Source organism: Lacerta agilis, chromosome 6, assembly GCF_009819535.1.
Source record: "Lacerta agilis isolate rLacAgi1 chromosome 6, rLacAgi1.pri, whole genome shotgun sequence".
Taxonomy (NCBI): domain Eukaryota; kingdom Metazoa; phylum Chordata; class Lepidosauria; order Squamata; family Lacertidae; genus Lacerta; species Lacerta agilis.
Genome location: NC_046317.1, coordinates 93,871,235 through 94,013,553, shown reverse-complemented (window position 1 = coordinate 94,013,553; position 142,319 = coordinate 93,871,235). Strand labels below are relative to the sequence as shown.

At 49.3% G+C, this 142,319-nt stretch overlaps 1 protein-coding gene across 2 annotated transcripts; it reads left to right on the top strand.

The window, feature by feature from the left end:
• The first annotated feature begins 43,549 nt into the window (after window positions 1-43,549).
• Window positions 43,550-126,496, top strand: CTNNBL1 (catenin beta like 1). 2 transcript variants are annotated; one of them, XM_033153898.1, is made up of 16 exons: window positions 43,550-43,652; window positions 61,807-61,992; window positions 62,650-62,753; window positions 66,820-66,959; window positions 72,359-72,456; window positions 75,613-75,706; window positions 77,184-77,275; window positions 78,977-79,049; window positions 79,355-79,413; window positions 80,365-80,513; window positions 90,707-90,888; window positions 112,743-112,840; window positions 114,426-114,506; window positions 120,633-120,770; window positions 121,400-121,472; window positions 126,268-126,356. In XM_033153898.1, exons 1-16 carry the CDS (start codon window positions 43,623-43,625, stop codon window positions 126,354-126,356), a joined length of 1,686 nt encoding a protein of 561 aa, XP_033009789.1. In that variant the 5' UTR covers window positions 43,550-43,622. The 2 variants fall into 2 exon arrangements, with proteins under 2 accessions (XP_033009789.1, XP_033009788.1); XM_033153897.1 differs by having other exon boundaries at window positions 43,551-43,652; window positions 62,647-62,753; window positions 126,268-126,496.
• The last annotated feature ends 15,823 nt before the right edge of the window (window positions 126,497-142,319 follow it).

The window sequence follows — 142,319 nt, the reverse complement described above, 5'->3', positions numbered from 1 at the left end:
AGGTAGGCCAGGCTGAGAGGCAGCGACTGGCCCAAGGTTACCCAGTGAGCCTCATGGCCGAGTGAGGATTTGAACCCAGGTCTCTCCCAGGGACTAGTTCGACATTCTGACCACCAGGCAATGTGGTAGAGCCCCTCTGGAAAGTCCAACCCCACCGGCTAAGTGGAAGAAGCTGGCCAGAATGGGTCCATAGTTCTGTCAGGATTAGGCCCTCTGCTCTTTTCCTGGGCAATCTGTGTGTTTTCATTAAGAAAGAGAAACTGCTATTCTTGCTATGTGCCATATTCTGCGCACAGTTCCTCAGGCATGCGAAGCAAAGTCCCCCCTTCATCCTTTGCCCAATGAGATGCTGACGTTGGTGGTGTGGATGCTCTGAGAAGGCCAAGCCGGGGACACCATCCCCACACGTGCCGTGGGCTTGGCTCAAGCAGCCCCTTCTCCCCCTGCCAGCCAGCCGGGCGGTCGATGTGGTGGAGGCGGCCAGCGGGGTGAAGAGAGGTCAGGGCGACTCATTATGGGCACAATCACCATCGATGCAAATCTCCAGGTGTATCTGGGAAGGAGGAGGCATTAATAGCAGTCTCCCTGATTGGGGTCACGGAGCTCTGCCTTCTCCTGTTCCTCCTCTGCTTATCCACCGTGCAGCTGGCCTCTCTCTCTGCGGAGACAATCATGGGTTCCTTTTCTCTCTCTGGAACATTTTGGCAGGTGCCTCGTCGAGGACTCCTTCAATCACTGGAAGAAGGGCTGCCAGCAGGTATGATCTGCCTCAGTTCCAGGGAGATAGAGAGATGGGGGAGGGGGCAGAGAGAGAGATTGCTGACCCCAGGTGGGTGCTCTCTACATGCAGACAGATTTCAGTCTGATTCACACATGGTTTTCTTTATTTGTTTATTTATGAAACACACCAGTATTATAAACATATATATATATATTATACCAGGGTGGTTTGCAACAGCAGCAAAAGCCGTATAATAATAGAAAGCACATAGTCAGACTCGGAAACCAGCTAACTATTTTTGGAAGGAACAAAATAAAAAATTTAAAAAATTCCTTCCAGTAGCACCTTAGAGACCAACTAAGTTTGTTCTTGGTATGAGCTTTCGTGTGCATGCACACTTCTTCAGATACCAATTTTTGGAAGGGTGTCTTCTGGGTTGCCTGTCTGGGCCTGGAGGAATAGAAGAGTTTTCAGCAGGCGTTTGAAAGTGGGCACAGAAGGCTCCGGCTGAATCTCTAGTGGCAGAGGGTTCCACAGGACTGGGCTGATGCACTGGGAATGCAGGGAATGACCGGAGGTGCTCATGCAGATGATCCCAATGACTGATCTGGGACAGAAGGGATCGGGGGGGGGGGTCCCTGAGGTACCCTGGCCCTGGTCTGCTCAGACCTTGGCAAATCAATGCAAGAACCTTGACCCTGGCTCAGCAGTAAGCAGGCAGCCAGAGCAGCTGTTTCAACGAGGGAACCACACGCTCTCAGCCAGATGCCCCCATCAGCAATGGGGCAGCCTCCTTCTGTGTCAGCTGGCACTTCTGAACCAGGCCCAAGGGCAACCCTGAAAGATGCAGATCTTGCCACTCAGAAACAGGCATGCAAACTCCTCCGACTATCAAACCCCATTTCTCGTTTTGGGTGGCCAGAGCTGGGCCCGGGGCAAGTGAGTGGCCCTATCCCTTGAAGGGCTGCCCAGATGGGGGAGAGGTGGTGGTGGGGTTTTGCCCAGTGCTGCTTGTGGGTGAGGAGTACAGAAGTTTCCCCAGGGGAGTGCCCAGCACCAGCATCTCAGGACTACAGGCAGGAACCAGGCGAGGAGCAGGATGAGTGCCAGGCAGTGAGGAGATGTCAGCTTGACTGGATGAGCAGGAGGTGCAGACTGCAATCAGCGCTGACCTCAATTAGCCCATGGCAGGCAAAGACCAATTACAGTGTCAATCATGGGGAAGGGGAGAAGAAGGAGAAGAGCAAAGAAGGAAGTAGAACCTTCTTGTTTTTGCTCCTCAGCTTCTGTGTGCACTGAAAGGCAGCCTGGCATTAGGTTCTGTGGCTTTCATATATTCTTAGGATTGTTGCACTGGAAAGGGAACCAAGGGTCATCTAGTCCAACCCCCTGCAATGCAGGAATCTCAGCTAAAGCATCCATGGCAGGTGGCCATCCAACCTCTGCTTAAAAGTCTCCAAGGAAGGAGAGTCCACCACCTCCCGAGGGAGACCGTTCCACGATTAGTCAAAAAGTTCTTCCAGATGTTTAGCTGGAATCTCCTTTCTTGTAACTTGAAGCCATTGGTTCAGCTTCTCGCCTCCAGAGCAGGAGAGAACAGGCTTGCTCCATCTTCCATGGGACAGCCCTTGAGATATTTGAAGGTGGCCATCTCATCACCTCTTTGCCACTGCTGCTCCCCAAGCTGGGCAGATGGAGCAGACAGCCCTGGCAGAAGCTTGTGGCTCTGCCTGGTGGTGGAGGGAGAGGTACCAGTATCTGCATCATGACGCCCTAGTAAATTTCAGCTCTCCAGATAAAGTTCAAGAGCTCACCTGGGCTGGTTGCCTGGCAACAGGAGACGGTGAAGGATATTGCTCCTCAGAAACATTAGCTGCTAACCCACTCAAAGTTGAGAGATGATGGAGGCGAAGACGAGCCATGGGGAGGCTGCCCCATTGGCACTCACAGCCACTGCCCTGCCCTCAGCAAGGAAGGAACAGCTCCAGCCCAAGAACTGCAGGGAGGTGGGGCCTCACTTTGAGGAACAGCACCCCAACACTCTTCACTTGCATTTGTCACACCAACTCCACCACCTAAGGGTGGGGGGTGGGATATCTGAGTCTCCCATTCCTGTAGAGGAGCACCTGTTATTGCTGCTGCTGCTCCTCCTCCTCCTCCTCCTCCTTTGGGGACATAGAATCAAAGAACTGCAGTTTGAAGGGACCATGAGGGTCATCTAGTCCAAACTTCTGTGATGCAGCGATGACAGCTAAAGAATCCCTGAGAGGTGGCCATCCAACTTCCAATGAATGAGATTCCACCACCTTCCACTTTTGAACGGCTCTTACCTACAGAAAGTTCTTTCTGAGGTTAGTTGGAATCTCCTTTCTTGTCATTTGATTCCGTTGCTTCAGGTGCTACCCTCCGGACCAGCAGAAAACAATCTGGGTCCATCTTCCAAGTGTCAGCCCTTTAAATATTTGAAGATGCCTATCGTGTCTCCTCTCAGTCTCCTCTTTGTGGGAATGTTCAGGGATGCAGGAGAGGATATATCGTTTAATTATATCCCATTCCAACTTGTGTTAACAAGTTTCACAATTTAGCAGAGTTACATTCCCCTTTTAAACTTACACAGCGGATGCATTTGCTCAGGCTCGCTAAAGCCTCTATAATAATATTGTCCTGGTAGTTTCCCCTTTATTCCCTCCAAAAAGATAAGACACGACACAGTCTTCTATAAAACTATAAAAAGAGTTTACTTACACATCTGTTCACAACAGGATCCCAGAAGGCAGACTTAGCTTAGAAAAAGTTACATACACTTGGAGACTATTCCATAGGGAATAAATTCCTTTGTCCTCTCTTGGCTGGAAGCCAAGAGGGCATCTCTGGCTAAGCAGATGTTGCTTGCTTGAAGAACAAAGTCAAAAGGAGAAAGAGATGGCGGCCAGCCTATGCTTTGGTTACCTGCACAGGTGAGGTCACATCCACCTCTAGTCACATGTAGAGGAAGTCTGTCCCAGCCCAGGAGAAACAGGAAGTTTTGACTGGCTGTTTCAGACGTCCCCTTCTATGTCCACTCTAGGGACGTAGTACTTGACTGCTCCCGTGTTTCACATCCCACACTCTTTTCCAGGCTAAACATTCCCAGCTCCTCCAACTGTTCCTTATAAGGCTTAGTTTCCAGACCCTTTGATCACCTTGGTCGCCCTCCTCTGCACACCTTCCAGCTTGCCATTTGCCTTCTTTGTGAGCCTCCAGCTCTTCCCATTCAACATCCAGGTCTGACCAGCCCCTCCAAGACATTTCAGTGGGACTCATGACAGAAGGATCTGAGATCTCAAGGAATGACAGCTCCCGGACTGCTGACCCAAGAGATCCTTTTAGCTGGAAAAGCCAGGGATTGAACCTGGACTAGGGCTTCTATGTACAAGCAACATGCTCAGCTGTGCCTTGTTGAAAACCATATGAGCACACCATCACTTTGAAAGGCACATGCTCCAGTCCCCCCCCCCTTGGTCAGGGGAATGCCCACCCAGAGACAATGATTCCCTGGTCCTGAATGGGGTCACTGGGCCCCTGAAGGACCAGGTGCGCAGCCTGGGAGTCATTTTGGACTCACAGCTGTCCATGGAAGCGCAGGTTAATTCTGTATCCAGGGCAGCTGTCTACCAGCTCCACCTGGTATGCAGGCTGAGACCCTACCTGCCCGCGGACTGTCTCACCAAAGTGGTGCATGCTCTGGTTATCTCCCGCTTGGACTACTGCAATGCGCTCTATGTGGGGCTACCTTTGAAGGTGACCCGGAAACTGCAATTAATCCAAAATGCGGCAGCTAGACTGGTGACCGGGAGTGGCCGCCGGGACCACATAACACCGGTCCTGAGAGATCTGCATTGGCTCCCAGTACGTTTCCGAGCACAATTCAAAGTGTTGGTGCTGACCTTTAAAGCCCTAAACGGCCTCGGTCCTGTATACCTGAAGGAGCGTCTCCACCCCCATCATTCAGCCCGGACACTGAGGTCCAGCGCCGAGGGCCTTCTGTCGGTTCCCTCACTGCGAGAAGCAAAACTACAGGGAACCAGGCAGAGGGCCTTCTCGGTAGTGGCGCCCGCCCTGTGGAACGCCCTCCCATCACAGGTCAGGGAAATAAACAACTACCTGACATTCAGAAAAAACCTGAAGGCAGCCCTTTTTAGGGAAGTTTTTAATGTTTGATATTTTTGTATTTGATTTCTGTTGGAAGCTGCCCAGAGTGGCTGGGGAAATCCAGCCAGATGGGCGGGGTACAAATAATAAATATTATTATTATTATTATGACTGTAGCTAGCATGCCAGAGTTTCACCCTCTTCAGTTCCCTGAGCATAACTTTCATCTGTGCCTCTCCAGTGAAGCCCTAAACGACCTCGGTCCAATATACCTGGAGGAGCGTCTACACCCCCATCGTTCTCCCCGGACACTGAGGTCCAGCGCCGAGGGCCTTCTGGCAGTTCCCTCACTGCGAGAAGCCAAGTTACAGGGAACCAGGCAGAGGGCCTTCTCGGTAGTGTCACCCGCTCTGTGGAACACCTTCCCACCAGATATCAAAGAGAAAACCAACTACCAGACTTTTAGGAGACATCTGAAAGCAGCCCTGTTTAGGGAAGCTTTTAATGTTTAATAGATTATTGTATTTTAACATTCTGTTGGAAGCTGCCCAGAGTGGCCGGGGAAACCCAGCCAGAAGGGCGGGGTATAAAGTATTATTATTATTATTATTATTATTATTATTATTATTATTATTATTATCTCAAAGTAGTAAAGCAGGGAAATGGCCACAGGCTGGGCAGAGTGGACCATCCTCCGAAATAACTCCTCGGACACAAGCCTTGCGTAGACAACCCTTTCCCCAAAATAGTGCTGAGCTATCCTCAGCCCCCACGCTGGAAGATGGGGAGGTGAAAATAGACCCTGTCCCTTCCCTGTCTCTAGGAGTATGGAAATAAGTCCCTTTTGCTTGAAGAGAAATTAATACGGTGTAAAATCGGGAGCGGATGATTTAAGAAAACTTAATTTTAAATCCCAGTGCAAATAAGCTTTTGATAAGGTCAAATGGAAGATTAAACATCTCAAACCAGCGAACCATTTGCTGATTGAAGCATCGTTTTCAACCATCGATTTCTCTTAAAGGTATGTGACCACTGTCCAGATGTCTCCGCTTGTCTCCACCCCTCACCTAGAGGTGCCTGGGTGCTCTGTAGGGTGAGGGGCTTGAAGCAGGACACTTCTGAAAGGGAGCCCCATTCCACCACATCCCTGAGTTGTGAGGATCTTGCAAATTCTCCACAGGGCAGCTCCATTCAGCGAGTGGGGCAGCTGTGGGAGAAAATTCCCTTGGGGAGTTCAATACGGAGACTCAAACCAAATTCCCAATTAGTCAGACTTCATTTAATAATGCATTACTGCTCCCAAAGGGTCTGCTAGAGCATTGCTATTAGCTTGCCTGCCATATAGGCAGAAGATGTCATCTTGGCTGTTTCATTCTCTAGCCACCCCTCTTCTGACACCCCCAGCACCTCACCATCTCATCGTCCAGCCACAGTCCTTGAAAAGACCTCAAGGCCTTTCTTCTGAGCATTAGAATTGGCGCCTGGTTTGCCAGGCCCTCCTGACCCACCTGCGGCCACACTTGACAGCAAGCAGAACATTCCCTAACCCCTGGGAAAGTGTTGGTGCAAGGAGAGAGAGAGAAAAAATCGAAGCATAATTCTTAGATGCCAAGATCCAGGTTTGGGGAAATAGCTGGATAGGAGTGCTGAAAATAATGTCCACATATTTCACATCTGGCAACCCTTTGGTCTCAGTACATGGGGAGACGAGTCAAAAAAGCCTGGGACACAAATTTCCATGGCCCTCTAGTGGCTCTGGTGGCTCATGTCCTGGAAGTAATGTATTTAGCATTAACTCTAGAAATGTAGACTCCATTCCGTCCTATGTATATGTTGCTCTAGGTGGCTTAGTTTGGTCAGCAGTGCGTTGGTTGCCAGATGCAAAATTTGTTGTTGTTTAGTCGTTGAGTCGCGTCCGACTCTTTGTGACCCCATGGACCAGAGCACACCAGGCACTCCTGTCTTCCACTGCCTCCCGCAGTTCAGTCAGACTCATGTTGGTCGCTTCGAGAACGCTGTCCAACCATCTCGTCCTCTGTCGTGGTGAAGGGGCTTGAATAATTCAGAGAAGTTATGAGCTGTGCCATGCAGGGCCACCCAAGACGGAAAGGTCATAGTGGAGAGTTTGGACTAAACGTGATCCACCTGGAGCAGGAACTGGCAAGCCACTCCAGTATCCCTGCCATGAAAACTCCATGGACAAAGACAATAGGTGCAAACCCCACCAACCAAAGCCTCACAAGTAAAACCGCAAAGAAACACATGTGTGGGGTGTGTGTGTGTGTGTGTGTTGCTGATCTTTCCTAAACGTTTGGGTTTTATGTGTTGGGAGGGATTAAAAACAGGGAGAAGAGACGCAGGAGAATTGCAAAAGGTTGATATCTTGTGGGTGCCCTGTTCTTAATATTGTGATTTTTAAAAGACATCTGTAGGCAGCCCTGTTCAGGGAAGTTGATTAGTGTGTGATGTTGTGTTGTGGTTTTACTATTTTTTGTTGGGAGCTGCCCAGAGTGGCTGGGGATGGGTAGCATATAAATGCATTATTATTGTAGTTGTTATTTTAAGCATAAGGATATGTGGGGGCATGGGCGTACCCAGGGGGGCAGGGGGCAGCTGGTCACCCCCCGGAAGAAAAAAAAATGGTTATTGGCAGCCTAAAAGGAAAAAAAAGCTCAAGACTGGTCTTTCTCCCCCTCCCAAAATCTCAATAACAATTGCGCTCTTCCGCTCTTGCCAAGGCAGTTGGCCACTCTGTGTGTGTGTGTGTGTGTGTGTGTGTGTTGCGTTGGCTGTTTCCCCCTCCCTCATGCTGACAAAGAGCTGGCGTGCCTATCAGAGACCGGATCCTAGCCTGCACCCTGCTTGGTCAAATGGGGGTGCAGGCTGAGACTTGGGCAGTGTCAGGGGGCGGATTCATCGTTGCCGGGATTCATCATCGTTGCAAGGGAGCTTGGCAAACTGAGTTCCCTTGCATGGTGAGTAGTTCCTTTGTGAGGACTGAGGATCCTGGGAAACTGAGTTTTTCAGCCATTTGGGGCTTTCTGTTGGGGGGGGGTAGTTTCTCTGTTTTTTGAAGCTGTTTTTGTTTTTGAACCTGAACGACCATGGCTTGCCACCCCGCCCCCTAGTTTTGATCCTGGGTACGTCCCTGTGGGGGGGGGAATGGTCTAAACAGTTTGTCTGGAAGCTAGCTCCCTGCACCTCCAGTTCTGGGGCTTTAAATGTTGCAGCAGTGGGTGCTGAGACTTCCTGTCCAGGGAGACGCAGTCTTTGCATTTCATTATCGTTCTCCTGTACAGATGTCGGTGTGCAACTTCACCCATAAGGCATTGGTGGTGAGGCCACTGGGAGGCCACATTGATTCCTCCGCAGGAAGCCAGACTCCCCAGACCCTTATTTGTGGCGCAGCCAGTTCACCCACTCGGAGCCCATGGTGTGTCTTTGTCCAGAGTGTTGAGAAGGGAAACCTGCTTCGCTCACCACCTAAGGAGCCCCTCTGGGCTGCATCGATGGCCAGTCCCTTGCCCTCTGGGTGACAGCTGCCCACCTGAGGGTCCCAGGAGCTGGCAGTGATGGATAAGGGGCGGAGGCGGGCAGCAGAGCATTCTGGTGACAGATGGGGGCTGCCAGCGGCCGACACAAACCCATTTGGTGCAGGGAAATGATAGATGCTAACACTAATTTTAAACACGGGCAAGTGAATTCCTCCAGACAAGTGCCATGCTCAGAATTTAGGGCACAGCTGCTGAGTTCAGATAAGGTGCGAAATCTGTCCCTGTGTACAGAATGTTTCTTAATAATGAAAATTTGGTGATGGATGCGGCTGTCGCCGGGATATAACCTCCACAGTTGGAGCCTTTCAGCTCCACAGCGATCTATTCTGGTCTCTGGATGGCTGAGGAGGAGGAGGAAGAAAGAGATGAAGGAGGTAAGGGGTATGTTTTATTATTTCTGGCTGTAGGTGGGACAGGCAGCAGAATATTACAGAAATAGCCTTTCCCCCCCCCCCATATCTTCCTTATGGAAGAAGATGAGAAGGGGATGGTGCTGAAACTCTGGCCATCCAGGGCTCAGCACTGGCAAATCATTGAATGGTAGGGTTGGAAGGGACCCCCAAGGATCATCCAGTCTGACCCCCTGCAATGCAGGAATCGAGGCTAGAGAATCCCTGACAGAGAGCCATCCAACCTCCAGCAAAGGAGAGCCACCACCCTCCGAGGGAGTCTGTTCCGCTGTCAACTGGCTCTTACCACCAGAAAGTTCTTCTCAATGTTCACTCGGAATCTCCTTTCTTGGAATTTGAATCTATCCGTTTGGATCTTCCCCTCCGGAGTGGCAGTAAACAAGCTTGCTCCTTCTACTATGGGGTGGTCCTTCTGATAGCTGGAGATCCCTCAGAAGGAGAGAGACATCCAAGCCCAGAGAAAATAAGGGGAGGGCCCTGTAAGGGGTGTTAATTGTAATAGATAGGTGTAGGTGTCAATTTGGCTCCTTAGAGGTCCAAGGAGACTCTCTATAGGTCCAATGTAGAGGAGAGGGAGACTGTCTGGCAAGAGTCTCTCTTGGTTCCTTCACTGACATCCTACTTATATATTTGGGGGGAAAGGTATCTAATACAGAAACACCCGATTCTCTTCACACCCTGTCCTCCACAGGAACCCAAAGATGGCCAACACTATGTCCGTAACTGTTCACCACTGGTAGGGAAGTGGGGCAAGCAAAATGCCATGAATGAACGACCTTCAGAGCCCCTCAGGCTTAGGATTGCCCTGGTTCTTCACTGCGCACCTATGTGGTGATGGCCGGGGCCATCCAGCTCAGGAGATGAGGTCTGCAGGGTGGTTGCCTGGGAGAAGATGGGCTCAAGTGAAGACAAGGAAGAGTGAGCTGGCCTGAATTCTGTGCCCGACAAGAGGCAGGCCATTCCTGGTGCATAGGCAGTCACAGAATGGCAGAGATGGAAGGGACCTCTAAGGGCCATCTATCCAAACCCCTGCAATGCGGGAATCGCAGTTAAAGAATCCCAGGCAGATGGCCACCCAACTTCCACTGAAAGACCTCCAAGGAAGGAGAGTCCACCATGATTTGAGGGAGCCTGTTCCACTGTCAAACAGTGGTCTTGGTGTCATGCTTGGTAGAGAACCGCATCCCCACCTGACAACCCCCCCCCCGACCGCCTGCTGAGCCCTCTCTCATTCCCAGGACGGGAAGGTGTTCGTGTGTCTGCATGTGCAGCTGAGCCTCCTTCACGGTGACATTGGCACACGGGTGTCTTGCTCCGCAGCCGCTCCAGCATGGCACCCAGAAGGGATGGCTGTAAATAACCTCCCATTACAGGGCTGGAGACGCTTCGCTGAGCGACTTGTTTGGCCGGCCACATTATGGGCTCCATAAACAGACTCATTTGTTTCCCGTCCCTTCCTGCAGCTGCCTGCGGGCAGGCAAACCAAGAACTTCCCATCAAGGCTGCGCAAGACATGGATGCTTCGCTATGCGGTGGCAGGGAGGGTCAGGCAGCATCAGGAAGGATGTACCAGAAAATGGAGAAGGGCCTCTGCTGTCCGGCAGATGAGGAACGATGTCCTAGTTTTGGCCTCTGTGTCTGGACACCTTGCAGCGGAGGTGGGAAGATGTGGCTCAGTAGTAGAAGCAGAGAACTGTAGAGTTGGAAAGGAACCCAGGGGCCATCTAGTCCAACCCCCTTGCAAGGCAGGGGTCTCAACCAAAGCACCCATGACAAATGACCACCAAATCTCTGCTTAAAAACCTCCAAGGAAGGAGGGTCCACCACCTCTTGCGGAAGCGCGGTCCCTTCCGACTCTACAATTCTATGATTCTGTGAGTCTGTTCCGCTGTTGAATAGCTTTTACTGCCAGAAAGGTCTTCCTAATGGTCAGTCAGAATCTCCTTTCTTATAAATTGAATCCGTTGGTTCAAGACTATTCTCCCATCACCACCACCCAAAGTTCCAGCATATTGAATTTTGAGATTCAGCAAAATTATATTTTTTTAAAATCCCACCTGTTTGGCATCATAGAACTGTAGAGTTGGAAGGGACCCCAAGGGTCTTCTAGTCCCACCCCCTGCAATGCAGGAATCACAGCTAAATAACACCTGGCAAATGGCCATCTATCCTCTGGGTAAAAACTTCAAGGTCACCCCACCACCTTCTGAGGTTGTCCGTCCCATTGTCAAACAACCCTTACTATTAGATAGTTCTCCCTACTGGATCAGGCCAGTGGCCCATCTGGCCCCCCAGATACCTATGGGAAGCCCCCAAGCAAGGCCTGCGTGCAAAAGCCCCCTCCCCTCCTGCAGTTTCCAGCAACCCATATCCTGAAGCTTGGAGGCTGAGCACCACAATCACCCTTGCTAGAGTAGCCAGATTGCAGCCTGCAGGTTCAAGCCTTGGCATATTCAGGTCAGACTGAAGATGCCCCCAACTGAAATCTCCCCAGTCAGTCGAGACAATCCTGAACCAGGTGGACCAATGGTCTGACTTAGGATAAAGATGAGAGCTTCTTAAGAAATAAGCAGATGCAGTTGAGTGCCTCTTCTGCACTGGAAACCCTTCTCCCCTCTTCCAAATAGGAGGCATGTGCTGTTGTGAAGGGGAGCCTTCAAAGCATGCACTGAAACCATCTCCTGCCTGCAGAAGTTCTTCTTCTAGATAAAGAATATAGGAAAGTGCCTATATTTTCCACACACCCACCTGGCATCCCCAGATCTCATGGAGTGAGAGGCAAACACATCACTGAACTTGATCCTGAAGCAACAGATGGCAGTTGGCACCCAGACCAAAACTCTGGGACCCAGCAGGGTCCGCTTGCTTGCATGCTTGTTCTTAAGTTTAGAGGAACGCACCTGAAAGGGGCTGCATCTGTTGCTATTCGCTGATTCGTTTCTTCTTTTGGAGATCGGAAGCAAAAATTTTTTAGTATGGCGCTCCCTACACCTGCCCCCCTCCCCTTCCGCCAAGCCCTTGAGAACCATTTCCATGGTGACTGCAATGTGAGGAAGTTGAGTGTCTGCCTGGTTGGGGGTGGGGGCTCCAGTTTCTGAGGGAGCTGTTGCTGCACCAGAAATAACAGTTTGATCGATTCAAGTTATGCACTGTGCAGAGGCTGGAGACAGAGACTCATTTTTAAAGAGGGCGTCAAGAGTGGTTTGGCAGGCAGTGGATTTGTTTCCCAGGGAGATGTGCACACAGATTCTTTTAAATGCCTCCTTGGGCTTGTCCACATTGGAATGTTATTTCACTGTGAATCCACATCTGAGCACTGCTTAGCTCTTAATCCATTTCTGCCTCCCTGTTCGAATCAGACTAGAATAGTCCAGACCTGTGCGTGTTAGAATTTGCATGTGAGGAATTTGCAACTTTAGTCTTCCCCATCAATACCAATAGGATTTGCCTTTTGTGTTCCTCCCTGCCTTCTAATTCGTTGATTCTGTTATGCCAAATAAGCACTGGCAGTTTCTTTTTAAAAGGGGGAAAAACCCCACCTACAAAAGCACAGTCGGGTGACGAGAAATTTGCTCGTGCAGATTTCTGGTTTCGTGCAAATTTGAGGGATCAAATCAAATACTGTATGTATGTATGTATGTATGTATGTATTCACTGCCTGAAAAGGAGCAAAAGCGCTTAGGAAGAACGTGTGAGCATTGAAAGCGAAGTTGCAAAAAGTGGCCATTGATCCACCCATTCAAAAATAGCCAAACAAATTGCATGTGACCCTGAGTGGAGTGGTTGAGAGTTTATCAGATTATTCCCACATCGTTGTTGTTGTTCAGTCAGTTTGGTGTAGTGGTTAAGAGCAGCAGACTCGTAATCTGGGGAACCGGGTTCGTGTCTGCACTCCTCCACATGCAGCTGCTGGGTGACCTTGGGCTAGTTACACTTCTCTGAAGTCTCTCAGCCCCACTCACCTCACAGAGTGTTTGTTGTGGGGGAGGAAGGGAAAGGAGAATGTTAGCCGCTTTGAGACTCCTTCGGGTAGTAAAAAGCGGGATATCAAATCCAAACTCTTCTTCTTCTTCATTCAGTCGTGTCCGACTCTTCGTGACCCCATGGACCAGAGCACGCCAGGCACGCCTATCCTTCACTGCCTCTCGCAGTTTGGCCAAACTCATGTTAGTAGCTTCGAGAACACTGTCCAACCATCTCATCCTCTGTCGTCCCCTTCTCCTTGTGCCCTCCATCTTTCCCAACATCAGGGTCTTTTCCAGGGAGTCTTCTCTTCTCATGAGGTGGCCAAAGTACTGGAGCCTCAACTTCAGGATCTGTCCTTCTAGTGAGCACTCAGGGCCGATTTCCTTGAGAATGGATAGGTTTGATCTTCTTGCAGTCCATGGGACTCTCAAGAGTCTCCTCCAGCACCATAATTCAAAAGCATCAATTCTTCGGTGATCAGCCTTCTTGATGGTCCAGCTCTCACTTCCGTACATTACTACTGGGAAACCCATAGCTTTAACTATACGGACCTTTGTCGGCAAGGTGATGTCTTTGCTTTTTAAGATGCTGTCTAGGTTTGTCATTGCTTTTCTCCCAAGTAGCAGGCGTCTTCTAATTTCGTGACTGCTGTCACCATCTGCAGTGATCATGGAACCCAAGAAAGTGAAATCTCTCACTGCCTCCATTTCTTCCCCTTCTATTTGCCAGGAGGTGATGGGACCAGTGGCCATGATCTTAGTTTTTTTGATGTCGAGATTTGTGTCATTTCCCTCATTGCAAGAAGTGAAGTTACAAGGAACCAGGCAGAGGGCCTTCTCAGTAGTGGTGCCTGCCCTGTGGAGCACCTTCTTGTCAGATGTCTAAGAGATAAATAATTATAGGACTTTCCATAGACGTCTGAAGGTATTGGCATTCTTTTAATGTGTTCTGTTCCGTTGTTGTTGTGTTTTTCTATACCTTGTTGGAAGCTGCCCAGAGTAGCAGCCCTGTCAGATGGGTTAAATATATATTAATTGTAATAATATCATATGGAAATTAAATGAAAACTGTAATTAAATGGGAACCCAAACAGATGCAAGCACACAACAGGCTCCAGTGTGGACAAGCCCTTTGGTCCCCTCTAGGAATATGGGATCGGGAGACTTTCAATACAGCGAAGGCCAGTTTGATGACCAAAGGCAAGGGTGGGATTGCATGCAAATTGCAAGGCATGGTCCTTCTTGCAAACTTCCCTCTGCCTTTTCGGTGGCAAAAATGACTACCCATTTCCAGCCAAAGCAGATGCAGGAATCTCTGAAGAGAGAAAAGGAATCCTTCCTGGTTGCCACTTTGCTCTCTTGACCGCACCCACCTGAGGGGGTACCTGCCATCTAAGGTGTGTTTGAAGGAGAATCCACCGCCTTATGAGCTCATCCATCCCACAGTCAAACAGCTCTTACCCTCGGGAAGTTATTCCTAATGTTTAGTCGGAATCTCCCTTCTTGTCATTTGAATCCATTATTTTGGGTTCTGCCCTCTGGAGCAGCAGAAAACAAGCCTGCTCCATCTTCTGTGTGACAGCCTTTTAGATACAGGTGAAACTTGAAAAATTAGAATATCGTGAAAAGGTTCATTTCTTTCAGTAATTCAATTCAACTTAAAAGGTGAAACTAATATATGAGATAGACTCATGACATGCAAAGCGAGATATGTCAAGCCTTTATTTGTTATAATTGTGATTATTATGGTGTACAGCTGATGAGAACCCCAAATTAACAATTTCAACTTTGGGGTTTTCATCAGCTGTGTGCCATAATCATCACAATTATAACAAGCAAAGGCTTGACATATCTCGCTTTGCATGTCATGAGTCTATCTCATATATTAAACTCCAGTAGCTAATGAAAACAATTGCTTACATAAATGGACTTTTCCACAATATTCTAATTTTTCGAGTTTCACCTGTATTTCATAGTGGCTCTCATATCAGCTCACCATCTTCTCTTCTCCAGGCTAAACATACTCAGCTCCCTCAACCATTCCTCACAAGGCATTGTTTCCAGATACTTGATCGTCTTGGTCACCCTCCTCTGCACACCTTCCAGCTTCTCAAGATCCTTACTGAACTGTGGTGCCCAGAACTGGACACGGGACTCCAGGTGAGGTCTGACCAACAGGAGAACGGACTCCCTTGGAAGGTGGTGGCCTCTCCTTCCTTGGAGGTTTTTGAGCAGAGCTTGGGTGGCCACTCGTAAGGGATTCTTTAGCTGTGATTCTTGCATTGGACCAGATGAGCCTACAATTCTATGCTTCTGTGAAATTAGAACAGTTTAAAGGCTTCAACCAATCTTAATCTGGCCTGGTTATTGCATGCTTTACACCCTTGAATTCCAGTAAAAAGAAGACAGCGAACACCCTCCTACTTTCCAATGTTTTGCACTGGAAATAAGAACGCCTAACCAAAGAAAATGTAAAGCTCACACTTAGTAATGAGTTTCATTGAGCATTTTGTGGACCTTCTAAGACCATGGTACAACTCTTTCCTGACCTCAACACTCTGTACTTTAACATAGGATTGGACAAATTCACAGCAGATTTGGCTATCAGTGGGCACCAGCCACAATGGCTGTTCTCTGCCCTCCACTTTTGGAGACAGCAGTGCTTATAAATGTGAGTTGCTGGAGACCACAGGAAGGAGAGAGGCCTCTTGTGCTCAGATCCTGCTTGAGGCAGGGGTGTAGCAAGGGGGGGTGGGGGCCCGCCCCGGGTTCCATAATGGAGGGGGTGACAAATTATCAAGGAACAATTGAATATATATTTTTTGAATTATTAATTTTTTTTTAATGCCTGCTCCGAAGGTCTTATCTTACTATACTAGGGATTCTATAGCTATATATGAAATTTCATGCATTTTGGTTAATATCTTGACCCTCCTCCACCAAAATAGCTGTTCACTTGGCTGTTTTCCTATGTCGTGAAGGCTGGAATTTCAGTTCAGAGAACACTTACTGTTGTTCCCAACCCTAACCCTGTGGAAAGCCATCTAATTAGACTTTAATTTGATTTTGAGATGTTTTTAGGAGGTAATTTAATTATTGTTTGATTTTACACCAATGTTATGTATCTGATGTTAGCCACCCTGAGCCCGACTTCGGCCGGGGAGGGCGGGATATAAATAAAAGTTTTTTCATTATTACTTGTTATTATTCCTTTGTAAGAAAATAAGAAATAACGTAAAACCATTTTTGCGGGGGGGGGATCAATGGGGGGGTTGGCAAGAAATTTTCCGCACCGGGTACCACCTGACCTTCCCATGCCCCCGGGTACCAATTTACCTTGCTACGCCCCTGGCTTGAGGGATCTTGTCGGCCACTGTGAGAACAGAATGCTGGACTAGATGGGCCATTGGCCTGATCCCTTCGGCCTCTCTGATGTTCTTAGGAATGAAAAGAAGGAAAAAATGAACCTAGCTGGGAAGTGAAATGGTCCACGCTGTGAGAGGATTGCATTGGCTGTGTGAACCGCAGCTCAGAGAGAGCTTGCTTTCTGGAAGAGCCAGGCTTTCTGTTCTCCTGGAGTGAGAACTGAACTTCTCGGGCGCCTTGAGCCGGTTGGAAGTGGCAAGTTTATTTTGCCAGCCTGAGAGGTTGCTCTCCAGTGGAGCCATGAGCCCAGGGTGGCTGCCTCCTTCCCCTTTGCCCGCTTCTGGTTCAGCGCTGCCACCCAGGAAACAGCAAATGTGATAAAAACTCATGCATTTTAACAGGCTCTCTCGCTCGCGCTCCCCGCTCTGTGGAATAAAAGCTGACAGGTGCAGTTGAGTTAATCAGGGCGGATAATAGAGGGAAAGAAAGAAATCTCGGGCCAAATTGATGGAGGCAAAGAAAGAGAGAGAAAATCACGCGACCGAAGTTCAGAAAAGATCCAGCTAAATTGTGATGGAACTTAAAGGGACAGCCCTCTCCCAGGAATCTGCCGGGGCTGCGTGCTTTGCGAAGGAAAAGGAAGCCTGTCCCTGAAGTTTGGATCCTCTGAGGATATTGTCAGCGGGTGGTTGCAGCTGTGTATGCGTGACCTTAGCCACAGCTCTGTAGCTTCTTGAGAAATACTCCTGTTTGATGCATTCTCCCTCAAACCACCCTCCGTCAGATGTGGAGAGGGAAGCCGTGGACAAGATGAAGTGTGCACAGTTCAGAAAGCCATTGCACATGGACGGGGGGGGGGGTGTTAGCAGGCGCTGGGAAACAGATAAAAAATGTGCCTGGGGTGAAGACACCCCCTCCCCATCTCTGGGGTGCACAACGCTGCGCAGATGCAACTGGAAATGTTTGTGCAGGGCTGGACAGGTGACCTTGCAGCGTTTTAAGCTGCTAATGTGTAGAAGGCCTCTCTCACACTCCTCCTATCAGCTGCTCCTATCAACTAGACCCTTTCACTAAAAAAAAATGCCTCACAGAAGACCAGGCCATCAGATATGCTTAAAAAAAAAAAATAATAAAAAAATGTGCATTTAATGCAGTCAAGGTCCATTACAGCGGCCGATGGAAAAATCTGCCGGCATTATTGCGGTTTTATCCCGGATAAATCAAGGAGTCAGTTAGCATTCAGGTCTCTCCACGCCGACAGATTCATAACTCCAGCCTTCTATCTAATTGCACCCTGAAGTGTGGAAATTACTGAAGAGTAAAATGCAAATCGGTGGTAACCTTTCCGGAGTTCACTACTGGAACTGCCGTCTGGGAGGGGGGAGAAGGGGGCTCTCCCACAGGCCGGCACTGGGAGTTTTCGTCTCCCCCCCACCCCCACCCTCATTATTTTAATTGCTAATAGAGCTGAGAAGTGATCCCTTTCCAAGGTCCTCATTACAGGAGAGTTAAAAAGCGCCTCTGTTATTGCAGATTAACACTATTATATAGAAAAAGGGAGGGAGGGGGGGGAAGAGGAAGAAACACAGCAGCGTTTTTATTGGGCAAACTGATGGTGAAAATAGTGGAAAAGAGCTGTAGAACTGTTTCAATGCAGCAAAAAAAGAAAAGAAAACTTTGGGTTTAGCGGGTCAGTCTGAAGGACACCCTGAGTTGCTTCCGATTATTGGGGTCCTGTGCCTGGGGAGGGTTAGAATCAAAGGAAAGAGGTCACTGAACCAGTCAGGCAAATTTCTTTGCAAGACCATGGCCTTAAGCTGGCCGTGTACATGCCCTCACCAGCACCCCAAAAGGATAAAGTCCCCTGCAAGAGCTACAACGTGAGGGGTGTGACCATGTAGGCTCATCCGTGAGCCTTTGTTCCACCCCATGGCCCAACCCCCCAGCTACTAGGTAGGAGAACAATGACCTGGGTAGATGTGTGAGCTGAGCTGGAATCTGGAGATACAGGGAGCTGCTTGCTCTGTGCCGGATCCAAAGCTTGGACTAATGGAGAAGCAAGATCGGTTGGGGTGTTAGAGATGTGTACCGTATATACTCGAGTATAAGCTGGGTTTTACAGCACATTTTTTGTGCTGAAAAAGCCGCCCTTGGCTTATACTCGAGTGAGGTGGGCAGCGGCAGGGGGAGGAGTCTGAAGTTGTGGAGGGGTCGTAGCAGAAAAACCCCTGCGTCCACAAGCCATAAATCTCGGTAGTATGGCGTCCAGCAGGCTTCTGTTGCGCAGCTAACTTACTTTTGATTTCAGCAGTCTGGTGCAGTCTTCTTTGGAAGCAAACCTCCTGCAAAAGCGTCTGTAAAAAACATCTGGCACAAACTCAGAGCGACTCCTGCTTCTTTTCAGCAAAGCAGCATTCTTTATTACAGCAGATCATAAATCACAAACCGGGAGAGAGAGCAGACACTCTTGCCTCTACCAGCTTCGTGAACAGCACACAACAAACTGAATAACTGGGAAAAACAACAGTTACCTTACATATACAGAAAACACAACGTCATTTCCCCTGTGGGCTGGACGCAACTGTTGAGCTGAGTGTAACCCTTTCAGCTCACTCCTAACAAGGAGCGGCGAGAAAGGAGCACTTTGGGGCTGAAGCCGCCCGCCTCTCGAAAGGGCAGGGATCGGAGCCACAGTTGGGAGAGGTGCTGCTCTGTGCCTCTCCCAAACGCGGCTATGATCCCTGCTCTTGTGAGCGGCGGCCGGGGGGGGAGCAGCCCGAAAAAGCCCTTTCTGGCTATTCCCTCCTTCCCCTCTGCCACCGACAGCGGCAAAGATGGAGGGGGAGGAGGAAGGAGCAGCCCAAAAGAGCACTTTCCGACTGCTCTCTCCTCCTCCGCTGCCGCCGACACACACGCACACCCGGCTTATACTCAAGTCAATAAGCTTTCCCGGTTTTTGTGGTAAAATTAGGTACCTCGGCTTATATTTGTGTCAGCTTATACTCGAGTATATACGGTAAATAAAACCGTATATCCTAAGGACACCACAGTCTCCGTTGGCCTTCATTCCAAGGAAACCAAACTTGGGGGGACATGTAACAGTTGGAAGAAGAAAGGTTGTCTTCCAGGCAGACTGAAATTGGGGGACCTGGTTATGGACAGCAGGTTAAAGTTAATACAGTAGAACTGAGGGTTCTTAAAACAACTGGCTGGGAGAGTTTCAGGAGAGGGCTCTGCTGATGGGGTTGCAGTAAAATAGCCTGGCTTTTTGTGGAGTGTGGCATGCTGGTCCCCAGAGAAAAAGAAAGGGCAACAGTCTGGTGACATTTTCATTATACTGGGGAGATGTTTTCTTTCTAGTTTAGTTGCTCTCAAGAGTCCATATATGTCTGGTAAAAGCTCCATCAAATAATGGGGTCTGTTATTTACCCCCCGCCTTTTTCCCCTGATGGGACTCGAGGCAGCATGCAGACAAAAAGAAGAATCACGAAAAACAGAGGTGGGAAACAATCATTTTTAACAAATTGATTGTTAACAACGTTTTTTAAACATTGATAAAATTTAAACTAAATACAGATATACGATCTGCTTAAAATATACAAATAGTTACGATAAAAAGAAGCATTGCACCAGCCCTTTCATTAAAAGCAACCCATTCCCAAAAGCCAGTTGGAGAAAAAAGGTCTCTGTTTCCCAGTGGAAGGACAGGGAAGGAGCCATTGGAATCCTAGAATCCTAGAGTTGGAAGAGACCACCAGGGCCATCCAGTCCAACCCCCTGCCAAGCAGGAAACACCATCAAAGCATTCCTGACAGATGGCTGTCAAGCCTCCGCTTAAAGACCTCCAAAGAAGGAGACTCCACCACACTCCTTGGCAGCAAATTCCACTGTCCAACAGCTCTCACTGTTAGGAAGTTCTTCCTAATGTTTAGGTGGAATCTTCTTTCTTGTAGTTTGAATCCATTGCCACGTGTCCGCTTCTCTGGAGCAACAGAAAACAACATTTCTCCCTCCTCTATATGACATCCTTTTATACATTTGAACATGGCTATCATGTCACCCCTTAACCTTCTCTTCTTCAGGCTAAACATACCCAGCTCCCTAAGCCGTACCTCATAAGGCATCGTTTTCAGGCCTTTGACCATTTTGGTTGCCCTCCTCTGGACACGTTCCGGCTTGTCAGTATCCTTCTTGAACTGTGGTGCCCATTAAAAACAACCAAGTCAAAATTTCAGATTCCTCAGAATTAGTGGTGGCTTTTTGTACTGAATATAATCCGTGTGTGGTTATTGCGCTTATGGTTATGCGCTAGTTTGCACATATGTTTATGATAAATGAACAACATAAACAATAATAACAGAAATATCACTGGTTCCCACCTCCCCTAATATCCCCCTTCCTTCCTGACTGCGGAACGCTCTGCCAAAAGAGATCCAGCCGTCGCCTTCTGTTTTAAATCTTTAAATGCCTGCTGGAAACTTTTCTCTTCTGCCAAGCCTGCGCAGGGAATGAAGGACACATTTCTCCACAATAGTTATCTCCTGCTTTCTGATTTTAACTCTTTGAAAGTTCTGTGGTTTCCTGGCTGCACCGCTCCGATATTTCCCCTCGCCCTCATGAATTAGTGGCCTAGAAATACTTCTATAAATGAAGTAAGTGCTTCTCTATGAACTCAGCAGTGCCAGGTCCCGGCAAAGGTCTCTGCTCCCGTCCGTGGAGTGGGGCCCGTGGCTTTCTGCTGCCGCAGCAGCTGCCCACCTCCGCGGCTGCCGTTCTGTTTTTCTGCTTCCTGAGCTGGCGGTTTTTATTTATGGCTCTGCTCCCTTTGATTTAAAACTCCGCAAAGTGTGACAATCAAAATTAAAGATTTCTCCAGAAAGCCAGCCTGGGGGGAAATCATCGCCGAAGCCACGGGAGATTTCCCAGCGGTGGCTTTCAAATTAAACGGGAAAAAGAATTTCTTTAATTTGGTGGCGACGCCGTTGCGATGCAGCTCAGTGGGCACGTCATTACCGGCTCAGCAAAGGCGCCCGCGATCCGCTGCCTTTCAGAAATTACCATTTTAACTGCTGGCCGTCGCCCCTCTGGGCCCTGGCAGTGCGGGGTTGGCGCCTCCTCTCTGTGGGACGAGGGGTACCATCTCTGAGCAGCCCTGATCTCGTAGGCTGGCCTCTCCATGCCTAAACTACTCTGTCCCTTTAGCCTTTGCCAACCTGACGCTCTCGGAAACCTTTGGACTACAACGCCCGTGAGCTCCAGACAACTGATTCTGCAAAGCGGAAAATGATTTTGTATTTCTGCTATTTTCTGGGTTATGTTTTATTGTGTTGGTGTTTTTAACGTGTATTTATTGGTCATCGTAGTTTAGAATAATACAATTGTAGAGTTGGAAGGGACCCCAAGGATCATGTAGTCCAGCCCCCTCCAGTGTAGAATCATAGCTGAAGAATCCCCGACAGATGGCCACCAAAGCTCTGCTTTAAAAACTTCTACAAAGGAGAGTCCACCACCTTCTGGGGGAGTCGTTTCCACTGTCAAAGAGCTCTTACTGCCAGAAAGTTCTTCCTAATCTTCATTCCCTTCTTGTAACTTGAATCCATTGGTTCAGGCCCCCCTCTCTGGAGCAGTAGAAACCAAACTTGCTTCATCTTCCATGTGGCAGCCCTCCAGATACAGTATTTGAAGAAAACTATAATATCGCCTGTCATTCACTCTTCTCCAGGATAAACATAACCAGATCCTTCAACCGTTCCTCACAAGGCTTGGTCTCCAGGCCATTGATCATCTTGGTTGCCCCCCCTCTGTGCACCTTCCAGCTTGCCAATATCCTCCTTAAACTGTGGTGCCCTGAACTGGACACAGGACTCCAGGTGTGGTCTGAACAAGGCAGAATAGAATGATACTATTACTCTCCTTGATCTGGACTTCTGCTGATGCAGCCACATCCTCTTACCCCAGAAGAGCCTCTTACCCATAGCTAGGGGTGGGACAGAGCAGGATGAAAGACTTCCTGAAACAGGGCAACTGCAACACACACTTGTTGTTTAGTCATGTCCGACTCTTCGTGACCCCATGGACCAGAGCATGCCAGGCACTCCTGTCTTCCACTGCCTCCCGCAGTTTGGTCAGACTCATGTTGGTAGCTTCGAGAACACTGTCCAACCACCTCATCCTCTGTCGTCCCCTTCTCCTTGTGCCCTCCATCTTTCCCAACACTAGGGTATTTTCCCGGGAGTCTTCTCTTCTCATGAGGTGGCCAAAGTCTTGGAGCCTCAGCTTCAGGATCTGTCCTTCCAGTGAGCACTCACACACATTCTCCAAATCTTAGGTCTATGATCAAGGGAGAGGGAACCCTGATCCTATTCTGCCCCCAAATCAGGGACCTTCCCTTCCTCTTCTTCTTCCTCCTCCTGCCAAATTCTGGGCCTCGTGCTGCTGCATGGATATTCCCAAGATCTCTCTGGCCGCCCTCCAGCTACCACCTGCCCCAAAGCACCACCTGTTCCCACAGGCCTTTTGCCCTCTCCTCCTCCTCCTCCTCCTCCTGGGCATGGCAGGATGAGGCCGCCCCGGTGCTGGGCTGTGGGACGCTGCTGCTTAGCTGTGGTCTCTGCTTCTTCTCTGAGTGAGCCCAGAGTTGACACATACCTCCCCCTTCACCTGCCCCCATCTCCCACCCCCACCCTGCTTTTAAGATGAAGCAATGAAATTATTTTTCTACTTGAGCAGTTTTCAATTTAGATTAAGAAAAATCTGTGCTCCGTTAGCGGCGCTGCAGTAAATCACGGGCAAGCGACACTCGGCGCCTGACAGGCCGATCGCTTATCGGATGCAAACCTTTTTTCAAGTTGACAGACTCCGAGTGTGACATTGAGCGAGGGCAAAGGCAGGCGGCAGGCGGGGGCGGGGAGGGGAGGGGGAGGGAGGGCAGGGGCATTTGGGGGAGATCTAGCGGGGGCCATGCAGGCTTCCAGTATGAAACCTGGGGAAATGTGCGGATGAAGAACAGAAGACTCACTGGCTGAGGCCAAAGGAGGCTCATCGTGGCCTCTGGCCGTTAACTAATCTATGGCGATCTGTTGTTATTATTTCATCGTTATGCTATCTATTAATATTTTATTATGTTTATATTATTATGCTCAGTAAAATATGTATATAAATACCATCATCATCATAACTTCAGAAGAGTCCTGCTGGTTGAGGCCAATGTGTTAGGATTCTTGCTCCGTGTTTGCAGTCATGGGATAGTTGTCTATCCCATGACGGTGAACGTTTTCATTCCACAGTGTGGGAAGTGACGGAGACAGGATGTTTTGGTATTACTGTGTTCCGGAAAGTGGGACTATTGTCCTTTGTATCTCTCTCTCTTTGCTGTCTGATGAGAAAGAGGAAGGAGCAAAGTCAGAATGCTCCGAGTGTATTATATGTAAATAAAGTAGATTAGCCAAGACGCTGAGCTGTTGAGTCTGTTACGCGAACTGCCAATACTCTGCAGGATTGTAAGTGTGCTGGTGCCTCTTGGTATCAGTCGCTGTGAGGTTCGGGCTGGAGAAAGCTTTTGAAGCTCCCGAATGACCAACCAGGAGGGAGAGAACATGCCAGTCGGGAATGTGTCTCCACCAGGGTCCTACACGGGAGTAGGACGATCCTAACACTATGGCCCACCTAGTCCAGTATCCTGTTCTCACAGTGGCAGACCATTTGCCCCCATGGGAATCTCATAAGCAGACTGGGTTACTGCAATGCACTCTGGGTTGGGCTTCCCTTGCACTCGATTTGGAAACTGCAGTCAGTGCAGAATGCTGCAGCACAATTGCTGACAGCAGTGATACCTTGTCATTCTTCAACACCTGTGCTCAGAATTCTGCCCTGGTTGCTGATTTGCCACTGAGCCAAGTTCAAGGTGTTGCTATTAGTATTAGTATAGAAAGCCCATAATAACTTGGGACCAGTTGGCCCGCGAGGTTGCCTTGACGCCACCTGTGCCCACTCAACCACTTCGATTGGTAGAATTTTACAAGCCTAAACTTTGGAGTTCCCTGCCTATTGAGATGAAGCATGTGCCTTTACTGTACTCTATTCAGTGCCTGCTGAAAACAAGATAAGCCTGCCCAGATGCTTAGGAAGTTGAGGCAATTTTAATCTTGTTTTTAGTATTTCAACTTTTTGTATGAATTTAAGTACGGCCATGAATTTCCCCCCAGTTTTATTGTTTGGTCTTCTTCTTTTTTTCTTTTCTTTTTTAGTTAGTTAGTTTGTTTGTTTATTATGAATTTTAAAATAGTTTTATTTAATTTCAAACTTATAAAATGCAACCATATCAAATCAACCAATAGAAACAAATAAACAAAAAACAAAAAACCCAAAAAGCATATAATCTAGACATAGTAATCCAGAAAAAATAATATATGAAAAAACAAAACACACGGAAAAAAGCAAAGAATTATAAATAACAATTAAAAATTGGCTTCCGATTGTCTGTATATCGCTTCCCTTAATAATAAAACAAGACTTGCTATACAGTACCTTATACAATAACTGAAAAATATATAACTAAATCAATAGCTCACATTTTAATATAAGTCTCCCCACATATATCTCAATCTAAGCAAATCACCAAATCCGTTCTTATGCCTTCTTTTTTCAGATAGTCTTCCACATATTTCCACATATTGTTCGATCTTCTTGTAAACCGCTTTGAGGCTGTTTACAATCAAGCGGCATATAATTATTGCAAAATAAGTAAATAAACTAAATAGTGGCAGCCAAACACAAGAGCACCCTCCCCTCCTGTGCTTTCCAGAACACACACACACACACGCACACACACGCACACAGACCGCTTAAATCGTTGGTGCAATTAACCTCCTGCATTTGGATGGGTTCGGCCAAGGGGGATGGTGCCAAGGAAATGAATGGATTTGCCTGCTATCAAAAGCCACCATATGCTGGGAGCAATGAACCTCATCTCCCCCCCCTCCCCTCCCCTCCCCTCCCCCTCTCCTCTCTCCCTGTCTCTCGCACACGGATCTCCTCTCTTCTTGACCCCCGTGCAATCTCATCCACACCATTTAAGCGCTGAACCCTAACAAGCTGTACCTTTTGGCAAGTTGAAGGCCGAAGTGTTTCAGCAAGAGAGACACCTCCCTCCACCTTGCATTGGGGTGGGGGCATAGCAGGGATCACAGCAGAACAGCCAGAACCTAAGTAAAACTTTGCAAGCCTAATATGTGTAAAAGGATTTCACAGCGTTAAATCTGGAATGCTTGTTCCCTTACAGGTCCGCAAGCAAAATGGCTAGGGGCTGGTTTTTAATTTTATTTGTCTTAAGAACAAAAGGTGCCAATCCAGGGAACTGATGCAGCCCTGGGGGAATCTGGCATGCCAAAAGAGAGACAGCCCACTTCAGACTCAGAGGTTGCCAGCACTACTGAGCAGGCAAGTGTAGGAACAGCCTTCCAGTGGGTCCTAAGCCAGGGGTCCCCAAACTAAGGCCCAGGGGCCGGATGCGGCCCAGTCGCCTTCTAAATCCGACCCACGGATGGTCTGGGAATCAGCGTGTTTTTGCATGAGTAGAATGTGTCCTTTTATTTAAAATGCATCTCTGGGTTATTTGTGGGGCATAGGAATTCGTTCATATTTTTCGTTCATAGTCTGCCCCCCCCCCACAAGGTATGAGGGACAGTGGACCGGCCCCCGGCTGAAAAAGTTTGCTGACCCCTGTCCTAAGCTGTTAGAGATAACGTTGCAGGTAGCAGAGCAGAAGAGGGATTGCTGCTTGCGATGCAAAACGCTCTTTCCTTCATTTCCCCATCCAAATACAATTCCAAGTGCTGGTTATTATGGCTTTGTTTTCAGCTATTTTAGCTGTAAACCGCTTTGAGTCCCCATCAGAGAAAAGAATAGATTCTGTGTGTTTGCCCAAAGGTCTGAAATGTGTCCCTTCTGGAGCTTGGTCCAAACAGACAGATATTGGGAGAGTGCCCGCTGGAATACAGAATCATAGGAATGTATAGTTGCAAGGGACGGGGGGGTCATCTAGTCCAACCCCCTGCAATGCAGGATTTTTTTTTTGCCCAGCGTGGGGCTCGAACCCACAACCCTGTGATTAAGAGTCTCATGCTCTGCTTAAGCAGGCCAGCACTGACGGATTGGGAGGCAAGAGCATGTGAAACCCATGAATACCAGTTGCTTTGGAATACCAGTTGCTGGGAAGCTCAGGAAGGGAGATTGCTGCTTTCTTGTTCTGCTTGCCGGATTCTGAATGAGTCATCTGGTCGGCCACGGTGAGAACAGGATGCTGGACTAGATGGGTCGTTGGCCTCATCCAGCAGGCTCTCCTTATGTGCTTATGTTCTCCCCGGCCGCCTGAGAACAGCTGTACAAAAGACTTGCATCCTTGCAGGACGAAGAGGCTACCCAGGAGAAGCCAAATTTGTTTTCTTTTGCTTTTGAAAGGCAAATGCCTGTGTCCAATGCCGTGCACTGCTGATTCCTGGCCAGCGCTGAGCGCCTCTCTAAAAAGACCAAGCACTCGGCTCTCTACACATATGCACACGGACTCTTCGCCCCAAAGGCGATTTGCTGAGATCCTCCTTTGTGCAGCCCTTATCTGCTGCAAACCAGACTGGGTCATCAGCGCCATGCGCTCAGATGCAGAGCAAACTCGGCGGCTCGCCTGCCTTGCTGCGTGGCGCTTGCCCTCATTAATCCTACTGGGGCTTAGAGAGATCCCATTACTTCCACTGCTGAGGCTCGCAGGCTCTGGAGAGATGCCCCCAAGGAGGCTTCACTTGCCCAAGGCTTGCCAGGGATGAGGGCACTCGGGGACAAAAGGAGGCTTACGGGGGGGGGGGGCTTCTTAGCTTAGAAGAACGAGGGGCTGCCTGATAGCAAGGCTTGTGAAACCTAGAGGTGTGGAGAGAGTAAATTGGACCAAGCGATGCTCTTGCTTTCTTTCTTTCCACCCGCCTCCCCCTTCCCGGATTTATGGGAAGCTCTTGGACTTTTGGCATTGCTGCTGAATGATCAGGCGATGGCCAAAGTTTCCCTCTCCCTTTCTTAGATTGGTGGACCATCAGCTCCATCTTTTTTTTCTGGATAGGCCTGGTCTAGTCATGATGGTTATTATTATTTATTAAATATCATCCGAATATCACAAGGTGGTTTACTCAGCTTCGTGCCTGTGTAGCTTTGAATCTGATTACTGTAAGTGGGGCTGCTTCTGGAAATCCCTGCAAAGCTGTAGCAGTAGTAGAAGGAGAACTCTTGGCTACAGGGGTTGAAGTTCAACAGGTGAAGTACTGACAGCAGGCATACGAATGTAAGACTGAGGAAAGATACTGCTATTGAATTTATGACTCTCAGGCACAGAAGAAAAGCTGTCAGTCTTGACTAACCTCCCCGGGCCTGCTCTATCATCTATCAATCTATATCGTAAAATAAGAGGAGCCTTCTGAATCAGGCCAATGGCCCAGCCAGTCCAGCATCCTGTTCTCACAGTGGCCAACCCCTGATGCCTATTGTTGGAAACCAGCGAGCAGGATTTGAACACAAGAGCCCTCTCCCCTCCCATGGTTTCCTGCTGTTGGTATTCAGAAGCATCACTTCCTCCAAATGTGGAGGCAAAGCAGAGCCATCCTGGCATGTAGCTATAGACACCCCTCTCCTTCTCCATGAATTAGTCCAATCCATTTTTAAAGTCATCCACCTTGGTGGACATCACTGCCTCCTGTGGGAGGGAGTTCCACAGTCCAACTATGCACTGTGTTAAGAAGTACTTTATCTGTCCTGAATCTTCCAGCATTCAGCTTCATGGGACGGCCAGCCAGCCAACCAACCAACCAACTTGTCTGTCTGTCTGTCTGTCCTGAAGATTCCTGCCCTAATCTCTCAGGGCAGCCATATTCATTTGTTCCAAGGAGTCAAGCTGAGAATCCTGTCTCTGGAGCCACCAGCCTTTCTGCCTTGGAAATGCCGCCTCTGCCTTCAGCCGACCAAACCATGGCGGCAGCAGCACGAGGCGGTTGGGTGGGACTACGCAGCCCCTGCAACCTGGCAAAGCACAGCAGGTGGGAAGCGCTGGCGATGAAGGACCATTCCTCCCCTCCTCCCTCTTTCAGGCTTCCTTGGCTCATTTATTGTTGCAGCTCAGAAGCGGAGCTGTCACCGCCTAAACCTCACTCATCCATTTAACCTTGGAGGAAGAAACACATTTGTGCCGGATAACGCGCATCAGATGGTGGCAAAGGGAGAGGCGCGCAGAGCCACCCCCGTGCCTGATGGATGGGTTACACGGGCCTCGGCTGACCTGAGCTTGTATGTTGTTATCTGCGTTCTCCCAGGAAGCTTTTCATCATGCCCAAAGGGAGAGGCAGTGTTGCTGCCAGAAGCAGCTTTGTGGGGGGGGGCAGCTGCAAACTCAAGGTGTGTGTACCCGTGTGCATGTACACACATGTGCTGGGCAGGGCAGCATTAGCCAAAAAGAGCCAGGGAGATGAAGAGTGCGAATAGGAGGAAAGGTCCTCTATTGGACTGTCTCCATTTTGCCCTGGAAGCTAAGTCCTGATAAAAAGGTCTGGAAACCAAGCCTAATGAGGAACAGTTGGGAGAACTGGGTCTGTTTATCCTGGAGAGGAGGGGGCTAAACATTGGGAATAACTTTCTGAAGGTTGAGACCTGTTGAGCTGCGGAACGGACTACCTTGGGAAATGGCGGACTCTCCTTCACCGGAGGTTTTAAAGCAGAGATTGGATGGCCATCTGTCAGGGATTCTTTGCTGTGACTTCTGCATTGCAGGGGGTTGGACTAGATGACATTTTGGGGTCCCTCCTAACTCTACAGTTCTAGGATTCTATATTCATAATAGATGCACTCCCTCGGACTGCTGTGTTCTCCTCTGACCAGCTGAAGTTTTGTGCTAAATCAGTGTTGAAAGTTAACTAGTGTTTTTCATGGCTGTCTGCTGTGGCCTAATTGAGACAGTTCAGAACGTCCTGAATAGAGCAGAATGGGACTATTCTGGTCCTCCTGAGTAGAAGCAGTAGCACAGAGTGCCCTTTTCCAAAGTTGGCCTTCTTCATGCTCCCTTTCTCAAAATAGATGCCCAGAGTGCCCTTTTCCAAAGTTAGCATTCTCCAAACTCCTTTACTCAGGATATCTGGCCTGGGTGCTCTTTTCCAATTATAATGTTAGGAGTTTGTGGGGTACCTGGACTCCTAGGTGCCAGACACTAGATTTAGCATGTTCAAATCAAGCCTGCGTAGCTTAGCTTGTTTAGGAGATTTCCCGGGGTGGGCCATTCAGAAGAACATTGCAAGGGGTTGGACTTGATGACCCTCAAGGCCCCTTCCAACTCTACAATTATTATGATTTTAACAAAAGGAAAGTGAGGAGGAGGAGGGGGCTCCTTCAGCTCAGGGGTATTGAGAAGGCAAAAGGCCAGAGTTTCCAGCAACTGGTATTGAAATGCTTTGTTGTTCCCTCCAACCATACAGGCAGAGCATAATCATTATTATGGCTGGCAGTCATTGAAAGTCATAGAATCATAGAATCCTAGAGTTGGAAGAGACCCCAAGGGCCATCCAGTCCAACCCCCTGCCAAGCAGGAAACACCATCAAAGCATTCCTGACAGATGGCTGTCAAGCCTCTGCTTAAAGACCTCCAAAGAAGGAGACTCCACCACACTCCTTGGCAGCCAATTCCACTGTCAAACAGCTCTCACTGTCAGGAAGTTCTTCCTAATGTTTAGGTGGAATCTTCTTTCTTGTAGTTTGAATCCATTGCCCCATGTCCGCTTCTCTGGAGCAGCAGAAAACAACCTTTCTCCCTCCTCTATATGACATCCTTTGATATATTTGAACATGGCTATCATATCACCCCTCAACCTTCTCTTCTCCAGGCTAAACCTACCCAGCTCCCTAAGCCGTTCCTCATAAGGCATAGTTTCCAGGCCTTTGACCATTTTGGTTGCCCTCTTCTGGACAAATTTACGGAGTCCTCTCCTCCGTAAATTTGTCTCACTCTCATCCTCTTTTAAAGCCATCCAGGTTGGTGGCCATCGCTGCCTCCTGTGGAAGGGAGTTCCGCAGTTTAACTCTGCACTGCATGAAGAAGGATTTTCTTTTCTCTGTCCTGAATCTTCACGTTCATCTTCCGGGATGTCCACGAGTTCTTCTGGCATTACGAGAGAGGGAGAAAATGTTTCCGCGATCCACTTTCCGCGATCCACTTTCTCTACGCCACGCTTTTTCTCGGAACGAAAAAGACCCGAACGCTGCAACCTTTCCTCACAGGGGAGTCTCTCCCTCCCTTTTGGTGGCCCTTTACTGAACCTTTCCCCAATCGACTACAATATCCTTTTTTTGAGGTGAGGCGTCGACGAGAAAGTACTGCGCTCTGCGCATCTATCTAGCAGCCCGTATCTACTACGGATCTAGAAGAGCGAGTGGCCTGATTCTTCGGTTTCCTTCGTTATAGAACATTTCGATTACTTAATAAAGTTCAAAAGAGAGAGGACAGCACACGGAGGGATCTGTGCAAACAGCGATCGAGTGGGGGTTGTTCCTGCCGGCGAGGAAAGCGCTGCCACGGTTTGCTAAGGCGCCTGCCTGCCTCTCCGCTCTGCCGCGCGTCTTTGCGCATAGGAGAAAATCGCTGCCAAGGGACGTTTCCGTCGAAGCGCAAAACCCGCCTGGCTTGCGCGCGCCCGGCAGGCGATGTCCAAACACACGGCGCGCCCGTGGCCTCCCCAAACCTCGCTTCTGCTGCTGCTTGCTGCTTCTGCTGCAGATTTGCTGCCTTTGCTCATGCTAATTTTACTCTTCAATTATAAGCGGCTCGCTTTTTCTCGTTTTAATAAAAACGAAAGCATCCGGAAACGCCGCTGTGCCCGGGAAAACGGCAGATCTGACATAATTAAAAAGTGGCTTCGATCAGGCTGTTTTCCTAATGGTTTGTCATATCAAACTGCAGCTCCCAGAGAGAGCGAGAGAGCGCCCCCCCGCCCCACTCCGACTCCCAGCCCCCTGAGGCATCATTTACATTTCTTAATAACCCCTCATTAATATTCATGACGTGGGGAGGGCCACGACGGCTGAGTGCACATCACTAATTCAATTTCGCCGAGCCTCCGTGTGTTTAGTTAATCACCGGGGGACCTGGGTGGCTCAGTACAATTATTTATTCGGAATGAGATCTGGAGGCATCGGCATTGCAAAAGGACCCGAGGAATACAATGCAGGAAAAAAAGGGATTCTCCGCCTCATCCCAGCCTTGGCTGTCCCTGCAGGCACCTCGTCTGGTCCCAGGAAGGACTGGAGAGAAAAGCCTCCGTTTCCCTGCCGGCAGTTTTGTGGTAAGAACTGGGCAGTCCTCTCCGTCTCTACAGCCCTTTGGACGCAACGCGCAGCTGCAAGCTGTTGCCAAAATGTCCAGGTAACCAACGGGGTGGCCAAGTGGCTTAGGACGGTGCACAGTCCTCCCCTTGAGGATGGGAACAGGAAAACCAAAGGAGAGCTTGCTGGGTCAGGCCAATGGCTCCTCCAGTCCAGCATCCTGTTCTCACACAGTGCCCAGCCTGACGCCTGTGGGAAACCAGCAAGCCGGATCTGAGCACAAGAGCAACACTCTCTCCCGCTGTGGTTTCCAGCTACTGGCAATGTCTGCAAACATGACATCAGGAGGGCATTAAACTGACTTATGTGGGGGAGGAAGACAGTGGTCCTGAAGGTAGGAGTCTATCAAGTGCTGAAGATGATCATCCAAATGTCAAGGACCAAATGGAGCAAACAGCACACAGACCTAGTGGTGGGAAGAAAAAATCCTTAAATAAGAGACTAGGGGGGGGGATGATCAATGGTCTTCAATGTCTGTATACTAATGCACAGAGCATGGGAAATAAACAAGATGAACTTGAGCTCTTGGTACAGCAAACTAAATACGACATAATAGGCATCACTGAAACCTGGTGGGATGAGTCTCATGATTGGAATGTAGTAATAGAGGGATACAATCTATTTCAGAGAAATAGACCAAACAGGAAAGGAGGAGGAGTAGCGTTATATGTCAGGGATGTGTATACCTGTGAAGAGATCCAGGATTTGAAACTCCAAAGCCAAGTTGAGAGTATTTGGGTCAAAATTAAGGGAGAGAACAATAATAGTGATCTCATTGTGGGGGTTTACTACAAATCCCCAAGCCAAACTGAGGACACAGATGATGCCTTCCTGGAACAGACGACCAAGCATTCAAAAGGAAATGAGATAGTAGTAATGGGGGATTTCAACTATCCTGATATTTGTTGGATGTCAAACTCAGCCAAGAGCATAAGGTCGAACAGATTCCTCACTGGCCTTGCAGACAATTTCATTGTCCAGAAAGTGGGAGAAGCAACAAGAGGACCAGCCATTTTAGATCTGGTCCTAACCAATAGTGATGACCTGGTTAGTGGGGTAGAAGTGGCAGGATCATTAGGTGGGAGTGACCATGCTCTACTGGAGTTTATTATACAGCGGAAAGGAGCAACGAAGCATACTAAGACTCAAATTCTAGACTTTAAGAAAGCCGACTTCAGAAAACTTAGGGAAAATCTGGGTGAGATCCCATGGACAGTAATACTAAAAGGGAAGGGAGTTCATGATGGATGGGAGTTTTTTAAAAGGGAGATATTAAAAGCACAACTTCAAGCCGTACCAATGAGAGGAAAACATGGAAGGTGCCTAAAGAAGTCAGGGTGGCTATCTAAAGAACTTTTAACTGATTTAAGATTTAAAAGGGATATGTACAAAAAATTGAAAAGGGGGAAATCACCAGAGAGGAATTCAAACAAATAGCCAGTACGTGTAGAGACAAAGTCAGAAAAGCTAAAGCACAGAATGAACTCAGGCTTGCTAGAGAGGTTAAAAGCAACAAAAGGGGCTTTTATGGGTATGTCCGTAGCAAAAGGAAGAACAAGGAAACAGTGGGGTCACTTAGAGGAGAAGATGGTGAAATGCGAACAGGAGACAGAGAAAGGGCAGAACTCCTCAATGCCTTCTTTGCCTCAGTCTTCTCCAAGAAAGAAAACAATGCCCAACCTGAAGAATATGGAGCAGATGATTCAGCAGGGGGAACACAGCCCAGAATAAGTAAGGAGGTAGTACAGGAATACTTGGCTAATTTAGATGTATTCAAGTCTCCAGGGCCAGATGAACTACATCCAAGAGTATTAAAAGAACTGGCAGAGGTGATTTCAGAACCACTGGCAGTAATCTTTGAAAATTCCTGGAGAACAGGCGAAGTCCCAGCAGACTGGAGGAGGGCAAATGTTGTCCCTATTTTCAAAAAGGGGGAAAGAGAAGACCCAAACAATTACCGCCCAGTCAGCCTGACTTCAATACCAGGAAAGATTCTAGAGCAGATCATTAAGCAAACGGTCTGTGAGCACCTAAAAAGGAACGCTGTGATCACTAAAAGTCAGCATAGGTTTCTGAAAAATAAGTCATGTCAGACCAATCTGATCTCATTTTTTGACAGAATTACAAGCCTGGTAGATGAAGGGAACGCTGTGGATGTAGCCTATCTTGATTTCAGCAAGGCCTTTGACAAGGTGTCCCATGATATTCTTGTAAAGAAGCTGGTAAAATGTGGGCTAGACAATGCTACCATTCAGTGGATTTGTAACAGGCTGACTGACCGAACAAAGGGTACTCATTAGCGGCTCCTCTTCATCCTGGAGAGAAGTGACTAGTGGGGTGCCACAGGGTTCTGTCTTGGGCCCAGTCTTATTCAACATCTTCATCAATGACTTGGATGAAGCAGGATAAGCATCCCAGAAAATTGGGGTGGGAGAGTGAGACTGCTATCCTGGGAGGGAATATGCCTTCTGAGTTGCGAGGGCAGCTTTTGAATGATGTTCTGCTTCCAGGCTAGCTAATTTTGGACTTCATTGGAAGCTGTTTCCAGGCAGCCGTGTCTGGGCCTCTCTTTCCTGGCATGCATTTCAGCATTACATGGGGGGAGCCTCTCAGTACCGAGCCCCCCCCCCCGCCAATTCCAGCGCCATGGCTGCCCCCGCACTGCTTCCACGCGCTCACTGGGGATTGTCAGAGGCCCTGACAAACAGCTCCGCGTCTGCTTCATAATGCCGTCAATGATGGAGTTGTGGAGGCAACGGCAGGGAGAGGAGCCAGGGGTTGGGGGCTCTTGTCATAACTTTATTTGTGGGAGACGAGCGCTTTGTCGGGGGTTTGATGGATGGGCCAGAAGCAGCCTGCGAGGCGCATCCCCTGCGTGGCTCGTCATTGGCACAGCGGAGCAACCTTGCAGCTGAAAAATGAGCTGGGGGGGTGAGAGAGAAAGAGGAGACAATGGCTGCAGTTGCTGGGTTGTTTGCACAAAGGAAAGCAGCGTTGATGTGGTGCCTTGCAAATCCAACTTTTCTAAATTGGGATAACATGATTCTATCTATCTATCATCTATCTATCTATCTATCTATCTATCTATCTATCTATCTATCTATCATCTATCTATCTATCTATCTATCTGTCTGTCTGTCTGTCTGTCTATCATCTATCTATCATCTACCATGTTTCTCCTAAAATAAGACACCGTCTTATATTTTTTTCCCCTCAACAAAACACAGTATGGCTTATTTTCAGGGGATGTCTTATTTTAACCGTGTCGCATTGGTACGCTGCATAGCCACGCCTCTCCAGGCTGTTTTAATGGGAGGTACAACGTCACTATGGCTTATTTTCGGGGTATGGCTTATTTTCGGGGAACGGCTTATATTTCGCAAATGCATAGAAATCCTGCTATGGCTTATTTTATGGCTATGTCTTATTTTAGGAGAAATAGGGTATATATCTATCTAATCTATCATCTATACCAGTGTCAAAACAAAATAAAAAATAAAAAAATTCTTTCCAGTAGTACCTTAGAGACCAACTAAGTTTGTTCTTGGTATGAGCTTTTGTGTGCATGCACACTTCTTCAGATACACTGAAACAGACGTCACCAGACCCTTATATATAGTGAGGGAGTGGGGAGGGGTATTACTCAGAAGGGTGGCAGGAATGGGGGATTGGCTGATAGGTGTGGAAAACCTGTTGACAACTGTTAACAACTGCAATTGGTCTTACAGGAAAAAGCAAGGGGTGAGATGGCTAAAGATAGCTTTGTCATGTATAAGGAGATACCTGTAACTGGATCTGTACCTGTGGTTACCAAACTTTTTCAGGTCAATGCCCTCTCAGTTGCATGGACTCCCCCTTAGTGAGTCTCACCCCACCCTATAAAAAGAATAGTTAACAACCCACTGAGGAATAAAAATCAAAATGGCAACAACTGCACATTTATTCAAAATCCTATTAATATGAGTTCAATTATTTCAACAAAACTGACGGATTCGATCCAGCGATACTTGTTTCTCAAAGTCTGTTGGACATTTACAACTTCAGCACCCCCTGCCACCCCCTTGCCTCTTAGCGCCCCCCCCCCCCGCCCCGGCCATCCAACTGTTGTGATATTATTACAAACCGAGCTGCAAGAAGCGAGGTCACTTGACTATGAGTCATGTTTTCATCCTGTGGGAAAGCCACCAGTCTTACTAGCTTCCCACACACGTGATGTTATTGTAATGTACTGTTGTATTCTTACTTTCAGCTCTGGCTCAGAGATGCTGGACGCAATTACAGACAGCTCTGAATTCATGAGCTGGCTACGCAGAGGCATACTCTGCAATTTAACTCCAATAAAGTAGTGTTAGCCTTCACTGGCTTGTGTGTGTTGTTCTTCAACCTGGGGAACAATCACATATTACTGACGTGCCCCTGGACTCGAGTAGCCAGGAGTGCACAGAGGATTCGTCCCGCCCTGGGGGTCAGTCTCATAACTTGCCCCCGCGGGAAGTCTCATAACACCAACTGCCTCCCATCGGGTGTTACCACCCACTTTGGGAACCGCTGGGCTAAACCAAAACCATCTCCCATCCAACTGTAAGCAAGCCAAAGTCCAAAGCGTTCAGGCCCCAGGTGACTTGGATGATGGGCTTGAGAGCATCCTGATCAAGTTTCCAGATGACACCAAATTGCGAGGGGTGGCTAATACCCCAGAGGACAGGATCACAATTCAAAATGACCTTAACAGATTAGAGAACTGGGCCAAAGCAAACAAGATGAATTTTAACAGGGATAAATGTAAAGTACTACACTTGGGCAAAAAAATGAAAGGCACAAATACAGGATGGGTGACACCTGGCTTGAGAGCAGTAAATGTGAAAAGGATCTAGGAGTCTTGGTAGACCATAAACTTGACATGAGTCAACAGTGTGATGCAGCAGCTAAAAAAGCCAATGCAATTCTGGGCTGCATCAATAGGAGTATAGCATCTAGATCAAGGGAAGTAATAGTACCACTGTATTCCGCTCTGGTCAGATCTCACCTCGAATACTGTGTCCAGTTCTGGGCACCACAGTTCAAGAAGGATACTGACAAGCTGGAACGTGTCCAGAGGAGGGCAACCAAAATGGTCCAAGGCCTGGAAACGATGCCTTATGAGGAACGGCTTAGGGAGCTGGGTATGTTTAGCCTGGAGAAGAGAAGGTTAAGGGGTGATATGATAGCCATGTTCAAATATATAAAAGGATGTCGTATAGAGGAGGGAGAAAGGTTGTTTTCTGCTGCTCCAGAGAAGCGGACATGGGGCAATGGATTCAAACTACAAGAAAGAAGATTCCACCTAAACATTAGGAAGAACTTCCTGACAGGAAGAGCTGTCCGACAGTGGAATTATCTGCCAAGGAGTGTGGTGGAGTCTCCTTCTTTGGAGGTCTTGAATCGGAGACTTGACAGCCATCTGTCAGGAATGCTTTGATGGTGTTTCCTGCTTGGCAGGGGGTTGGACTGGATGGCCCTTGTGGTCTTTTCCAACTCTATGATTCCATGATCTTGCTTCTCCATTAGTCACAGCTTTGGATCCAGCACAGAGCAAGGAGGTCTCTGGGTCTCCAGCTTCCAGCTTTGCTTCCAGCCCAGCTCTCTCACTCCTGTGGGGCTCTTGTTCTCCTACCTAGCAGCTAGGGGAGGGGAGGGGAGGAAAGGCCCACCCATTAGCCTGGAGGGCCCCATCCCTTAGTTGTAGCTCCTGTAACCTTAGCTCATTATTTTGGGGTGCTGATGAGGACCCTAAAGTGGCCAGCTAAGGCCACTGCCTCACAAAGAAATTTGTCTGACCAGTTCAGCAAAGTCCTCCATTAGATTCCCACCCCCCAGAGGGTATGGAACCCTAAGAACCGGAAGGAGCTTGGGCACCATTCAGACTGACCCCTCCCAAACCCCAAGCACCTGGAAAACTTGTGCAAGATAATTTAATTCGTGTTTTCTTCTTACATTTACACTTCCCTCTGTGCTATATCAGGCTCTATGTCAGGCATCCCCAAACTCGACCATCCAGCTGTTTTGGGACTACAATTCCCATCATCCCTGGCCACTGGTCCTGTTAGCTATGGATGATGGGAGTTGTAGTCCGAAAACAGCTGGAGGGCCGAGTTTGGGGGGGGGGCTTAAAAATGTTTTCATGAGAGCAGACATGTGCTTGCTTGGTGCCCCCTCCCATCACCTCCTTTTTACCTGAGGCTACTACAGTTCCTCAGGTAGCAGTCAGTCAGCCTGCAACCTGCTCCCAGCCGCCCCTTCTGTTTTCTCCAGCTTCTCCTCGTCTTCGTTTGCTTTCTGTATTTGCCTTTAATTCAATATTTTGTCCCCATGCTCCATCTCCCTTTATTGGATAACACTGCTCTGTTATTGAATCCTCCCTCGCAATTGTGGGGGAGAGAATTTAGTTTCCCAGGCAGCAATAAAGCCGGATTGGAGTCTTCGGAGGCCAGGAACGGCGCTACGGTTCGGAGGTGTGCGAGAGAGGAGCCCCGGGGGCTTCTGGGAAAGCCATACCTCTGCAAGGTCTTGTCTGTTTTTCTCAAGTTAGCAAACTGAGAAAGCAGCAAAGAGCCATCGGAGACAGCCTTCTCCAACCTCACTGATAACTTGTTTGAGGATTCCAACCCACACCCAGTTTATTCATTGTAGCCATCATCAAAAATATTTATATACCGCTTTATATGCAAAATCCCTAAGCGGTTTACATAAAACACAGCAAGATTATTTTAAAAAGAAAAATGCATATGCAACAATTAAAACCGAAAAGGCAAAGAAATGCATCAGTAAAAACAGAGCAGCTGTAGATTAAAAAATCTTTTAAATATCAACAAATAAAGCAGAACAATGTGGTGATTTGTGTATATCCAGGAGGTGTCAGGGTTCCCCTCATTCCTTCCGTGTGCTCAACACACACAAACACCCCCCCCCTGTGGTTGAAGAGAACTGCAATTCCCCCCCCCCCCCGAAGCCTGGCTCCCGCGAAGCCTCCACCCTAACGTTCGACTACAAATCCACCACCAGGCTGTGCACAAATTTCAGCTCGGCAACTGCAGGAGAAACCTGAACTGTCCTTCCGAAGAGGAATGCCAGCAGCCCTGCAAGGGCCCAGGTGGGCTCCTGGTGATGAGTTGCTGGGCAATGCTGTGCGTTTGGGTGGCGTCACTTGCCTGGTCCAGACGGCAGATTCGAGGCTAGATTCTGTAGATGACACTTCTTCTTCTTCTTCTTCTTCTTCTTCTTCTTCTTCTTCTTCTTCTTCTTCTTCTTCTTCTTCTTCTGCCATCACTCATGGCCGAGTAAGATTGTCTTCCATAAACACGGTTTTAACAATGTGTCCATAAGTGGCTGTGGAGGCCAATTCTGGACCCACACGTCCTTCCACAGTGGGGACATTGGTTCCCGGGCGGGAGTTGATCACGGTGTGGATTTGCCAAGCGTGCCTTCCTCTTAGCACGTTTCTCCCTTTTGTCATGAGTTCGAGCATCTTCAAAGCACATGACACCTTTGGTAAAGGCTGTTCTCCAACTGGAGCACTCGCAGGCCAGTGTTTCCCAGTTGTCGGTATTTATACTACATTTTTAAAGATTTGCCTTGAGACAGTCTTTAAACCTCTTTTGTTGACCACCAGCATTACGCTTTCCATTTTTAAGTTCAACACAGGAGGCTGCTATCTGGTGCTGCCAGTGGTTGCATACAAATTTAACAAATATAATTCTAGAGTAATAATAATGATAAAGGACTCCAGCCTTAGAATCATAGAATCATAGAGTCGGAAGAGACCACAAGGGCCATCCAGTCCAACCCCCTGCCAAGCCTTGATGGATCCATAGTAATCGTCTCCCTCGGGAGGTTGTGTTCTCTCCTTCCCTGCAGGTTTCAAAGCAGAGGTTGGATGGCCATCTGTCATGGATGCTTTTGCTGAGATTCCTGCATTGCAGGGGGTTGGACTAGATGACCCTCGGGTCCCTTCCAACTCTAAGATTCTATGAACTAGAGGAGCTATTGCAGAAACATCCACTCAGATGGGTCAATTGATTCTTTTGCTTGTGGTGTTACATGTGCTGGGCTTTCGGTTCTGTTTGTGCAGTACAGTGGTATCTTGGTTCTCAAACGCCTTGGTACTCAAACAACTTGGAACCCAAACACTGCAAACCCAGAACTAAGTGTTCTGGTTTAAGAACTTTTTTCAGAAGCCAAACTTGCTCCGTTTTGAGTGCCACACTTTTGTTTTGAGTGTTATGCCGAGGTCTGTCTCTTTTTGCTATTTATTTTGTGTTTTTGTGGCTCTTTTTTGTTTTGTTTTTGTGACTGTGTGGAACCCAGTTCAGTTCAGCTAATGATTAATTGATTGTGTGACTGCAGTGCATTGTTTATTGCTTTCATTTTATGGAGCAAGAGTCTCATTAGATAGGAAAAAATCATGTTAAATTGCTGTTTTATGGAAACAAACAAACAAACAAAATTCCTTCCAGTAGCACCCTAGAGACCAACTAAGTTTGTTCTTGGTATGAGCTTTCGTGTGCATGCACACTTCTTCAGATACACTGAAACAGAAGTCACCAGACCCTTATATACAGTGAGAGAGTGGGGAGGGGTATTACTCAGAAGGGTGGTGGGAATGGGTGATCCGCTGATAGGTGTGGAAAACCTGTTGACGACTGTTAACGACTGCAATTGGTCTTACAGGAAAAAGCAAGGGGTGAGATGGCTGTTTTAGGGGTTGTTTTTAAAAGTCTGGAACGGATTAATTCGTTTTGCATTACTTTCTATGGAAAAGCACACCTTGGTTTTGCAATGCTTTTGTTTTGGAACGGACTTCTGGGCTGGATTAAGTTTGAGAACTGTAACTCTTTTGCTTTTTACTCTTGTGTAATGCCTCTTTTACATTTCTTAGGCGGCCAATTTTAGAAAACAAAATGATATGAAGAGCCTGCTGGATCAGGGACAATGACCCATCAAGTCCAGCATCCTGTTCTCAAAAGTGGACAACCAGATAGATAGATGCCCATTGTGGGAAACCTGCAAGCAGGATCCGAGCACAAGAGCCCTCTTCTTTCCTGTGATTTCCAGCAACTGGGACTTGGAAGCAATAGCAGTGTCCTCTTACCTTAACTGAACAGGACTTGGGTCTGAGCGCATCATGCGCTCATTCTCTGTTTATTTATGCACACATTATTGTGTCTCCTTGCTCAGCGCTGGTCACCAAGCTTCCCAGTAACTCTTCAACATTCCCAAGAATACACTGGTATCCGCAGCGTAACTGCACTCGCGTGTCCCTTGGTCACAGCTGGCTCTATCTGGATGCTCAATAAAAAGGATGATGCAATAATTATGTGCCATTTCTCTCTTCTTTAGAGCAGAGATTTGTGGAGCTAATTTCATCCTGACTGGTTCGTCCTCGGCTACACTGAAAGGACTGGGGCGCTGGCTGAAGGCTTCTGTCAAAAAATTATATATGTTTTTAATTTCAGGCCTATCTTTCAAGCAAACTCCCACAGAGATAACTGTGAACACTGCGCTGTTAATGATGCAGGAGTTTGTTTGTTTGCTCGTTTTCCTAAAGGGGGTGGGAGGAAAAGACATAATACTACACTATGTTTTGCAGGATTCCGTGCAATTAGCTTTCCTTTCCAATTTGTGCTGGCAGTTTTTGCTTTTCACTACTTCAGAACTCCTGCAAATGAAACACATTGATCAGATCTTTGGAGTCTTTCTCCTCTTTCCTCGAGCAACGTGGGGGCTCTCAGGGTATCGGTTTGCAGAATCATTTTCCAGCAGAGAACACATAGCACACTTTTGCAAGAAATAGTAGTGGGGTTTATTTGCAAATTGCAAATCTGCAGAGGGTGGATAGGAAAAAGGTTTTTCTCCCTCTCTCCTAACATTAGAACTCGTGGACATTCAGTGAAGCTGAATGTGGGAAGAGTCAGGTTGGATAAAACGACGTCTTTCTTCACGCAGCATGTAGTTAAACAGTGGAAATCACTCCAAAAACACTTCTTTTTGAAAATTCAGGTAGGTACCCTTGTTGGTCTGACGCAATCGAAATATATTAAAAAATTAAAAAATTGTCCAGTAGTACCTTAGAGACCAACTAAGTTTGTTCTAGGTATGAGCTTTCGTATCTGAAGAAGTGTGCATGCACATGAAAGCTCATACCCATAACAAACTTAGTTGGTCTCTAAGGTGCTACTGGACAATTTTTTAATTTATTTCTTTTTGAAAGTGATTTCTGAGAAGCCAGCCAACCACTCATCTCCAGTCTGGACTGGCCAATCCTGCAAGAGGGCAACAACAACCATTATTTATTGCTTGCGTTTATATCCCACGTTTTTCCTCCAAGGAGCTCAAGGTTCTCCTCCCCCTTCTATTTATCCTCACAACAACCCTGCAGTTTAGGCTGAGAGTTCATGATTTATCCCAGGGCTACCCAGTGAGAGCTCCGTGGCCAAGTGGGAGAATTTGAACCCTGGCCTCTCCCAGGTCCTAGCAGCCTGGCACTTTACACCGGTGGTTTAAGTGGGTGGTACCAACCCCAGGGGGGCAGTAGGATTTCGTAGCATGGTGGTGGAATGCACTGGGGCGGCAGGAAAGTGCTGGGGGGCGTAAATGACTACCAGGCTTTGAAAAGCTGGATCTTTATCAATGTTGTTGAGTTAAACTAAACAGCTTGAATTGGATTTTGAATAAACCACACCTGGGATTTTTAAATATATATATATATATTTATTAAGTTTTGCATAATGTTTTACATACATTTATTAATGTTTTACATACATTCAAACACATCATTCACCACTTCATCTAGGAGTCCCTTTGACTTCCCCTGTCCTTCTATGGTTACAATTATCAGTCTTTTTTTCCAACTGCTTACCGTATCTTATGTTTTCCAATTTGTTAAAATAATAATCATCAATTTCTCCATAGTTTTTCATACTTTACTAGGGTTACTCAAATCCTGCCAAAGTTTTTAGTTGTTTACAGTGTTCTCTTAAATACATTATACATTCCCCACCCCACCCCATTCCTTCCTAAAGTTCTTCTCTTCCTGGTTTCTGAGTTTCCCAGTCAGTTTTGCCATTTTGGCATAATCCATCATCTTCCTCAGCCATTCCTCTCTGGTTGGAACTTTCACACCTGGGATTTTCTACATGCAAAGTGAGCTCTGATACGAATCGAGACTCAACATCTGCATATACAGAAGCTCCCCCCCCCATCAAGGGAGGTACCCCCAATCTTTGCTGAATTTTAATGTGTTTCTTTATTATTTATAAAGCGGGCGTGTGGTTTTTATTTTTTCATAAGTGTTATGAAATATTAATGTATCATATGACCCCCCCCCTTTCCCCTTCCACTCCTTCTGTTTTGTTTCTCCCCTTTGGGTGACAAGCAGCCAACAAATTTAATACTGTACATGCACACATCATTTTTTTAGTTCAAAACTAGGCTGTGGGCAGCTTGCAACACACACGCATAATTACGTACATAAAGAGAAGTAGCCATAAACAATAAATAAAACACCAACAGGCACACAACAGATTTCCATATACATCATAAGAAGATCTAAAACAATGATTGAAAAGATTAAAACCAACAGCAGCAGCCTCCCTTCACCCAAGAAAACCACCCAAGAAAATAATCATCATAATGATGGGGACGGAAAAAAAGCTTGGGAGCCGCCGCTATAACCGCTGCGCCACACTGCCTCCGTCGAAAGGAGGGCGGGGGGAAGGAATGCCGCGAACTTCGAGCAAGCGCGCCGATTCCCATCCCCGCCGCCAGGGGCGCTAGACGCAATAGCCGCCGCTGCCGCCGCTGCAGCTCCTTCTTCGGCCGAGCGAGGCCTCCACGTGCGGCGCGAGCGCTTTACGGCGGCGGCCGCAGCAGCAGCGGCTCCTCTTCCTCCCCCCTCCCCTTCCGGGCGCTTTGCGGCAGCTTCGCGGCCTTTTTTGCGACAGCCCGGAAGAAGAAGAAGAAGAAGGCGGCGAAAGCGGCCGCGCAGGGGGAGGCGGAGAGAAGCGCCGGTTCGCCGCGGGGAAGGGGCGCCGCCGCCGCCGGCATGGACGTCGGGGAGCTGCTCAGCTACCAGGTCAGCAGCGGGGGGGGGGGGTGGCGAGCCTGGGAGGGACTCCCACAAACCTCTCCCCCCACCGGGCCGAGGAGGCGCCTGAGGTGTCTCCATGGTTACCGGCGGCGGGGAGGGGGCTGGGGGGCGCGCGCTGCACCGTGTGTTGTTGTTTGTTGTTGTTACGGGGGTGGGGGAGGGGCCGGGGGGGAAAGCCCTGCCCCTCCCCCCCTCCTGGTTCCTGTCACTTGTTCAATGTGCGTATAATGCCGCCTTTCGCCCGAAGATCACACAGGGCGGTTCACGACATGGAAACCACCATCACTTTTAATTTGAATCGCAAGGCAGAGAAACCAGGAGGAGTTACAGGTGGGTAGCCGTGTTGGTCTGCCATAGTCAAAACAAAATAAAATAAATAAATTCCTTCCAGTAGCACCTTAGAGACCAACCAAGTTTGTTCTTGGTATGAGTTTTCGTGTGCGTGCACACTTCTTCAGACACTTCTTCATGCACAGGAAATCTCATACCAAGAACAAACTTAGTTGGTCACTAAGGTGCTACTGCAAGGGATTTTTTATTTTATTTTGTTTAAACCAGGAGGAGAACACTTCAGTCTCCCAGGACAAGATCTCAAAGTAGCTGTCTTACTACAAAGGAATTTCAGAAATAGAATGGAAAGAGAAGTTGCTGAATTGCAAATAATTACCAGACGTAGATGGAGAAACCTGGTCTGAATAGAGACATTGGTTTCTTATCTCATTATACATGACAAAGCTATCTTTAGCCATCTCACCCCTTGCCTTTTCCTGTAAGACCAATTGCAGTCGTTAAGAGTCATCAACAGGTTTTCCACACCCATCCGCCAATCACCCTTCTGAGTCATACCCCTTCTCACTCTCTCACTGTATATAAGGGTCTGGTGATTTCCGTTTCAGTGTATCTGAAGAAGTGTGCATGCACATGAAAGCTCATCCCAAGAACAAACTTAGTTGGTCTCTAAGGTGCTACTGGAAGGAATTTTTTTGTTTGTTTCGATTACGGCAGACCAACACGGCTACTTACCTGTAATTTGTATACCGTCTTTCTATCTTACAATACCCATCAACCCTGGCGATCAATGGGGTGACAGATGTCGCAGCCTGATCTCCCTCACATCCACCCCAACATTAAACTACTGGCTCCATCTAAATTTAAATCCACCTGGGCTATTGCACCTAGTCACACGGGACGTACACAAAGGCTCATGGGTAAAGGCTGTACACGAAAAACTCCTCATGTGGCTTGCATGCACAGCATTTACTCATAATGGGCCTATCCAAGGCAAAAAGCCTCATAACCTATCGCCTGAAGAATATCGAACAGCAAAATAATCTGGCCACCATCAAGAAATTTAGTGCATGGTACAGTCATCTTCCCCCCTCCTACCTGGACTCCCGGGCGGCATACCTGTCCAATTTAACCATGCCAAAATATAGACGAGCCTTCACGTTGGCCAGACTGGATATGTTACCTTCCGCTGTTCTTGAAGGCCGATTCTCAAAAACACCATTTCAGAATCGACTCTGCCCCTGTGGAGTCGGTGATGTGGAGACTGTGTCACATGTACTCTTGTCTTGCCCCTTATATAAAGACTTGAGGGAAGAGATCGTCACGCCGCTTATACTTGCCATTCCGGGCCGTTCGTCTGAGGACATACTGTTTTTCCTCCTGGCAGACCAGAATATCCAGACAACGGAGAAGGTAGCCAGATTGGTTGAGAGGGCCATGAAATTGAGGGCTGCCAACTGAATGATAACAGCGCCCTCTGCATGAACTCATAATTAAGATCTCATTTACCGGTATTTTGTTTTAATTTTGTTGTGCCGAATCCTGATTCAGCCCACCTTATTGGTTTATAGGGTTTTTACTAGTATCTGTAATATGTGTCTTTTTGATGCAATGGCCTGTAGGCTACGCAAATAAAGTTTGTTGTACTCTTTCTTAAAATACCCAAGGCGGTTTACAAGCTGAAAAACACAGAATGCACACCTTATAACAACCTAATGCAATACAAAAATGTGATAATAAAGCATAACTTTAAAATAAGTAACCTACATCAAATAAAGTAACATTCAACATAGTTGAATAGTATAGAATAATAATATAGTGTAAAAATACAAAATGAGAAACACGATGCACGGGATAAATAATCGCATCTCACAGCTGAACTGTACAGTTGGAAGGGTCCATGAGGGTCATCTAGCCCCACCCCCAACAGTGCAGGAATCTTTTGCTTCAGGTGGGGCTCGAACCTGCGACCCTGAGATTAAGAGTCTCATTCTTGGGTGTGGGGAAAATTCTTGGGTTGCTTGTGTGTTTTTGTTTTTATTACGTATTTTTTGTTTTTATATTGTGTTTATGTTGGAACCTCCCTGAGACCTGTTGGTATGGGGCAGTATACAAATTTTATTAAAAATCATAAGAATAATAATTCTCTGCCAGCTGAGCTATCCTCTAGAAAAGTACACAGATTGCAGCAAGTATTTGACTATTCAGCTTGGGAAGTCGATGGACAGAGCTCTGCTGCTTGGAAAAGCTGCCCTTGCTCACCTCTGTTGCCTTGTTTACTCTGCTTGATGTTCTTTCTTTTTATTTTCATAAAATGTTCTCATCCTTCCTGCGAGCCGCCTGGGAAAACACATTAAGCCACTGCACAGGCCTGAGTTCCCTGACGTTGATTATGGCTTCTGCAGCTGGGTTACAGAGCCATAAAAGAGGCCCCAGAAGGCCTCTAAAATATGTTCAGGGGAGAGCGGGAGGGTGGCTGGGAAAGGACCCACAGTCAGGCACTCTCAGGGCTACCAAAGGACATAAGGAGAAGGCCCTGTTTGATCAGGCCAATAGTGCATCTAGCACAGCATCCTGTTCTCACAGTGGCCAGCCAGATGCCCATTATGGGAAACCAGCAAGCAGGATTTGACAGCAAGAGCAACTCTCTCCCCTCCTGTGGTTTCCAGCAACTGGCATTCAGAAGCATGGCTGCCTCCTCCAGCTGTGGAGGCAGAGCAGAGCCAACCTGGCTAGTAGCCATTGAGAGCCCTCTCCTCCTCTGTGAATTTGTCTACTCTTTTAAAGCTGTCCAGGTTGGTGGTCTTCACTGCCCGAAGGACTTTATTTTGTCTGTCCTGAATCTTCCAACATTCAGCTTCCTTGGATGTCTGTGAGTTCTGCTGTTATGAGAAAGACTTTTCTCTATCCACTTTCTCCATGCCATGCATAATTTCGTAACTTAAAATGTGGTGTGTCTGCTGGCAGAGGAAAACCTTTTTATTCCCATCATAAGCATTTACTGGCCATTGGTGTTTATTTCATAAAATTTATACACTGCTTGATTGTAAAAACCCCCCAACTCAAAGTGGTTTAAAGATGTTGACCTAATTGTCCTCTGCTCACTGTTTTCTTGTCTCTGCATGTAGTTTGATGTAATTTTATTGTGCTGTTTTATCCTTGTACCACTTTGGTAATTTTACAGTGAAAAGCGGTATATACCGTAAGTCTCTTAACAAGTAATAAACGTGGGAGAAAGAGAGACCACCTGTGGCTTGGTGGATAGAAGCACCAGCTTTGTGTGTAGAAGTTCCTAGGTTCAGTGCTCAGCATCTCCACCTTGAAAGGGTCACAGGTGTCATCAGGACTAGGAAGGACTCACACGAGGCCTTAGGTTGCTGCTGCCAGTTTTTCCTTCCTGCTTCACCACAATACTAGAACCCAATGATGCCTTCCATCCATTGAATACCATTTGCTGGGATGCCGTGGTTGAGGAAGTTCTGTTGCCTCCATGTGCCACTCATGGGTTTCTCAAGTGGCTTCTGGTTGGCCACACTGGGGAGCAGGGTGCTGCTGCACTGAATGGCCTGCCTTCGTCTGATCCACCTTCAGGGCTTGTGTTCTGTGAGGAAGCCTCATGTGGCCTCTCTGGGTTCCAGTTCCAGCTTTGGGGAAGAAAACGGGGAAAGACAAGTAACTCAGGGGAGAAGGGGGTCCATGGGTGGCTGAAGATGGCTGGAGGAACAAAGTCTCCATGCTCCCTTGGGGAGCAGTGAGATGTCTTTCTTGCACCTGGATTGTACATGTGCTGATTGCAGGTACTTGGCCTCTGCCCCCTTCCTTTCCAGAGAGTGGCTTCACCATCACACAGGTGTGCGCTTGAATTCATATCTTGCACCAAGCTAAGCTACCTTCAGAAGCGATTTCTCTATTTTTTTATAATTCTATTTTTGAGTTTGTTGTTTAATTTTGAATAGTTACAGTATTAAGATTTTTATCACTTGTGGAAAAAAGGAAGCCGTTAGGGCTGGTGTAGCTGAGAATGATGATGCCTCTAGCTAACAATTTTGGATTCTTTCTTATACTTTGTCACTTTTGTGTTCTTGAAATGCGGGTGGTGGAAAGTGTGTCCTTTGTCTGGTGGTAGGCATGTGGCATTTTGCATTCATTCTAATGCCCACCTCTTAAGTATCAATCACTTAAGGTGCCATGGAGAGACCTGTGCTGGTGTGCGGTTCCCAGCATTCCTCACCAGGCTGGCCGGGGCTGGTGGGAGTTGGGGGTCAACACCCATCTGGAAGGCCTCAGGTTCCCCTGTTGAAGCTCAGTGCTCAAATGAAGCAGAACATGCAAAAGAGAGAAGGTTGTACGAGTAGCAAGAAAACCGTAGGAGGCAGACCTGGGAGGTGCATTTGAAATAATTACCGTTAGCGCCACAACAGTTTCTAGTCATGCTTGGAGATGCAATTCTATCCATGGAAAGCTAAAAGGAGATGCAGCTTTGCTTCTATTTAACAGTTGAATAATTTCTCAAGACTGAAGGTATTTGAAATGGGTTAAATTAAAGTTGCACCTCATTTGCTTTTCCAGTTTCCATGTAACAAAAATTGGTGATTTTGAGAACCAATTTGATGCTCCGTCTCGCCCCTTTCATTTTTTTAATGTCCCCCCCGCCCCCCCCTTTCCAAGTCCTGGTCCCTGTTAGGCGAGTTTTAGGGACTCTCCCTCTTCTCACAAGGACCACCTGCAGATCCCCTGCTGTGAAGCAGGCACACCTGGAGGGCCAGAGGTTCCCTATCCTTGCTTTGTGCTGCTGCAAGGCCATAACATTTGGGAACAGCTGAGCCTGCAGGATTTTGTATTTCTTGGGATCCAAGGAGTGCAGCACTATCTAGAACAGGTTGGCTCCTTTCCACCCACTAACAGTGCCTTAGCCTGACTTGGATTGAGCTCCAGTTTATCGGCTCTTGGGCAGCCCACTGCCAAAGCCAGACACTGGTCACCACTTCCACTGCCAGACCTGTGGAGATACAAAGGAGGAATAGTGCTGTATGTCATCAAAATATTGATGACATTGCAAAACAAATATTCAGGTGACCCCACTTAGCCATTTCATATAGATGGCATGGGGAGTATGATCAGTCGCTGTAGAATTCCATATTGGAACGTCCCCTCACCCACAACTAAGGCAGCTGAGCTGATTCTGTGGTCCCAAGGCAACTTATATAAAAGAATGTAATCCATCTAATCTCTTCTAACAGAGCAATTAAATCCAGAGCAGCTGTCTGCCCTCTTTATTGTATTGGGCCCAACACTTTTCAGGCTGTGGGGAGCAGCTGCTTGTGCTGTGAAAGAGGAAGCTTTGTTACTGAATCTTGTTGCCTCCAGCCCCCCTTCTAAAAACTCTTTGCTGCAGTGCCCAGGGGGCCTAGCATTTCTGCTCTGCCAGCCCGAGCAGCCCCTTGAGAAAAAGTTCTTTTGGAGGTGCCCAGAAAATGATCTCAGTCGTTGCACCTTTGGATTCCTTGCAGTTCTGCAGAGGATGCTGAGGAATAGCTCTTGGGGCCCCTGTAGTTGCAAGGGACTCTGTCTTATGACTCTTAGATCACATACTGTTTTGCTGAAAAGTTGCTGCTCCCCCCCCCCATTGTGTAGCCTCGAGCAATCTCAGCATCCAGTCTGTAATGGGAATAACACTTATGATATCAAACAAGTTAAGTTCATATAATTCTTCCCTTCCTTCTATAGTTCTAAAAATGCAGCACTGTTATATCTGGGATGGGGAACCTGGAACCTTCTAGATGTTTTTGGATTCCAAGTCCCAGCATGGCCAGCAGTCCAGGATGTTGGGAGTCCTAGTTCAGTGGCATCTGGACACCTCCTCTCTCCCCACCCCCCAGTGTTCCCCCACCCCTTTGCATTATAGCCATGCCTTATAATGATATCCTCTGTGCTTCACTTCACTACCACCCTTGACGAGGCATTTGTGAAACTCAAATCTGTATCTTAAGCACATTTCACTGAGCTCTCTTCATGTGGCAAATGGAATTTATTTCCAAGCTGCCTGCATGGGTGTTTGAAATGTGAAAACAGTTATCAGAAAGGTTGGCTGTGCATGTGATATCCTCTAGAAATGTGGCAGTGGGTTGGTGCTTTCTGTTCCCGTTAATCGTTAGGGTCTTAATGACACCCTTTCTTCTGTGGCAATCTGTAGTCTGCCTTCTGCTGTAGCCTTTTCAACTCTAGAGATGATGGCATTAAGAGTGCAAAAAAAGAGCAGTGCTTATCGTTGTGATACCCACAAAAATGTGAAAAGCATTAGAGCCTTTTGGGGAAATGGCTCCATTGATGGCCAGCAGGCCAACAACTACCCCATGGTGTGATTTTTTTTGCTGGCTGGCATCCATGGCAACCTGTTCAAGTGTTCAGGGATAGTTTTCTAGGAAACTGTGGCCAACTGTTGATTTTCCCTCCCCGTGCCAGAATAACCCCGCAAGGGCAGCCGAATGCAGACTCGCTAAATTTGACTGATGTTTTTATAACAGTGTTCTGATCCATTTATTTGCGCAGGGCCCAGAGTTTTATGCTCCAACAAGCCTATTCTTCATCTGACAATTCAGTGGGAAGCCAAAAAGCAGTTAAAGCATTAGCCGGAGTCATTACAGAGGGACATTCTCATTTAAGGGAGGTTCAGCTAGATTGATTTCCTCAGAGTCTAGCAGTTGGAGATGTCTTGGGAGCAGCTTCTGTTGGTAACCTTGCTGTTGCTTCGGCTGCAATCACACTCGCGAAGATGCTTTATCTTCTTCCCAGCAGTGGCAGCGGCTGGGAGTAGATGGGTGCGAGTATGCTGTTTTTAGAGTATAATGGGAAGTGCTCACCCTGTGTGGTTCCTTTTGCCTAGGCTTGTTGGGGCGATACCTTCTTTGCTTCAGAATCATAGAGTTGTACAGTTGGAGGGGACCCCAAAGGATTGTCTAGTCCAACCCCCTGCAATGCAGGAATCACAGCTAAAGATTCCCTGGCAGATGGCCAGCCAGCCTCTCTTTAAAAACCTTCAATGAAGGAGAGTCCACCACCTTCCAAGGGAGTCCATTCCAACGCCTAACAGCTCTTAACTACCATAGAATTCTTCCTGGCGTTTAGTCCAGTTTCCTTTCTTGTAACTTGAATCCCTCGGTTCGAGCCCTACCCTCCAAAGCAGGAGAAAACAAACTTGATCTATCTTTCATGTGACAGCCTTTGAGATATTTGAAGATGGATCTATCATGCCACCTCTCAGTCTTCTCCTCTCCAGGCTAAACATGCCCAGCTACCTCAGCCGAAAAGCCATCGCACCTTCCTGATGTTTTGGGCCACAGCTCCCACCAGCTCCGGCATTCTGTGGCCACACTGGCTGGGACCGATGGGAGTGTTAGTTCAAAACATCTGGATGGCGCCAGGTAGGCAAAGGATGCTTTAGGGTTTCCCTCTAGGACCTGCAAGGACACTTCTCAATTCCTGGCAGCTTCACTTCTGACTATACAGTGGTACCTCGGGTTACAGATGCTTCAGGTTACAGACTCCGCTAACCTGGAAATAGTACCACGGGCTAAGGACTTTGCCCCAGGATGATAACAGAAATCGTGCGGCGGCAGCGGGAGGCCCCATTAGCTAAAGTGGTGCTTCAGGTTAAGAACAGTTTCAGGTTAAGAACGGACCTCCGGAACGAATTAAGTTTGTAACCAGAGGTACCACTGTACTTTGGATTTCCTAGAAACATCTTTGATTTGCCTTTCTCTGGCTGATCTTTGTTTGCCACAATCCTTTCTCCCTCTGTCCAGTGTTCGCATCTTCACAGGTTCTTGATATAGTTCCCTTTCCCCCACCGTCTCCTCGCCCCCCAATCTGACTCCCGTACATTCCCCACATCCTACAAATTCTTCATCTTCCTTCTAATCCCAAGTGAAAACATTCATTTTTCTCCTGTCGTTGTTTCTCCAGTTTTCATGGGTTTCGTTATTATTTATTACCCTCTTCTTTAATTCTAAGTATTTTTGATGCAATTTGCATGTGGCACAGAAGACATTAGAAAATGTAATGCTGTGCTGTATTTCATCGAGCTCCGCTTGTTTCAACAGCTCGTCTGGAAAAGAAGATTGATTTTGCTCATATTTTTTCTTCCCGGTTTTAGAAATGAAAGGCTCCCGCAGTGAAAGGAGAGGGGCCCCCGCATCTATTCAGGCATATTTCAAATCCCTGCAACATTCCCCCCCCCCTTCTTCTTTCCCTCCAACCAAGCTTCACATTTCCCAGTGAGATGAGGCTTCTGCAAGCAAGGTTGGGGGAAATAAACATTCATTTCCTTATTTGTTTGCCTGTTTTCAAAGCATAGTCTAGGTATTACTCAGGAGTCAGCCTCTGCTCATTTCCCCCTCCCTTTCACTTCTCACACTCCCTCAGGCGTTGGCCTGTGCTGCGCTTGGGTGACCCGCCTGCGCTTTGAATGAAATGGCCCCATCACATCAGAACGCTGTCATTCATCCCCCGGGGAGTTGTGTGAGGCTTGGTTTACTTGCCTGTTGTCTGGTGATATCCCTTCTGTGGATGCATCCTGTTCACTCCCACTTGCTGCTTCTGCCACGCGTGACCTGTGGGGATTGCGGAGGCTTGCGGCCACCTTCTTCCTACCAGACTCGCAAGGTAGTTGATGATTCCAGGGAGATGTAAAAACACCCCTGAAGGAAGAAGGTCTAAGGCAGAGGTTCTCAAAGGGTGTGGCAGCAGAGGATGGCAGGAAGATTCAAGGACAATCAAATAAACATTTACGCAGCTCAGTGTAGTATAGTACGGTACAGGATTAAAATATTATTATTGTTATTTTGCAGAATATAGATAGATCCCTTTTCAAAATGACAGCAAGAGCATCAAGTGATACCGAGGACAATCCTAGTTGTGTTTTCCAATGCATGTCTTACCAATTAAAAATTTGGTGTGGCGCAAGCAAATTTTTGTCCTGAAAGTGTGGCCCAGAGATAGAAGTTTGAGGACCACTGGTCTAAGGTTTGGATTCTCCCCCTTCTTTTAAGACCCGCGATTATTTATTTATTTAGCGGAACAAATGTTGTTGAAGTGGGGTACAGTTGAAAACAGTTTTTATGTGTGCGCGCCCTTTGGCTTCTGCTTCTGCTTCTGCTTGTCCTGCCTTTGGATGGTCAGGCCCCCTGGAGGGCTGAGTCACTGGGGATCCCGCAGCACCTCCGCTTCCATGGACTTCCTTCGGCCTTGCATTCATTCCTCCAGATGCCATTGAAAGAGTTCTTTGAAAACAAAGACTCTGGGCTATCTGTGTTGAGGCCAGATGCCATTGAAAGAGTTCTTTGAAAACAAAGACTCTGGGCTATCTGTGTTGAGGCAATTGTTGAGCACATTATCTTAAAGTGGCAGTTAATGGTGTGCATGCCCTTGTTTCCTCTGTTTTTCAGCGCTTGAGGCAATGTTTGGCTGCATTGAGTGTGCTTATGATCTTTATTCCACGGAGTCAAGGGAAAAGATGGCGATTTGTTTGCACCCTCTGGACCGGAGGACAGAATGCTGTGTCTGCTCCGCTGTCAGTAGCTGGCGGTGAGCTATTTGTTGGCACCAGGTGTGGGTCAGGGGAGGAGCCATGCGTGGTTTTGCTGACATTGCCAGCAGCCCGATTAAATGGAAGCCAGCTGTGTATTACTGTGTTCCCAGTCTGAGGCCAGTTAATTCTGGTGCAGAGGCTTGGAGAGTTTGCTTCCAGGTGTAATGTGTTTGCTCCAGGCAAGGCTTTTGGTCCCGACACGGAAATGGATTGGTGGTTGTGCAGAAGTGCCATTTGGACGGCTCCCTTGGCCTTTCGTGATTGTGTTGCTGAGGTCCTTAGGAACACGGCTCCCCCCTTTTCTGAGCCAGCTTGACTAATTGCTTTCCCATTTTGATTGTCCTGGATTTCTCTTCTCTAAACATTTAATCTATGCTGTGCTCCATCAAATAGTGGCTCTGCCTTCGTGCCAGGTTTGGCTTGGGCAATGCTGGGCACTGTGCCTCTTAATTCGGCACCAAACATTTGGTCAGGGGAGGGAGGGAAGGAGGGCCCCGCCTGCAACAATTGCACTGTGTACAGCACCTGTCGGTTTGCAAAGAGCTCAGGAACCCATAAACTTTTACACAGCGCAGCAAAACAGTTGCAGATGGCCTAAACTGATGATTAAATATTGCTGCTGTTTTGCCCAGAAAGGCTGTGCCCATACCCCATGTGTCTGGTTTCTGATTACTTCGGGTAATTAAGGGGTTGCAGCCAAGTCCAGCTATTTCCAAGGGTTCCTCTTCCAATCCATCTCGGGAGAGCAGAGGGGAAAGCAATTGTCACGATTGCCAAAAGCTGATTTGTGCTGCTGCAGTCAGTCAATTCCCAATTGCCACTTTTGGGCCTCGGAACAGAATGCCTGCGTGATGCTTGAGGACAGCCGAGAGAGGCAAGACAAGGATGGAGGGCTGAGCATGCTCAGTGGTCTCCAGAGGTCACAGAACATTGAGAAGATAAAAATGGACGACTGGGGACGGGTGTGAATTAACCAGCTTGAGACCCTGACAGAGTTACAGCTGGTAGTGTCCTGCAGGGTAATTAGCCGTAATATTTTGTTGCAGTTCCTACTTTAGTATGTCAGGAATTCATAGATCTGCTCCGTATTTTAATTTCCTATTGTCTGTGTTCATCCTGGCAGCAGTGGTCTAGGCCGTTTCCTAAACACCAACATATTTTTTTTAAACATTTCCATCAGCTGTGGGCTTCCATGAACGGTTATAGTATGTGGGTTATATAGTTTCTCAAACATTCAGCTTAGTTGAGGCTCACCCTCCTAACCTGCAAGTGTGTGTTTTTGCCCCCGCTGGAAATGAGCAGTGCTGGAATAGGATCCGGTGGCTCTTGCAGCCCAAGGCATGCGTTGAGAGGGCTGCTGTCAAAAGCTCTCTTTTTGCTGTCTTGGCTAAATAAAACAAGAATGGAGCACTCACACACACCCCCTTCGGCTTCCTGCAAAATGCCAGGCAGGGAAATCTTGAGAGTCGCCTGGTTCTTTAATCTGTTTCACATTCCGCAAAGTGGATGCTTGTCTGCTTTCTCATGTCTCCGGAGGCAACAGGAAAAGCTGCCTTGACAGACTTTGATGTGGAGTGTCTGATCTGTAGGAATTCTGGTGCTGCTCCTCTCCAACTCTGCCAGTCTGCTTATTACCTCCATTATGGCCCAGATGGCCAAAGCAGACCTTCCAAGGTGGCTGCTCCTGTTGCTTCTCTGTGGCTGGGGGGGGGGGCAGTTTGCTCCCCCTGCTTCTGCATTTGCTCCCTTGTTACGCCTCCTTGTGTTGCTTTCCAAAATGGAACAAATAGGAAGATGGCGTAATGAGGGACCACTTTTTTCAGCTGACCTTCTCACCTTCTCCTGTAGCTCCAAGGTTTGTCGGAAAGTTTGGGCTTGCTCTGCTTGCCGGAAGACAGTGGAACAGTTGCCATGGTAAACACAGTGAGTCAAAGTGGAGAACCCTCATTGCAAAATGCCCTGGCCAGCATCCTGGCGGAGCTGCCATGTCTTATCTGCCCCGCATACAGGTGAAACTTGAAAAATTAGTTCTTTCTAGTAGCACCTTAGAGATGTGTATCTGAAGAAGTGTGCATGCACACGAAAGCTCATACCAGGAACAAACTCAGTTGGTCTCTAAGGTGCTACTAGAAAGAACTTTCGATTTTGTTTTGACTATGGCAGACCAACACGGCTACCCACCTGTAACTTGAAAAATTAGAATATTGTGGAAAGGTTCATTTCTTTCAGTAATCCAACTTAAAAGGTGAAACTAATATATGAGATAGACTCATGACATGCAAAGCGAGATATGTCAAGCCTTTGTTTGTTATAATTGTGATGATTATGGCGTACAGCTGATGAGAACCCCAAATTAACAATTTCAACTTTAGGGTTTTCATCAGCTGTACGCCATAATCATCACAATTATAACAAGCAAAGGCTTGACATATCTCGCTTTGCATGTCATGAGTCAATCTCATATATTAAACTCCAGTAGCTAATGAAAACAATTGCTTACGTAAATGGACTTTTCCACGATATTCTAATTTTTCAAGTTTCACCTGTAAAGGGCATTGCAATGCTTCATCCAGTGTACAACTAGTACATGGGCAGGCGAGGCCAGATCTGCCTTCTGTAGGAGCTGGCCAAACTGGCCCCTAGCTGCTTATGCCATCTCAGCATCCAGGAGTACCCTCGAGCTGTGTATTTGTTCATTCAGAAGAAGTACAACCCCTTTCCAAACAGTTTGTGTCTCTTTACTCAGATTAGTAGAATTTGCAACTGGCAGCATCCATCTGGTCTGGTCTGGTCCGGATTATGCATTTTATACTCTGTTACACTGCCTATCAGCAAAGCAGTAATAAAAAAATAAAGTCAATAAAATCGTCTAAAAGCAACAATTGGGGTGGGGTGTGGGGAAGAGGAAATGAACAGTGCTTGATGGAACTTTGTTTAAAAGCACAGAAACATAGAATTGTAGAGTTGGAAGGGACCCCAAAGGGTCATCTAGTCCAAGCCCTTGCAATGCGGAAATCACATCAGTGGCAGAATAAGCCGCCTGGAAAACACTGAGCAGCACGCTCCTATTTTATACCATTTTGCTGTATTTTTATGAAAATTGCAGTCTATGCGTATTTATTTATATAACTAAATACTATTATCTTGAATTGTGCTTATGGGGCAGTGGGGAGCCATTGCCGGCCCCGGGGCACCTTGAGGCTTTTGGCCCACCCTCTTTCCGCCAACCTGCCCCCATTATGGAGAATGGACAGGTTCGTCCCTTTGGAGTCTATGGCGGTGAGAATCCTAGTCGCTCCATGCAGAGCTGTATGCATGCAATTTCTTTCCTCTGTGCTCACTTGTTAGCTAGTATGAAATGTACCCTTTAGAAATGCCCATGAATTTTCCTCTGCAAGGCAGCTTAATTTCCTAAAACGAAAGGGGGGGGGGAGTGTTTAGCTCTTGCTCTACCTGACACTGCTTATTGCTTTTGAGATGCACCAGAGAAAAGCAGGATTGAAAGCAGGCTGGCTTAACACAGGTGTTAGAAAAAAGATTAAGAGGTTGGAAAGATATCGCTGGAGATTTGAGGCTCGCTTCCTGAAGTCTCTCTAAATTGACAGCTAATAGGTAGTTCTTCTTGATGGCTCTTTCCAGCTATATTCAACTGGCGGAGATCCACGCACAAAGGGAGCCCTTTCACTTACAAAGATTCATTTCACATTTCTTTTTACAAATGATTTCTGAGCTCCACGGTAACAAGGTTATTTTGCTTTTGCACCATGCACTTTGCTTTTATTAAGCAGACTTCATTAATTCATTTCCAGATTCTTCTCCTCCCCCCTTCTCCCCCCCCCCCCCCGCTTCTTATCCTCCATTTCCAATCACACCAAGTTGCTGATGAAGGGCTGGCAGTCACTAGAGCTAAGCTCCTCAATTTGCTCTTCTACTGGAAGGAGCTAGGGATGGCGGCCTTCTCCGAAAAGAACTGATTCGGGGAGCCAGTGCAGTCAACAGGCCCCCGCCTGGTCACCTGCGGCAAGTTGCAGCTGCAGCAGATCACCCAAAGAAGCACTTGTGAGGCTTCCAAAGAGTTTGCTTTTTCAAAAAGCCATTGAAATGCCACAATATGTATAGATATGTTCTGTGTTGATGCTGTGTCTCGGAGAGCACAACCCTTTCCTGGACACCCCCTCCCCAGTTAAAAAATTGGGTGGCTGTCCCAGGCTCTCACAGAATTGCTCATCTCTAATAGAATTCTTGGATTCCATGATCACTTCAAATGGTGACAGCAGTAATGAAATTAAAAGACGCCTGCATCTTGGGAGAGAAGCAATGACAAACCTAGACAGCACCTTAAAAAGTAGAGATATCACCTTGCCAACAAAGGTAGTATAGTTAAAGCTATGGTTTTGGAAGTGAGAGCAGGACCATAAAGAAGGCTGATCGCCGAATAATTGATGCTTTTGACAAAACAAAATAAAAATTTCTTTCCAGTAGCACCTTAGAGACCAACTAAGTTTGTTCTTGGTATGAGCTTTCGTGTGCATGCACACTTCTTCAACACTGAAACAGAAGTCACCAGATCCTTTTGAATTATGGTGCTGGAGGAGACTCTTGAGAGTCCCATGGACTGCAAGAAGATCAAACTTATCCACCCTTAAAGAAATCAGCCCTGAGTGCTCACTAGAAGGACAGATCCTGAAGTTGAGGCTCCAGTACTTTGGCCACCTCATGAGAAGAGAAGACTCCCTGGAAAAGACCCTGATGTTGGGAAAGATGGAGGGCACAAGGAGAAGGGGACGACAGAGGACGAGGTGGTTGGACAGTGTTCTTGAAGCTACCAACATGAGTTTGGCCAAACTGCGGGAGGCAGTGGAAGACAGGAGTGCCTGGCGTGCTCTGGTCCATGGGGTCACGAAGAGTCGGACACGACTGAACGACTAAACAACAATAGCATGCTGGGTGCTTTAAGAGTGTATTAATTAGAAATGTATGGAACTTCTTGGGGGGGGGGCAAGAAACGATTTGTTAAATGGGTTTCCAGAGGAACCTCAACCTGTGATGGTCAGGATGAAAGCGCTCTTCCTTCTCTTTTTAAGGATATGAAAAGGAGGATTCCATAGTGTGTTCTCCCCCCCCCCCCAATGATTTCTCATAGCAACCAGCCAGGTGCTTCTGGGAGGCCCTAGGGGGGCAGAACAGAGAAATAGCTTCTTTCCCCTCTTTTTTCTCCCCAGCATTCCCTGGCATTCAGAGGTGTATTGCCCTCGAATATGGAAAAGGTTTGTTCTTTGAGACAGTTTGGGTGACCTGATCACTTATCTCCCTGTTGCAGTATTGACGGCTGTTTGACTTTGACACAGTCTGGCTTCCTGTTGATGATTGTTTGATACTTCCTTGACCCGGTGCCCTCCAGGAGTTTAAGATTGCAACTCGGATTGCACCGCCACCCACATCACATGGTGCTGAGTCTGATGGGAGTTGTAGGTCAAAACATGTGGAGGGCACCAGGTTGGGGAAGGTCGTAGAGTTCTTGGAAGTGGAAGACTCCTCCCATGCGCCTTGGGATCCGGGCATCATAGTTTTTGTCTAGGAAATCCAGTGACGGTCGGGTGCCAGTGGGTTGGCAGCAATAATAATTACACTCGAGGCACTTTCATAATTTATCCTAATGACTCCGTTACTGCATATTAGAGGAGATTTCTCCCCCCCGCCTTCCCCAATTGAGGTCGAAGCAGATCGTAACTGCCGATAATGACATCGATTGCGGGCTCGGAGGAAATGGAGTTGGCTTTGTAGTGGAGTTTTAATTTAGCAATTGTTCTGGTGATGTAGCCCTCTTCTATGGTACATTACTTTGCGCCCAACCGAACGGTGTGCTCCCCTAGCCCCTCATTACGGCTGCAGTCTCATTGCTTTTTAATTAAAAAAAAAATGGAGGGAGAAAAACAAGAACCGGCAGCCTTAGATTGCACGCTGCCTTGATAGGCAGAGTCGAAAGCAAATGCTTGTAGCCATTTCAGAACTTTTAACTTGCAATTTCAAGCTGGGTGCGAGAGACGTTCCTTCTCAAGGAAACCGAACTTAGTGGGGCATCTTTCCTGCCAGAATGTTTTTTCGCCCCTTAAGTGGAGCTGAATGAGGGCGGAATTACATGTTGCGTCCATTAAGTGCATATTTCCAGACTTCTGTTTGCCCAAGTAAAGTGCATGCAGGGAAAGAGGGGTCTTTAACTGGCAGCAGGAGGTGCTTTGCTGGACCTTTCCTACACCTTCCTATTTTTGCTGCCAAGCCCCTCCTCCCTCCCACAAGACCTTTTGCTCTCCACCTGGTCTCTTCTCTTCCCCTCTTTTCTCATTCCGAGGCAAATGCCAGGTTCGCTTTGTAATGCTCGACTAATGCGCACCTCCAGTCTTGGCACATCTCCTTTTTGGGCACCGTAAACTGGACCGTGTCTGTTTTCCTTGTAGGCCAAGAGCACCTCTAATCAAGAAGGCAGTGCTGGGTTGCAAACAGTGCTTCCCCACAGCGCTTCCAAACAGCTGTGGTTTCTGGGACTGAGTGTGGGGTGTTCCCCCCCCCCCTGCAGCTGCAATGTGTGTGCCTTGATCTGCTCTGCCTCATGCCAATCCCTAAAAAAGTTGGAGTTCTTGATAGAAGTGATGCAGAAAATAGTATAAAAACAAGAACTCAGGCCACAACGGTGATTCAGTTGCTTCAAGTTTTTCAAGTCTCTTATGAATAGATTTATTTCTTAAAGTTTATATACCAGGTGAAATTAATGTGCCAGGACAAGGCCCTGTTTCAGTGATTCTTCTTCAGCTAATAGAAGTCTTAAAGTCTTAAGGTCGACGTGTGCTGGTTGCTTAGAGTTGCCAGTCCCTGCCACTGAAAGGGTCTAGTGCAGGGGTCAGCAATCTTTTTCAGCAGGGGACCGGTCCACTGTCCCTCAGACTTTGTGCGGGGCTGGGCTATATTTTGAAAATAAAAATAAAAATGAACAAATTCCTATTGAGAGCCAGTGTGGTGTAGTGGTTAAGAGCGGTAGACTCGTAATCTGGGGAACCGGGTTCGCGTCTCCGCTCCTCCACATGCAGCTGCTGGGTGACCTTGGGCTAGTCACACTTCTCTGAAGTCTCTCTGCCCCACTCACCTCACAGAGTGTTTGTTGTGGGGGAGGAAGGGAAAAGGAGAATGTGAGCCGCTTTGAGACTCCTTCGGGTAGTGATAAAGCGGGATATCAAATCCAAACTCTTCCTTCTTCTTCTTCTTCTTCTTCTTCTTCTTCTTCTTCTTCTTCTTTGACCCACAAATAACCCAGAGATGCATTTTAAATAAAAGCACACATTCTACTCATGTAAAAACACGCTGATCCTGGACCATCCGTGGGTCCCATGGTCTAGTGCAAGGGCAGCTCATGTTAGAGAGTGGGATCAGCATTTCATCATCATCACCACCATCCTTGTTTGTTTGTGCACTGCCTTTCCATAGTTAAACCACACTCAACGTGGAAAAAAATACATAATTGCAAAAATATAACGAAAGTAATCCTAAGCAGTAAATAAAATGTCTCAATAAGTGCTCAGTAAAAAGACACAATCTCCATATGTCATGTTAAGGCCTAACAATGGAGATGCAAGAAATCAGCACCAATAGCAGCAAAAGATAAGCACCTCCAAAATCTTGACCCCTGCCAAAACCCCCTGAATAAGAGTCTCTGGGCACCGTGAGCCAGGAGGTCCTGTGAGACTCACAGCAAACATGGTCTCTGGCCTGTTCAGCTGCCTCAGCCTTTGTAGCTGGATTGCCCAGGCAACTCGACTTGCCCTACATCCCGATGGAAGATTCTGAACATCCCGATGGAAGATTTGATTCCCCAATCCCAGCAATTCCCACCTCTGCCTGTATGGTAGGATTGGAGCTGCAGTTGGTGCTTGTGTTGGTTACTTTTAAAATTACTGCTACAAATGTTCACATACATTTATAAAAGTGATTGTGATGACATTGCAGCAATATATAAATACATTTAAACATTTAAGTAAGCATTAAGAAATCTGGGTGCCTGCTTACTAGAGGGAGGATCTCTTGTATGTATCTGGACTTTATAAAGCGTGCCAATGTGTCGAGAGCAACCCTTAAAAGAAATAACCATTTGTTTTTATTACTTTTGCCTGTGTGAGGGAAAGGGATGGAGGTGGGTTCTCTTGGGTCATTATATATATATATATATATATATATATATATATATATATATATATATATATTTTTCCCTGTCCACAGCCAAACAGAGGGACAAAACGGCCTCGTGAAGATGAGGAAGATGATCTCAAAGTGCGGCACAAGCAGGGCGGTGCGCGGGAGCGTGGCCGTCACCGGGAAGAGGAGGCACCTTTGACGGAGGAGACGGAGGACGAGAGGAAGAAGGTCCTTCATATCATTGAGAAGGGCGAGGAGGAAGAGGAAGAGGTACTTTTCTCATGAGGAGGCTGTGCTGCCCCCTGCCTCTCTTTCTCTGGAAAGCAAAGGCACATGAATTCAGTGTACAATGGTTTGTGGTCTGCAGCAGCATGGGATGAATTTCCATGATAGCTGGACGGGATCATTTTGTAGAATCATAGAATTGGAGAGTTGGAAGGAACCCCAGTGCAGGAATTTGTGCCCTTCATTTTTCAGCTTAGTAAATACCCACTGAATTTCCTCTTCTGTTGAACAGCGTTTTGTGCGTATGTGGAGGAGATAAGATTCAAGTTGCACCCCTTCTTTCTGGACCCACAAGTGCACTTCTTCCTCTCCTCTTCTCCCCCCCCCCCCCACAGCAAGAGCAAGATATTCCATGGGGCTTGGGAGCTGATCCCACTCTATTTGTGTAGCAGTTAACAAGCCTGGGTGATCCAAACACTCATGGAGGGCTGCCCTTTCTGTTGAAGGTTTGGCGGGGAACAGAACGAGGCTTGGGGGTTGAGGAAAGACATTTTGCAAACTTGCTTCTGTGTAAAGGGAGGTGGCAGTGGGGGTGGTGGGGAGACTGCACATCTTACAACCAGTTCACAGCTGTTGTGTTGTGAGAGGCGAGGAAATCACACAGTGTCGTACGATGAGTCAATTTGTGTGTTTGGCCAGGAGGAACCTCTGGACGAAAGCTCCGTGAAGAAGATGATCCTCACTTTTGAGAAGAGGTCTTACAAGAACCAGGAACTCCGGATCAAGTTCCCTGATAACCCAGAGAAGTAAGTCTTGTAATGATTTGGCTTTTTGTTTTGTTTTCTGCTTCGTTCAACATACCCAGGTTACTAACTTGAGTTCCCTGTTAACAAAAGGTCCGGCCGAGAGGGACTTCAGCTGGTGGATAAATCTTTGCTGCTTTTTAATGCAGAGAAACCTATTTTGCAGAACGAGAGCTGGGCAGTCACAGGCTTTTAACTGAGACCTCTTTATACTTTGGAAATAAGCCTTCAAAGTCAGGCAGCTCCTTGGTTCAGAAACAATGCTCTCAGCAATTTCTCGCAGATCCAGTGGCTTGTGAATTCGATAGGTCAGCTTCTGTTCTCGCACATGATCTGGCAAGCTGTTATTCAGTGCAAATCTGTACAGCGAGGCTCTGCCCTGCTGTCGCTTGGTGTCACGAAAACAGACCTGACCAGAGGGATGTGCTTTGCTTTACATTCTCATCATGCCAGATATAGCTCAGAAGCAGCGTTTGAAAGTAGCAGGAGGGGCTTCACTGCAGCTCAAGTAGCATTTAAGAAAGCCATATAAGGCAGAAAGTGGCATGAGCTAGTACAGAAACCGGCTGAGCGTCAGGGCAAAACATTATGGCTTCATTTTGAAGTATTGGCAGTTAGACAGATGGCTGTACAACCTCTGCTTAAAAACCTCCAAGGAAGGAGAGCCCACCACCTTCCAAGGGAGTCCATTCCACTGTTGGAACAGCTCTTACCATCAGGAATTTCTTCCTAAGGTTTAGTCGGAACCTCCTTTCCTGTATGTAATTTGAATCCAGTGGATCGGGTACCAAAAGCAAGCTTGCTCCTTATTCCTCCTTGAATGATTTTGAGCTCATGCTTGCTTACAGCTTAGTTTTTTCTCTGTCCATCTCTTCTCAGTCAATGATGCTTTTATTTCCCCTTTAAAGAATTTATGTAGTGTTTCTGAACGTTCAAAGATCTCTGCCTACTCAATATCTTCTTGCAATCCTAAAACAACCTTAAATGGCAGGTCAGTTATTATCACCCCCATATTACAGATGGGAGAGGGGAAAACGGAGGCTGCAAGAGCTGTCTCCCCAAGGCCACCTACCTAGTGACATAGCAGAGGTGAGATTTGAATCTGGGATTTCAGGGCTTGCCAGGTTGCCTGAATGGCACTTCCAGCTGCAGCTGACTGTGAGCTCATGAAAGCCATTGGACGCTGCAGCCAGGGAGCTTTGGGGTGAAGGGAGGAGGAGGAGCTCTCCATGCTGGACGGGGTGCCTGTGGCAGGAATAGGTTTTGCCGCTTGCTGGGGACCTTTTTGAGTGGCAGTTTCTTTTGGACCAAGAGCTGTTTTCCCTTCTTCGGGGCTCTTGCATCAATAGCTCTGCGTTCCCGCAGCTGCTGTCACTGTTCATCAGCCCTGCCGGTTATCTTGGCCGCCTGCTACCCTGCTTAGCCTCTGCTGGCACTTGCTCTTTCTTAGTTCCAGAGCCCAGTGAAAACCCAGATCTCTTGCGGCCCATCAGGCCGTGTTTGTGTCCCCTGAGAGCACTCAGGCGGCGGCAGGGTGTGCTGAGGCTGAGCTGCAGCTCCCTGCTTCGGCTGTTCCTCCCAGCTGGTGAATTGCAAGCAGTCGATCCATGCCGGATCCCCCAGGGCACCCTGAGCCTTTCTGGAGGGCAGAGTTTCCTTCAAGTGTGGAGAAAAAGCTGCTTAGCAGAACGCCTTGGACTGAATTGATAGGGTCCCAGTGGGCGAGTTAAAGGCAGTGTGGAAAAACAAAACGAAACCCCCCCCTTTGCTCCATGGGCAGAATCACAATATGGTATCTGGCTCAAATTTAGTCTCTGCCAGCGGTGTGCTTGCAAGCCTTACTTGCTGAATTTCAAGCAGGACTTTTTGTTTGGCAAGTATAATGGCACCAAAGCACACAGGAAAGATTGATGGTGTTTTTCTGGTTTTTATTTTATTTTAAAGAAACGTTGTTAAAATACTACATGGAAAAATAGTCACATTTCAACTGGATACTATGCAAGGCAGTCAGTGTCCCCCAAATAGCAGGCTTGGACTTTGCTGTCCTGTCTGTGGTAGAAGGCAGTTCTGAAGACATGCAGAAGAAGTGTGCATGCACACGAAAGCTCATACCAAGAACAAACTTAGTTGGTCTCTAAGGTGCTACTGGAAGTACCGGTAATTTTTTTTCAACTACGGCAGACCAACACGGCTACCTACCTGTAACTGAAGACATGCAGTGAAAGGAAGGCCCTGTCTCTTGTTTGTGTGCAAACATCTCCTGCGGATCAATACCATAATAGCCCGAAGGGTTGGCCCTGCCAGCATCCACACAAAAGAGCTGGGCTGAGCCGTTCGGATTGCCAGTTCCCAACCCCATGGTATAAACTGGATGCATTTGGAATTTGTTTAAGTAACTTACATCTGAAGCCACTCTCTTAGGAATGCTCAGGATGAGCTGAGTATGTGCCATCATTTTGGGTGGGTGTTTTTACAGCTCTTAAGTATGCAGTCTTGTGAAAGAACAACGTAACATTTTTTCTGGGTCCCGGCAAAATGAAAACCCAGCAAAACCTTCCTCCAAACTCTGCTTTGCTTTTTGCAATATTGAAATGGCCTTTGAGAAGTTCTGCTCCCTGTCTCCTTTACTTTCCAATTGAAGTTAATAGAACGTGCACTGCATGTAGCTTACTGATCAGGCAGCAGCAGCGGCAGAAGAAGTGTTCTCTATTCGGCGCCTTGGCACTTGGCGCCCTGATATGGGCAGTTATGCTGATGTGCGCGGTTTTGGCTGATCAGGTCTTCGCCACAGTTCTGTAGCTTTCAATTTCACAGAATGCCTGGATCCTTCTTCCATGCCTTCTCTTCTAAATGACAGAGTTATAAATTAAATTTTGGGGATTGCTGGGACACAGAAGAGCCCACAAGGTAGTGTGGTGGCTATGGGGGTGGAGAGAATGCCAGCGTCTGCATAAGCAGGATCTACTGGGTTTGGGATTTGGGGAGTGTGTTTGGCCCTGATAGGAAGGGAACTCCTGCAGGCGAGATGGTGGCAGTGTGGGCACCTGACATATAATAATAATAATAATAATAATAATAATAATAATAATAATTTATTTATACACCACCCATCTGGCTGGGCCTCCCCAGCCACTCCAACACAATATTAAAATACAATAATTCATCAGATATTAAAAGCTTCCCTAAACAGGGCTGCCTTCAGATGTCTTCTAAAAGTCTGGTAGTTGTTGTTCTCTTTGACATCTGGTGGGAGGGCGTTCCACAAGTCGGGTCCACCACCGAGAAGGCCCTCTGCCTGGTTCCCTGTAGCTTCGCTTCTCGCGGTGAGGGAACCACCAGAAGGCCCTCAGCGCTGGATCTCAGTGTCCGGGCAGAACGATGGGGGTGGAGATGCTCCTTCAGGTATACAGGACCGAGTCCGTTTAGGGCTTTAAAGGTCAGCACCAACACTTTTCACTATCTCGGTGAGAGCAGCATTCAGCTGCTTACAGTCTAGAATGTAAGTCTGAGCAGGGTCAGGTCTAGAGAAATGAAGGACGGCAAGGGTCAGGAAAATGGGTGAAGGTTGAGAGGGAGATAAAGAAAGCAAAGAAGCTTCTTAAGGGGAAAGGTGGAACATGGAGGAGAAAAGCACCAGATATCTGCAAAACCCGTTATCAATGAGGCCAAGTACTAATGTGCAAGAGTATGGTCCGACCACAAAACCAGTAAGGAGAAACCTAACAGCTAAATGCTAGAGTGAAAAAACAATTCCAGATAAGGTACAAGGAGGGTTCTGATATGTACAGTAAGAAAAAAAAGGGGGTTGAGTAAGTGTTTCTAAGGATTGTGGTTGGATGAGAGATGGGGCAGTGAGCCTGGCAGAAGGTGTTTGGGAAGAAGATGAAACTGGACTAGACGCACAACGGGTCGGCCTCCCCTCAGTCCCTTCCTGCTTCCTTCTTTGCTTCGGGGCTTCCTGTGGCCAGTGAGACGGCAGCAGCCATATCTGCCCCGGGGGCACTTAGCTGGCCGGTGGGGCATGGACCTTAGATGGCCCTGCTGAACTTTGCCCTGCTTCCTCCTGCAGGTTCATGGAGTCTGAGCTGGATCTCAACGACATCATCCAGGAGATGCACGTCATCGCGACCATGCCGGACCTGTACCACCTGCTGGTGGAGCTCAACGCCGTGCACTCCCTCCTCGGACTGCTTGGCCACGACAACACCGATATCCTTTCTGTGGTGGATGAGCCAGGCTCTGCTGTCAGTGCCCCGCTCTGCAGTTCTGGTTTCCTGCCGCTGCCCCTCTCTGTGTATTACCACTCACAGCGCAATTGGGATTCTCGTGAGAGTCTGAAGCCAGGCGTGCATGCTTAGAGCAGCACGCTGTGGCATTGTCACTTGGCTACAAAGCCAGCGGGAGGGCCTTGGGCTGGAGGGGGCATGAGCTGTGCTGATAGGATTGATGTTGCAGGGGTCAGTCTTGGCAGGGGAGGAACCCAGTCTGGGGAAAGCAGCAGAAGTAAAAGCAGACCACGTCTTGGGAGACCTGTACGCACATGCAGGTGAGACTGGGAATAGTAATTCAAGGCTGGAGAGAGCACAGCGTTTCTCAGAAGGTGCAGACACATGCTGGCAGCTACTAGGAGCCACGGGTGAGAGTTGAGTGCAGGATGGGGACCAAAGGTGGACAGAGGATCCCAGAAGGAGCACGGTGTGTCCCTCACCAGAAGTACTACCCCCCCTTCCCACACCAAATGAAACTATACATGTCTTAGAGCTTGGTCTGCTAGGCACAGAAGTACCATGGCAAAATGACTGCAAATGAGCAGGCTGGATAAACACACACACACACGACTTGTTTATAAGGATTTCCCAAAGTCCAGAATCATTTAAGGATGACCCTGTTGCAGTGGAAATGTTTAATCACACGTTGGGCAGTGCGTGCCCAAAAGGTGCAGGCCAGATTCCTCCATGAAAATGTACGTGGCTTTTGTGGAAAGCATTTCCCGTGAGCTGCAGCTCTCCAACCTGTGACTGTTTCTCACCTGGCATTCAGAGGAAGACAAATTCTTTGCTCCTGGGTTTAGCGGGATTCTGTTTTAGGCTTTTTGCTGCTTGCTTGCCTCTGCAGAGAGCAACGTTCCGCAGATCAAACCCTGCTGCTCATCTTCTCCCTGGTCTGGAGTGGAAATACTGCGAAGTCAGTTGGAGTGGCGAGTAGGGCAGCCTGAGGAGACTGGGCATTCTTGGTGGTGGTGCCTGTGCTCACAGAACTCCCCCCACCCCCCCGTTCCTTATCAATAACATCCAATAACCCCACAGGAGAAACATGTAGGTAAAGACTGAATACATCTTTATTTGTCCAGACTTAGGGATTTTGGACAAAAACGCTTTTTCGGTGGCGCTAGAGATGATTGTGTCAGTTCCACTCTGTTAAGACTTGTGGGTTTGTGGCTTTAATTGTGTCTTACTGTTGTGCTGCTACATTCGATTCAGTTTACGCTAGCCACCCTGTGCTCCAGTTGCAGGAGGAGCAGGTTACCAAAACAATGAATGATTACTAAAGCCCAGTGAGTGCAGGAAATGCCTGCTGTGCCTAGCAATCTCTTGTCACCTTAGTTCGTGGCAGTGCAAAGCTTTGGCCGGAGATGAGGTTTACGGGCAGCTTGAGAGTGGCATTTTGTACCCAAAGGTCAGCATGGATTTGTCATTCTCGGGGAAAAACACAAACAGTGGGGGGTTTGGCTGGGACTTGGTGGTCTTGCTTGCGGTGACCTTTAAGAGGAAGGAATGCAGAGTGTTGTGTCTCTCCAGCCCTGAGAAGCTAATGCCTGGGAGTGACGGCCACTGCTGACGACTTGTCAGAATATCCATCTCTCATCCCTGCATTGAGCAAAGCGGGGTCATGCTGTATCTGTCATTTAGATTGGGGGCAGAGGCTCGGCTGGTGACCTGCAGCCCCCCTGGGGAAGGCGCGGTTGCCAAGAGCTGCTGGAGCTTCTCTGAAATGTTGGAAGGCAAAGCGGTAGAGGGCAAACCGAATCCTCAGACTTGAAACGCTGCGTTTTAGCAGAAGTGAGAATGCAAGGATCATTTGAAGTGAAGTACCTGGGCAAATGCGGCTTTGTGTAAAGTGAGACCAGAGATATGTTTTGAAGGCTCCCCTCCCCCCCCCCACGAAAGGAGTGCTAAACTGAGCTGGCTCTTCACACTTGATTTAAGGTTGGTGCTTTGGCAGGAGGAGGACAGAGAGGCGAGGTGGATAAAATCCCCAGCGATAAAATTAATTTGTGGTCAAGGCAGCTCCTCTGCTGAACCAGAGCCAAGGATGCGAGGAAGCGGTAATGCTCAGGTGGTGGCTTAAATTAGCAAAGGCTGAGAGCCTCCTGGGAAGGGAAGCTGCTTCCTTCTCCAGACCTCTTCAGCCCAGCTGGCAACATCTGCAGCAAGTTGATTCTGAAAAAGCTGCCTCTTAGTGGAGAGGGATTGCAGACTTGAAACAGGCCTTGTGTGTGCTTGAAAATTTATTTTGCAGCGATGGCAACTGGAACGCAAAAGAGAGCTCTCTCTCTCTCTCTCTCTCTCTCTCTCTCTCTCTCTCGTGTGTGTGTGTGTGTGTGTAGCCAAGCTGAGGCTTGAGGGCATGGCTGACAGAGACAAATCCTGCTTTCCTTATCCCCTCCTTTTCTCCCCCTTTGGCCTTTCCAAGATGAATTAACGGCACAGGGACTTCAGCTTCTTCTTGATTCCCTACCTGCAGAGCTGTGCACAAAGATATTTATCCTGCTGCATCCCTCAAGGGCCGCAGTTTACAATGATAAGTTAAGCCCCCACCCTGATAAATCTTGACACTAAGCCGCACTCTCTGATCCACCCAGATAGGGACTGCAAGCTAAATATCCCTTCTCCCCTCGTACTTGCCCCCATTCACTAGAAAGCCAACTTTCAGATGCTTGTCTTAACAAAACTGAGGGAGGTGTGCAAGAGTGGAAGAGAGTTTGTTACATGATGGAGCAAATTTCAGGATACACACATGAGCCCACGACTTGCATGTTTGGTATGCTGTTGATTTGATGGATAGAACCCTCCTGGTGATCCCAATGGGACCTTTGAGAGTGGGTTGGGAGGCTGCTGGCAGAGCCATCACTCTAGCCTATTTATGCATATAATAACTTTTATTTGTTTACTGCATTTCTATCACACCTTTTGTCTTGGAATTTCTACCTCCCCCTGCCCCAGAAAGCACATCCAGGGTGTTCAGTTGTGCTTCTGACACCTAATTGATTTAACTGATTTACACTGTGCTTTTAAATAGTTGTAGCCCTCTCTGGGACCCCATTGTAGAGGGACAACAACAACAACAACAACAACAACAACAACAACAACAACAACAACAACATATCTAATGAATAACAGCCACAACTCCTCTTTCCTGGTGGGCCAGAGAAAGTTTTCAACATTTATGAAATAGGCTTTTGTGGGCCCAGCATTCAGCAGGGCATTTTCTTCTATGAAGAAGCGACAATTCTGATGCTGCGCTGTGTTGGGGAGCCTGGCCTTGGAGTCCCACTATGCATCCCAGAAGGAGGGAAGGGAGGAGCACGAGATGAAGGGAGTGCACTTTCTTTGCTGCCCTAGGAAGTTACTTCAGGAGGCCTCTATGTAGGACACCTCAAAATGTGGGTTGCCTTTTGTGACGTGCAGAGAATAGGTCAGGATTGATTGTCGCATATCGGAGAATAGTCAAGTAGGCCTAATGAGTGGGAATGTTTCTGACAGAGCTGCACTGCGGTTTAAAGGATCTATCACATAAGCCCTGAGTTACAGGTTTGGGAACAAGAAACCAGAAGTTTTTGTGGGCAGCAACATCCTGGCCCAGTTTAGCATGGCAGTGTCATTAGGAGTATGTTTGCTTTCAAGTTTGCAATGGTAGCATGGTAGATTGGATTTTTGCAGTGTGCTGTTTTCTGTAGACCTGCCCACAAAGTCTTTGAAATTATTCCCATGTAAGATAGCAAGCAACAGGGAAACAGGAATGGGTTGACCCCAGAAGCTGTGAATTTTGCAGGATGCCTTGGCTGTCAGATCACATCACTTCCTTGTCAATAAAATTAGGGCTTCTGTCCATACTAAATTCTGTGATTCTACTCTGCATGTGTGACATGCCCTGGGGGCTGCAGGCATACCCAAATGGTCTAGCATGCTGTCAGCTAATTCAAACATGGGTCCTGGTGCCTCGGTCCCCTACTGCTCCATGGGCTGGTGTTGAAGATAAATGGGGCTATCAAGTCGAGGGCAGGTCGTAGCCCCAGGAGCAGCCGAGTGGTGTTGCCATAGATGTCATGGGCCTTGCAGAGACTCTGGGCTGCCTCCTGAGAAAAGGGGGAGTCAAAGAAATGAGAGGGCCAGGTGGGATTGCAGGTAAACTCTAGCCACAAACAAAATGTTCAGCCACTGCTTCCAAGCCACAGCTAAAAAGATAAATCTAAACTGGCTGATGGCCACTTTCAGATGCAGTCACTGCAGGCAGCACCTGCCACTCCCAGGCTCCCCAGCACCACTTCCTAACCAGGTTCTAGTTACAGGTAGGTAGCCGTGTTGGTCTGCCATAGTAAAAAAAAATTAAAAAAAATCCTTCCAGTAGCACCTTAAAAGGTAAAGGTAAAGGGACCCCTGACTGTTAGGTCCAGTCGTGGACGACTCTGGGGTTGCGACGCTCATCTCACTTTACTGGCTGAGGAAGCCGGCGTACAGCTTCCGGGTCATGTGGCCAGCATGACTAAGCTGCTTCTGGTGAACCAGAGCAGCGCACAGAAACGTCGTTTACCTTCCCGCCGGAGCGGTACCTATTTATCTACTTGCACTTTGACATGCTTCCGAACTGCTAGGTTGGTAGGAGCAGGGACCGAGCAACAGGAGCTCACCCCATCGCGGGGATTCAAACCGCCGACCTTCTAATAGGCAAGCCCTAGGCTCTGTGGTTTAGACCACAGGGCCACCCGTGTCCCACCTTAGAGACCAACTAAGTTTGTTCTTGATGAGAGCTTTCGTGTGCATGCACACTTCTTCAGATACACTGAAACGGAAGTCACCAGATCCTTATATATAGTGAGAGGGTGGGGAGGGGTATTACTCAGAAGGGTGGTGGGAATGGGTGGTTGGCTGATAGGTGTGGTAAACCATCGAAAGTTCATACCAATAACAAACTTAGTCGGTCTCTAAGGTGCTATTGGAAGGAATTTTTCTATTTTGTGCCTAAGCAGGTGTCACCCTTGACAGCACTCCTTTCATCATTGCCAGCACCTTGGATTTGTATGCCGCTTTTCCATCGTTAAAACCCTGTTCAAGGCAGCTTACAGCATGGAAAGATTTGCCTAATTACAAAAATATAACAAAAGCAGTCACAGGCAATGAATAAAAAGCATGGCAAAACATACACCATCAAATGAAGCAATTGCCACGTAGGTTACTGATTAACTAAATTACTGGAATCTCGATTTGCAAGGGATCCTGTTGTTGCGGTTGCATTGGCTGTGTGTGCACAGCGGAGAAGTAGCGTCTTCGTTGCTGCTGCAAGCAGCCTTGCCTACTTGGAAAAACCTGGTGTTCCTTAACGTTCTGTACATGTGTCTATAGCTGTGGTGGATCTTCTGCAGGAGCTTACAGACATCGACACCCTTCATGAAAGTGAGGAAGGAGCTGAGGTCCTCATAGACGCGCTGGTGAGTAGCCCCTTCTGGCCAGACCACCTGCCTGGGTGAGAGCCTCCTGTGGTCGGCTCTGGGCTTGTAACTCCAAGCCAGGATTTTCTTACATGGCCATGCGCAATCATCTGTTTGACGGAGGTTGCGACTTTTGAGAGATGAGCAGTGCTTTCAAAGGCAGACACTCAGCTTGAAAGGAGAGGATCAGGGCCAGTGTGCATTGCTATTGGCTGTTCTCGTGAGAGCATGCAAAAAGCCTTGCAGGGTGAGGCCAAGAGCCAACCTAGTCCAGCATCCTGTTCTCACAGCCGACAGCCGGATCTCGTGGGCCCTGAGTGCAACACCCCTCTCCTCACTTGTGATCCCAAGCAACCTGGAAGGGAGCACAGCGTCCGAACAGCGGGTGGAGAAGCTCAACCATTGTGTCTAGCAGCCACGGATACGCTTGCCCTCTTTGAAAAATGGTTTCTCCACGGGAAATCTGGGGACAGAAAGGACTAAATGGGGATAAGAACGAGGGGAGAGGATATCCATGGTTAGAGACAGCCATGCTTCCGAACACCACTTACTGGAAACCACAGGAAGGGAGAGGGCTGCTCTTGCGCTCAATTCCTGCTTGTGGGTTTCCCTGTGGGGTATCTGGCTGGCCCCTGTGAGAACAGCATGCTGGGCTCGGTGGTCCATTGGCCTCATCCAGAAGGCTCTTCTGATGTTCTGACCTTCCCTTCTTCCTCCCAAACTTCCGTTTCTTCCCTGCTGAGCTCCCGTTCCATCTCTCTCTTACAACCCCTCTCGTTTCGCAGCAAGCGATGGTAGGCAAAACGGCTGACGTAGTTGAAGGGTGCTCCTCCTTCACTGTGGGAAATGCATCCATGCCCTGATCAGAAGCTGGCCTTTCCCAGCTGCTTTTCCTGGGGAGGATTCTTGAGTTTTAGCTGGCCAGAACTGCCGAGCTGAGTGGGCTCTATGGGGCTGTGAGGAAGGGATGCCAGCCAGGCTGTCAGCGCTAGTGCGAACATCTCAATGTGAGCATTTCCACCCTCCGTTTCGAGGGGAAGGGGTTGCTGCGCTAGTGAAACACCTGGGCTGCTCTGCGGCCTTTTGGCTGCTCTGCGGGGGTGGAGAGGGCAGGGAGCTGTCAGTCTGGAGGAGAAGAGCAGCGGCTGCAGCCTTCTCCCCGGCAATCTCTCCTGCCTCTCCGTTTGTGATGTTACCTTCCAGAGGTTAATTACCATTGCCCCAAACGAGTTCTTCTGGCTGGCCTCTGAGCTTTTTAAATTACCGGCTCTTCGTTACAAGAGCGGGCCGAATGAATGAGATGGCGAGGCTGGGTGGGTGGGTGGGGGAGACCAGAAGTGGGTGTCGAGGCTGTGTTCTGAATCTGTTGCGCAGAGAAGCAATAAACCTGGACAAAAGCTGCTTTTGTGCCTGCTCCTTTCTTCCAAGCCTGCTGACAATAGCCAGGTTTGGAGAGTGCTTTATTGTCTACCTTGAGCGAAATGGGTCACGGTTGACTTCTGAACGGCTCCCCTTTATTTTACGGGAATAATTACTTTCTGGACATTCGAGCCAAGGTCACTGTTGTGCCCGCTAACATGATTTCACACCCCACGAGTGTTGTGGTGTTCTGACATCAAATGGTGAGGTCCGTGGAACTGGGTAGGGTGTCTTAACGGATCATCTAGTCAGATCTGCTGGAAGGGCAGGAGTTGGTCATGCTCAGCTCTGTCCACACGGTTAGTTTCCAGGGGATGCTTTCTTGAATGATTCTTGTGCCAGTAAATCTTCAGGATGGAGCATCAAGGAAACTTATGACTTACTGCATTTATTTATTTATTGCAATTATGCCCCACCTTTTCCTCTAAAGAGCTCAAGGGGGTGTACATGGTTCTCCTACCCTTCATTTAATCCCCACAACAACCCTGTGAGGTAGGTTAGACTTGAGAGGCAGCGACTGGGCCAAGGTCACAGCCAGGGAGCTTCATGGCTGAGTGGGGATTTGAACCCTGGTCTCCCAGGTCTTAGTCCGACACAAACCCCTGCACCATCACTGACTCTCCTTGCTTCAGGTCCACCCCGTGGACTCCTACCCACTCAAGAACTCAGGGTCCTATGGATCATCCTTGCGGAGCCTAAACACATTGCGTTTAGTGTTTCCCACCCTAATGTTCACCCGCAGGGCTGTCAGTGGCTCCTAGACACAATGGCTCTCCTCTTCCTCCCCAGTTGGAGACAGCAGTGCTTCTCAGTACCCGTTGGAACTGCAGGAGGGGAGAGGGCACTTGCACTTGAATCCGGCTTGTGGGTTTCTCATTGGGGCATCTGGTCAGCCCCTGTGAGAACAGGATGCTGGGCTAGATGGGCCCCCTTTGGTCTGACCCAGCAGACGCTTCTTACATTCTGAAATTCAGTAAATAATAGAAACAAACAATGAGAACCAGCTCAGTGAAATGGGTTGCAGCATAATAGCAGGTGTCTTGGCTTGCTAAATTGTGCTCAGAGTGAATGTTGTTCGTGTCCAAAGATAATTCTAATCAGATAAAGTTGCCTTCAGCTGCATTCGTTGTGTAGGCTACATCATAAAAGGCAGGGAATGATCGCTGGGTGTGTGTTTCCCCCCTCCCCCTTTTGAAAAGGCGACATTTCTTCCCTAAGGCTTTCATTATGCGTAATTGCCGGCCCTTGGATTCTGCTCCAGCCCCTCAGCAGGCGAGCACGACTGGAAGTGCTGGGGGGGGGCGTCCTGCTCCACCCGCAACTGGCAATTGCTTTCAAGGCTGACAGGCAGCTGGTGCCCAGTTGGGTTGTTCCGCTTGGCACTTTGGAATTCAGGGAGATTATAAGTCAATCAAGGCATGATTTAGGGAATAGCAGACTTGCGACAAGGTTCACATTCTTCTGGTGTTTTTCTGTTGTGTCTGACATAGGAAAGTTGTCCAATTAATTAAGGGGGAAAACACTGCAGTGGAGTTTGATGGGGGGGGGGAGTTTTGAGAGCCAGCTTGTTCCCTTATCAGAGCATCTCTCACTGCAGTGTTGGTTGTTGTTGTTATAGTTATTCTGTTTTGACATCTGACTTTCCGCCAACTCCTCTGCTTTGCATTGATTTCTGCCACTCCCCCTCCCTTAGGACCCCCTCTCCTAACCTTTATGTCTCCCTCTTGTGTGGCTCAGGTTGATGGGCAGGTGGTTGCCTTGCTGGTCCAGAATCTGGAGCGCTTGGATGAAAGTGTCAAGGAGGAGGCAGATGGTGTCCATAACACTCTGGGTAAGGCGGGCTTGAGGGAGGGACAACATGTCATCATGGACCCAGTCGGCAAGGACACGGATGTGTGTCACTGTTTTATAATGTTTATAGAGCTCCATGTGGTGGATCCCATTTGAGAGCAGATGTGCCTGCTGGTGTAGGGTTCTGGGAGCAGGTCTAGAGTGCAGCCGGGCCTTTAAAATGCCACCTGTGCTATCTCCCAGCAATATCTTTGAAGGCAATCAGCTGACTAATAGCTCCATCTCTCACCTTCTTCCATAGCGAGGACTTCCACGTAATATTAGGGATGTAGTGATATACCTTCAGCCATCCATTATTGAGTGGAAATAATGAGTTGAGGTATGCCTGCGACTACCCTGCTTTCATTCATACTGATGTTTCCCTTGCAGCCGGGGGCTGGAATCAGATGACAATCCGCCTAAGCGCCCTGTTTCCTTGGAGCAATCTGTTAAATCGGCTCCACCACAATATAATGGCCAGCAGCCCCTCTGAATCTGTCATCTTCTGCTCAGTTTTTTAAAAAAGTTTGATACTTTGCTGACTAGATATACCTGTAGAGGAGATAAGAGGGAAGGAAAATGCCCGAAGATTTGGAGCTGGAGTCTGGGAATCTGAAATCCCTTCTGGTTGCAATAGCTATTGAGGTGTAGATGTGGATAGATGAAAATGGAGTTTTGCAGCTGGGGGAGTGGTGGGGGATGCAGGAACTTGAGGTTCTCTCTCTCTCTCTCTCCGTGTATGGAGAGTTCTTCACTTTATTTGGATGCTGGAAAAGGAAGTTGCTTCTCCCCATAAACAGAGCAGGCAGCAACCAAGGAATGCCTTTTCCAGCAGTCACAGAATTGCGCTTCCTAGGAGACATTGCAAAGAGTGACCCCAAAGCAATGGCACTTGTGTCAGAGCCGGTTGGTTTGTCAACAGAGGAAAAAATGCCACAGAAACAAAAGACCCCCTGCTGTGTAAGGCTTCTAACCAGTTCAAGAAGAGCAGCTGGTGGTTTTATTTGGTACGATGTCTGTGTGTTCATAATTATGAATCCTGGTTTAAACCTGGATATTTATTTTCTTTTAAATTTTTTATTGATTTATTAACTACCCCAAAAGTGCAATCCTAACAAGATGAAACCTCTCCCCACACCAAGAATCAAAAGTTTAAACCATAAAGTGTCCCAGCTCCGGAGGCAATAGTTCAAATATAAAGAGCAACTCCAAAGAGGGATAGTAAAGTATTAATTCATACAAAGATTCCCTTTACAAATAATAAAGATTGATAAAATATGAAAGTATTCTTCACCTGCGAGTTCCATCCTAATCGAGAATAAAGTTTCTATATAGTATTAAATGAGCCAGAAATTTGCATGTACTGTGACAGCACTGAGTCACCATGTGCCTTAATATCTGTTGAAGAGAAATAAAACCATGCCGTATCTTTCTCTTTCTTACCTGTTCCTTCCCCCCCCCCAACCTTCCTTCCAAAGCTATCGTTGAGAACATGGCAGAGTTCCGGCCAGAGATGTGCTCAGACGCTGCCCAGCAGGGCCTCATGCAGTGGCTCCTCAAGAGGCTGAAGGCAAGTCACCGAGGCCTCTTCTGACACTGATTTTTGCGCCTCTTGTACTCCCTTTGTATTGCTCCCCCTAGTTAGCTCTCAGTCTGTGGTGCAAGGAGGGAGCTGCAGCCCAAGATGGGTGTTTCCTTACCAGCTCTTCTCCCACCTCCTTTAAATGACTTCAGATCTCCAGGGCCGGATGAGCTGCACCCAAGGGTACTAAAGGAGCTTGCAGATTTATTCTCAGAGTCAATAATCTTGGAGAATTCTTGGTGAACAGGTGGAGTCCCTGCAGACTGGAGGCAGGCAGATGTTGTCCCCATCTTTAAAAAGGGGGAAAGGCTTAGGTACTACCGACTGACCAGTCAACTTCACATCGATACCAGGAGAGGTCCTAGAACTTAGATGTGTTCCGAAGCAATGCTGCCTCCAACTGTGGAGGGCAGAGCAGAGCCATCGTGGCTAGGAGCCATCAGCAGCCCTCTCCGATTCCATGAACTTGCCCAGTTCTCTTTGAAAGCCATCCAAGTTGGTGGCCACCCTTGCCTCCTGTGGGAGGGAGTTCCATAGTTTAACTCTGCGCTGTGTGAAGAAGTGCTTTCTTTTAGGATGAGGAGGCAAATGAAGACAGTGTGCCCCCAGTCTGCGCTATCCTTGTCCTTCATCCCATTTCTTTCAGATAAGCTGGCTGAACCAGGAATGCTCAAGGGCTCAGTTTTACATTTGAACAGAGCCATTGCCCTTCCATCTTCTCCTGCTCTCTGGCCGCCGCAAGTCCCCTTGCACACTCCTGTAAGGAGTATACCGCCTGCTGCAGAAACCCAGAAATGTTCCTCTGTGACCCTATGCACTTGTTAGCAGAAGCAATTTGTAATTTTCTGGTTGCAGGTGATAACAGAACTGTGTTTTCTGCTCTTTATTTTTTTTTGAACCCACTATTCTAATTTTATTCTACGCAAGTCTGTCTTGAGCATAAAACTGGTGTCTGCATTGTAATTATCCTGCTAGCTAAATGCCTTAGAAACTGGGGCATCTGGAAATAGCAATGCAGCTCCTCCATTTCGAGGCACCATCGCCTTGCCACCTTTAGAATTCCCAGTCCTCGGTGCAGGATCCACAGCTTTCCCCTCTTACTTCCCACACTGGAGGGTTCCGCTGGGTTTGATGAAATGTGACCAGGTGGCAGAGACATCCCAGCAGAGAGGAGGGTCATTAATGGGGAGCTTGCCTGTTGGTGGGGCGGTGATCTGGTGACCTTCCCAGGGAGAAAGGGAGAGTAAGAGGCGCCATGATAGAATTTGATGAAATCAGGCATGGCATGGAGAATGTGGCTCGGGGACGGTTTTCCTCCCTCTCCCATGACACAGGAACTCATGGACATCCAGTGAAGCTGAATTTGGAAGGTTCAGGACAGACAAAAAAGTCCTCCTTCACGCAGCCCATAGTTAAGCTGTGGAACTCCCTCCCACAGGAGGCAGCGATGGCCACCAACCTGGAAGGGTTTAAAAGAGGATTAGGCAAATTCACAGAGGAAATGCCTGGACGCCACAGGAAGGCTGAGTGCTCTCGAGCTCGGATCCTGCTTGCTGGTTTCCCACAGGCGCCTAGTTGGCCTCCGTGAGAGAGCAGGATGCTGGAGCTGCTGGGCCACTGGCCCGATCTAGCAGGTGCTCTCCTGAAGCTCTTACCTGACTGGCTTCTCTGCTCTGACTCTTCCAACAGGCAAAGATGCCGTTTGACGCCAACAAGCTCTACTGCAGCGAGGTCCTGGCCATCCTGCTCCAGAATAAGGACGGTGAGAGAGCTGACCTCCGCGGATTGGTATTCTGCTGTGCCGTGCCTCTGGCTTGCTTCAGATCATGACAGCTTCCGCACTCGTTCGCTCACTCTCTCTCTGTTTCCCTCCCCATCGGTGCCTCACCCCTCCTGCCTTTGGCTTCCCCTTCCTTCTGCTCACTCTCTGTCTCCTTCCCTCCTCTTTCTCTCAGCAGCTTCTGTACTCTGTCAAGCCATATTGATTTTGTTTGCTGATATATCGGTGTTAGATGGCTGTAAAATCTGACAGTTGGCTTCATTCTCCCCCCCCCTCTCTTCCTGTAGACAACAGGGAATTGCTCGGGGAACTGGATGGAATCGATGTGCTGCTTCAGCAGTTATCTGTGAGTAATTCGCTGCCATCCTCTCTGCCATTGGGAGCCCCAGAGCCAGGCTTTTAGAACCGGGGAGGGAGGGCAGGAGCAGAGAGCAGCTCCCAGCAGTGGCCACGGCAGGGGCAGGTGCATCACAGCATCTATGCGCTTCGAGGCGCATGCCTGCCATCCTGAGAGGGGGCACGGCCCCATTTGCTTGCCGCCAGCTTGGTAGTGGAATTTGCTGCCAAGGAGTGTGGTGGAGTCTCCTTCTTTGGAGGTCTTTAAGCGGAGGCTTGACAGCCGTCTGTCAGGAATGCTTTGATGGTGTTTCCTGCTTGGCAGGGGGTTGGACTGGATGGCCCTTGGGGTCTCTTCCAACTCTATGATTCTATGACTTTACAAGAATCATAGAATTGTAGAGTTGGAAGGGATCCAATCCAACCTCTTGGGGCATTCATGAAGAATTTGGTCACCAGGGGCTCCTTGTCATTACTTGATTTATTTATTTCCCCATAACGACCCTGGGAGGTAGGCTAGGCTGAGAGAGGCAGTGAGCAGCCCCCATGGTCACACCTAGGAAGCTTTATGGCCAAGTGGTGGGGATTTGAACCCTGGCCTCCCAGGTCCTAGTCTGATACTATTACACCACCCTCACTGCCCCCCACCCACCCACGGCTGCTCCTGGAAGCCTCCATGATCCCTTGTTTCGGCCACTGCGTCAGCACAGAATGCCTTTTTTAAAAAGCGTCCTGCATGCAGGTTGTTAAGGGACCTCCTTGCAGTGCTGGCGATGAGCAGCCCAGCCCCACTTCCCAGTGTGAGCTGCATATGACCTTGTGGGTCATTTATTTTCCTCACTGTACTTGGATGTCGGTAACACATGCAGCTGATATTTATGAGATTTTTTTTGGGGGGGGTGTTGCTTTTCGGGGAGGGGCGAGACAGACCATAAAGCCTTCCGGCTTCCTCCCCACGCAGGTGTTCAAGCGCCACAACCCCGGTGCGGCAGAAGAGCAGGAAATGATGGAGAACCTCTTTGACTCCCTTTGCTCCTCGCTGATGCTCAGCTCCAACCGGGACCGTTTCCTGAAGGGGGAGGGGCTGCAGCTGATGAACCTCATGCTCAGGTGAGACATGCCTGGCCCCTTGTGCAGCGAGACCTTCCTCCCCACAATTCTCCCCCCTCCCCAGCAATACATCTAGGGGTTGGGTATCAGTACTAGTATTATATTCATTTCGATCCCACCTTTTTCCCTGACCAGGGACTCAAGGCTGCTCACAGCTAAAATGGAAACAGATGAAAACATAGTGGGCAGAAAACAATCATTTAAAAACAATTATTAATAGTGTTGCATATGTATGTATGCCCTATTAGAATATACAGACCATTACAATAAAAACAGCATAGGAGCAGGCCTTTTGTTAAAAACAGTCAGTTCCCCAAAGCCTGTTGGAACAAGAAAGCCTTCAGCAAAAGGACTATCTTCTCTAGGTACGGAGATCCAAAGTTGCCTGGGAGCCACCACCGAGAAGGCTCCCTTCCGCATCCTCACCAAGTGCGCCTGTGAAGGTGGCAGACTGAGAGAAGGGCCTCTGCCAAAGATCTCAAAACCTGAGCAGGTTCATACGGAATAATACGGTTCTTCAGATAGCCTGGACCTAAGCCATATAGGGCTTTATAGGTCAGAACCAGCACTTTGAACTGTGCCTGGAAACTGACTGATAGCCGGTGGCGCTGTGGTGACAAGGGGATTGCTTCCTCCCCCAGGAGGATGTCTTGAAAAGAGGATTAGACTGATGCATGGAGGAGAGGGCGATGGGAAGGCCGACTAGCCAGGATGGGCGGCTGCAATGCTTCTGAATACCAGCTGCCAGAAACCACAGGAAGGGAGAGCTGCTTTTGAGCTCCGATCCTACTTGTGCAGTTCGCATTGGGGCACCTGGTTGTCCACTGTGAGGACAGGATGCTGGACAAGGGGGGCCATTGGCCTCATCCTGCAGATGTTCTTCTTATGTTCTTATCACCAAGTACTAGACTGAAGGCCTGTATGGCACCCTGAGATGTTGATGATGGTCAAGAAGGGCTGCAGGCCCCGTTTGGAGACGCCTCCCTCTGCCGCCAGCTCCTGCTCTCCCGGAGATGTTGGCATATACAGCGGCAAAGGCATCTGTGCAAACTGCTCGTGCTTTGGGGCGGGGCGTGTGCTGGGCTGAAGGCACCCCACACGTGCCCATATTCGGAGCCTTATGGTGTCTGTGAGGGTGGTGGGTCTGAATGGCAGCAGCCCTCCTGCCCACTTCCCCTCAGCTTACACGAGACACACACTTGTCATGTTAGACTTCTTTGTCTTTTGCATGTCCGAATTTCACAGCTGGAATCAAAGTGCTGCCAACCAGGCTTTGTGCTGGAGGCTTTTGCTGGCCGCTCAATCATTGTTTCTTGCGAGTCCCATGAGTGGCTATGGACAGACATTCTGTGGAGGTAGATAAAAAGCTCTGCCCCCCTTTTCCTCCCCCCTCCCCCCTTCTGTTAACCCTGCCAAGAGTGAGCTTTTTTTAACGAAACATCTTCTGGACCCTCCTCCCATTTTTTTGTTCCCCCTTGCGTGCCCAAGTCCCAGCCTCGATGCCTTCCTCGCTCCCTCTGGCATCCAGCTCTCCTTGCCCGTCCCCAAACCGCGCCCTGCCCAGCGCTTCCTGCCTTCCTGCTCACTCGCTCGCTCGCTTTCCCTGGGTGGGCTGAGCGGTGCAGAGAGGCGGCTGGCAAGTGCTGGCTGGCAAGAAATGATCTATTCCTGCAGACTAAGGCTGGTAATGTGCAACGGCAGCAGCAGCAGCAGGGAACTGAATAAATAACCAGGAACATGGATTATTATTCAGACCGGAGTGCTGAGTTTTCTTAAGGCTAATTAAAGCAAAGCTGCAAAGCTCTGAAACCCTGAACAAGAGGGAAGCTTCTCTTCTCTCTCTCTCTTTCTCTCTCTCTCTCTCTCTCTCCCCACCCACCTCCTGGATTTCCCGTCCTTTTCTCCTCTGAACGCTAGCCTTGCACGGCTAGCCTTGCAGAACTAATCACCTGGAGTCCTTGAGCCATATGGGTGGGACCTTGCATTTTAATTTTTAATTTTTTTTAATGGCTTCCCTTCCTTTGTGGGTGGAGTGGGGAGGGGGCTGTGCTGTTCCCCACCCTTCTCTTCCCTGGTACTAGCTGGCAAATAACAACAAGGAGAAAATGTCTCCCTGGACGCAGCTGCATTTAAAAGGAGCTCTGAAGGGCAAAGCGTAAATAAACCAGCAACCCCATCTGTTGCTGCTGCTCCTGTAGCACCTCTGCCTCCACCATAGAATGGGGTGGGACGTCTCTTTCCCTGATAGGGGAGGGCTAGGCATGGGGGGGGGGTCACAGCCAAAAATGCACAGCCGTTTCCCATTGCTGTGTTCGTGAGTCTTCTGGTGGCACAGCGTCGCGGCCTCCAAATACTAAAGGCCAGGGCATAGCCAACATGGTGCCTCCATATGCTATAGATTGCAGCTGCATCATCCTTGGCTGTTGGTTGGGACTGACTGCAGTCGTAGCCCACAGAATCTGGACCAAATTACTACAGTGTGGCGTACTTGGAGTTGCCCTTGAAGGCGACTCTTGAAACTTCCAGCCGGCCCAAGATGCAGTGGTCCGATTCCTGGCTGGGTTGCCTACAGAACCCCTGCAGCTCCAGTTCTCAGACAGCGGCGTTGGCTGCCAGTTCGTTGCCCCGTTCGATTCAAGGCACTCACGCTAGTGTTCAAAGCCCTAAGTGGCTAGGCCCCAGGTACCCTAGAGACCGCCTCCTTCCCTGCAAACCCTCTCGGGTGTTGAGGTCAGCAGAGAGAGCCCCATTGTTAGTTCCAGCTCCCTCAGAAGTTTGGGGAGGGGTTAGTCTTGGAGAGGCATTCTCGGTGGCAGTCCCTAAGTTGTGGCGTTCCCTTCCCACAGAGGTGCATCTGGCTTCTTCACTCTACAGCTTTTGGTGACTGCTGAAGGTTCACCTCTACCCCTGCCTTGGGCACCTGAGGTGTGTGTTTTCAGGACCTACCCTTTTCCTGTAATCTGTTTTGTTTTAAATCTGAATTTTAAATGGTTGTGACCTGTCCTGGACCTGGTGGTGAAGGGCAGATCATCATCATCATCATCATCATCGTCATCATCATGGTATAACTTAACCTAATCTTCCCTCCTCTTCAAACTCCACTAGCTTCAATGAGAGGCTTCGCCACTGGCTAGAGGTGAACCTGGTGCAGCAAGATGTGAGAATCTGGACTCTAAAGCATCCCATGTTCTAGAGGGGAAGGAATTGAAACTCCAGCATATATCCTTCCCTGCATGCCGGAGGAATGGTCCCTAGGTTAGCGGTGAAATGCATGCTTTGCACACAGAAGTGCTCAGGTTAAATCACTGGCGTCTCCAGCGGAAAGCATCTTTGGTAGCTGGTGGTGGGCAGGAACCATTTCTAGATGGCCTAGGAGAGCTGCTCTCGCTTGGAGAAGACAGCTTGATGAGTCTGACTCTGCACAAGAGCGTAAGAGCCCTGTTGGATCAGGCTGGGGCATCCTGTTCTCACAGTGGCTAACCAGAGGCCTGTGGGAATTCACAGGCAGGATTCAAGCACATGGACACCCCTCCCCCCAAAGTGGCTTCCAGCAACTGGTATCGCTGGAATATCAGTTCTTCCGCTGGTTTTGCTTACATCTAGAGTAAGGTTGGGATGCGGGTGGCGCTGTGGTCTAAACCTCTGAGCCTAGGACTTGCCGATCGGAAGGTTGGCGGCTCAAATTCCCCACGACGGGGTGAGCCCCCGTTGCTCAGTCCCAGCTCCTGCCAACCCAGCAGTTCGAGAGCACCCCCAAAAGTGCAAGTAGATAAATAGGTAAACGGCGTTTCCGTGCGCTGCTCTGGTTTCGCCAGAAGTGGCTTACTCATGCTGGCCATGTGACCCGGAAAAACTGTCTGCGGACAAACGTCGGCTCCCTCGGCCAGTAAAGTGAGATGAGCACCGCAACCGCAGAGTTGTTCGTGACTGGACTTAACTGTCAGGGGTTCTTTACCCTTTTAGAGTAAGGTTACCAGATTTTTTTCAATGAATCCGGGGACACTTTTCAACTTCAATGGATTTTGTATGGGGACTGATGTGTAAATCTGGGGACTGTCCCCAGGGAATGGGGACGTCTGGTAACCTTAATCTAGAGTGCACTGAGGTTGCTTGTTTCAGTAGCAAGAAAGCAATGTTTTCTGGAGTGAATGTGGATCATGTGAACAGAAGGGGGCCGGGGCAGTTAGGAGCACCTCATCCGTATGGAGATGGAGCATGTTCTCCCTCTGAAGGGCAAGGGGAGGCCGCTGGAAAGGGCTGTATCATTTTTGGTCCAAGAGTCTGCATGGGTGGGATTCCTGTTTGCTTATTCAACAAAGGACGTGGGGAGGGCCTTTGCCCTCAGACCGCCTTCCTGTAAATTGGATGCGCCCCACGTGAGGAGGAGAGAAGGGCAGGCCGGGGAGGAGGCGAGATTGCCTGCTTGCATGTGTGCACTCCATTCCATCAGTGGGGAGCGTATTTGCCTTGGCTGCAAATGAGCAAATGCAGTTTGCAAGTTGGTGGCCTCCAACTGGAGGTTTAGAAATGTCACATCCAATTAAGGTCTCTCCCCAAGCACAATTCAATTTCTTTCTCCAGATTGGGAGCTGCCTGAGGCTTCCAGGACAGAAAGTGAGGTGTCCTTCTGAGGCTTGCAGAGAGAGTGAGAGAGAATCGCGTTGTCAAGTGCCTTGGGAGCATTGGCACGAGACTTATTGCACCCCTTGTGTGGAGGAGAAACCCTCCTTCTCTCAAGCAGCTGCCTGGGAAGGCCTCACCCTGTATTTATAGCAAGCAGGGAATGAGCTTGTCTTGACTTTTAAGTGCCAGGAAGCACAATGGGGAAATGGGGGAACATATTGAGTGTGGGGGAGAAGGTTCATGAAGCTTTTCTCATGGGTTGGGGGGGGGAGTCCTTTGCTGGCTGCAGTGTGCATGCGAAGAGGGTTTGTGGGCCCAGCCAGGAATAACGCATGAAAGCCAGGAGTGTGTTTGCATGCAGAACGCACTGCAGCAGCCCCTGCAAAAATATTTCATTACGTCTCTTGTTTTCATGTCACATCAGCTCCTTGGAAACCCGAAAATTAATGTGTATCTACTGAAATTTCCTTTCAGCACAGCCTCACGCTGTGTTTATCTAGCGGAATCAGAGTCTCGTGCCACTGTTTCCTAATGCGCACCCTTCTGCAGACATCCTGCGATAACAGTCCTTCGGTTGAAGTCACTTTGGCTTCTGGCACCCTCCTTTGGGGGAGTTTCCTTGGGGCCTTTTGTCCTCCTTCATGACAGGGACAAGGAAAGGAGTTACCTGATGGGCAGGGTTTGACAGCAGTGCTTCTGAAGACCAGTTGCTGGAGGCCGCAGGAGGGGAGAGGGCTGCTCTTGTGCTTGAATCCTGCTTGTGGGTTTCCCGTAATGGGCATCTGGTTGGCCACCGGGAGAACAAGAGGCTGGATGAGAGAGGCTTGACTTAGTAAGCTCTCCGTATGTTCTTGGTCATTTGGCACCAATGCCCTGTGGGTGCTTCTGAGGTCATTCTTGCATCGATTGCCAGGATTTCAAGGTATCTGGGGAGGGAAGGAGGGGTTGGACCCAGCAGCTGCCTTTCCCACCTCTCTAATTCTGGAGGTTAGACTGCCACACAGGGGCTGCCCTTGACTCCTAACAGCTGCAGAGCATGTACCATACAGTCCGCCAAGAGTGGTTTCTGGATGCTTTTTGAAACGCTCTTTGGACGGCCTCCTTCCTGGAACCCTCTGCCACCATCGCCACCCCTGTGGCTGTCCTCTTCTCCATCTTGGAGGCTGATCCACCTTCACTCTACTGTCTGTTTGCACAACTTGTGACTCACCAAGCCAAAGGCAGCCCACTAGCTGTGCGTGGTGACCTGCTGGGAGCTTAATATATCACCACCCCCATTTCTTTCAGTTTTGGACATGTGGCAAAGCCAGGAGGTTTTCTGAGCCTTCGCATGAGTTGTGCTTGGCCTGGTGGGTTTCCCGTGCCAGGAAGTTGTCAGTGCAATGAGTTTGTTCCTGGTCTTTTTAAGGCCCAGGTCAGTCATTCGTTTGGTGAGGCTCCCAGGCTGTGGTGTCTGAATTAGTTCTCACCCAAGAGAGATTTCAATAAGCCCAAGATGAGACTAAGATAAACTGCTTGCCCTCTAGTAGAATAAATATTTCAAATAAAATCAACCTGAGACAGTCCAGTCAAACAGCTATTGATCTCTACAAGCCTGAACTTAAACCCAATGAATATTCCAGAGACCAGCTCCCTGCAACCTGCCTAAATGCTGATCAATATGCAATTACTTCCCCCGAAAAAGGAGTCCTGAAGTTCTCCAGCCAAAAGCTGAACTTTATTTTTTAGCCTTTTATTATTGCTGCTTGCAAGGTGAAGGAGAGTTGGAAGTGGCCAGGGCAGGAGAGGGGGGGAGGAGGGGAGTGGATTACTGGCCACAGCAGGCTCCTTCCTGTAAGCGCTCTGCGCTGCCCTGCTGAGCACCCAAAAGGATAGCCTTTGAAATGGGTTTGTCTTACAGTGACGTTCTATCCAAGCATCAACTCATCTGGCCTCCTCCACAGTACAAGGTTCAGATTTCTTGGGTAGATTTCTGTGTTGCATTACATTGTGCACCCCTTTGAGACATCTTGTGAAAAGGAGCGTAGAAATATTTTTAATAGATGGATCAGGGCAGGCTTCTAATAAAGCAGCTGGCAATATGGCTGCACATTTAAGTTTCAGTTGCAGTAATTTACCTCTCGGTTTGAAGATCTCAGAAGTGGCCTCACCTACATCGAAGAATTTTTATCGGGATGAAATGGAGGCACAGAGTGTGACAGGCGTGTGCTGCCTTAAGCTCCTTCTCTGGGGTGCAATTGTGATTGATTGGTTGCTTGGATGGATGGCCATCTGCCAGGGATTCTTTAGCTGTGATTCCTGCGTTGCAGGGCGGGTTGGACTAGATGACCTTTGGGTCCCTTCCAACTCTACGATCATATGATTCCGCAGACCTGCAGTCTAACGTGTACCCCACGTGCCATCATATTTTGCATTTCCCAGCCCCTCTTTTGCACCATTTGTATCACATTTGTGAAACACGTGGCATAAAGGCACTCTGGGCAAGTTGAACTGCGCATCATGGAAGGGCAGTGGTGGTGGAATTAACCCTGAAGCCGCTGCTCTTTGCCACTGCCATGTGTGCAATATTGATCCAGCTCCTCTTCCTCCTTATGCCCTCTTGGCTTCCCTGCGCAGCACAGGGCAAACCGGATGCCTGGTGTCTGCCTTTGGCAATGCAGCCCTGTGTTCTGGGATCAAGGAGGCAGGTGAAGGAATTGACCCTCCTTGGCTGGGCTCGGTGTGAGGCTGTGCTGGCCTTTTTAGCTTCGTGTTGGAAGGAGTTGGCTTGGTCTTAGAAGAAGCTGCCAAGATTTGTTCTTCCTCTTTTTTTCTCCTTCCTCTCATCTGCTCATGTTCCAATTCAAGCATCTTGGTGGCTGTTCTTCTCTTTTGGCTTTGCTTTAGGATTTTTCTTTCTCCAAATCGGACGCCCGCCCCCGAACAAATTGGGAGTTACGCTTTGCTGAATGGAGCTGTGTCGGCAATCAAACGCCCACTTTCTTGCATTCTCTTTGTTGGCATGTATTTCAAACATACGTCCGCAGTGGCATTTTGCAGCAGCGTTTTGCGAAGTGCCTGTTTCATTCCCTGCTGCTGGCAACAGCCATGGAAAAAAGCAGAAAATCCTGGCTGATTTGCTTACTGGTGTTGTGCATTCACAGGCCAGAGTGAGGGTTGAGTTCCAGCTTTGCTCTTGAACACAGAGAAGAAGAACACACATGCACCTAAAATAATTAAGTTGGTTGCTAGTAAACCATTGTGGATTGCTGGGTTCTGGGGATGTGAGAGGCTGGCATACTATAAAGGGCCACTTCACATATTGCATGCTTTAAGTGCACGTTTGAAACGAAAATGTGAAACGGAATTGAGCAGGTGTAAGAGCCTGAATGCGGCTTCTTCCTTTCCTCCGTTCCCCGTTTCTGCTTCCTTGCACACACATGTAGCTGCCATACAAGAAATATGAAACATTATTAGCGGATCAATATGGCTATGAGTAGGGAGTGCTCCCCCCCTCCCCCCGCTTGACATATCCACTGCGCCTCATCCCTCCTGCTAGTTACAGCTGTAAGAGGGGAGACCCAGTCCCCGTGTACGAAAGGTCAATAAAACAACAAGAACACCTTGTGCGAAATAAATTTGCACTCTGTTTCAAGTTTGAGAATTAGACTGTAATCTTGGCTGACTTCCATCCTCCCCTGTACTGGGGATACAGCTTACAGGAATCTCTCTTGGCTTCAGAAAGGGAGGTCGTGTGCAGATTCTCTCGAAAGGTTCGCCTAGCCTTCCCTGATCTTGTGCCTTCCAGATTCCGGCTAGGGCCGATGGGAGTTGTAGTCCAAGCCATCTGGATCGGGTAGCAGGTTGAGGAAAGCTGGAGTAGTGTACAAAATCGAGCTTTGGAATTGAAAGGGTTCCAACTGAGGCACTGAGATGGTTGGGGGCTGTTCTGGTTCCCCATATAGACAGTTGGACTTGGAACCAGGAGACATGGGTCCCATCTCCATCATGTGGTTGTTGTGCAGGCTTGGTCTAGTCACTCTCTCAGCTTCTGTTTCCACATCTGTGAAATGGGAAGAGCATTGGTCCGCCCTATGGTCGCAAGCACAATGAAGACTGTAAAGCACTAAGTAGCAAATTGAAAGTGCCAAATGCTGATCAGTAGTGTTTTTTAACAGAGGTTGGGTGGCCGTCTGTCAGGGATTCTTCAGCTGCGATTCCTATATTGCAGGGGGTTGAACTTGATTGCTCCTGGACAAAAATACCGAAATGGTGACAGAAGTGATTTATTAAGATAGAACCAGTGACAAGGAAAACAGAAGCAGTGGAGGTCTTGATGCAAGGGCTGGAGGAACATTATTAGGGAAATGGAAATTGTGATTGATATGGAGAAATACCAGGAGACACTCAGGGCAGATATGAATGGCATGGGTGGTAGGCAGGAAATATTTGGGAAGGCCTTGGTGGCTGAAATGAGGCAGAAATTACAGCCTCTGAGACTAAGAGGAGGCTGGGAGGAGGAAGGTGAGCAGGATTTTAAATCAGACTTAACTGATAGTCGCCTTCCAGTGAAATGTAATTATGCCAAAGTTAGGAATAAGAATGGGAAATACTTATTGTATATGTGCAAATTAATGTAAATAAATTGATACATTGGCAGGCTCAGATTACACACTTGCAATCAGCAAAATTTGGATAAAATTAGAAGAAGAAGAATTGATGAAGTATGTGTAAGGAAATGCAGAAGAATTTTGTTAGAATCAGAAGAAGAATAACTGATGAAGTATGTGTATGAAAATGCATAATTTTGTTAATACAGTGGTGCCCCGCTAGACGAATGCCTTGCTAGACAAAAAACTCGCTAGATGAAGGCATTCGTCTAGCGGAAGCCTGTCTCGCAAGATGAATTTTTGAATGGGCTTGCCTTGCAAGACGAATTTTTTTTTCGTCTAGCGAAAACCGCGGTTTGCATTGCCGCTTCGCTAGACGAAAAACCCGCTAGACGAAAATACTCGCAGAACGAATTATTTTCGTCTAGCGGGCACCACTGTATAAGGAACCAGAAGAGGGACTGGAGGGAAGTCATGAGGTCTAAAGAACCTCAGAGATAAGGTTTTGAGATGTTTTTGTGAATGGGGATGGGGGGGGAGGCTTGTAGTTAATTGTGGAAATTAACTGTGAAAAAACCAATAAAAATTATTTACCCCCCAAAAAAGAACTTGATTGCTCTTGGGGGTCTCTTCCAACTTACAGATTTCTGATTCTAACTGTGTGAAAGGCTTTCTTGCCTACTGATGTGCAAGCAGGTTTCTCATTCATTGGTGCTTACATATGCAGTGGACCTAAAAGAGCAAGTGTGCCCCTTTAGCAGTTGGTGCAAGAGGGAAAGAGGCAGAGAAGTTCACTGTGTCTCAGTGGCCAACCCAAAATAGAGAGTGCTCCGATCCTCTCTCTTCTGCGGACGAAGACGGAGCTTTGCTGCTTGTTCGTCATTGTGTGCAGCCTCATCCTCCTGCCGGAGGAAAATCTTCTGTATCTTGTGGCAAAGTGCATTGCCCAGTTCACTGACAAAAATCCTTCTGCTTCTACAGAGAGAAGAAAATCTCCAGGAGCAGTGCCCTGAAGGTTTTGGACCATGCCATGATTGGGCCCGAGGGAGCAGACAACTGCCACAAGTTTGTCGACATCCTCGGCCTTCGGACCATCTTTCCGCTCTTCATGAAGTCCCCCAAGAAAATAAAGAAGGTTGGGACCTCCGAGAAGGAGCATGAAGGTAGGTCTTAATCCCACACAGGCTGCCTTGCTGGCCATGAATAGACCTGCGCAGCCAGGAAGCGCTTGTAAGGCTGAGTCGGTTGCCAGCGTCTCCTCCTCTCTGGCTGCTACCAGCATGGCGGTTAATTAGCTCCTGCATATGTGCATGTGAGCCTGCCGTTTGAAGCTGTCTCTTTGATGCCAGGCTCTTTTGAAAAGAGTAATGAGCCAACTGCAAATGTCACCTCCAAAGCCGTGTTTTTTCCTGGCTCCGCGCACTGAAGTGTGACGTGAACATCAGGCGTCGCAGGCACAAACTGCTAGTGACTCTCCTGTGTTCCCCCTCCATCCCTTTCTCGGTTTCCTTCCACCACCCAGCCGCCCGCTCCCTGGAGGAGATCCAGAACGCCCACCAACCTCCTCTGCTGCTGGTCTCAGCGTTGTAGCTGCCGTACTGCCGAGGGGTGGAGATGCTGGCAGGAAAGGCCGACCCTCCTGTGTCAGGCAATGGTGAACAAAAATGACTCACTGGGGAGGATTATCTCTTAAACACACACACACCCCAGGTAGACAGTATTATTTGTTGCACTGAAAAAATGAGTGCCACAAAAACCGCAGCGGAATGCAAATTCCAAATGGAGAGGTGGGATGTCTCCCCCCCCCCCACCTGCCTTACTTCTCCAGAACAGAACATGAGAGACGTGTTTTTTTCTGCCTGCTGGAAAAGGAGAGGGCAGAAGCCTGCGCTGTGCTTTTGACAAGATTGCACTTGGGGGCGAGGGGCAGCAGGTGTGTGTGTGTGTGTGTGTGACTGGTTCAGCGAGCAGCTGTTTCCCTGCTGAAAAATGTGCCAGTGGGTGAGCTGGTAACAGAACATTTGCTTTAGAGCACCAGCATTAGGAACATGATAACATTATATTAATGAAGGCAATGGATTGGCAAGACACGTTTTTACAGGGCTATAATAGCTGCCCAGTCGAGCTTCTGCGCCTTGGATTCCGCGCTGGGAACTGGTGCAGAGAGGACTCCAGGCAGAGCACCAGGAGGCTTTGAGACGCTGCCATCATGGATGGTAGCTTTTGGGGTGGGAAAGAGAGGCCTTCTTTCAACACAGAGGCAGCCAATTCTGTATGGCAAAGTGGAGTTTTCACTTTCTTCTGAGATGCAGTGGGATAGAACCATGGGAGACTTGGCAGGGGTACAACTTTCCTTCCACCCAGCATGCAGTTCACCACCTTGGTTGGTGAAAGAGGACGTCAAAGGGTGAAGGTTGTTACAGGGGAGAATGGGTTAATTTTGTTTTCCATGCCCTGCCTGTCTCTTAAAATTCCCAGGAAATAACCAGGACAGGAATCACAGAATCAAGGAGTGGACTTGATAGACTTAAAATAGTGGATTTTTTTTTTTTAAGTGAGTTCAATTTTCTTTGTTTTGCATCGCTGGGCAGGTGAGTTGTTGAGATTGTAGCAATTCCAGTTAATAGAGATGTTTAACTGGCCTCCCTAGAGCTTGGCTGGCCATTATACTGATGAAGGAGTGTGTACGTGTGTGTTTGTGTGTAGTGTAGCAGTTTCACATCCTTCCCAAGCCATGCTAGATTTGTTGTCGTGCTCAGACAACCCAGCAGGGCTATAGGCATGGATGGCTTGAGGTTGTCTCTAGGTCCAGCCGTTTCTGAATCCACCTGTGCCACACACAAGCCACTGCTGGCCCATCATTTTCACCTGGGCCCTATATTTACAGCTTCGGGTTGACTGGACCATCTTCAGCTCAGTTAATGTAAGCAATGGATGCAAAGCTTGACCCTTGCTTTGTATGCAATCGTGTCATGTCCGCAAAATGGAGGGCATCTTTTATTCTTTCAGAGTTACAGAACTTACGCTGGGTGTTAGGGGCCAGCCCAGCTTAATGGTTGAGAAAGAGCGATCTATCAGAACAATGCCAATTTTGGAAAGGCAAAACTCTGAATTCTCTGGAGCTGTTAACCCCAGTTGAGCTGGTTTGGGAGTTGCCTTCTCTCCAGTGCTCAGATGTGACCTCCTTGTACGCTGGAAAAGTGAATGGAATGGCCCTAGTGAAATCGGGGGGGGGGGGGGGCATGAAAAGGAAGGCTAATTGTGCTACAGTACAAGCGTATTTACAAGCTCAGACCAGCTGGCCATCGAGCCCAATGTTATCCTGCCTCCAACAGATGTCACTCCGAAAGCGCCTTCCGTGCTGATTAGAGACCTCTGGGCTCAGTTTGTCCCTTGTGTGCCCATCACCTTAACTGCTTTGGTCTGCTCTCATCTGTCCTTGTCAGAGTTACTGTATGGGGCAGCCCACAAAATCTCCCTCCCTCACAAGACCCCCTTACCCTCCCGGGCAGCATCTTCGAAAGACCAGCTGCAGGATTCTTGCATGCGAGATCTCATGTCACTGTCTCCTCCGCTCCCAAAGATCCACCAGGACCTTCCTTTTGCATTCTTGACGGTATTTTGTTTGCAAAGGCAGGTGTCCTGGATTACCCAGGGATTCCCACTGGGTTGCATGCTATAACAAACCTCAGTCTCATTGTGCCTAGTAGATATTCGTTGCTGACCTCGTGGGTGTCAGGAAACACCCAAAATTCCGAGGACGTTGCTAAAGAACAGGATGCAGCACCCTTTTCCTCTTCTAGTGGCGGCCTCTTTGTTGCCTCCTTCCTCCTGTGTCGTCTTTCTGCTGTTCTTGTGTGGAATTTAAGCTCTTAAGTCAACCTGAGTCATGCTCAAACTGTGCTTTCGGCACCACCGTTGTCTGAAAAGTTGGTAAACGGGTGGTTACTGAGACAGAGACATGGTTCAGACATGGTAAAGGATACTCAGAGTCAGCACTTGCTCTTATTGTTAAAGCCTTAGTCTTGGAAAGGAATTGTTCTGCGTCGGTGGTCCTGGATGAATGAATGGCAGCTTGATGGGATTTTATGTCTATAAATTCGGCTAGCAACACTGCCCACTTGTAAGTCTAGGGAAGGCCATTATTATGAGGATTTCTCACTTGCCCTTCACCCTAAGGCCCTAGAGCAGATAGCAGCAATTTAAAAAAACACCATACTAAAAGCAGTTCAAAACTAATTACAGTCACAGGGATAGGGTGGCTCCTAAAAACACAAATCCTGGGGTGTCAGAGGCCATTGTAAAGAGGCGCATCCTCGGCATCCACCGGGAATTTATAGGATGACCTCTGTGGGGAGGGTGCTCTGGTCTTTCAGGTATACAGTGGTACCTCTGGTTGCGAACGGGATCCGTCCCGGAGCCCCATTCGCAACCTGAAGCACCGCATATGCGCGGTGCGATTTGACGCTTCTGCACATGCGCGTGACGTCATTTTGCGCGCCTGTGCATGTGCGAATTGCCGAACCCAGAAGTAACCCGTTCCTGTACTTCCAGGTTTGGCGCGTTTGTATCCCGTGACGAACGCAACCTGAAGCAATCATAACCAGAGGTACGACTGTATCTGAGCCTGAGATGTTTAGGGCTTTAAACCCCAACGTGGGCAACTTGACTCTGGCATCGCTCCTTACCGCTGTTCCTCTTCGGAGTCAGCTTTTCCTGCTTAATCGGAGCCTTTGGGATAGTACCTGCATGAAACACCTAGCTGGGCCCCGAGAGGTGCAAAATCCCCCGTGTGTTAGCCGTATGTTTGTGTGTGTGTGCATGCCACCTACACTTCTGAGCTGGAAATCTCCAAAGAGGATTTTTTTTCCTGCCAGACTATAAAGCCTTAAACAGTCAATGCCATTTAAATTAAAGAATGGCATTAAGCTGTTCACTAACAGGCACTTTGTGTTAAACAAGGATTAAAATGTGTGTCTTGATGGTTTTTGGTGGTGTTTACAAAATCTCACCACTGAGCTTGGATCTACTTTGCTTCGGAATTCCTCCAGCCTCCCTGCCGGCTCTAAGCACCTCTCCCCACCCCTCCACGGGCCCAGTGTTCATCCAGCCCCTGTGCCCGCATCCTCCACGCTTAGGGACCTGCGTGGTATGATTCTGCAAAATGCAGAATTTGAAAGCGGACCCAGAAATCGGCACCCGAAAGAAAACTCTGCTTCAGAACAGCCGCTTGATGTTTTTGAAAGCCTGTTCCCAGGAGCTGCGACAAAGTGCAGGCAGAGAATACCTTGCAGAAATCAGAGCATGATGGGGAAGAGGGGGCAGGTGAGGAAAGGAAAAGAGAAGAAATGAGCCAGGTTAGCTGAGCAGCAAGATCTGGCATGAGCGGGGGGGGGGGGGGGTGTCAATTCCATGTTGTGCAGAGCTATTCCCCCCACCCTTGGGCCAGTAGAAGCACAAACTATTCTTTCAAACGAACAAAAAAATATACGCCTGCGTTTGCTTCAAGGCGCATGCTTTCTACCATTTACAGAAAGCCAGCTTTTCTTGGTGCATAATTTGGGCACTGCAAGGGATACTGGCCAGGCCAGGCCCTTAGTCCATCTAGCCTATTAGTGTCTGTTCTCACCATCAGCAGCATTCCAGGATCTCAGGCTCAGGTGGGCTTGTCTGTCCCTGCTCACTGGTGATGCTTGAGATTGCGGACTTAAGACAATAAGGCAATGACCTTCAGCCATCGACCTCTGGCCCTTGCATACTTCCTTAAAATACATTTCAACGTGGAGTGAGAACATAAGAAGGGCCTCCTGACTCAAGCCAATGGCCCATCTTGTCCAGCATTTTGTTCTCACAGTGGCCAAACAGTTCTCTGGGGGAAACCAGCAAGCAGGATCAGAGCGCAAGAGCAGCCCTCTCCCCTCCTGCGGTTTCCGTCAACTGGGATTCGGAAGCATTGCTGGCTCTAACTGGGGATACAAAAAAAAACACTGAACTGGCTAATAGATATATGGAACAATTTACACAATCAAACATGTTAAAATAAACACATTAAAGTGCAGTGTGCAAGTCCAAGCCTGTAGATACTTATAAGCAATTAATAAACTGATGGCACAACACTGCCAGTAATGATAATAGCCTGTTGTTGTTGTTGTTGTTGTTCAGTCATTCAGTCATGTCCGACTCTTCGTGACCCCATGGACCAGAGCACGCCGGGCACGCCTATCTTTCACTGCCTCCCGCAGTTTGGCCAAACTCATGCCAGTCGCTTCGAGAACACTGTCCAACCATCTCATCCTCTGTCGTCCCCTTCTCCTTGTGCCCTCCATCTTTCCCAACATCAGCGTCTTTTCCAGGGAGTCTTCTCTTCTCATGAGGTGGCCAAAGTACTGGAGTCTCAGCTTCAGGATCTGTCCTTCTAGTGAGCACTCAGGGCTGATTTCTTTAAGGATGGATAGGTTTGATCTTCTTGCAGTCCATGGGACTCTCAAGAGTCTCCTCCAGCACCATAATTCAAAAGCATCAATTCTTCGGCGATCAGCCTTCTTTATGGTCCAGCTCTCACTTCCATACATTACTACTGGGAAAACCATAGCTTTAACTATATGGACCTTTGTTGGCAAGGTGATGTCTCTGCTTTTTAAGATGCTGTCTAGGTTTGTCATTGCTTTCCTCCCAAGAAGCAGGTGTCCTTTAATTTCGTGACTGCTGTCACCATCTGCAGTGATCATGGAGCCCAAGGAAGTAAAATCTCTCACTGCCTCCATTTCTTCCCCTTCTATTTGCCAGGAGGTGATGGGACCAGTGGCCATGAGCTTAGTTTTTTTTATGTTGAGCTTCAGACCATATAATATCCTAGCATAGTGCAATTACACAAAAGTGTTGCAAATGGCACTCTACTGAACGTGCAAAGTCTTGTACAAGGGAACGGTCGCAGGCAGGCTAGAAGACATGGTCATGCGTGATGGTAGTCGCAGACAGGCCCTCCTCGCCGTCCCTCAGCGAAAATAGATCTGAAGACCTGAATCCTGGCTATTGATCAGGTTTCGCTGGAGCTTCTTCGGTTCATCGTACTATTTGTACAACACAATACAATAAAATTGTAAGTTCTCACAGGCACAGCAAGTGGAGGCAGAGCAGAGCCATCAGGGTTAGTAGCCATCCACAGCCCTCTCCTCCTCCGTGAATTTGTCTAATCCTCTTTTAAGGCCATCCATAGTTTTATCTATGCAATGTGTGAAGCAGGACCTTCATTTCTCTGCCTTGCATTTTCCAGCATTCAGCTTCATTGGATGCCCACGAGTTGTTGGGAGGGGAAGAAAATACTTTCCCTATCCAGTTTCTCCATGCTATGCAATAATGTCACCTTCTCTCTAAACTGAAAAGTCACAAACATTGCAACCTTTCTCCATACCCTTGATCATTTTGGTTACAGTGTTACCTCGGGTTAAGAACTTAATTCGTTCCAGCCAGTGTGGTGTAGAGAGCCAGTGTGGTGTAGTGGTTAAGAGCGGTAGATTTGTAATCTGGTGAACTGGGTTCGCGTCTCCGCTCCTCCACGTGCAGCTGCTGGGTGACCTTGGGCTAGTCACACTTCTCTGAAGTCTCTCAGCCCCACTCACCTTACAGAGTGTTTGTTGTGGGGGAGGAAGGGAAAGGAGAATGTGAGCCGCTTGGAGACTCCTTCGGGTAGTGAAAAGTGGGATATCAAATCCAAACTCTTCTTCTTCTTCTTCTTCTTTTGCGGAGGTCCGTTCTTAACCTGAAACTGTTCTTAACCTGAAGCACCACTTTAGCTAATGGGGCCTCCCGCTGCTGCTGCGCCGCCAGAGCACGATTTCTGTTCTTATCCTGAAGCAAAGTTCTTAACCTGAAGCGTTATTTCTGGGTTAGCAGAGTTGTAACCTGAAGCGTCTCTAACCTGAGGTACCACTGTACTCTTTTCTGAACCTTTCCCAAACTCTGCATCTCCTTTGCACTGCTTTCTGCAGCTGGCTATGCTTCAGAGATTGCTTTTGGTTCTTTCCCTCCTTTTTAACCTTCTGCTCAGGTTTGGGTCTCACTTCCTCAAGGGCTGGGATTTGGAGTTTGGGAAGTACCTGAAATGCCAGAGCGTAGCAGCACTGTGTGTGCGCGTCGCAAAGAGCCATTTCCTCAAGCTTGCCTTGGATAGCGATGCACCTTGAGTCTTGTTCCGGTTCAGTGTCCGGCTGAGCCCAGGCACTGGAAGGATAGAGCAGCCAATTGTTGAAGATGGCCCACCAGCTGTCGCCTGCGGGAGTTGGATTGGAAGCAGGTCCAAGAGCCTGTAGTGGAAAGAAATGGATTGTGCAAGGTCGGTGGAAGAAGAGCAGCAGTTCTGGGGTTGAACACTTGCAGAGAATGATGAACTTGTGGGGAACAGTGAGTTGTGTGTGTGTGTGTGTGTGTGTGTGTGAGAGAGAGAGAGAGAGAGAGAGAGAGAGAAGCAGTTGCAATTCTATACCCTGGTGGGATTTCACAAAGTCATCATCAACCATGGTGATTTCCATTAGGCTCTTGGAAACTGTAATATTTGCTGCTGCAAACTTCATAAAAATAGCGCCACTGGGAGCTGAAGTCTGGAACTAGCTTTACTTTCTTATTAGCAGTGTTTGTGTTTGTTTCTGAAGTAATAAGTGCAGCACGGAGATCAGACTCTGTCTGTCTCCCTATAGCTTGGTTCAAAATGCTGCTACCCTAGAGCTGAGTTTTCTTGCCAGTGTTTTTATATATAGCTTTCTGTATTGCTATGCAAGCATGATATTAACATCTGTACATTAAAATCAGCACCTGGGAGACCAAGGTTCAAATCCCCACTCACCCACTGGGGTGCCTTGGACCAGTCACTGCCACTCAGCATAACCTACCTTGCAGGATTGTTGCGGGGATTAAGTAAAGAGGGGAACCGCTGTGCGCCACGTTGAGCTTAGGTGGAAAGGTGGGGTGTCAAGGCAATACATAATTTGAGTGTGCAAATGTGTCTGTTTGGGGCAGTTCATGGTGCTCTTTCTGTGTGGGTTAGTGCTTTGGGATTTGCATTTGGATCTGTACAGAGTATTGAACTTCGGAAGTTCACGTCCTTGGGAGAAGGGGCACAAAACACAGCGGGCAGAATCCATTGGGTGTTTGTGTGGAGAGAGCTAGTTGCAGTTCCTGGCCCCTCCAGCTGAAAGGATCCAATTCAGCTAGGACTGAACAAGACCATGTAGAGCAGGGGTCAGCAAACTTTTTCAGCCATGGGCCGGTCCACTGTTCCTCAGACCTTGTGGGGGGCCGGAGTATATTTTGAAAAAAATATAAGAACGAATTCCTATGCCCCACAAATAACCCAGAGATGCATTTTAAATAAAAGGACACATTCTACTCATGTAAAAACACGCTGATTCCCGGACTATCCGCAGGCCGCATTTAGAAAGCAATTGGGCCACATACGGCCCCCGGGCCTTAGTTTGGGGACCCCTGATGTAGAGCCACTTCATTCAGAAAAGGCAGAAGAGAAATAGACTGGAAGAGTCGTCCGGTTCCTGGAGTAGCTCCTTCAGCTTCACCTCCATTGTTTTCTGAGCCTATGGAAGTCATTATCATCTCTCATGAGCATCTCTTTCTCCCAAATGAAAAACAATAGCCTCCCTTTGGAGAGTTGTTTTGAGGTTGCAAACATCTGACTATGCAGCAGCCTTCAGGTCTAAAGGCACAGCCTCATGAAAGCAAACTTGGAACTTCTTTTGCCAATGGTCTTGAGATCCTGAAACAGCCACTTCTTACCTCTGCTTAGGAAAATTGGTAGCTGCCGTGTGCCAGGTCAGACTACTTCTCCATCCATTCCTGTCTTGTCTACTCTGGCCAGCAGCTGCGCCTCTTGCCAGGGCTCTCTTTGCCTCTCTTTCCCATCACCTGTTTTCCAATCCTTTTAACAGCAGACACTGCCGGGGAACGAACCTGGGACTTCCTGCATGCAAAGCTCTGTCACTCCACATTTTTATCCTAGGAGAAAATGCTTCAGTGCCATCCCCCAGGGTCAAATTGGGTGTAATCCCTGCTGCAGGGGACGGGAGGCGTCTGCAGGCTGTGCCTGACTCTTTGCCTGCCCTTTCCTTGTGCAGGAGACCTTCCTGGCAGATGGCACCCAGAGCGGATACCTGGGTGGGGCGGGGCTTGCCTGGGGCGGGAAGGAGGACACGTCCTTGGGCCGAAGCGCCAGCCAGCCAGACGTTTTGCAAGCCCTGCGTGTGGCCCACGTCTCCTTGTCCGCCTTTATGGCCCATTAACTCAGAAGTCTAATTACGCCAGCTGAGATGACAACCTTCCTGAAACGCTTTGCCAGTGAAAAATGTGTTGGTTGCATCTGCTTGTGACGCACACGCTCCCAGGGCAAATTTCCCCGGAAAGGAGGGGGCACCTTAAGTGCTAAGCAGAGAACAATGTCTTACAAAAGCAGGTCTGCTGGCAGCAGCTCACAAGGGGGCGCTTTCCTGGATGTTGCTGCAAATAATTAGCTGTTCGTGTGATGGCCCCTTAGTTCTTTCTCTGAATCAGATGCAATGCACACAGAGGAGCACACCTGTCCAGCGGGTGGATCAAATCCAAACATGGTTTGCCTGTCAAGGTAATGGAACTGTAGAGTTGGAAGGAACCCCAAGGGTCATCTAGTCCAACCCCCTGAAACACAGGAACCACAGCGAAAGACTCCGTGACAGATGGCCACCCGACCTCTGTTTAAAAAACCCCTATGAAGAAGAGCCTGCCAACTTCCACATTCAAAGGCTCTTAATGTCAGAAAGTTCTCCTTGACGTTTAATCGGAATCTCCTTTCTTGTAACTTGAAGCCATTGGTCTGGATCCCACCCTGCGGAGCAGCAGAAGACACTCTTGCTCCACAGAGGACCCCTGGAGCCCCTTCCAACCTTACCATTCTGTGATGGCTCAAGGGCAGAGAGATGGTCTTGCCCTTAAGGGATGGGGCGGCTTTTTCACCCGCCCCAAGTTTTATGAAGGCAATGCAGCTCCCATGGCAGATGGCTCCACGGGCAGAGAGGAGCCCCACTTGGAAGGCGGGGTGGCAGTGCCATTTCCTCCCTATCCCACAAGGGGTGCCCACCCTGGCATCACACTTGACGAGATGGAACGCAACTGAGCCCTCCTGCATTTCATGTCGGATTATGTGTAGAATAACGTTTATCCTCTTAGCCAAAGCTCTTCCCCCAACTGCCGGCATGTATTATTTCATCAAGGTGGCTTGGGCAGCTTTCCTTTTGTTACGGAATTCCATGGGTCCTCATTAAAGTATATTACATAGGAGAAATTTTAAAGCTATTTATCTCTGGGAAGTTTATGGTGCGGTATCAATGCCTCACAATGGAACAATTTCTGCGGAACTCTTAATTCTCCTCTTTGCCACCATACTACTTCGATTTTTAATGTTAAGCATTTTAGAAATACTTTTCTGTAAGTAGCAGTGCATAGATAAAACTGTGGAACTCCCTCCCACAGGAAGCAGTGATGGCCACCAACCTAGAAGGCTTTTAAAGAGGATTAGACAAATTCTTGCAGGAGAGGGCTATTAATGTCTGCTAGCTACGATGGCTTTGCTCTGACTCCACTGTCAGAGGCAGTGATGCTGAAAGCCTACTTGAGGGTTTCCCATATAGGCATCTGGTTGGCCGCTGTGAGAACAGGATGCTGGCCTAGAAGAGCCATTGGCCTGATCCAGCAGATGCTCTTTGCATGTTCTTATGCAAGTCCTCCTGGAGAAGTTTTGTGGAGAAAGGGGGCGACTGACACCTCGAGACTCCTAGTGTTCACGGTTTTTACCAAGTCCTGTTTCTTCTATAGATTTTTTTCAAAAAATTCCACGATACATTCTCGAAGGCCTTCTCCGCATCTGTTATGACCTAGTTGAGATTCCTGCATTGCAGGGGTTGGGCTAGATGACCCTTGGGGTCCCTTTTTCTCTGATTCAGGAGGTCTGAGCTAGGGCTTTTGACACCCAGAACCCATTCGACTGCCTCTTTTCCAGCCTACGGGTTACAAGTGAGCACACCGGCATGGGAAGGATCTCTGCTAGGATTCCCTCCCTCCCACCTGCTCCATCCAGACAAAGCAGCCAATTTTTCCTCCTATAAATTTTTAATTATTGCTCTTATCTGCTCCTGCGATAACGCTGCAGCTTGGAGAGCCTGCCTGTTGTTTATGCCCCCTTCTGATCTTGTATGTACACACAAAACTTCTTTTGATAGGAGAGATTATTTGCTTGCCTTTGCTGCCTCAGCCCGGAGGCCGCAGCATGTGCCCTAATCTCCTGGCTGCGCAGCAGAGATAGGGAGTATAAATTTAATCGAGGTGAACTTGGGAGTGTTTGAAGATTGCAACAAAGCTTCATGAATCCTGCCACCTTTTGCACTCCCGATGAGCTGGATTTCTGTACCCAGAACCTCCGAGGTTATGGAGGGCAGCAAAGATTGGCAGCCGACAAAATCTAGAATTTAATTGCTATTCATGAGGTCCGCAGGTGGCACTAAAATCTTGATAACTAAGTGGCTTGGAGCTGCAGCTGCCCAAGCCTTTTCAAATGTCAAAAAGGGAGAGCTGCTGTTTCCCTTTGCCTGTCCCTGTAGAGACTGCCGTATAGTTTTGAGGGTAGTCATGTATCTGGAAACACATCCAGGAGAACCAATGATGTCTTCTAGTGTCTCCTTGTGTCGTGACAGCCTTCATGTTGGCAGAAAATGTGCTTGACTCTGTTAACTTTGCTCAGTTGGGGGCGGCAGGGGGAATCTGCCTGCAGGGTGAAGGTGATGGTCCCAGGGAGCTATGGGATCGAATAAAACTTTGGTCAAGAGAGGCTGGGTCATGGTTTCAGCAGGCCTGAAATGCCTTCGTTTCCCTGGATTCCGGAATGTGTAAAAGCAGAAATACCGTCCTTTCTAGGCGAGAAGATGGTGCAAGCAATAGACAATCTGGCAAATATTTTCACAGGGGTGGGCAGATTGCAGATGTCTGCTAAAGTTACTGTTTTGTCTAGTGGACTCCTCCAAAAGAGGTTGCTCTAAAACACTGCGTTTGTACATGCGCCATCCAGTAGATGTAGACATAGGCTGTGACCCTAAACTGTCAGCCTCATTTTTATGTTCTTTGCCAAGGCTGTTACAAACTGCTTCTGATCTCTACTGATCTTGCACTCAATGCGAAACACACCTTGCCCTGTTTCAAGTGCTCTTCTTAGCGCCATTTTCCTCCACTTCCTCTGCCTCAGGCGAGGTCTCACTGCCATTCAACCCAGTCGGAGCCACTGCTCTGGGTGATTTTTCTGGCAACGGCACCAGGCCTGAGCACAGACACTTGTTGACAAAATCACACATGGGCAGCCAAGGCAAGCTGGGCCAAGAGGGAGGAAGAGGAGGAAAATTACAACAAGGTGAATGAAACAGCCGCCGCCACCAGAACAGAAACCCAACCAATAGCCTCAGCTCAATGCGATCATTTGGTGATGAAGATATCTCTTGGCTCCATATACTTTTGAAGTGCCTATCACAATTGGAGAGCCTCTGTCACTGCTCTCTGCAACCTGTATCACACGATACAGGTATGCTCACCTGGGCACCAAGATCTACTGGCACAGCAGCAAATCCAGGTTTGCCCTGTATCATACGTTAAAGGCAGCCTTTAGCGTTAATGAAACCCGTTAGCCACCCCCCAACATGTTTCTCAGAGGGAGGAGGGGGCCGCACAGGGAATTGCTTCCAGTGATGTCACATTAATGACTGAAATTAGCTTCGACCAAAAAGTTTAATTCTGCCCGGCGCTGGGGCTGTTTGTTTTGGGATTAGCTGCTTGTTGTAATCTTCTTGATTAAGGATTATGATCCCTTTAGAAGCATAAGCCAGGCAAGCCTCCCAGGAGCCGATGGAGCGCCGCGCACAATGTGCATTGCGGCACCGCGCCTGGAGGGAGTGACCTTTCCTAGGCAGGCAGCTAATCCGGACAGCTCGACAGAAGTTTTTGTGGCTGAGGGCAGCAGCCCTTGCTCTCGGCTCCGTTGGCACAGGGCACAGCTGGCCTCTGACAGGAAGCCACCGAGGGTGGGGATTTCCTCCTCAGCAACAGGAGAGGCAAACTGTGCCCAGAGGGCCAACCAAAGCCTGCTTCTTCAGCATCTGAAACTTTTCCCTCTTCCAGCGGGGACTAGAAAAATGCTTGACAAACCAGTGGCTCCTGAAGCTGTATTTCGTATACAAGCTGGAGGTGTCTTCATGCCTTCGATGGGCAGCTGCTTGGACCAGCCAAGAGAGAGAGAGCCCTTTGTTGCTGCTAAGAACCAAGGCCAGCGCTGGGAGCAGAGGCCCTTGCTCCTTCTCTTTCCCGTTGATGGGAGACGTCTGCCCCTGCGAAGAGCACATCTGTGCTCTGATCTTAGGCACGGCATCTTGCGTGAACTCCTGCCTACGTCTTGTGGCTCTGAGCAAATAGTTGCACCTGAGATCTGTGGATGGGCAGCAGATACACAAGAATGATCAGAGTCATGCATGTGGCAAGAGGCAGCCCCATCCTGAGTTCTTGGAGCAAGTGACTTCCATCGCCTGTCAAGAGGAAGCCTTTGGCTCTTGATGGGGATGAGAGTCCCTTTTCTTGGAGGTTTTTTTCAGCAGAGGTTGGTTGGCCACCTAGTTGATATTCCTGCATTGCAGGGGATTGGACTTCACTAGATAAATCTCGGCGTCCCTTCCAACTCTACAATTCTGTGATTCTATGAAACAGCACTTTCATTCTCACAGGTGGTGGGGTTTGAAGGCTGCTTCACTCAGAATTTGCAATCACGGGTAAAATGAAGAGTTGACAAGCACTCCAGTGCATGCAAAAAGATATTTCAGGCACCCACCTGGGCCATTCATATAGCTCTTTGTGTGGTATCTGCAGAACAGATGAAAGAGGAGCTAGTGGGGGGGGGGAATCCTTTTTGAGCTTTCCAGTGGCCATGCTTTTGCGTGAGACGATTGCTTTTCGTCTCACTTCATGCATGGATATGCTTGGGGGACATGGTAACACATTTGAAGTTGATATGACTCCGGTTCTGGGCGCTACAATTTTAGAAGGATGTTGACAAGCTGGAACCATGTGCATAGGAGGGCAACCAAGATGATCAAGGGACTGGAAACCAAGCCTTATGATAAACAGTTGAGGGAATTGGGTATGTTTAACCTGGGTATGTTTAACTACCTCATGAGAAGAGAAGACTCCCTAGAAAGGACCCTGATGTTGGGAGAAGGGGACGACAGAGGATGAGATGGTGTGCTCGAAGCGACTAGCATGAGTTTGGCCAAACTGCAGGAGGCAGTGGAAGATAGGCGTGCTCTGGTCCATGGGGTCACGAAGAGTCGGACACGACTGAACAACAACAACCTGGAGAAAAGAAGACTGAGAGGTGATAGCCATCTTCAAATATCTGAAGGGCTGTCCCCTGGAAAAGCAAACAGACTTGTTTTCTGCTGCTCCAGAGGACAAGAAAGCAGATTCCAATTAAACAATAGGATGTTCTTTCTGACAGTAGGAGCTATTTGAAAGTGGAATGGACCACCGTAGAAGATGGTGAACTCTCCTTCCTTGGAGGTTTTTAAACAGGTTGGGTGGCTAGATGTCAGGGATTCGTTGGTTGTAATGCCTGCATTGCCAGGGGGTGGACTAGATGGCCCTTGTGGTCTCTCCCAACTCTACAATTCATTGTTTCTCTGCGTGTGGAGGGATTTGTCCCAGGATAATTGTTGGCATAAACCAGTCCTGCTCCTGAATCCTCCTTTCTCAGCTAGCTTCAGAGCCTGGCCATGCCAGATGTCCTTGGGCCACAGAGCTGCAGTGCTTCTGAGCTTCAATCAGCTGCCTGTTTAACTTTCCTTGTGACAAGCTAAGCTGACATCCAGCGTCAAATGTGTAAATCGCCTCACCACCAAAACATGCATCTCACTCGCAGCATCACGAAAGTAATGAATCAAAGTGTCAAGTAGCTTGAAGAAAATGAATTTGTTAATTGCCTGCATACTCAGACTCAGGGTAATATAAAAGGGAAGACTTGGAAACGCTCAAGTAGGAGGCAAACTGTGACCTCATTGCTGTTACTGAGCCCTGGCAGGAGGAGGGAAGTGGAGGCAGCTGTGTGATCAGAATAATAAAATCACCGCCTCGGAAGAGGCTTGGATGCCCCTCCAAGCAGCCAGCACAAGATTGCAGGTTATGGAATTGTTCTGGGTCTGAGCAGCCCCCACAGCAAGCCAGCAGCTGGGCATAAACATTCTGGTGCTAGTTTTTCATGCATGCCGAAGTTAAACTGTGGAACTCGCTCCCACAGGAGGCGGTGGTGTCCGTCAACCTAGATTGCTTTAAAAGTGGATTAAACCAATTCATGGAAGAGAGGACTATTGATGGCTCCTAGCCAGGATGGCTCTGCTCTGTCTCCACAGCAGAGCTTCTGAATCCCAGTTGCTGAAAACCATAGGAGGGGGAGAGTTACTCTTGTGCTTGGATCCTGCGTATGGGTTTCCCTTAATGGGCGTCTGGGCGGCTACTGTGAGAACAGGATGCTGGGCTGGGTGGGCCACTGGTCTGATCCAGAAGGCTCTATTTATTCCAGGAAGTGAGAAAGCATGGAAAGGCAGGATATAAATGTAACAAATACATTTCTCAGCAAGCGAGCTGTGGTGGAATGCCTCGATATCCGCTTCTTTCACCCCACGGATATAGGGTGAGTCTCCAGTCTTTGCAAGTGCGGGAGTCAGATCCACGGGTGAACGGCTCGTGCTCCGGGAGTTGGCACCATGTTGGAGTTGCTGACAGGCTTTCTCAAATGCACATTTCCAAGCTAGGCTGAAGAGCTCACTACTAGTCCATCAGCGGGTCAGACCCCCTCTCTGCATCTGCCATCCCACTGAGATGTATTCGGACAATTGAGGGGGTTCCCTAGGGGGTGCCCTTCCATACACAAAATTTGCAAAGTCACACAGCAAGGCATTCCTGGCGGCTGCTCCCTAGTTTTCACATTCCTTTCCTGCACAGCCTGAAATGGTTCCCTAAGCAGATGCAAAATATTGCTTATTTGGGGCTGGAGATGAGCCTGTTTGGGGCAGACGCTGCATTTATTACATGCTCTGGGGTGTTGCCTGCCCCGAGCCTTTGGGGAAATATGGAAGGATCTATTTCAAATAAAGTGCATCAGCTGAATCCCCAAACACTCCCTGGCAGGTTTTCAGATAGGGGTGGATCTTATTAGGGAGCCAGATTCTAAATCCGCAGTTGAGTTTCATGTGGTCCTTTGCAAACAGTCTTGCTTTTGCCTCAGCTGGAGCTTCTGTGCCAGCCTGGGGGCAGAAAGCAAAGCTGAGCTCTGCTGCAGCCCCCGTTTGTTTCAGCGAGTCTTGCATAGAAGATCTTTCCCCTCCCACACTGCACCATGGTTAATTGACAGTGCAAATATTTTCAGTCTCTTCAGCTTCATAATACCTTAACAAGATCCCTTTAGCACATCTACGGCTGTTGACAATGCTCTGAGAACCAAGAGAGGGGCTTTGTTTTGTTTTGTTTTTTGCACACAGAGGCAATGTGCAACATGTCTCAAGGCTGCCATCGCACCAGCTCCCTCTCAGTCCAGCACAGCTCCACATTCTAGGCTGTTGCCAGGATGCTGTGTTTCCTTACAGTCACAAAAGTCTCTGTCTGCGTAGACACACACGCCTGCCTATGATTTTTGAGTCTTGCAGTGTCATTATCCTCTTGGAATCTGGCAACTTCTTCAGAGAGAGAAGCACTCCTGAAGTCCCCCCAGTTGTGAAAACTGCAATCAGGGTCTTGAAATGCTTTTAAGGCGTTATCATCCGAGGAAGATATTCCAGACAGGACCTTATCTGGAAGCCTGTCTGTTGTCAGCTGCTTGAAGCATTCTTCGCTATAATAATTATTTTTCTGCTGTGTGGTTCTTTGTGAACCTTGCTGAAATGTGCACTTTGCAGTTGTAATGATACTTTTATTGAAAACTACGGCCTCATTATCAATATATTGCTGCAACCACGTGCGCCTTGCAGCACTTTTATAGAACTGTGATCTTGCAATAGAGTCAGCATGCCAGGGTTCTGTGGCCAAGCCCAAGGAGCAGCCACTCTGGAGGGCAGGACACTTGGCAGCCTCAAATTCAGGACCCCCATGATTTTGCTTACCCCAGAGATCATCCTCACCTGTAGGCGATGAGTGGAGACTTTGTCTGTTTTGCATTGTAAGCCATCCCATAATTCCTTTGCCCCTGCATTGCAGGGGGTTGGACTGGATGACCGTTGGGGTCCCTTCCAACATCACAATTCTGTGATTCCTTCAGTACCTCAACAAAGGCACCTGTTGAGAGTGTTGATATTGTGCAAACGCATTTTTAAAGTAGTGGATTGTTTGAAACGGCGCGAAATGCAGTGGTTTGAGTGCCCACCGGGGTAGGATATCCCCAACATGCCACCCACCCTGCTGTGGAAAGAATTGCCCTGGCTTCCAGTTAGCAACTGGGCCAAGTGCAAGGTAGCAACGTTGGTGTACAAAGCCCTATACATCTTGGGACCAGGATACCTGAAAGACCGTCTCACACCCCTTGTGTACCCAGTAGATCACTGTGCTCTGCAGGTGGTTCTTTTCAGGAGGTTCATTCCCCACGAAATAGGGACCAGGTCTTCGATGCTGCGGCACCTCCTCCCTTTGGAATGCCCTCCCTTCAAATATCAGACAGGCACTGCCTATGCTGCTGGCCTGGCTTTGATTTCCAGCACCTGGGGTGAAGTGCTGGCTGCGGTGAGCTTTTCCTTTAAGGGAGCCTTCCATGTCCTTGTCAACAGCTGCTCTCATCTCTGTGTCTACATGGTAAAGCCAGTGATCTGACCATTCTTTTCAAGACAGACTCATGCCTGTGGCACAGAAGGAGCCTCTGCCTGTTGTGGAAATGGGGGTGGGGGGTGGGGGGCTTGGGACGACAGTCTCTGGCGAATGCAAAGCTCCTTCCGTTCTAGCAGCTCAGCTGTGGATCCGGGAAGCACTTTGTCCGAAAGAGGCAGCCTGTCCATCTTTTTTTTTTGGCGGGGGGGGGGGGGGGATGACGACAGGTGGTGAGGAGCAGCTCTCCAGAGCTTCTTGCAAACACCTTGTACCTTGTTCCATCCTGGCAAGCGGACAAAGCCGATCGGCATGGAGGGCACGGAGCCCAGCTCCTCTCCTCCCTTTCTGCTCCTCATCAGAAATCAAGCCAGGATCTGGAGAGGGTCTTCAGGCGGCTCCTGTGGCTTCACTCCACTCCCCTTCCTGAGCTTGTTAGCGAGGAAACTGTCCTCCCAGCTCCCTCCACCCTCTATCTTGCTGCGTTTTATCTTGGATCTGCTCTAAGAAGTCCACAACACCCTCCCTTTGTGAGGATCCGCAACGCTTTGTGTGTTGCCGTGTTGGTTTTTCTAAGGGGGCTGTGTGTTTTCTTCCGAACCGGCATCAGTATTCTGCCCGAGTGTGCACAGGCTTCCACTCGGCCTGCTGGCTTTTGCCTCCCCTGCTGGGCAGATGTCCATTATAACGCAGTGCAAAGGGGGGGGGAGCAGGGAAAACAACAACAACAAAGGCAGAACAACGCTGCCGGGTTGAGGCACGTTTGACGGGACCTCCTGCAGCTGCCAGCATGCCGGCCACGAATAAACTCATCTGCATTCCGCAGCTCAGCCGCCAAAGTCAAGATCAATCTCATTAGGATGTTTTCGACACTCCCTGCATCCCAAAGTCAGCCCCCCCCCCCCACGTCCGCTTACCTAGGGGTGGATGGCTGGGAAGTGGCCGGGGCACAATCTCCACGGGGCAGAGCAGGGCAAGACATCCAGCACCCTGGTTCAAATGGCGAGGCAGGGCAGCCAGCTTCCTGGCGCCTGATCCGCAGTTGCAGAACATCCCTCTTATCTGCGGAGAACAGTGGTCGTTGGGGAGATAGTGCTGGCGTTTTGCTGCACATTTTGCTCATGGGGCTGTGGATCTGCTTGGGGTTTGGTTTCGTTTTTTAATTGGGGGAAGGGGCAGAGCACGTGTTTGGAGTGCAGAAGGCCCCGGGTTCAATCCCAGGCAGCATCTCCAGGTAGGGCTGCAAAACACTCCCTGCCTGGAAACCCTGGAGATATGCTGCCAGTCAGAGTAGAAGCTGCACAGAGCTAGGTGGAGCCCAGTGATCTGGCACAGTATAAGGCAGCTCCCTGTGTTCCTAGGTGGACCCTGCCGAAAGGGCAGACCTGGGCTGAAGACAGAGATCAGGGCATTACTGACTGCCCTTCTGTTAAGTGGAGGCCTATGGCAGCCCACTTAGCTGGCTCAGAACTCTTGTCTCCTCTGCCCCGCCCTGGGACTTTTGAGGCCGGGAAAGTTAACTTTATTGTTTGTGTCGCTGCCGCTGTCTGGGAGCTTCCTTTGCAAAACTGCAGGTTCTCAATTGCGATGCCTGGAGTGTCGCCCCAAGGCCTGTCAGCAGCCTGTGGAATGCTGAAACTGGCCCCGCAGCGGAGCGGGGGGGGGGGATCAAATGCGATCTGCTGCAGGCGCCTCGCTTTGTACTGAGCTCAAAGTGTGTGCTGGCACCTTCAGCCCCTCTCGGATCCGGCTGAGAGCTGAGCCCGGTGCTTGGTGCATTTGATGTGAGTGTGCACCCCTCTGGTTGTGTCCCTTTCCCCTGCGGCTGGCGCTGCTAACACAAAGCAAACCAAATGCGAAGCAGATTGGCCAGGCATGGAGCAAGGAGAGAGAGCTGTGGCTCCCTCCCCACAGATGCTGCGAAAACAGCAGGATCTCAGGTTTGGCTAGGAGGGAAACTTGCTTAGGGAAGGTGGGCCAATTCTTGAGCCATGTCAACTCCCGGCATTTGGTACGGCCTCAGAATTTCACCCGAGCTGCTTTTTCCTGGGCTGTTGGTGTCTGTGCAAAATTCCCTTTTGCTGTTGCCTTTCAAGGGGAAAGGGGATTATCTTCAGGTTTTTTTTGGCATGAACCAAAGTCACGTTGGCAATGCACCCTTGCATCTCTCCAGACAAATTCAAAAACTCCCAGGGCTGGTATTCTTCGCAAATAGCCTTGCCTGAGGTTCTGAATTTCTCCCCCTGCACTCCTTTAGAGCAGAAGGTTCTGGTTTGATAGAGAGACTGTGTGTGCGCGCGCATGTGTTACAATGTGGTTGCTTGCCACTGCCTGCTTTGCTCAAACAGGTTGTGCGTTGGTGTCTCTCCAGCTCACCTCCATCTTGCTCCGTCAGAGTAATGGAGCCACTGAGCAGGGCTGCCCACCAGATAACAGGTTTATCGCCTCTCCTGTTCCTGCTGTCAGCTCCTCTCTCCTCTCTTCTCTCCACCAATCTCCTTGGTGCATGAAAAATTGACACCCCCTCAAGTTGAAATCTGTTGCTGAAGGAGGAACATTTATTAGCGGCTAACAAAACCTGTTTGCCCAGCAGGCTCTCCTTTTGCTTGTCGCCCTGTGCTGCCCAGGTGCAGAGTGTGGGATCCCCAGGGATGAGAGGGATGCCACATGCCTGTTGCAGAGCCCTTCTCGCAAAAGGCCGAGACACCGGTTTATTGAAAGCCCCTTGCAAAGAGGTGCCTGTCTGTTGCTCCTATTCCATGAGCAATTGATCGCGGCTTCTCTCAGGCCCCCCGGGCTAAGGCAGTGCTGTGGAAACGCATGTTAATCTGTCTTGACAGCAATGAGGAGATGATCCCTCTTCTCCGTACATTGCATTTCCCTCTCTGAAAAATAACAGATTCTGACACCCCTCTCCTCCGGCAAGCCAATAGAGGCAAATTTTATGGCCCCCCTTGCCTCATCAATCTTAATCGCCGGGATTAAAGCAAAGGTGGCGTGGAGAGGTTGGAATTGCATTTGCTCTGAAATGCCTGCAAGGCGAGGCTGGCTCTGAGCGCAGGAGGGAGCAGCCGCACCTGGTGCAAAACTGGACAAATCTACTTCTCTTTTACAGTGAAGACAGACCCAAGGTGTTCAGAGCAGTGAGCGCCCCTCTGGAAGCCCCATCCCTGCATTCAGTTGGGAATGTTCCCTTTTTAGGGTCTAGCAAACCAGTCCGACTGGGCCCTTGCCATGCAAAACCTAGAACAATTTTGCACCCTGGTGTTGCTTGTTATGTTGACTCTGTTCATTGCCTGCTAAACCCAACCTGGTGCCTCTAGATTAGGCAAATTCATGGAGGAGGAGAGGCGGCTATTGGGGGCTATTGGGGACTGTGCTCTGCTTTCAGGGTCAGAGGCAGCAGTGCTTCTGAATACCAGTTGCAGGAGGGCAGAGGACTCGGGTGCTCAAAGCCTGCTTGCTGGTTTCCCCCACAAGGAGCATCCGGTTGGCCACTGTGAGAGCAGGATGTCGGCCTGATCCAGCAGGGCTGCTCTTAGGTTTCTAAATTCACATTTCGCTGAAGGATGCCTTCTCCGTGGTCCCTTCAGGATCAGGCCTGTGAAGGTGCAGGATGGAGATTTGGAGTGGAAGAAGTTTCCTTTTGGGGCTTCTGCGCTCCCTCTTTTTCCAAGACTTGTGCTGCCTTGAACTTGACCCGTCAGCAAAATCTGAGAGGCTGCAAAGCAGGCAAGAGGAAGCTCATTATTTTGGGCAGCCTTTGTGCCTAACTCTGTGTTTGGCACAATGGCCTTTCTGTGAATAGACTCAAGCCTAGTTGCAGAATCCGCTCCCGCTGCAGCTAAATCAGGCTCCGCGGTCAGGAGCCGATTGTTCCTGCCATGTCCCAATTGTCATCCCTTCAATGGGAACTTGTTCAGGAGAAGTTGCTTCTCTTTGTACTGCATTGCAGGGTGTTGGACTAGATGACTCCAGGGGGGCCCTTTCAACTCTATGATTCCATCACACTCAGCTGCGCAGGAAGCAACCAACTCCTCTGCCCCTTGGCAAAGGGATTGTGGAGCAGCTTTAGCTACCCGACCTGAATGTGTGCATCTCTTTCTTCCCCCAGAGCACATCTGCTCCATCTTGGCCTCCCTCCTGAGGAATCTGAGGGGACAGCAGAGAACTCGGCTGCTCAACAAGTTCACGGAGAACGACAGCGAGAAGGTGAGAGAGATGGGGGTCAGTGTTGGGGAGCTGGGAACAGGAGCGGGGTTCGGAGTCTGGTGGGGTTGAGAGAAATGGGGCACTGGCTCAGTGATGGTACCCAGGGTGGTGAGAGCCAGTGTGGTGTAGTGGTTAGAGTGTTGGACTACCAGGACCTGGGAGATCTGAATTCAAATCCCCCCACTCAGCCATAAGAAGCTCACCAGGTGAACGGCCAATCACTGCCTCTCAGGCTGGGATTAAGTGTGGGGACCACCTTGCATGCCACCTTAAGATTAAACAGTTCTCTTTTTCCCTGCCCCCACAAGTTCTGCTGGTGAACATTTGGCACAATGTTCCACCTGTCATGGATGCTTGAGTTGTGATTCCTGCATTGCAGGGGGGTTGGACTAGATGACCCCTGAGGGACCCTTCCAGCTCTTTAATTCTGTGATTCCGTGACATTCCTCCAAAGGAGTTCCCGTGCTGTGGCCCACTTCCTATTTCAGTGGGGCTTGTGCCCCGTGGTGCAACACTGCTGCCCTTAACCGTGCCCCACATCCTGCCAACCCCTCCGCCGGCTTCGTGGCTCCCCCTCCCAGCCAGGTGTGTGCTGCGTGGGTGTCCTGTGGCATGAAATTAGCCCAGCAGGAGTAGGGGCATAGGCTTCCTGCAAGGACCCTTCTTGAGACCACCAACCCCCTTGAGCGCAGCCTGCCCTGGCTGCATGGATAGGGTGGGCCGGACTCCTTAACCCCCAGCTTCTGCGGGGAAACCTGCAGTTTCAGCCACCAGCACCAGTAGATGGTTAGTGCTCTCAGTGCTCCTGAAAATTAATGTTGGCTCTGAGGACCTGTATCTTCTTTGGAAATCAATTAGAGGAGCGGAGAGGGAATCAGGGATGTCCCGCTGGAGGGGAGGGCCTGTGCAGGCCTGCGCTTCTGGTGGGACTTGCAAAGTGGGTCCCCAGGGGCTGCTGTTGGTTTTGTTCTGCAAAGAGCAGTCGCTAATGCATCCTGAGAGCTCCAAACGTCTGCCGTTGGAACTTCCTTGAATAAAATCGGCCGTCTCCGCACCCACCCACTCACCCTGAAATATATGTGGGAGAGCAGGTCTGGCAACGGCTGCTGGCCGAGATAGCCGGCAACGAGGGGCAGAGGCAAGGAGGTTGCTCCCGTGCCCTCCTTGTGGGTTTCCTGGCAGCAGATTTCTCCTGTTTTGGCCTTGGAAATCTTGCCTCTCAGGAGATGCGAATGCAGCTGCTTTGGCAAGATGGAGAACAGTGTAAAGGGAGCCCCTAGGTCAGGCCAGCTTAGAGGAGCAATGATCAAGGGGGCAGGAAGTGAATTGGGTGGTGAGGGGACAGGTAAGCAGAATTGGTGCAATTTCAGAGCATCTGGGGCTGTTGGATGCCATGCATTCTGTGAGCAGGGAATCAGCAGGACCTTCCAGGCTGTTGGCTTTCCGGTGTCCTGTTCAGTACGGATGTGGCACCCTGGCCTTAGAGCCACCTCGCTCTCCATGGGCCCTTCGTCTTGGTAGGGTGGGATGGCTGTGTGACGAGCTCAAACCTTCTTTTCCCTCCTCCCCCCACCACCCCCGGCAGGTTGACAGACTGATGGAGTTATATTTCAAGTACCTGGATGCAATGCAAGCAGCCGACAAGAAGATTGAAGGAGAAAAGCATGTAGGTATCATCATCCCCAACCTACCCCACCCCTTCCTGCCAATTCATTATGGGATGGTGCCTGCAAGTTCCCTGAAATGCTAAAAGCTCCCCATATGAACCAGCCCAGACCCTGCGGCCATTATCCAAGGCCCTTCTTTGCGTGCCCCCTCTGGTGAGCTTGCAGGCAGTGTGGCAGGAAGCAAGAGGACGCCAAGACGAGAACAGGGCCTTTTCTGCTTTGGCTTTCCCTTTGTGGAACGCCTTCCCAGGGAGGCTTGCTGGGGGCCACCATTACATTATCTTTAGGCACTGGGTTCAACTTTGCTCTGTAACCAGGCCTTCAGCCTGTAACTATCAGTGGCCTTTTTAGAAGTGAGTGGGATGTTTCAAATGTACCTTTTAAATGTTTCCTTTTACCTTTTTGTGCTTTTAGGGCATTGAGTTGCTTTGGGCAAGGTGAAGTGACTAACACATTTAATTAATATTATTAGTAATAAATAGTAATATTAATAATTTTTCAGTTCTTAAAGAGGCAGCTGCTGTTTGCTCAAGGGCTCGCTTGCTTCCTGCCACACTGCCTGCAAGCTCACCAAAAGAGTCCTCCGGACGCGAAGTCCTGCTGCCCAGCTTAAGGGAGGGGCCACGCATGTGTTGTTCTCCATTCAATTAAGTAATGGAGAATAATTTGCAAAAAAACAACAACCCTGCAGTTATAGGGTGGTTTATAAATTCAATTAATAATACAGTAAACTCTCGGGTTACAGTTACAGGTAAGTAGCCGTGTTGGTCTGCCATAGTCAAAACAGAATTAAAAAAAAAAAAAAATTCCTTCCAGTAGCACCTTAGAGACCAACTAAGTTTGTTCTTGGTATGAGCTTTCATGTGCATGCACACTTCTTCAGATACATTACACTCTCGAGTAACGTAAACTTGGGGTTGCGAACATGCCAAACCCGGAAGTATTTTTCCAGGTTTTGCCACTTGCGCATGTGCAGAAGCAGCGCCTCTGGGTACAAATTTTTCGGGCTGCGCACAGACCCCTGGAATGAATGAAATTCATATTCAGACGGTCCACTGTAGTAGTAGTAGTAGTAATAATAATAATAATAATAATAATAATAATAATAATAATAATAATAATAATAATACCTACCACGGGTTTGGTTTTTATAGTTTTTTAGAAATACTTTATCGAAGTCTATCAAATCCATTAAAAAATAATCGCAAAAAAGCAGCACAGTGTATCCAAGAGTGACTTTATATTTGGTTGGTAGAGTACTTAGGGAAGCCAGATTTCACATTGTCCCGTGGAGAGGGCAGCCGTCCCTGTGCACTGGAGCCCTGAAACGCAGCAGAGAGTCACAGAGAGTGAGCAGATATCCCTCCAGGTAGGACATCGCGGGAATCCCAAGGAGTGCTGCCGCTCAGAAAATCTCAATGTGTCAGGTTGCAGTGAACAAGTCTCCCCTCTTCCGCAGTCCATTTCATGTTTTATTTGAGAAGAAGGTGGCAAGCCACCACAGCTCTTTAACTCCCTCAGAAACGAGGTGCAATTATAGAGCCTCAGCAGTGATCTCTGCAGAAAGGGAGGCAAAGGCAGGTGATAACTTAATGCATTTTTTCTTAGTTCTGCAAGGAAATTATGCTCAGCAGGTTTATTCAATAAAAGCGCTCTCGCCGGATACTTTGCGCCATAACGACTTACAAATTAGATGCTAATTGTGCCACTGTTAAGTCATTCCATCCTTGAAAGGGAGAATCGGCTTCCGTGGGCTTTGATAGCCTAAATGGGGTTTTTGAATTAACCTGGCATTTGAGTTGGGCAGCAAATGGCTTGAATTGCACAGAAGTGCGTTGCGAGTGGGTGATAATGAAAGGGGTTAATGCAGAGCATGAGGAACAGCAACGTTTTGCTGGAGGGCAAGGAGGCTCCACAGCCCAGCTGAACTTCCTCAGCTGTGCAGACCTTCCTCACCTGGGCTCAGAGCTGAAGCCCGTTACATCCGTTGCCGGCTGAGAGCACAGCTGCTGATCCTAAAAGCTCCATGATGTCTCATCCCAAACAAAGTGAAAGAACTTGCAAGGCCTGCACCTGTTTTATATGGGACGACTCAGCTCACAGGGAACGCTTTGCTAGATTGGCCATGGGCCTGATCCTGCAGGCTCTCCTTACGGTCTTCTCTAAACGTGACTAGCAACAAGCAACGTTGTCCCTCCATTAGCCAACACCGACTCCTCCTGCAGGGCTTCTACATTCAGCTTCCAGCCAGCCAGTTTGTGTGCGTTTTGCATCGCTTAGAATTTTGCCCTGCAAGTGTCGGGTCTCACATCTGGTGCCAAACTTGCTGCTCTCCCTTACACTTCAGCCTCTAAAGGAAGTTTTGAGCCTTTCTTCTTGAGGCTGCAGCTGTTGCATAAATGCCCCTTCAGTGCCAACTCTGCCTGCTGGAATGCAGAAAGCTGGAGAGAGAAATCGGGCCTTCAGTCCAGTGTTTTCTCCTCCCTTGGTTTGAGCTCCCCCTTATGGGGCCGGTGTGTGTGTGTGTGTGTGTTTACTGGCCTTCAAGGATCAGTTCTCCCTCCCCACCTGGCATAGATTTGGCCTCTTCCCCTCTGCCAGCAACCCCAACTGGTGGAAGCAGGAAGATCTTGCTTCTGCCAGCCTCCTTCATCAGCCTTTGCTCAGCTTCACCGCAGTTGTTCCTCACGCCCAGCTAGCCTGACAGGCTGTCCCAACCTGTCTGTCATCCTGACAGCTGATTTTAAGTGGGAAGTGGGAAGAGATAATCCAGCCTGACACTCGTGCTTACCTTGCACGGAGCAGCCTGAGCGGTCTGCACTGCTGTGCCCCCTGGCCGCGAAAAGGTGTGCCACAGGGCATCTGCCACCAAGCCGCATCCTGCAGAAGTTGCTCCCCCAGGAGGCAGCGACAGGCACCAACTTGAGCTTCAAAAGGGGACGAGACAAATTTGTGGAGGAGAAGAGGACCATTGACAGCTGGAGGCAGCAGTGCTTATGAATATCAGTTGCTGGAAACTGCAGGAGAAGGGAGGGCTCTTGTGCTCATATCCTGCTTGTGGGTTGACCACTGGGAGAGCAAGATGCTGGACCTAGATGGGCCACAGGCCTGATCCAGCAAGCTCCTCTTACGTTCTTAAGCAGTGGGAGAAGCAGCCAAGTTGCCTTCCTGGACCTCCTGGCAGAGGACAAGGAGGAAGCTCCTTCCTAAGCCCCAATAAAGCAGCCAGCCACTTCCTGTCCCCTTGCACACCCACGGAGTACCCAAGGGAAAGGCCATGGATGCTTGATTTTCCAGCACCCAGAATCCTGCCACCCGTTGTGGCAGGCCCTGGGGGGCTGAGAGGAGAGGAGCAGGGGCAGAATCTCAGCTGGGATCAGGAAGCCTCCCTGTTTGAATCTGGGCTCTGGGAATCGTCATTTGCCATTCCCCGACTGTCAGTCCAGCCTCATTACTGTGAGAGGAGCTTGCTTCAGTTTCACAGGAGCCCATCTTATTGCTGTCGTCTCCCATCAGCATGGGACATCTCGCGGCAGATAAGGAATGGCACCTGAGCACTCATTTGGAGGTTAGCATCTTGACGGCTGGAGAGGGTTTGGGGTGGGGGGGGGGAGAGAGAGAGAGGCAGAGAGGCAGAGTGGCTGTTTGGTGTTTGCACGGGGAAAATATTAACAACAGTTTGAAGGGGGAGGAATGGTGGTTGTGAACAGGGCTTTAAAAAATGGCATGGTGGTGTCTCAGCCCCCCAGGCACCGGCTCCCTGCACACCTGCAAGCAGCTTTGGCTAAATTTCCCGGAGCTCGCGGTGTTTTTTGTCTTGCTGCCAGCCCCGCAGGGAGAGGCTCCCTCCTTGCACGAGAGAAGAGCCGTCCCGGTTTCCGCCTGCGCAATCAGCGGATCCGGCCTCCAAATCACTTCGTTATCCTGGATTGCAGGTGTCGGGTGCTGGGCGCCTCAGATGTCAGCTTGAGCTTCCACAGCTGATGACTTCGAAAACACTTGCCATTCGCATTTCTAAAAAATAAAAATCAAGAGCTGTCAAGGCAGAAGGGCAGAAATTAGGAGCTGGAGAGGCGAGGGGGGAGAGCCTCCTGCCATGGCTTGTAGATTGCCAGTGACATTCCTGCTAATACTCGGCCAGGATTTTAAGGGTCTCTGAGGCTCCAGCGCATTCCCCGAGAGGCAGCCGCTATAAGCCAGGTCAGTGCCTGGTCACAAGAGGGCAGGTCCTGGTTGTAGCAAAGGGTCTGGGTCATAGAATCATAGAACCGTAGAGGTGCAAGGGGCACCAGGGATCATCTAGTCCAGCCCCCTGCCATGCAGGAGCCACAGCTAAAGAGTCCCTAACAGATGGCGACCCAACCTCTCCTTAAAACTATCAAACCAGAAAAGGGTGCGGTGGCTCACCAAAAGGCTGCAGGTTTTGAGCATCCCAAACCCAGACTGCAATCTGCAGCCAGAAAGATTGCTCCGGGAGGGGGGGGGAGTGGTGGAGAGATCTGGCCCTGGGGGTAACAAAGGGAGGTCCAGGGGTTGCCGGAGGGAGGCAGAAGCAAGGTGTGGTCCTGCAAAAGCTGGAGTAGGGAAGCGGAAGAAGTGAAAAGCCAGGAATGGAGCTGAACAGGGTGGTCCCTTTTAGAGTCTCAGACTCTCAGAGGAAGGGGAGCACACCTGTTTTTGTCAACTGCCTTGGCAAAGGGGGTGTTATCAAGGCCCCGGCAGACCACAAGATAAAGCTAGGCAAGTCCTACGCTGTGCTGCTTGGATTTCAGTTCTGGTGAGGTGGGCAAAAGAAGCCCGTTGGGTGGAAGTCGGAGGACAGTATAGGACTACGAGAGCTCCAGGGGGCAGCAACATGAGAACAGGGCCTTTTCTGTGGTGGCTCCCCGTTTGTGGGATGCTCTCCCCAGGGAGGCTCACCTCGCGCCTTCATTACATATCTTTAGGTGCCAGGCAAAAACGTTTCTCTGTCACCAGGCCTTTGACTGATTCACATTCTGTGTCCTTTTCCGTGTGTTTGGCTTGGGGGGGGGGGTATTGGTTTGTTTTTGTTTATATTATGTGTTTTGTGTTCTCATTTTGTATATTTCTGTTGCGAACCACCCTGTGATCTTCGGCTGAAAGTTAATAAATAAATAACTAAATAGAAACCATTCTCTCATGATAATACCCTTAGTTAAATTCTGGAACTCGCTCCCACGGGATGGATGGCTTTAAGAGAGGTTTAGACAGCTTCACATAGAGGAGGGCTCTCAATGGCTACTAGCCATCTGTCTCCAAGGTCAGAGGCAGCGATGCTTCTGAATTCCCGTTGCTGGGAAGCGCAGGAAGGCAGAAGGTTTTGTTTGGTAGTTTTGCATGGTTTCCCAAAGGCCATAGTGAGAGCAGGATGCTGGCCTGGATGGGCTATTGGCCGGACCCAGCAAGCTGTTCTTGGGGCCTTATGTTCTTAGCATCACTGCTGTCCCTGGACTTCTCCTGTGGGCTGCTGCTTTGTTCAGCAGTTGACTCGCAGACCTTCCTCATTCTGGGACCTCTGTTGCTTCATGTGGGCTCTGGGGAAGGAAGGTCTGGGGCTGGGCAGCTGCCTGGAGGAGCCAGAGGAGCTTGCTGCTGCCGTGCAGCCTTGCCTTTCTCCTATTTTTGCCCGCCACACACACACACACAAACGAGGGGGGTCCCTCCTTGCCAAGTCTTGCAGGTACAGCGGGCGCCTGCTCTAATGAGGAGACATTGCTCCGGCGGACTGCCACGCACCTGCTGGGCCGCCACATAATAAATCACAGAAGCAGCAGGGAGCTCACGGGTTGGCAAAACAAAATTCCAGTGTGAGGATAGCAAAAGGTCGTGTGCTGCATGCATTACTGCTGGCGCAGGGCCAGCAAGAAGCGGAGGGTGGGCTGGCAGGCTTGTGCCGGGGTGTGAGGGGCCTGCAAGGACATGTTTTGCCTGGGATTTCTGCGAACTTTGCAATCAGAGCTCCTCCTGGTGCTTCTCTTCCGGGTCTTGCCATGCAAGCGGAGGTTGGATGGCGTATCTGTTCGCGATGCTTTGGTTGAGACTTCTGAATTGCGGGGGGCTGGACTAGGGGACCCTCGGGAACCTTTCCAACTCTGTGATTCCAGGACATGGTGCGCCGGGGAGAGATCATTGACGACGACATGGAGGATGAGTTCTACCTCCGCCGCCTGGACGCCGGCCTCTTCGTCCTCCAGCTCATCTGCTACATCATGGCGGAGATCAGCAATGCCAGCATTCCCCAGGTGAGGGCAGCATGGCTGCCACATTACCCCCTACCCCACCCCCAGTGTTCATCGTCTGTGGGCCCCCACTGGACTGTGTCTTCGCTTCTGTGCCTCCCTGCCAGGGAGGACCCAGAACTCAGCACATCTGCATCAGAGGGTGCTTGGCGCACACATTTTATGTTGCAACCCCTTTTTTGAGTTTTCCCAGATGTTGGACCTTGGCTAGGGATGGAGGTGGCAGCCTTTCTAGAAGGTGGGTGGCCCTGTTTCCCCTCCCCTCCTTGGGCTAACACACTAGGGTGGGGGGAGGGAGGGATTCAGCAAGGTTTTCCTTTGCCCACATGGGCTACTTCCTGCCACATGCAGAATCATGGAATTGGAAGGCCCCCTGATCCCAAGGCCAGCACATGCAGGGCTGCTCATTCCTGCATTTTCCTTTCTGGCCATTTTGGGGCCGTGTGAGTGTGCTGTGTCAAGATCCTGGCACAGTTCAACCAAGCTGCCTCCCTGGAAAAAAAAACCCCAACTCTCCTGTGGGTTTTTTGTTCTCTGTTTCCTTTACAATTACTGTAGCTTTCTCTCTCTCTCTCTGTCTCTCTCTCTTTCTCTCCCCCCTCCTCCTCCCCTGTTTTTCATTCCCTGGCCAGATTCGTCAGCGAGTCCACCAGATCCTGAACATGAGGGGAAGCTCCATCAAAATAGTTCGGCACATCATCAAAGGTGAGTCTTGAGCCCTGGAGTGGGGGAACGGCTTCCTCTAAGGTCCCACTCAGGCTCCCGTTTGGCTAGCAGAAAGCAGGGAGCCAGCCTTGCAGCCTCAGGCACATGGAGCTGGGCAAGAGACCGCCTCTCTGCCTATTCATCCGGCCGCCACAACCCCTTTGGGCAAACCCTGCCTTCCAGCCCCATTGTGCTGCCTGTGAGATTGTCGAAAGTCAGTGTTTGGGGCAAAGCCGTCTCCAGCAGCAAGGTCTGGGCTGGCCTCTGTGGCTCCTGGCCTGTGGGCTTCTGCACTGAAGAGGGGGGGGTGGCATTTAGGAGACCCCTTTGCAAATTTAGTTGTGGGGTGGTTTGATGGCCGGCCTGCTAGGCAAGGCTTGGGAAGAGAACCATTGTGGTGTAGTGGTTAGAGGGTCGGACTATTAGTGCAATAAATAACTAAAAACAAAATAAATAAAATTGCTGCTGACCCCCCTCTTCCACCACCTCTAGCCACCCAGACCTAGACCCCCCACTGCTGGGTCCTGAGTCCCCCCGAGAAATTCACAGTTCACCTTCTGACCTGAACTGGCACACGTGTGGCTACAACAGCACCCAGGCGGTTTGACCCGCCCTAGAAGGGGCAAGTGGGGCTTCCTCGAGTCCTCCGTCAGGCTCCAGGTAGCCACCCCCTCCCCCTGTGTAGGGCGGGCAGAGCTGGATTCCTGCCTTTCTCCACCGGTGTGGGATTCTGCTCACCTTGAGCCTCGCACAGCTGGAGTCGTAAGCCATTCTTGCTGCAGGAAGAAGACAGGTTCTTCTTGAGGGAGGGGGTTTCTCTGGGGCTTGGAGCCAGATGGTGGTGGGGAGTAGCAGGAGCACCCAAGCAGCAGCAGAAGCCGCTCCCGTTCCCACTCCCACCCCCCCCGTTCCCCGCCAGTGGAGGCTCAGCTAATTCAGCAACTTCTGCCTCCTTGCCTTTTCCCGCTTTGCATGCAGGGCTCTTGTCCCCTTCTCTCTCCTCCTTTTTTGCATGCTAATTGGAAGCCTGTTTCTTAGTTTGATTTTTATGGCCTACATATTTTCCCTGTTTCTCTGGCAGCCTGACAGCTGATGGGTCCCCGGGGAGGGCCAAAAATTGCTTCGGATGCAAAGGGAGAGAGAAATTGGGCTCTCCATTTATTTTAAGTGGGGATGGAGGCAAGCAGGGAGGTGCAACAGCCTCATTAAGGCTCTTCTCTGATGGCTGACCAGGCGGGGCTTTGGGGAGAAATTTTGGAGTTGGGGGGGTGCAGCTGCCTTGTTGTGGGAACCGACAGCATCGAGGAGAGGTGGGCCATTCGGGGCGCCCCACTGAGGCAGGGGACTCTGGGGTGCGGGAGATCCAGTAGCAGTTGACACAACTGCTGGTGATGGGTTTAGCTCCTTCTCGCTCTCTCTGAGTGCCATGTATGGGGTCATGTTTCTTGGGGTTTGTTAAAGCTATATTGATGGGAGTGGTGGCCACCAAGCTAGACAACATCATTATTAGCACTAGCATTTCTCCACCACTTTATATCAAAGCAGTCTACAGCACATTAAAACAATCTACAACGAAACATTACTGAATAAAGTATACATTCGGAGCAGGAAACTAAAATGCTATCTTAAAATTTTCAAAATGAAACATTGCAAAACAGGTCAACTACAAAATGCACGTTTAATGCAGCAGAGTTAACAAAAAAAGTAGACATTTTAAAAGAAAACATTGCTAAAGGAAGTGAGATATAACATGCACATTGAAAACAGCATAGCCAGCAAGAGACTAAAACATCATCTTAGGCGTAGGACAGATCTGCTGTTGTTGCTGACAGTCCTTCCAGTGGTGGTTCGTGGCAGGTGGTGGCTGTGGAAGCTCAGGCTGCATGACCTGGGTCTGCACTTAAAGGTGAACAGTTCTTTCAAGCAGAGGGAGCCTGGGGGGGGGGGGGGTCCCCTGTTGGTGACACAACAGATTCATGGAGGAGAAGGAGGTTATGAAGGACTCCTAGTCAGGATGGCTCTGCTCTGCCTCCACAGTCGGAGACAGCCATGCTTCTAAGTGCCAGTTGCTGGAGACAGCAGGAGGGGAGAGGATGGGTCTTGGGCTTCCCAGAAGAGGCACTTGGTTGGCCCAGGGCCTGATCCAGGAGGCTTTTCTCATGTTCTCGTATATTTTTCAACAAGTGACCTCTGCTTATTTGCTTGAGTTTGAATGCATTAAATTGCTCCTTGCCTGCAGATACTTCCTGCCTCTTCTGTGTCTCATTCACTCCCTGCGACACATAGTCATTTGAACAGTGCAGATTAATCAGTTTGGCTCTGTGTGGATCCTGCCCTTGGATCAAAGTGTGGGAGCAGATTTCCTTTTGGGTGCCTCGGTGTGGGCGTCCGCTCACTTCCTAGGAGGAAGGGGAACATGGGAGGGGCACATCCCACTGGGCGGAGTAATGAGTAGCCCTCCCATTTCCACCCCCCACCCTAACTTCCCTATGCATCAGAAGCCCACAGGCCTTCCCACCTTCTCCAGAAGAATGCTTGACTTGCTGCTGCTGAATTTGCCCCCCCCCCAAAAAAAAAACAGTGGCCTCCTGGCGGTCAGTGGAGAAGAGTGTTGGCTCGCTTGTCTGCTTCTTCCAGTTTAGCCTCCTTAGGTGGCTAATGGCATCTCGACAGCCCAGCGCTGAAGATGCAGGGGAGAGCAGTGACCTTGAGGTGCCTTTGCAAGTGATGCGGAGAAGCCATTTCTCTCCCTAATGTGGCTGCTGGGAGGTGCCTCGTTGTGCTCAGGACTCGTGGATACGGTTCGTGGGGCGTGTAAGGCCAGAATCGGCTCTCCAGGAGTTGAGTGATGGGCCTGCAGTTTGACACACGTCTTGCCAGGTGTGCTCTCGGTCGCCGATGTTTTTGTTTGGCACAGAGCAGCACTGTGTGGAGGCCAAACGGGAAGGGGGATGAGACTCACACCTTAGGAAATGGTGGGTGTAGCATTTCTTCTGAGCCTCCTGTCTGAGGTGCAAGCAGAGTAAGAGAAATGCCAGAATCAGCTTGTGCAAAAATGACATCTCTTGTACCTGCTGTGGGCAAAATGCTTATGAAATTCTTACTTTTCCATGCAACAGCCCTGTGTGGTAGGATAAGGCAGACTGAGAGGGAGAAAGAATTGTAAAGGAGCAGATTTTAGCCCGGACTTCTTCTGACCAAACCCCTGCCCCACAACCTGCATCAGCATGGAAAAAAATAATACACAATTACAAGCATAACCAAAAGCAGAAACAATAAATAAAACATCAAAAAGTACACAAACAAACTGAATGATTTCCACATATAGCATAATAAAATCTAAAGTAAAGGTACAACAAATTAATACTGATAGCAGCAGCAGTAGCAATCCCAAACAAGACCCCATCCCAAGAGTCTGTTTGTCGGCTTCAGCTTCTGCAGCTGGAGTCAGTCCGGGCCCCACTTCTCATGCCAGATGGAAAAGGCCTGCAAGGCAGGGAGCAGGTCTCCCAGGACTCCCAGCCAAGAACGGCCTTTCCTGGCCTGGTGTCTTGCTGACCTTTTGGACTCCAGCCCTGCTGGCTGGGGCTGACTGGGGTGGCAGTTCAAAACATCTGCGGGGCGTCGAGCTGGGGGAGGCTGTGGTGGAACATGACCAGAGAAGAGAAGGCGCTGTTTGGTGAAGCAGGGATGAGTAAGCCTAGAATGTGGGGCTGGTTTGTAGAATCGATACACCACTTAATAGCGGGCTTGCAGTCCTTGCCCCTCTTGTGCTTCCAGTGCCCCAGTTACTGGGTGGAGGGGAGAGAATGAGAGAGAGAGAGGTGCAAATGGTCGAGGGATCTAAGCTCAGCTTTGAGGCCATTGCTCTGCCCCCCCCCCCATGCAAATGTTGCAATGGGCAGGCAGGCCTCTCCTCCCTTTCACATAAGCCCAAAGGGGGCAGCTGCTGCTTGCTCCAGTTCCCCTCCTTCCCGCAATCTCTGGAAGTGAGGAGCAGAGCCTGCCCTGCCTGTTGGAGCAAGTCAAGCCACGAGGGCACCAGCCCCCATTGCAGCAGCTGCTGCCAGGCTGGAGCTTCATGCATATTCAAGGCTCTCCTCCCAGGAGCCCTGGCAGAGGCGGCAGCAGAGCAGCGCTGTTTGTGTGTGCTGCTTGAGATGAGGGGGGGAGCAGCGTCCCCATGCATTGGGGGGCTCATGGATCCCCCCTGCCCTGTAGCAGGGCCCGCTTCTCCTGTATTAACGGGAGCCCTTTGCCCTGCAAGCTGTTATGGCTCTGTTTTGGAGACTGGGTGGCACCCTGCACAGGAACAGAGAAAGCTGCTCCTTTTCCCTCTCAGGCACCTCTGGAATTACTGGGAGAATTGCAGGTTTTCCACAGGTATCTGGGTGACCACTGTGAGAACAGGATGCTGGACTAGATGGGCCACTGGCCTGATCCAGCAGAATCTGGTTGAGTTCTTACATGGTCACAGGACGGGCTGCTTTCGCATGCCCTGCTCAGCTCCTGGCTCTGGGCCCGGCTGTGTCCCTCTGCTTTCCCTCAGTTGCCCTCTTCCCATAATCAGTATCCCCACCCCCATGACTAGCCCCCAAACATGGCACCAAGTATATCTGCTGATTTCAAGGAAGGGTGTCAGGCATTGCCTCCTAATTGAAGCTCAGAAGGCAAAGCCCCCTTTCTGTCCCCATCTTACCTGGGTTTCAGTTTTTTTTGGGGGGGGGGGTTGCACCAGATTTGGAGCTGCAGCCGCTTGTTCCTCTGCTGAGAGCCGCCTCTTGTCTTCCTGCAGAGTATGCGGAGAACATCGGGGATGGGAAGAACCCAGAATTCCGGGAGAGTGAGCAGAAGCGGATTGTTGAGCTGCTGGAGAATTTCTGAGGGTCCCACACTCAGCTGCAAGACCACCCCTTTCAGGACCCCGTGACCTAGTGCTGCAACTCTGGAACCACAGAAAGGACTTGCTGGAGGAAATAAGCCTCTGTGCTGCTTTTGAGATATTAAAGATACTTTGTTTTGGTTTTTTTCTTACGTTTCCCGACTGATTCTCTGCTGTGGGAGCGCAGGATGAGGCCCACCTCCTTGAAGTGGGGTGGATTGCTTTGGCCCATAGCAAACCATGTCTTCATCCATTATTTCCCAGGAAGTTTTCTGTGGTTTAAAAGGTAAAGGTAAAGGGACCCCTGACCGTTAGGTCCAGTCACGGACGACTCTGGGGTTGCGGCGCTCATCTCGTGTACAGCTTCCGGGTCATGTGGCTAGCATGACTAAGCCACTTCTGGCGAACCAGAGCAGCGCATGGAAACGGCGTTTACCTTCCTGCTGGATCGGTACCTATTTATCTACTTGCACTTTGACGTGCTTTCAAACTGCTAGGTTGGCAGGAGCAGGGACCGAGCAACGGGAGCTTACCCCGTCATTGCGGGGATTCGAACCGCCGACCTGATCGGCAAGCCGTAGGCATAGTCAATATTGAGGGGTTCTTGATTGCATTTGATGGGCCTTTGCAGCATCCATTATATATTGTGATGGTGGCTGCTCTGCATTCCCAGCTTCCTTGCCCCAGGATGGAGCCCAGGATGACTTTGGATTGACAGATTCCATCTTTATACTCCTTCCTCCCATGGGAGCTCAGAGCTGTGAACAGAGCCGGTGTGGTGTAGTGGTTAGAGCACTGGACTAGGGCCTGGGAGAGAGACCAGGGTTCAAATATCTACTCAGCCATGATGTTCACTGGGGGTGGCCATGGGGCCCAGCCACTGCCTCTCAGCTTAGCCTACTTCGCAGGCCGGTTGTGGGGATTTAAGTGGGGAGGAAGAGAACCACGTGATATGCCACTCGGGCACTTGTGGGGGGGAAGCGGAATATAAATGCAATAAATAAATAAACAATCCATTTCTAAAAGCAAAACCAGCTGCTGAACCATCAGTAAACAATATTCATTCATTTCACAAAATTTATTCGCTGCTTGATTCTGAAAAAACAAACCTCCAAGTGGTTTACAAAAGAGAAAACAGTAAAATAAAAAATGTACAACCTTTCTTTGAAGCATACAAAATATGAAATACTAAAACATATAAAAATTACCTAAACTTTCTAAGCATTTAATTAGGCTTGTCTAAACGAGAATGTTTTTAGCAGGCGCCAAAATGAGCACGTATTTCAATAGGCAGGGAGTTCCAAAGTGCAGGCGCTGCCACACTAAACGATCGAGTTTGTACAAAAGCGGAATACGTGTTGTGTGGCCTCTGTGGCAGCGCCAGTTCTGCTGGTTGGAGTGGCCGGTGGAGCACAGAAAGAGCCTTTAAGCTCTCTGCCCTCCTGGTGGGGGGAAGGGCTGCCCTGGCGTGCTCACCCAGAAGTTGGGTGGCTCTGGCAAGGTCCTGCAAAAGCATCGCCCAGCCACCATGCGGAGCCAGCCTTGCCCACCCCCCATGCTGGGTAACCCCAGACAGACCTGGCAAAAAGAGCGTTTAAGACCTCCTTTAAAAGGGCAATACCTGCTTGGTACGTGGACACCTGAAGTTCTCAGGTTTCCCTCTCCCCACACCTGCTAGCCACAGGGACAGCTCCAAGGGTCTTGGCATACACACTCTTCATGGATTTGCTGAACTCTTGGAGCAGAGTCCCACATAAGATGTGATTGTGCCATACGGTCTGTTGCACCTTTGGTTATAGCGGCTTAGACTAGATGTTCCTTGGGGTCCCTTCTGACTCCACGGTTCAAATTTATTTGAGGACCAGAGGCCAAACCAACTTTTTCTCCTGCTGCGGTTGGTTTTTCTGGAGTCGCTTGCCACCCCCCAAGGCTCGTGCCATCCCCGAAGACAGTTCTCTTTCCTGCCCAGAGCTTTGTCCTTCCTGCCCAGCCTGAGCTTCTGATCCTGCCTTGTTTCCTCCAAGGTGGGGAAAGAGGCCTGCTCACGATGTGGGGCTCCTCCCGGGGTGTGAGGCCCTCCTGTGCCTTTCCCTTCAAGGTGCCCCTGTGGGGTGGACGGGATTTGCAGCGGCTGCCTCCTGGCTTTGTCTCCTCTCGGTGTTGTCCCTGTCCATTGGCACAAAGCCACGCAGCTTCTCCCGTGGACCTGGGCTGGGCCTCATTTGGAGAGATTTACATGCTGGCAGCATTTGTTCCTTATCTGCATTGTCAGGGAAGCTTAGAGGCTCCTGTTGGCATTGCAGGCCGGGAGGCTGTTATTTTGGTCATCAGCCTGGGATCTGCAGAGCCCACTGGCTGGAGAAAAGCAGCGGAAGCATTTCCAAGGGGGCTCTTGGGGCCTTGGCCTCTCTTTCTGCTTTCTGTACAAATAATCTCCCTCCATTCTTTGGAGCGCTGGAGAGAGTCCATACGAGAATCCCCAACGCAGTGCTGTTTACTGGCAGCTGCAAGCTGGCCCAAGAGTACCTGGGACCACGTTGAATGAGGCCACAGGCAACTCGTTTCCTTCCAGAACCACGAGAAAACCAGATGGTGCCACTTCCTGGTGGGGAGGTGTGGACCCGTATTGCGCATTTCTGCGTGGGTTGCGTCTTGCCTACTCGGAGATGTTGCAGACATGTCAAGCAACAGCCTCCTGAAAAGCAAAATACTGACTAATATGGAATGAGTGTGTGTGTGTGTGTGTGTGTGTGTGTGTGTGTGGCAGAGTACTGTGCAGGACAACTGCATCTTAAATACATTAAGCTCACTTGATTTCAACCATAAGCAGCAGGAATGCTTGAAATTCCACGAGCTAAATGCAAGCAAGGCAGAGAGCTTAAAAGTGCTTTTCCTGCCAGGAAAACCTGGCACAAAAGGAGCTTTTGAGCTCTCTGCCTTGCTTGGTCCAGGGAGTGGGGGGGGGGGCAAGGCTCTCTTGTGCCAATGTGCCACTGTCTCGCTAGGGAGGCTCACGTGAGGGCGGTTTGAACATATGCGCCATCTATGCAACATAAACCCCTGTGTAAGATGTCTGACTGTATTGACTTGCATTTTTTTCCAACTTCTCTCCAAGCTAAGGGATATTTGGAGATCAAACAGTTGAAAATGCACTAACGCAGACATAGAATTTGGATTTGGCATTCCCCAACCTGGTGCCCTCGTGATGCTTTGGGCAACAACTCCCATCAGCGCCAGCCAGTAGGACCTTCTTAGCTGGGTTGCAGCTCCTGCAGCCTCGCTCGTTCTTTGGGGATGCTGATGAGGACACCTAACTGGCCAGCTACGGCCATTGTCTTACAAAGAGACTTGCCTGGCCAGCTCAGCAACACAACCCTCAGTGGTGTCCAAACTTTTTTCAAAGAGGGCCAGATTTGATTAAGTGAAGGGCCGTGAGGACTGACCAAAGGGCCAACCAAAGTTGTTGAGCTTTTTTTGAGTATTGAAGTTGTTGAGGTTGTGGGTTTTTTTAGGATTTTACCCCAGGAAGTAAACTGCCACAGGGGCCAGATTAAACCGACCGGTGTGCCGGATTAGGCCCCCAAAACGGACTTTGGAAATGCCTGCTCTATTAGATTCTAACCCTCAGTGGGTACAGGACCCCAAGAACTGGAAGGGACTCAGGGCATCATCCAGACTGACCCCTCCCCCAAAAAAACCACCCACAAGCATATGTTGCTTGCTGCTCTCTTGAGCTGCAGGTAAAGGAATTGTGCAGCTGCTTCCGAAGTTGTTGAGGCAGACGTGTCGGCTTCAGGATCACTGGGAGATCCCTGGCAAATTTTCCAGAGGAAAGGGCTGCACAGCTCTATAGAATGGGACTTCCTTGACACAGTTGCTTCCATTAAGGATCATGGAATTGTCGAGTTGGAAGGGACCGCGGGTGGCGGGCGTCATCTAGTCCAACCCCTTGCATTGCAGGAATCACAGTTCAGGAATCCCTGCCAGGTGGCCATCTAACCTGTTTAAAGAAACTCCAATGAGTCACGGAATCACAGAGTCGGGGCTCCCAAGGGCCATCTAGTCCAACCCCCTGCAATGGAAAGGATGAGTCAAGAACCCTTGGAGTTCACACGCCAGATCTCTGGGCACTGAGTGCTTTGCACAGACCTTTAAAGATGAAAGTGCTTCCCTTCGCATTGAAGGAGGCTCTTTAAAAAAGCGGGAGCTCCCCCCCCAAAAAAAAAAAAATCCTGCAAAGATAATTCTTGCTTGTTGTCTTCCTCCTCGCCCCCCTCTTTGCGTTTCTTCTTCCAAATGAAAGAAATGTTTGAGGGGATTATTTAAAAAAAAAAAACCTGAAATGCCATAGCTTATCAGAGTACAAAGCAATCTTGGTATCTCGTCTCTGTGATGGATGCTGAACGAGGCTCCATATGTTGCAGGCATTAAGCACACAATTCCTGTTATCTGGGCCAGGACTGACTGTCACTAACCAATGCTGCTGAATTCCTCCAATCCCAATGCCTTCCAAACTGTCACTAACCAATGCTGCTGAATTCCTCCAATCCCAATGCCAATGAGTGGGGATTCGAACCCTGCCCCCCCCAGGACCTAGTCCTACACTCTAACCACTAGGCCACCCTGGAGAGGAGGAACAGGGGGCAAGCGGTTGACTACAAGCCCTGGAAACAGGCGAGACTGGTCAGGTCACAGAGTTCAGGCTACGAGCAAATCTATCCCTGCTCCAGCACAGATTTAGCATCTGTTCGCTGAATGATTTATGTTCATCCACCACTTCATCACAGTTCAGAAATTTAAAAAAAGCAATAGGAATATAAGCAGAGCATCTGCTGGATCAGGCCCATGGGGGCCCATCCAGTCCAGCATCCTGCTCTCACAGGGGCCAACATGATACCCCAAAGGGAAGCCTCCAAGGAGGACCCAAGCACAAGAGCCACACTCTCCTTTACTGTGGTCTCCAGCCAAATAGTGCAATCGGATGCTAAATATCGCAGAACTGCAGGGTTGGGAGGAGCTTCACTCTGCACTGGTCACGTTCAGCAAATTCAGGGGAGGCCCTTCTCCTTTCCTGCTAGAACAGTTTGGCATTTTTTCAGCACTTGCCTCGTGTTGGGAAAAAGAGGTCCTTTCCTCCAAGGTGGCATGCGCAGTCTTCCTCCTTCCCATTTTATCCTCAACGACCCTGCGAGGTAGGTTAGGCTGAGAGGGAGTGCCTTCCAAACTTATTTATTGCTATTTTTCCAGTGACAGGTAGGTAGCCGTGTTGGTCTGCCATAGTCGAAACAAAATTTAAAAAATCCTTCCAGTAGCACCTTAGAGATCAATGAAAGCTCATACCAAGAAGAAGAAGAAGAGTTTGGATTTGATATCCCGCTTTATCACTACCCGAAGGCGTCTCAAAGCGGCTCACATTCTCCTTTCCCTTCCTCCCCCACAACAAACACTCTGTGAGGCGAGTGGGGCTGAGAGACTTCAGAGAAGTGTGACTAGCCCAAGGTCACCCAGCAGCTGCATGTGGAGGAGCGGGGACGCGAATCCGGTTCACCAGATTACGAGTCTACCGCTCTTGACCACTACACCACACTGGCTCTCCAACAAACTTAGTTGGTCTCTAAGGTGCTACTGGAAGGATTTTTTTTTGTCATTTTGTTTTGATTATTGCTATTCTGTTCATGCATTGCATTTATAACCCACCCTTTTCTCTCCGAGGATCTCAAGGTGGCATAAAGGGTTTCGCCGCCTCATTGAATCCGCACAACAACCCTGAGAGGTAGGTGAGGCTGAAAGGGAGTGCCTGGCCCAAGGCCACACCCTGGGAGATTCATGGCTGAGTGAGGTCCTCGTCCGACTCTAACCACTGCCCCACACCACTGCGCCCCAGCCACCTTTGCCAGCTGAAGGTGCAGGCAGGCCAGTAAGCAGGAGCTGGTGAGTGTGAGAGAGGAGGGGGGTCTTGAGCAGGACATGAAGGAGGGAGGGAGGGAGGGAGGGAGAGAGATGCTCCGGAAAGAGCAGCATGGCTTAGTGTGTGTGTCTGGCAAGGCGGTCCTGGAGCTGCCAGCCCATAAATAACGGTAATCACTAAATAGGGACAGTGCCTGGGCTGGGATGGCGTCTCCTTCCCACATGCAGTAAAAATTCATTAGGAAAGGAAGCTGCAGCGTTCCAGCAGCGCGAGGGCCATAAATCTCCGGCCAGGCTGCTTCGGGGGCCGGCTGCCTGCCTCGCTGCCTCCGCGGGCCTCATCCTCAGGCCCTTGCCTGGGTCTTGGAGCAGAGCCACCACCTGCCATGGTATCCCCTTGACCTCCAGCAGGGGTCTGCAACCTTTAAGACGAAAAGAGCCACTTGGACCCGTTTCCAAAGGGGAAAAAAAACACTGGGAGCCGCAAAACCATTGCGACATTTAAAACAAATATAACGCTGCATATATTGTTTCTTACCTTAATGCAATAATAATAAATAACGTATAGGAGCCAATGCAAAGTATAATTAGTAAAAACAACAAGAATAAGTTCTTACTTTTTTGCATTGACTCAGGGGCATACCCAGGATCAAAACTGGTTTTCCTCCTCTAAAAGGCAGGGAGGGGTGCGCTGGAGGGGGAGCCCTTCACAACGGCTCATCCCCGCTTGCTTTAAAGGGACATTTAACTCTGTGCCTATTTAACTCTGTGCCTATATTGACTATATATGAAGTAATTTTTCAATTTTTCCCACGGCACACCAGGCAACATCTCACGGCACACTAGTGTGCCGTGGAACAGTGGTTGAAAAACACTGCTTTAAAGCATGCGGGGATAACCCTGCTTTTGGCATCAGCGCGGGGTAGTGGAGAAAGCAGCAGCATCCCCGCTGTTTTCTCCACCACCCCGCACCTTTGGGATTGGAGGGCAGCGCGTGGGGTGGTGGAGGAAATCCTCCACCAACCTCCCTGCCGCCCACCGATCCCAAAAGCAGGCATCGCAGCTGCCTCCCCGCACCTCCCGCCGAACGCGGTGGGGGATGGGTAGAAGCAGCAGGAAGCGACGGGGATGTTGCTGGATCGTGTCAGCACCTCTGTTCGCCGAAAGAAGCTTCTTTCGGCGAACGGAGGTGCTGACATGATCCAGCAACATCCCTGTCGCTTCCTGCCCGCCTCCCCCCATCCCCCGCCGCGTTCGGGGTGGGTGGGCGCAGGCGGGGCAGCGGCGCAGGCGGGGCAGCGGCGCAGGCGGGGCAGCAACGCAGGCGAGCCAGCAGCGCGGCAAGTGGGTGGGCGCAGGCGAGCCAGCAGCGCAGCGCGGCGGCGCCTACATTTCGGCGCTAAGCGCTGACCCTGCCCGGAGCCGCGGCAAACCTGTCAAAGAGCCGCATGCGGCTCCGGAGCCGCGGGTTGCTGACCCCCGACCTCCAGCGAGGAAACGTGGCTCTGGCTCATGGAGGGAGAAGGGACCCCAAGGAGCCATCTAGTCCAACCCTCTCCAATGTGAGAATCCCTGACAGGTAGCCACCCTTCCTCTGTTTAACAACCACCCGCCACCTTCCCGGGGAGCCCAATCCACTTTCGAACAGCTCTCTCGATGTTTTTAAAGAGAGGGGGGATGGCCAGCCACCCAACAGGGATTCTTCAGCAGCTATTCCTGCATTCCAGGGGGTTGGACTAGAGGACCCTTGGGGATCCCTTCGCACTCTACAATTCTATGTTCCTGCTATTCCAGCAGGGCTGGTGGAGAAGAAGAAGGCCAGAGTGGGCACTCGTGGCCAGGTCTGCCTGGCCCCTCTGCTGCCCTCCTTCGCAGGTCCCAATCCAGCCTCCTCCTCCTCTTCCTGCTGAGAGAGGAGAGTCGAAGATCCCCTGTATGCATGGAGCAAGTTTTGTGTGTAATTCCTCTTAAACCTATTAGTGGATGAATGCAGAAGTCTGACTTGGGAGGATTAAAGCCTTTAAACCAACAGCAAGGGCTGAACACCTGCCATCCCTTCAGAGTGGAGGCAAAAAGTGTGGGCTTCCTGGAAAGGCAGGGGGGGCCTCCTCTACTGCCTGTTCACTTGTGCAATAGTGCGAGGAAGAAGCCGCAGCCCAGCCAGTGGGCAAGGGTAAGAAAACCACCCGCATCGCAGTGCCATTCTACAAAGAGCATGTGCCACCTCCAAGAAAACTCTGTGTCGAGGCACCTGCACACAGTCTCCTTCCCAAGGGTTCTCTTGGCCAGAATCTCTGACCCACCCCATAAAAATAAAAGAAGTGTCTGCTGGATCAGGCCAGGCCAGCATCCTGTTCTCACAGTGGCCAAGAAGATGCTCCCAACAGAATATTAAAAGCACAATAAGACATCAAACATTTAAAAACTTCCCTAAACAGGGCTGCCTGCAGATGTCTTCTAAAAGTCAGATAGTTGTTTATCTCCTTGACATCTAATGGGAGGCGTTGCATATGGCGGGCGCCACCACCAAAAAGGCCCTCTACCTGGTTCCCTGTAACCTCACTTCTCGCAGGGAGGGAAGTGCCAGAAGGCCCTCAGATCTGGACCTCAGTGTCCGGGCTAAACGGTGGAGGTGGAGATGCTCCTTCAGGTATACTGGGCTGAGGCCGTTTAGGGCTTTAAAGGTCAGCACCAACACTTTGAATTGGGCTCGGAAACGTCCCAGGAGCCAATGTCGGTCTTTCAGGACTGGAAGCATAGCTTCCTCCGATGCAGAGCAGAGCCATCCTGGCTAGTAGCCATTGATCGCCCTCTCCTCCTCCACAAATGTGTGTAATACCCTTTTAAAGCTCTTACTGTCAGAAATCCCCCCTGATGTTTAGTCTGAATCTCCTTTCCTTTAGCTTGAAGCCATGCCACGTAGATTCTAAAGCAATTTCATCAAATCACAGAAGGGGGGTTTCTGAGAGTGAGAGCTGTTGGACAGTGGAACTTTCCCCCTCTGGAGTTTGTAGATTCTCCTTCCTTGGAGGTTTTCAAGCAGAGGTTGGGTGGCCCTCTGTCATGGATGCTTTGGCTGGGATTCCTGCATTGCAGGGGGTTGGACCAGATGGCCTTTGGGAGTCCCTTCCAGCTCTACAGTGCCATTATTTGAATTCTATGTTTGTTGCCTCTCCACAGCTAGGCTGTCTTCTTGGCACCCCGCCAGGCAACAGCACCCGCCGAACGGAGAGGCCTTTGCTGTGCCTCTCCTCCTCCTCCTCCTCCTCCTCCTCCTCCTCCTCCACTGCCTGTTTCTGCTGCTAATTGAGCATGGAGAAGGGAAGGCGGCTGAGCCAAGCTTTCCTCTCCCCCGCTGGGGCAAGCATGCCAGCTTGGTCTGCCTAATTCCCCAGCAAGTTCATTAAGCAAAGGCCCCAGAGCAAGTTATTCCAAGCGAAGATCTGCTGCCTTGCATCCAATGGGAAGGAGGGTTCGCTGGGGAAACGGGGCTATCTCCTGCTCCGATGTTCTCACTAGGGCTCTTCCTTCATTTGCAATGAGATTCCGGTTCGGAATGTGAATCTGTCCAGCAAACAATGCTCGGTTATCTAACAAGCGCAGCACAATTTGCCGGGAAAAGAAACCTTTCCAGTCAAATGTGACCTGGCACAAGCCCCAGAAGCCGGAAGCCAGCAGAGGTGGTTTTAGGAAATGTTACAGGTAGGTAGCCATGTTGGTCTGCCATAGTCTAAACACAATAAAAAATAAAAAAATCCTTCCAGTAGCACCTTAGAGACCAACTAAGTTTGTTCTTGGTATGAGCTTGAAGAAGTGTGCATGCACACTTCTTCAGATACCAGGTATCTGATACCAGATATCAGGTATCTGAAGAAGTGTGCATGCACACAAAAGCTCATACCAAGAACAAACTTAGTTGGTCTCTAAGGTGCTACTGGAAGGAATTTTTTTATTTTTTATTTTGTTTAGGAGATGGGTATGTTTAGGACGAGAGGGTTGGACAGTGTTCTTCAAGCTACCAACCTGAGTCTGACCAAACTGCAGGAGGCAGTGGAAGACAGGAGTGCCTGGCATGCTCTGGTCCATGGGGTCACGAAGAGTCAGACACAACTAAACGACTAAACAACACAACATGTTTAGGCTTGCAAAGAGGAGACTGAGAGGTGATGAGAGAACCATCTTTGACTATCCAAAGGGGTGTCACATGGAAGATGGAGCAAGTTTCTTTTCTCTTGCTCCAGAGTGAAGGACCTGAACCAATGGATTCAAATTTCAAAAAAAGGAGATTCCAGCTAGACATGAGGATGTCCTTTCTGACAGGGGTGACTAGATGACACTCGGGGGTCCCTTCCTACACAATGATTATATGTCTCTAGGAGTTTCATTCCTCTTTGAGTGCTCCCCCCCATTTTCTCCAAACATTTAATGGGGTTGTTCCACCCACCCCACCCCAATCAAGACCTCAAGATCCCTCTTTCTTGTTCCAGATGTACACACACAAAGCTAAACACCACCAATGCCCATTGTGAGGTGGAAAAACAACAACTCCCCTTCTCCATAAAGGCGATTCTCTACCACCACCACCACCCCTGCCAAAAGTTGCAATCACTAAGCTAATTATGAGCTTAATTTAAAGGAGCTCCCTTCTGGCGCTTTTCACCTTGGCTTGGCTTCCAAGGACCCGCAGAGCTCAGAAGACCTTTCACTCCATTCGCTCACCCTTCAGAGTACATTGAGGGCAGCCACAAATGTGTGTCTCAGCGCTAAGCATCTGTGATGGTATTGACACTGTTGTGGGTTGTGAGAGTCAATCTGGCTTGGGACCCTGCACCTAGGGAGAGCTAGACTATAATAAAGGAAGTTGCTGAGATGGTCAGGCAAGTTCCTTTTGTAAGGCAATGGCCTTAGCTGGCCCCTTAAGGGTCTGCATCAGCACCCCAAAAGAAGGAGCCAGCTTGCAAGAGCTACAGTGGAGTGGCGGTGCCCTCCAAGCTAATGGGTGGGCCTTTCCTCCCTCCTCCCTCCTCCCACCCTCTCCTAGTTGCTAGGTAGGAGAACAAATGCCAGAGAGAGCTGGGCTGGCAGCTGGAGACTCAGAGACCAGCTTTCTCTGGGCTAGATCCAAAGCTGTGACGCATGGAGAAGGAAAATCTCCTAGAAGGGTGTTGATGCTGTGCCCCCTCCATCCTATGCTCAGGTTGCATATGTGTGTAAGTAGAACCATATATCCTGAAGACACCGCAGTCTCCACTGACCTTTGCTCCAACCTGGGTAAGTGCCTGGAACCCCTGGAGTCTCTCACCCCTCGGAGATTGGGGTGGCAATGTCACAATACTTGGAGTTTCTGCAGGGACAGCAGTAGTTCATTCTTATTTAGCATCTTAAAGGGATGCCAGTTTGGGGCACGGATGCAGGTGTCTTGTAAGTGTTCAGGTGCACACGTGTCTGTCCTCCTTCCAACACCAGGGTGGTTTCTCACTTTGAAAAGCAAATCCTGCAAATGACAGTGATTCAAGGGAGGGGCAGAGCCAGCCTTTGACCGAGCCCCTTCCATCTCCCTCCACTGCTCTGCAAGGCTTGGACTGGAGAAAGGGAAGAAGGAGCCAATTTATTGCCTCTTTGTTTGGGGCCATATTTTCTTGTCTCCAGTTGTAAGCAGATTTGACTAAAGAGGTAAATTAGAAGTTAATTAGTGGAAGCATGATTGATCGAAGCACTTGGAGGCGAGGGGGGTGGAAGCCTGTGGAAGAGGAAGGCGGGGGGGGAGGAGAGGGAGGGAAGTGGCCCAGGCACCGTTGCTGCTCCTGCCCATTTGCACAGCAGCTGTTGCCCTTGCTTGGGGGCCAATGGGTGGCATTTGGAAACCCTCTTGTTGCAGACCCTCCCTTTGTGAAGCGATGGGACCAGCCAGGCATCCAGAGAAGAAGAGGAGGAGGAGGAGAAAGGGGGCTCCAGTATGCAGAATGACACAGGGACTGCAAAATCCCAGCTCTTGCTGCTTGTGAATGATCTCATTTATAACACGACTGTCCCCTCTAAAAAAATAGTTCAAGGTGAACACATGCAGTCACTCCTGGATTTTCAGTTTTGCACGCCTATCCACAGAATGGACGGCACAGGGCTCCCCTCATATTCCAGCCTCCGTCTTTCTTGGGCAGTGACCAGGGTCAGCAAAAGTCTACAGCAAGCTGTAGAAGAAGAAGAGTTTGGATTTGATATCCCGCTTTATCACTCCCCTTCAGGAGTCTCAAAGCGGCTAACATTCTCCTTTCCCTTCCTCCCCCACAACAAACACTCTGTGAGGTGAGTGGGGCTGAGAGACTTCAGAGAAGTGTGACTAGCCCAAGGTCACCCAGCAGCTGCATGTGGAGGAGCAGAGACGCGAACCCGGTTCCCCAGATAACGAGTCTACCGCTCTTAACCACTACACCACACTGTACTCTGATTACAGCTCCCATCAGTGCTTTAGCACATTGGCCAAGGCAGATAGGAGCTATAGTCCAACAATTTCATCAGGGCAACAGGTTGGGAAAGGCGCTCTCCTGCACATCCCTTGTTCCTCAGCACCATGGGATCTGACTCCAGGCTCTCCCTCCCCCCCCCCCGTGTGTGTGTGTGTGTGTGTGTGTGTGTGTGTGTGTGAGAGAGAGAGAGAGAGAGAGAGAGAGAGAGAGAGAGAGAGATGTTAGATGGGTCAATGGGGGTGGCTGGTTTGGCCTTTTGAAAGGTGGGACTTTGGTGGTCTTTGAGCACGTCACGAAAAATGGACTTTGTGATCATCATACAGCCTTCAGAAAATTAAAAACAAGCCCAAACGGATCTGAGTATTTGCCTTGTCACTGCTTTCACCCTTCCCTTGTAAGGAGGTGGTGGAGCACACTTTGTGGTGCCTTTCACCAAGGAACCTCTGCTTGCCAAAAAGCATCAAGGGACAAGTTATTAACTCCTTCCATCCTGTTGTGTTGCAGGGAGTTGGACTGGGGTGACCCTTTTGGGTCCCTTCCAACTTTACAGTCCTACGATTCTGTATCCTTTGGCCCCAATCAGATGCTTGAATCTCCTCCTCAGCTCTGAACATTTGTGGAACAGCGCGTTCCAATCTCCATGGCAAACTGGCTTAGCGAAGCCTCCCTGTCAGCAAAGGAAGGCTTAGCTCTGTTTTGCAGGAGTGGAGGCAGCCACAGACGACTCTTCTCCTTCCTTTCCAGCGCCAGACTCTTGAACAGAGGGCCCGTCTGCCGGGTGTAGACTAAACACTGAGTGGGTGGTTCTGGAAGGGCTTGGGTCCAAAACAGGCAGCCTCTGAGAGTTCCTGCCCTTTTCTTGAGTAAGCCACAAATATAGGCCTAAAGTGACAAATAAGAGGCCTGTGTGCTCACACACAAAAATTACAGGGGGGGCACATCTTTAAAGTTGTTAAATGTTACAAATATTATGCATAAATGTATCCTTTCGACTTGACAGCTCAGGGAAGTTACCTAGCTTTATTTTGCCCTTGAAAAAGGGACTCCAGCAAGTGCCCAGAGGTGACAATTGCTGAGCTGGCCAGGGGCGTCGCAGGGGGGGGCGGAGGGGGCGGGGGGCACCGGGCAGCGCCCCTGCTGGGGGTGACACATGGGGGGCTGCCCCGCCCACTGGGCTTTTTTCCCTACAATTTCTTTTTTTTTAAATTCTTTTTAGGCTATTTTCGGCACTGCCGGGGTGGAGCCGCAGGGGCCGCCAGCGAGTCGGGGTTTCACCCCCCTCGCTGGCCGCTCCTGCGGCTCTGCCCCGGCAGCACCCAAAATAGCCCCCGCCCTCCAGCGGCTTTTCGCGGGCTGCAGAGGCTCCAAAAGCCCGCGCCCGGCACCCCCCGGGCCCAAAGGGGTCTGTTCCACTGTCAAGCAACACTTACTGTCTGAAAGTTGTTTTTTCTGAATGTTTAGTCAGAATCTCCTTTTTTGTAACTTGAAGCCATGGGTTCAAGTCCTACCCTCCAGAGCAGGAGAAAACAAGCTTGTTCCCTCTTCCATGTGATGGCCCTTAAGATATCTGAAGATGGCTATCATATCTCCTCTCAGTCTCCCCTTTTCCATGCTAAACATACCCAGTTTCTTCAAGTGCCCCTTGAAAGGCTTACTTTCCAGACCAGTGATCGTCTCAGTTGGCCTCCTCTGTACCCGTTCCAGCTTGTCAACATCTTTCTTCAATTGTGGTGCCCAGAACTGGACACAGTATTCCAGGTGTGGTCTGGCCAAGGCAGAATCGAGCGGGACTATGACTTCCCTTGATCTGGACACTAGACTTCTGTTGACGAAGCACAGAATAGCATTAGCTTTCTTTGCTGTTGTTGCATTGTGCTTTTAATTCATGTTAAGCTTGTGGTCCACCAAGACCCCTGGAACCTTTTCACATGTACTGCCAGGCGTCCCCCATCTTATATTTGTGCATCTGGTTCTTCCTGCCTAAGTGCAGAACCTGACATTTCTCCCTGTTGAAATTTTGGACCAGAATTCCAAATTTTGGACCAGCACGACTGTGGAGGCTGATACTGGAGGGAGCTGCAGCAGCCCTGAACATCTGGAGGGCACCAGGATGGGGAAGGCTGTGGTCTGCTCCTTGGGCCTGTGCAGATAAGGAGCTGCAGTCCAAGTGGACGCCAACCTTTTGCTTCCCCTCATGTCCAGCTCCTGCTCTTTCGGCCTCTCCGAGACACCAAGGGCAAGTTGTTGTGACTGTAGATGTCTGACCTGATGCCGCCTGCCCTCACCTTACTGCATGGCACTCCCCCCCCCCCAGCATTTGCACCCAAAGCGGGGGTGTCCCCCTCCCCCCTCTTGTTCCCGGAGATCTGTGTGCATCACAAGATGGCATTACCAGCAGCCAGCGATCAAACAAAAGGCAACGTTTTATTACACAAGCATGTTACAAGAACGATAACAGCTCCATGGAGACAGCTAAGGGCAGATTTTAGATATAAAAGGAATAATCAAAAGGAAGGCTGTGCCAAGGATTTATGGCAGCGCTAGCAGGGAGAACTGCCCTATTTATTCAATGGGAAAAATAATGCCGCGCTGGAGATGGATTTAAACACCGGTGGGATTGGGTGACTTCGGGAAAGGGTGGGCTGGAGAGGAAACTGCGCTGGTGATAGAAGCCCAAGGACACAGGAACTGCAGAGGCTTCTTACCCCACCATTGAAATGTAAACTGTAAGCTCCTTGGAGGCAGAGGCCTGGATTTTCCTTGTGCTGATATAAAGAGCCACTTATAATGCATTCCCACAGAGGCCACAGAGGCCACAACAGAAAGGTGACAAGGAGTAAGAGAATGCATGTGTGTGAGATCCTTCCTGTTGCCGAAAGGTGAGAACAATTTGCGCATCATGTCACATCAGGACATAGAATCATAGAATCCTAGAGTTGGAAGAGACCCCAAGGGCCATCCAGTCCAACCCCCTGCCAAGCAGGAAACACCATCAAAGCATTCCTGACAGATGGCTGTCAAGCCTCCGCTTAAAGACCTCCAAAGAAGGAGACTCCACCACACTCCTTGGCAGCAAATCCCACTGTCCAACAGCTTTCACTGTCAGAAAGTTCTTCCTAATGTTTAGGTGGAATCTTCTTTCTTGTAGTTTGAATCCATTGCTCCGTGTCTGCTTCTCTGTAGCTCAACATCTTAGGGCAGCCTTCCCCAACATGGTGCCCTCTAGCTGGCAGCCCATCCACCTCGGCCAGCCTCAGCCAATGGGGATTGTACCCAACACAGCTGGAAGGCACCACAACTTTCACTGAGCAGTTCCAAAAGCACAGCATTACTGAGTGAGTGTTGCAAGGCATGGTGAGCTTTACTGAAGTTGGCTACAATTTCTGGCAAGGTGGTTGGCTTCAGCCCACAACCCTGGTCTGTCTTCCTTGCGGCAGAACAGTCTTAGATCAGGGATAGCCTTCCAGATGTGGCTGAAATACAGCTGCAGGAGGGGAGGGGGCTCTTGCATTCAAATCCTGCTTGTGGGTTTCCCAAAGGTATCTGGTTGGTCGCTGTAAGAATAGGATGCTGGACTGGATGGGCCATTGGCCT

What these genes read in the sequence shown, in the direction of transcription:
- CTNNBL1 (XM_033153897.1), top strand. Translation starts at nt 43,623, where the DNA reads ATGGACGTCGGGGAGCTGCTCAGCTACCAG. An exon ending in GGGAGCTGCTCAGCTACCAG is followed by an intron (nt 43,653 to 61,806) that starts GTCAGCAGCGGG and finishes CCCTGTCCACAG; the next exon opens with CCAAACAGAGGGACAAAACG. An exon ending in GCGAGGAGGAAGAGGAAGAG is followed by an intron (nt 61,993 to 62,646) that starts GTACTTTTCTCA and finishes GTGTTTGGCCAG; the next exon opens with GAGGAACCTCTGGACGAAAG.